This window comes from Pogoniulus pusillus, chromosome 12, assembly GCF_015220805.1.
Source record: "Pogoniulus pusillus isolate bPogPus1 chromosome 12, bPogPus1.pri, whole genome shotgun sequence".
Classification (NCBI taxonomy): Eukaryota; Metazoa; Chordata; class Aves; order Piciformes; family Lybiidae; genus Pogoniulus; species Pogoniulus pusillus.
Window position 1 is genome coordinate 23,728,257 of NC_087275.1, and position 144,179 is coordinate 23,872,435.

The following is a 144,179-nucleotide window of genomic DNA, read 5'->3' on the forward strand; positions in this document are numbered from 1 at the left end:
ATTTGGACCTTCAACTCATTTGCTCTGAGAAAATTCTAACTAGGATCCTATGTCAGTAGTGACCATTTCCAGTTTTTTATAGCTCTTTGATCTCTGACAACCCACGATAAATGCTATATCCTGTTCTAAAAGTACATCTGCATTCCAACAGGACATCATTCATGATCCTGGCCGAGGTGCTCCCCTTGCCAAGATTGCCTTCCGTGACCCATACAGGTTTAAGAAGAGGACTGAGCTGTTCATTGCAGCTGAGGGTATTCACACTGGTCAGTTTGTTTACTGTGGCAAGAAAGGTGAGTGAAGATGGTGACTGTGCTGTCTGGGTAATTTTGGAAGGCTACAGCAGATGCCGTTTGAACACAAGTTCAGGATGTTTTAAGTGCAATTGTGAGCCATCACAAAGCAGTAGTTTCCACTAACTTCAAGCAAACTTAAAATTCCTTCTAGGACATTTCAGTCTCCTCCTACAGCCTCTTGATTAGCAGGCTCAATTGCAATTCTTTGTCAAGTGTTGGGATTGTTCCATCTGGAAACAAACACTAAAAAGTGCTCCTGCTTGTTGCTGTTTACATGGTGCCCTTCTGTGCACAGAGGTTCACATTAAACAGAACTGTTATTCAGGTACAGGAACCTGACTGAAACTCTTGATGCTCTGATTGCTTCTTGCAGCTCAGTTGAACATTGGCAATGTTCTGCCCGTTGGCACCATGCCGGAAGGCACCATCGTGTGCTGCCTTGAGGAGAAACCTGGTGACCGTGGAAAGCTGGCCCGTGCTTCTGGAAACTACGCCACCGTTATCTCTCATAACCCTGAAACAAAGAAAACCAGAGTGAAGTTGCCTTCTGGCTCCAAGAAAGTGATTTCTTCTGCAAACAGAGCTGTTGTGGGTAAGGACTTATGCCTGCTGCTTCCTATTGAGTTCACATACTGCTATGCAAGCTTTCAGACAGAGCCCCAGTTCTTAGCTTGAAAGCAGGCTGGAGCCAGGGCTGTGCACAAGCACAGTCTGCACAGGTGCCTAAGTTTTATGTCTGATGCAGTGAGAGGGCAGAAAATTAGATGCTCATTGTCCTCAAGCTGTGGTGAAACTGCTCGGTCCTTGGGGGAGATCCTCTGCAGTTTCTTGATGGCATTGATGGCTTGCTGCTTCTGACAGAACTATCGAGCCTGTAGAGGTAGTGCTGGAGGTGTTTGCTGTCAGTTGCGTGAAGTATTCTGGAAGGTCTGACAAGGAATGAGAGTACCAAGAAGCAGAGGTTTCGCCATGTTTGTGGTGTGCTTGACTGACACTTGAGATGGCTGCTCTACTCCAGCAGCAAGTGATGCCTGCCTCTAAGTAGAAGATGCTGAAGTGAGTACTCTCTGGTCTGTTTAGGAAAATTGGCTAAAGAAATCATGAAAGAACTAAGTATTAAACCTTGAAAGTCCCCAGAACTCTTATTTAGGTGAAAAGCTGTTGATGTTACCCCAGAAATAAATGCTTTAGAAAGCATTAAACTCCATCCTACGTGAAAACCAGTGGAAAAGGCTGTTGAAGGATGTGTCCTCTTGCAGAACACTTCCTTTAGGGCCAGTAGCTCAAGTCTAATCTCAGTGCTAGCATGAGGAGGAATATGCTTGTCTGAATGCTCAGTTGGTGGGATTGTTTGAGGTTAGTCTTTGGAAACTTATTCTTAGGGCTTGCGTGTTTAAACACTTTGTTTTGCACTTCTGTCTGTTACATTTCCTGCTGTCATTCCTGCAATTTCATTTTTCTCAGGAATTGTTGCTGGTGGAGGCCGTATTGACAAGCCCATCCTGAAGGCTGGCCGTGCCTATCACAAGTACAAGGCAAAGAGAAACTGCTGGCCACGTGTCCGTGGTGTGGCCATGAACGTGAGTCTCTTCAACTGGAGTTTTCACTTTGTTATATATGGGCAGGAATATCTGGAAATTAAGCTTTGCAGACCACCCTGTAACTGCAGATTTAACTAGGGCAGTTAGCAGCACTTGGTACTTACTTTTTTATGTTTTATGTATTGCTATTTAAATACCGTTACTAATTTCTGTTGTTAATTATGCTGATGACTTGCTTTTCTCTTCCACAGCCTGTAGAACATCCCTTCGGTGGTGGTAACCATCAGCACATTGGCAAGCCTTCAACCATCAGGAGAGATGCACCTGCTGGGCGCAAAGTTGGTCTCATTGCTGCCCGTCGTACGGGTAGACTGCGTGGAACAAAGACTGTGCAGGAAAAGGAGAACTAAAGACCCAGTATGGAGTTCACAGAATAAACTTCTAAAATGTAGCTTGTGTGAAGTCATCCCAAGTTTTCTCCTGTTGACCTGTGGCTAAAAAGGGAGTCATACTCGGCTTCCAACAGGGAAAAAAGGTTCTTCTCCCTTCCCACCTCACAGAGCAGGATTTCTTTCAGCCAGCACGTAGAAGTGTGTAAGGTAGTGCTGCAGGCTGGAGTCAGGCTTTGTGACATACTCTTGTGACTAGTCACGTGTTCAGTTAGGCCTGACAAAGCACTGCATACTGATCCATAACCCTTTGGTTACTTGGTTTAACCCTGGTCTAGCTGAAATGGTTAAAGGGTGCTTGGTTTTCCAAGTTCATAAGCTCTAACACAATTGCTTTCCCTTTTTAGCTGCTATGTAGAACTCCTTACAGAGGAAGCATCTTGGCTACTGGTACTTTCAAGTTCTTTTGGAACCATCAAGCTGCAACTGAAAAGTTCTTCTGAGTACACACTCAGAAGTGTGCAGTATTGCACAACCTGTCACATTTTCTTGTGGGTGTTTGGAAAGGGCAAACAGCTTCTAAATTCTTCTCTTTGCAGACCATTCCTCCTAGGGAGAGGGTAGCCAAGTCACAGGGCCTCTCTGGCATGTGTGTCCTTGCTGCAGAACAGTAACTAGGGACAAGTGTGTTCTGTGTCTGTTGCAACTCCAATGTGGTCTCTGGTCTGGGCCTCAGTATCAGAGTGAAGCAAATAGGTCCAGGTTCTCAGTGCTGACTTACAGATCTGAGTGATACCATTCAGCCTGATCTGAGTAACTCCTGTCTAGTTGGAAGCAGTTGCTGGAGTAGACCTGGATTCCTCTAGAGGCTAGATATTCCCAAGTAGTACAGCAGCAATCCTTTAGAGGACAAGGTGTAAGAAATACTAAAGCCTACAAGAAAAGAAAAAAGGGATTTTTTTGAAGGGTGTCTAGTGATAGGATGAGAGGCAATGGACTGAAGCTTGATGAGGGTTAATTCAGATGCTACGAAGAAATTTTTTACAGTGAGGGTGGTCAGACACTGGAAAGGTTGCCCAGGAAGGTTGTAGATTCCTCCTTCCTGGAGGTGTTCAAGGCCAGGTTGAATGAGGCTTTGAGCAACCTGGTTTGTTGGAAGGTCTCCCTGCCCATGGTATGGAGGGGTGGAACTAGATAACCTTTAATGTCCCTTCCAACCTAAGTCATTCTATGAGTCTGAATAGTTACAGTATTTAATGTTCAAAGTACTGCCCTGACAAGAGCCAAATTAAGATTTTACACAATGCATCAAATAGAGTAGAAGCTTCCTCACAAGAGAGCAGTACTTCTGGGCTGCTATGAACAACTTTCAGAACATTTTCCATTAAGTGCACCTAAAGGACTGACAAAAAACATTATTTTTCAACCATGCTTAGATTTGTTGACTCCATATATTTTTTGGGGGGAAGGGGGGAGATCTTGACACAACTTTGTTGCTAATCGAGGGCTCTGATAGTAGCCCACAGGCTGTCAGGGGTTCATAGCCAAGAGCTAGATAGTATCTGCACTAAATCTACAGGTATGGAATAACTGCACAAAGAAGTCAGTGCCACTGTTACAGTGCCGAAAGGAAGCTACAAACAGATCTAGTATACAGGATACAATGCTGAAAGTCTCTAGATTCACAGGGTAGAATGAGGATTTTGGACTTCTTTCACAATTGCTCATGTTGCAATGAACTGCTATTAAATGAAGAGCAATCTGTTAAGGAGTTGTTAAGCTATGCACAGAAGGCTTATCTGGAACGTTTGTATCCCACAGTCTAACGTGTACAGTGCATTCTAACAGCCCCTTCGGAAAGGCTGCTTGGAAAGTGAAAGCCAGGGTTCCAAAAAATCCTAGAGTGCTCGAAACATTGCTCCACAGCTGTGCTGAACAAGGAGTTAATGGCAGTTGGCTAAGGATGTCCATTTGCCCACAGAGGAAAGCTTTAGTGCATGAATAGGTTGTGGTCCCTGAGGCAATGCTCATTTCAGAGCAGGAGGACAGGATTACTTGGACAAACAAGTAGAGGAGCAGCTGAAGTCGGGGGCAGAATTTTATGCACAACAGAGCTTGAAAAATTCTCAGGGAGCTCATGTGTGTGTACACACAGGGCAAGATTTACGATTGCAAGCATCAGGCTCCAGGGACCTCCTGCTCTGCTGGAACTGTGCCGGGAGTATGCTGAAGGTGGCACAAAAGTCACCAACACCCGCTGGAGCCCTCAGCCTCGATGGTACCGAGGCAAGCCTCGCAGAGCACCATGGAGAGGCAGGAAAGGAGCAGCTTCCCAGTGAAATAGTGGGTGGTACCTATAGCCAGGCTGCCAACAATTCAACCAGAAAACACCAAAACACAGTATTTGAGCTTAATTCTTACTCTGGAAACCTTAAGTCCAGTAACATGTAACTTCACTTAAAAAAGCCACAGTGTTATCAGCCAACAAATGGAAGAGGCAAATAAATAGAAGACTGAAAAAAGATCAGAGGCTCTAAAGAAACCAAAGTGAAAAATACCAGTAAATTGAAATTTGTTCTCCAAACTGAAGGTCTCACTTAAGAAGTAGACTCCAGCAGGTTACATAACAAGCAAAACTAAGAACTAACAATGTGATACTGAAAGAGTTAAAAAAGCCAAACCACTCAGTAAAACACACCATTAAGCTTATTCCAGCCTGGGAAGGTCTGCAAAAGCACTGAAGGGAAAACAAAAATGAGACTAAACATCAGTTGCTGGCCTCTGTGAATTGAATGGAGACAGCCACCTGTGGCACTTAGGAAGTTCAGCTGAGCAGGGTGGCAGCTCTTGAGTTTACACTGTAGAAACTGGAAATCAAACAGATGCTCTAGAGACACAGGGCACCTTAGCTGGAAACATCCTCAGTGTAAGCTTGCTCCTTTCAAACAATAAACCCACAGTGCTGGTGCAGTGGCATCAAGTGGGACAGTATTCAGAGAACCAACATCAAAAGCATTTCATTACTGGGACCTGCTGTATTTAACCAAAATCAATGTCTGGCCCTGGGATTCAATGGTGAAAGTCTTACCATGCAGCGAAGTAAATTGATTGGAAATAGCCACACCTTGTTTCCAGCCTTCACTGGTATCGCCTCTGTCCTGCAGCATGCAGATGTTTGCTGAACTCTTGTGTTACACAGGTCGAGTACCACTGAAGCCATAAGATGCCAACAGAAAGAATTAAATTGCAAGCATCCCCACTCTGTTGCCTTCTGCACCTGCAGGAGCCGCCAGTCATGGCTCCCAGCAGCCAGCAGGGTGGTCCCTCCAACCTCAACTCTAAATCCCACTCACTGTGGAGAAGTTGCTGACAGCAGACAGCAGGAGGCAGAACTGTTAACCTGGTGGTGAAGGGGATGGACTTCGGAGCTCCCGGCTTTAATGGCAAAATCCTCTTGAATCTAAGCAACATAAACACAAACCATGTTCAGTAAGAAACACAGGGCACCCTTGCACCATTTTGTGCTTCTCCTACCCCCAATAACTCTTTTATACTCACTCCTAGCAATATTTTAGATGTATATCATATTCAACAACTTTTTTGTCCAAACAATCTGTTGCTATCAGCCTGATAGACTACACAGTTGAGTTACTCGTATAGGTTGTATCCAGGATATTTACTGCATGGATGAGTCTCAGTGCCCAGCTGTAAAACTACACAGGGGACACAAGCTACTACGCATATAGGCAACCTCCAGAATCTACAGCCATGCTTACCATTAAAATGGTAACAATAACAAAACTCTCCCATAAAGATTCACATGGCATTAGGAATCTTGAAATAAAACACACTCTCTTTCACAGAAGTATTTCCTTTAGACTTTCTTAAGGCTGTATGGAGAACCACTAAGCCCTACTTAACCACTGATATACATTTCCCTGCATTAGAGAGTTTCAAAGCCCAGCTTGTTGGGCCACCTCATGTGAACTGTATTCTTACCCTGAAAGGCTGGACTGAATGATCCTCGAGGTTCCTTTGAACCTGGTATTCTATGAACCTATGTATCACAAATCCTTTGATTACAACACCCTCATTAGTGTTATTGTCCCCTTTCAATCTACTGCTCCACCGGTGCCTCAGCTGTTGCACAGACAGCACACAAACTGTGCTGAAGCACACATGGCAGGAGCAAGACGTTATTTGAAGATGGACAAGGATCACCCCTCCAGTGATCTCCCAGTCCTGCTGGGGCACCCACAAACTAACTGCCCACCGCTGATAAATCAGAAGGGGACAAGGGGTGCATCTCTGGAGGATCCACAGCTTGCTAAGACTCCAGAGCAGGGAGTGAAGAAATACAAAATGCAATGGCAAGGAACCTGTCAAAGGTAGGAAAAGGTCACAGAAAATTCACCCAGAGAAATTTTTTTTTTTTTTGGGGGGGGAAGTGGGAAACAATGCTGACTTCATGTTGAATTTACCAGGCAAGCAAGTATCAAAAGCAAGACAAAATGCTTTGGGCCATATTTCAGCTAATGTAAAAACCACAGGAGTCAAGGTCCTAAAACGTTTCAGCTAGTTGGGTGATCGACACAACATTGCATATTTCATAGTCTCCACAGAAGTTGAACTAAAAATTAGCCTGGTTTTATTTTTTTTTTCCCCTAAATGAATTCTCAGAGAGAAAGGTGAGAAGAGGAACATACCCATGGGAGTTGCTTTATGTTTTTGCTGTCCTCATCAAAAGCTTTCTTCTCCCACTTTATAGCAATCCTCCAGCTGGTAACCATAAGTTGAGATACATCCAAAATTTACCTGGAATTCCTGGTTTTGCCAACATGCTGATGTCCAGAGAATTCACATATACATCCACTCAGGTTACATCAACTCAACAGAGCTACGATGAACTCAGGTGTTAGCTGCTTCCACGGATGTCATAGTTGTCTCCTTTTATTTAATGTCAAAACAACAAATTCCCAGCAATTTGTCACTGTTTTTTTTTATTATTATTCCCATGTCTTCAAAGCCAGTGCCAAGAGCAAACACAGTAAACCAGATGTTTCCAGCAGCTCTCTGTTACACTCACTTCAAGCTCCTATACTTTGCTCTGGTAGAGCAAAGCCAACAATCGGCACATTGGGAAACCCAGGTAACAGCAGCTCTCCAGCAGCCTGCACTGGCTTTGGGCAGCCTGAAATGGGAAAGGACACCTGTCCCTGGAATAACCACTCAGTACCAAGAAGCATGTGCGATTCACAGAAGCCTTTGGCCCTCAGCACAAAGGTGGAGTGACCCCCAGGAACACCTGCATGCAGCCAGCTCTTCTCCAGCGACTACAGCGCAATCGAGTCGGTCCTTAGGTGCTACAAGAGATTCAAAGGCAACAGTGACCCTGGCTACTTTCCCAAGTTACTTATTCCCTGTCTTCATCACAGCAAGTTTCTTCCACCAACGCTGTTATATTGTATTTTACAAACTGAAACATAGAAGGTTTCACCTCAACATGAGGAGAAACTTTTTTACAGTGGGGGTGACAGAGCAATGGCACAGGCTGCCCAAAGAGGTTGTGGAGTCTCCTCCTTTAGAGACTTTCAAAACCTGCCTGGGTGCATTCCTGCGCAAAGCTCCCCAGGGGATCCTGCCTTGGCAGGGAGGTTGGACTCCATGACCTCTGGAGATCCCTTCCAACCTCTACAATTCTGTGATTTCAATAAATTCAACACAAGAGTCCTCTACTGGCCCGTTCTTCAGTTAAGTCCACATTTTATTTACGCTTTGCTCTTGGTACTTCAATCAGATTTATATATACATAATCTAAAACCTACATCAAAATCATGTTGACTGCTCTGAAGACCGAGAGAAGTGACACGATTGAAATTTTCTTCCACAGCTCTATAGTTAAGTCTACATTCCCACAGCAGTTCTTTTGGTTCAGGTTGCAGAAGTGTTCAGAAAGCCAATGCCAGGCCTCCAGACTCAGAGTGGAAAGGTTACACAGTTGTGTTCCAGCACGTCAACCTTATACAGAGCCACGGTAGCAATCAAACATTTCCTCCTCTTTGCAGCATACTGGTTTTTCAGTCTGACATCGCTCCCTTTCTAAACCCTGACATCAGGAACATGTGAAGAAGCTGCAATGCCCTCCTGCAGCTGCATCACTTGAACATCAGCTGCAAAAGGATGGCATGCTGCTTCGCATGGGTAAGGAGGCAGCGCAAAAGGCTGAGAAGTGCTTGAGATCATGTGGTGCCACCTGAAAAACGCCAGTTCCTCCATTTCCATGTAAACATCTGTACCTACTCCTGGAGTCATGCTTCTAATTATTTCATGCATCCCTAGGGGGAGGCAGGGACTGCCCTGTGCCTGCACTGCAGACAAGCCTGACCAGGTACTTCTGCACCCATATCGGCCTGACCCAGAAGGAACTGCCATGCTGCTAAAGCTGCTTACTGGCCTATCAGCCTGCAGCAGCTCGGCAAGGAATGTCAAGAGGTAGAAAGTATTAACAGAAAAAGCTTGTGAAGCCTCTTGCTTCGCCCACTCCCTGTCTTTATCTGCTCAGAGGATTCAACTTGGTATGCATCTTAGAGAAGAAAAACAATAGAAAATGCTTTATATGCTACTTAACTTCCTGCAAGACATCAGGCCTCCAGTGCTTGGGGAAGCTTGCAGTTCAGAATTCACAACAGGAAGGTCCCCCCTCAGCTGCTACCAGTGGTCTGTGTGAGCCCAGGCAAAGCATGCTCAACATTTTGTTCCAAAGGGATTTCATGTGGCATGACCTCTCTCCCTTCAGTGACCTTAAACTTCTATTTCCATGATTTCACCTGCTCTTAATCACATGGGACAGGTAGACAGAATTTGTGAGCATCATGAAATCTCACAGGCCTAGTCTTCGTGTCGTTAAGCTTTTGAGTTTGCTTCTAGAAGACTTTCTAAAGGACTCTAAAGCACCTATCAGATATTTTAATACAATCAAGTACATTAAGAAGTGTCCAGGTTTTCAGCCTTCTTTTCCAAGAAGACCAAACAACTCCAAACAAAAGTCAAGAAGCTATAAGCTATTTGAATTCAAGAGTGCCATCAGGAGCATGAAACTTTCACATTACACATAAATTATGAGAAGTTTTAAGAGGTGACAAAGCCAAACTGGTCAAGGCTGTGGCTGCTGCTACTGCACTATAAAAGACTCCAGTTTGGAGAGCCAGGCTGCCTGGTGAACATGGTTCTTTTGTAGCAACTAACAGCAGGACAGCAGCTGTAGGTTAGAAAAGAAGGTAAAAAACATCATGGCAAGTGAAGTGATTCCCAGAAAATATAAAATTATTAAATAGAAAATGATCCTCAGAGAAACTGGTAAGAAAGAATCCTAAGAAATGATGGACAGGAATTTAGAAGTGATGGACAAGAACTGAGCAGCATTTCAACAAATAAAGCTACAAAGCAGGCCAATACCCTTAAAAGCTATATCCACAGAGGTACCATGGCAGAAATGTCACTGCTTGCTTAATGGCTCAGGTGAAACCACACTTGGAAAGCATTCATCCAGAAACAGCACACGAGGAAGATGAAAATAGCATTGTGGGTTAGGGAACTGGCTTATGTGGGAAAAACAAACACTGAAAATTTTGCTCTGGTGAGGACTAATGGGAACGCAACTGCAAGTGTTGCAGGAAGCTGCAAACCATGCAGCTGACACTGCTCAGGGCAACATAATGTTACTGGAATAGTAGTTATCAATTAAAAGCTACAGACATTTGAAACAATCTCTTCCTGCACTGGGTATTTTTCTATGGTCAGATTTTGGATGAACTCATAGAACCTGTTTTTTTGTTTGTTCTGGTTTCTTTTTCCACTTCTGTTTTTATTCACAGTTAGCTCATTGTTAGGAAACAGAAGACATTCTCTCAGACACTGAAGAATGTCACTGTCATTTCAGAATTGTGCTGATGTAATTAAGGCTATACCAAATTCTTCGACAGAAGGAGCCTGTTGGTCAGTTTTGATATCAAAAAGTGGCTTTAAGGAATTCTTGAGCTAGAAAACAGAGTTGGGTATTGAAAATCTGCTTAGAAGTTAGCCCTTATTCAGGAGTATTTTTCTCCTTTAGAAACTGGGTGTCTGTGCTTGCTTTTTACATTTCATTGTCTGCAAATAACTGTAAATACAGGAAATAAGACAGCTGTCATTAGTATCACTTGCTGACTTATCTGGCTTGATCCCTGCCACATGTCACCAACTCTTACGGTGCCAAAGTCAACAGGACTCATACAAATGCTGTTGAAATCCACGGATCCACCACAGCTTGCACTGAAAAACCAAATTACAAGTGGATGAGGACCATGAAAGGCATCAGAGAAACAGTACTAAACACTTGCTCTTGAAGGACAAGAGAAAACAGATGCTTGGTATTTTAAAACAGTTGGCCGAATGGAAACTTTTCTACCTTAGAAAGGAAAGGACTTTCACAGCATGAGCCCTAAGAAGTTACATAGTGTAAAATCTGACAGTGCTCTGATTAGGTTAAAGCCCTTTCAGTGCAGTAGAGCTGTCTAGTCTGTAACAGAGGACAAGTTTCAGCATAAATAAATGTATTAACATGACAATCCCCAAAGAGCAATAGGAGGAAGATAAAATGAACACCCTAGCCCTAGTACCCTGTGGAGGGTATATATAGGGTGTGCTGCTGCTGCTGCACAGAGATCTTTACTACCCTAGTGTAAACTGATTCTACCTGCGAGCCAGAAAGAAAAAGCACTGAGCTTTAAATAGATGTTTGCTGTCATCTTCCTTACGAGACCACCTGGCAAGAGGATGAAAATATCACATAGATAGAAGGATGTAGCTGGATTTTCTTTCACCTTGCTTTCTGTCCACTATAGTACCGCTGTGCAGCATGCAGTATTTACAAGACAGTCTCTGCTTCTCTCACAGAAAGCTTCGTCTTGCTCCAGATGGAAGGCAGGTTCATATCTTACTCCCAGACCTCACAGCCATGAGGAAAGCACTACCACAAACATGACGAAGAGAACAAGAGAAGAAAGGGAATCAAAATGATTATTGTCCTGATGACATTGTGCTGGAGCAGGGTCATAAACGAGAAACTCTCACATCCATTAGCACATGCATTAGCATCTCAGCCTCTCAAAAATTAAGGTGTGTGTCCTTCACCACAGGTGTGAATTTGCTTTCAATGTGGATTTACAAGTATGAACCAACAAGGTTTAACTAAGATATTTAGACACTTAACTGGTTAGTCTGCAAGTTTCTTACCACACCACTTCTCCCTCTTACATATTCTTTAAATTGCAATTGAACTCACTGCATTGAAAGCCTCACTCCTATGCTCAGTAACTGAAACATACAGCAACCAAAACGTTGAGCCACTTTGCCTTTATGTAGTTTATTCCTTTGTTAATTTCTGGCAAAAGACTCAGGAGGTAGATGAAATTACTGAAATCAAAAGATGAAGCAAATTGCTACAGCAGCCAACTTCTGCCTGTTCTAGCTTTGGCAGGGAGGTTAATCTCATTTTTCTCCTGGACCTTTGGGAAGATATATATCAAGTTTTGGAATCTCAAATGCTTTTCGTGATACATATGCTAAAAGACACAAGCTAGGCACAACAAAGTGGCTGAGAAGGCATAACAGCAATTAACCATCACAATTTCCTTATGCTGTCTTAAAGCAAAAGTTTCCCTCTGAAGGAAAAACAAAATAGTGTGGATTTTTTTTTTCCCGATTCCACTTTAGCAAGATACAGTAGCTTTAAAAATAGAGAACTTACATTTTCAGAGCTGGCAGTTAGCAAGGGAAGTAATATGTAAAAATCCAAGTCAATCTGAGTCCTCCTCTGCTTGGTGCCTCACCACAAAATCAAGTTCTGCATGGCAAACAAGCTTTGACCTAGCCCTGTGCAAGCTCATTGTTGTCAACTGGCCTAACACAGCTGTGGGGGACCAACTCAAGTGACCAAAACTTGGTACATTTACACAAATAGTAACTGATTTTCTATGTGGCTGTACAATCCAAATGTACAAAAGGGAGAAATCCTGCATAGCAAGGTTATGGATTTCCCCCTAGGCTGAACTACACATTAACCACCATGCAACATCACCTCTGAATTTTCAGTTTCTATGCATTGGATGCCAGATTGTCAGGAACGTTGAGTAACTGCTTTACTGTTTATTGGCTCATTTTATGGAAGACCAAAGATTTCCTAGTAAATGTTCTAAACAGAAAACAGGACTGAAATTAGTGATGGGAGAATTAACTCTTTAGGCACTTTGAGGACTGCTATTTTAAAGTGTGCCATCATCAATGAGGTACTGTGTATGGCCTGCAAATGACAACTGCCCAAGTGGTGCGACAGCAACACGTGTATGAAAATTTTTGCCTGTAAAAGATTGGTTAAGCACAATTCAAAATTGTTTTGCCCAAAGTGAAGAAAGCATTGCACCTTTTGCTGTATCTACCTGTCTAAAAGCAGCAGCTGCCATAAACAATACAGGCTGCCCTCCTTCAAAGTCACAATCATGCACAATATTCTCCATTTGCCACCTGCCACTGCAGTCACTCTCAATGCAGGGATAGGGGTGTGCATGACTGAAGAAGAGTCACAGCCCTGAAGAAGTGTCACTGGTTTGATGTGTCTCTACAATCACTGCACTACTAGAAGCAAGCCTAGTTGGCAAGGCTGAACTAGCACATTATGTGTTTTACCTTTATAGTAAAAAGTACGTAACAATCCCCTCTGAGACAGCTTGTTTAACAATTACTGGTCCAAATGAACATCAACTGTTTCAACTTGAGGACTCAGGGTAGGATTTTTGAGTTCAAACCTCCAACAAGCATTCCCAAACATAAATGGGAGCACCTTACCCAAATTTACTAAGTCCAGGAATAACAGTGTTTCTAAAAAACTATGAAAAAAAATCTGAATTAAAATGGGAGCACTAGGGAAAACATGGAAGCATAAAAGAGATCATCGCTACAGAGCATATTCAAAAATCTTCTGTGTCTCTTCCCTAGTATACAAAATGCATAAGGAATGCACTTGTGACTGAAATTTCCTGTGTTCAGTTCAAAACTACAGACCTTTAATCTGATAAGCAGCTTTGTTTCTATCATCTCATTTGTAAAAAACACCATCAAGCTTGTGCTCAATTAAATATATATATGTATATATAAAAACATACAAAAAGTACAAGAGAAATCACATTAAGAAACTATTACAGTGTAATTGTCCTGATTGTTTTTATTCTTAAGGGCCAATTTTTTTTCTTTTCTTCCTTTCTTTGTTTTATGTGCACAGAACCTCAATGTGACTTCTTGTTCCAGAATTCAGCATAGTGCCACTGCACAGAATTCACTTCTCTGTGCAGTTCATTAAAAAAAACCAAAAACTAAACCAAATCAAAACCACAAAAGCAAAACCCAAAACACACACACACACACCACAGGACAAAACGTTCTTCTTAAATCAAATTCTATTTTGTGAATTCAGCAAAATAATTTCTATAAAATAAAACAGCAAAATATTTAAATAGTATAGGGTGGGCTGTATCTGTTTTTTGCAGGGGTATTTGGTTTTTTAGACAGGTTCCAAAAAAAAAAAAAATTACACACATTCAAGTTACCAATTTTCATTTAAATACAGTATTTACTGATGCATTTCTTGAAGTCTTTAAACAAATGTTTATTCTGGAATAGAGATACCTCAGAATTGTATTTGACTAACCAGTAGTTTCTTTTATAATTCAACCCTGCTTCTAATGTTAAGGTTTCCTGTATAATGGATAAAGAGCTAAGACAATTCTCGCCTTCAAGTAGAACTGTGAACGAGCAGAAAACCAGCAAGTTAACTTGGTGCAGTGGCACTCACAAGTACTGTGTGATTTTGTTGACTTCCACTTCACTGGGATGCAGTAGAAGGAAAGTGTTAGAAGTTTATCTAATAAGCTCTACCAAAGAAACAAAACAAGCACACCAAATACAGTCTATTATGCTCCAGGCATCCTGGCATAGCAAATTTTTGCATATTTGTTTTAAATCTTTTAAATTCCTATTACTGAAAACTAAGTGTCCTTTATCCCACCCAGAGACAGAACTGCCAAACATCAGATGTGAGGAACATATGTGAAACTGAAAACCACTTGTTTGTCACATTTTCCCCTCCCCATTTTATAGTCTAGGTGTAAGAAGAAAAAGTTCTGAGCAAAGCAGTTGTCGCACTGGGACAACTGCCGTCGCCTTTTTTTTTTTCTCTTTTCTCTTTTTTTTTTCCCCCCTCGTTGGCTACACTAACTTGGTGTGAAGCCATGCTAAATGTTACAGCATAACTATAGCTTCAAAGTGATTAACCTAATACCAGAATGAAAAAGGCAATGAAAAAAAAAAAAAAGAAGAAGAAAAAAAAAGATCTAGAAACAATGTTACATCACCAATTTTCCACATCAACCAAAGAATTAAAAGGTTACCAGCCATTACGTTGCTCATAGTAAAATCGACTCCAGTGGCAAAGAATTAACATGAAACTATTTTTGTGGTTGACATGGATAGGCTTTTTTTTTTTTGTTTGTTTTTGTAAAGGAGTTGATCCGACTGCCATGAGGCAGGCAACACTGGTTGCAGAGCGCAGCAGATATATCAAGAAAAGATTTTTTTGTTGTTTTTTTTTTTCCTTTTTGTAGATCTGAGAGTCTCATCAAGACAAAAAAAAAATGTTTCTTGCTCAAGAATTAACAGTCAAACATTAATATACTATATACACCTTTGCCATTTACACATTAGCATCAGGCCATTTATTACAAAACACTATACACTTTCCACTGCAGGCGGGTTATATATTGACAGCAATTTTCTGCAGATAAGACAGTGAATAGACTCTCCACTCCATGTTGATTAGGAATAGGGTTTTTTTTTTTTTCTAGTTTTAAATATTAGCCAGACACAGAGAAAGGTTGGACTGTAAGGCCTGGGTGCACAGTCTTGATGGAGCAAGTTAATTGATTATGTGCATTTCACTAATCTTTTGTCTGAGGCGGGGATACTTCTTCACTGCCTTCGTAGTTTTCTTGTGCTCGTTGGCCAGTTCGCTGAGGGTTGTTCATATGATGTGCTGCCGGGCCTGTATATGGCTGTCCATGCACGTGGTTATTCTGGAACAAAACAAACAGTTCAAAGGGATGTGAAACTTGGGGGCTGTTTCCCAAGACTAGGGGTTGACTTTTCCCCTCCACATTCACACTATGGAAAAATATCCTCCAGCACACTGAACTTCTCCCAGTGTAGTAGGAGCTACACGAGCACACACCAGTTTCTTTATTCCTCTGAATCACATCTTTCACTTACCTTTTTTAATTGAGACAGAAAGTAAACAAACTTTCAACTTGTGCAAATGAAAGGATTAGGTAAAACAGTAATCTACGCTTCTGAATAACAAAGAGTTACATGCAAAGCAAAAGCAGCAATGAGGAAAAAAGAAAAAAAGAAGAGGCTACCTATGTGCTGCAGACAATGCACTATGCACTTATTTTATCAAGAGATTGAGTCAGCCTCAATGTTCTCCCTAAGACAAGGTATAAAAAGTGTACTTCTACTTTTCAGAGAGGAAACTCTGATGTTACAGAACTGAATGAAATGCAGACCAGCAGTAACTTTCTGCTGATGCTCTGCCCTAATTTCCAAAGTCATACACATATCTAGTAAAGGAAACATCTCATCTCTCTGCAGAGTTTAACCAGCTGTGGAGAAATTAGGAATAGGAGGACTGTGTATGTTAGTGAGAAATGCCATCTCTTGCAAGAAAGTGAGCACATCACACAGGGAACGGTGAGGTTACAGTATGTGTCTGAACTCAGGAGGAGCTCAGAAAGGAGTGGGAAAATCTGCATGACTTACCAACTGCTATGCTGAGAACACCAAGTAAGGAAAGCAAGATCGAGGGAAAATGGATTTGGGCAGGAAAGGAAATTACATTAGCAGATTTGGAATACATAAAATTAATTGGAACAAAAAATGGCAACTAATAAGTGATCTTAGTAAATTCGATTAAAAAGTGGTTATGATTTCTTTTAGATCTGGCTTTACACTGAGAAATACTAGCAAAGCAGCCATTTAACATAAAAACAGATCTATGTTTTATATGTATTTAAGATGTAGAGTTCAGTGTTCATAGCACAAGTTACATGTAACAATGGCATCTGCATTTCTCTGAAAGGCTTTTGAGGTTTGATCTTGTATTTTAAAATAAGAAAGGAAAATAAGCAAACGTGACAGTCCAACTCAGTATGCACTAGGCTGTGTGAACATCTGCCCTCCTGTTCTTTCCATAACCCTCTGATCTAGTAACATTACAATTCTCACCTGAAACTCTGATGGTGAAACTGTTTCTGGGAAACTGAAAGTGTATTTTTCATCTTTATTCCCTCAGATATGACACTTGACAATAAAATGCTTCTGACTAAATGCCTACAATTTGAATTACCCTAAATGCTAAAAAAAACTCAAAACACTCTAATATGGAACTCTGAATAAATGGTTCAATTCTGGGATTTTACCTGTTGATATTGGGAACCAGGTGAATGGGGATACAGTGGGGCATCTTCAGGTGGAGAAGACTCATGTTCGTCTGGGGCATCAGGATCATCTGGTTCCTAAAAGTTGAAAAACATTTAATTTATTTCAGTTAAATATTACAGCTGTTCTATATAGAACTAATCCTCCATGCAAGAGGTTGTTTCAGACATGCTTGGAGAAAAATTGCATCCCATTGTGTCACCTACAGCTTGGACTGCACAACATAAAAATTCTCTTTTCCCAATAGTATATTGATAATAACAAATTCACTTTTAATCTACTCTAAAGGGTCAACTTGAGTTCTACACTGCTAACTCTAAGTGGCAGATGCCTACAAAACCAGTCATAAAAGTGGAAAAATGCACAGGAAGATGTAACTGAAACCAACAAAAAGAGAAATCCATACTCAGAAAGTATTTCTAGAATGTGTTACCTCTGTAATGACCAAAGACTGCTGCTAAGGTTAATTATTTTATAGAAGCACTTCACTATTTTTTTTACTAGAAGACAAATGAGTTCTTTACCTCCTCTGGGCAGAGTTCACAAGCTTTTGCAAGAGTCATTCTAGCACTGTGTGACCTCTCTAGGAAGTAGCCATTTGATGTTTCATTGCTTTGTATTGGTGGAGACCAATTATTATAGGTGTACTGGGGATTGCCAGTGTATGGCCTACGCTCAAGCTCATCTCCAAGCCATTCTACTGCCCAGGTCCATTTTCTTTTCAAATCGCCATTGCTCTGTGGATGAAAAATAAACAACTCAGAGTTATTTCCTTTATTCTTCAAAAGACGACTATTTTTCCCTTCCTACACACACAAGTCATCAGAGAACAGACCACAAACACACATGGAGCTGTTTAACAGATTCCCTGAAAAAAATCCTCTTTTTTTTGCACAAGGAAAACTTTGAATTTGACATCGCATCTGTAGATTTGTAGCTGTATCACTGAATCATGACTGCAAGTTTCATCAAACTGCAATCCCATATATTGACCGTCTGATATAGGAGGGTTAGTATGAGTTGTACTTGGAAGCTGTAATATCATCTAAGTGATGAAAACTTGAGTAATTGGTGGTTTGGCTTGTTTGGTTTTTCATTTTTTTTAACAGAACTGGAAAAAAATGCATCTGAAAATAAAAAAAGCATCAAGAAACAGAACAGAAGGTATCACCTGAAGAATCTGGTAGGCTACAGGACAGTTGCTGAAGAGAGCTACCATGCACTTTATACACTGGTAAGCTCTCTTTTGATAATGATTCTTAGAGCGTTGAATGGTGTCGAACAGTCCATCTCTGTCATCTGGGATTCCCTTAAGTGCATTGTGAATCCTACAAAAAACCAAACAACCCAAGTGTTAAAGAGTTTTAGTGTTTGAATAAAAGCTTCACTTACAACATAATCACAGAAGGGACAGCTTGTATTCTGACTTCTGGTTTTAGCAAAGAGGTTTTCTAAAATCAGAAAACTAAGTTGACATCATATATGTAACCTGTAATTTTAGCAGAGTTAGTAATATTTAAACTCTCCCAATTAGATGTATAAAACCCATGTTAAGTATGACTAATTCTAATTAACTTCAACTGGTTAATTTTTATTAATTAATTTTAATATTGACATCATTGCACCTCACAGTATGCAACAATGAATTCAGCCTAAATGACACATTCTCTTGTAATGTGAAAAATCTTGGGTTTATAGGACTAAGTACTAAATTGTTCAACAGTAAGGCAAGTGAGAAGGTGAAAAATTGTAATTTAACACAAAATAGAGATAAAATGGGAAAAAAGGCTTTATTCCTGTATTTCACTTTAATATATGTTTAAAGTCAAAGTTTCGAAAGGGCTAGCAACAGGACACCATGGGAAACCAAGCTGTACAAAGCGTAATAATCTCAAATTATAAAAAGTCAGGGAAATACTAACCTGTGAGTTTGCCAAGAGTCCTCAATTAACAGGATTTGCAGAAGCAGATCCAAATAAGGTCGAAGCTCATATGTATATGAGTATGCAACCTGAAAAAGTAAAACCAGAGAATCTAAGAAAGCACACCCTGAAGCCTGCAGACTGTACTATATAACACAAGGATACAATCCACATGAATTTTACTGTAATGTAAAGGATATTTCAACATACAATGTATGCTTTTTAAAAAGAAGCTGGTTGTGTCAGAGTTTTTTAGGAGGTTGTGGCTTTTTTGGTTTATCTTTTTTTTTCTTCTTTTCTTTTTTCGTGTGTTTTGTTGAGGGTTTTTGTGTGGGTTTTTTTGGACTAGAGGTCTTTACTAGTTGGTAAGGTGGGTGTTTTGGTGTGGGTTTTTTTTTCTTTTAATATAGTAGGTTTTGTATAGGACAAAATGTTTCCTCACCTGTTTTAAACACAATTGATCTGAAGCACAAAGTATGAGATGCTGAAAAAGCTTTGAAAAGCAACAGAAAATGCTGTTTTTCACTGATACTGCTACCTTTAAACAGTATATTCAAAAGTTGTCCTGAAATGTAAATATTTGGCTAGCAAAGTATCAGTAAAGTGATTACTATGATCCTTTCAAGTGTCAAATAAAAGACCCTAGAAAAACCTTATGTTTACATGGAAACCAGTGAGTGAATATAAAGATGAGCTACCAGAAGTTAAAAAAAACCAATTATTTGAGGTGCAAAAATGTGACTAACCTTACAGAGATTACAAAGCAAAAACAACAGTACCAAAGATTCTTTCCTGAGACTAAAGCCAAAGATGTTCCACAGACTTGTTATAATAAACTTATGAACCTACTCAAAATGAGTGAGATCTTAAGAAACCACTCAAACTTGCTGTACAGTGTAAGATGCTCTTTTATGGATAATGACAGCAAGGCTTCAGGAAATGTTCTTGCAACAAAAAGATTGCCTTCGTCACCTTATTTCCCTTCCTTAACATCCTAACTCATAAAACCTCAACTGCTTTCCTGAAGTCACAAAAAGATGTCTCATAGTGCTCCATATTACACTATGATGTGTAATAGTGTAAATAGTGATGGAAGATGACAACTTAAGTCAAGTTATGAAGCACCCATTCAGTATTCAACATAACATTCCTATATATATAATTACAGAAATCTTTTACCACACACATCTCTTTTCTCATTTTTACCTGCCAAAGAAGTTCACTGAGGACAGTGGAAGAGAACTGAGGATTCTCCCAGCAGCAGAAACGAAGCAACTTAATGGTCTCTTCTGAGCTGCTGCAATCTTCAATAACTTTCTTCACATAACTGGTTCTCACAAACAGAATGTCTGCTACGTTCTGCTGAAGTGCCATTATAGGTTGAGACAAATTGGGATCACCATAAGGGTTGGCAAGTGGGGGATTACCTACAACAAATAGTTATTACAGATGAAGAAGTACTGAAGTATTTTCAGTGTAGACACAACAAAACATAAATTGGTGTAACTCATCAGAAAACAAAATATGAAGGAAAAACCTCAAGCCCTCCTTAACAGTTACTTCGCTTTTAAAATAACTATGGTATGAAACAACTAAGTTTTCTGATTGCAAAGCTTGACATCTGCTGCCTGAGAGCTGCTTCATCCTCCAAGGTGAGATGATGTAGTGACAACAAAAGCAGAGCTACTAGAGACATGTTCCTATGCAAGAAGAGAAATTATTTAGTTTCCCCAGTGAAATCCTGTTATTTTTTGCATTTATCTGCTTGTGTAACAGCCCAGACCTATTGTATTTTAGGACACAAGTTTTATTTACCTCACTAGGCAATAGGAAAGGGTGCAGAGGAGTAAGTGTCAGAACAATCCTATCTGAATTTCTGAAGTGTAGAGAGAAGTAATATATTCTTGAAAGAGTAAAAATTACTGTATCTTATTCAGCAGCCTTCACTTTATCATAAACAAAGACTGTTGATTGGCTCCTAAATTTAGCACAGTTTAGAGTTATTGTTTGAAGATGCCTAGAAGCCCAAGGGAGAGCTTTTCTAGTTTAACATTCTGAAGCAAAAAATAACTTTACTCTGCAAAGAGTAATTCGAATTAGTAGTCAGAGTAATGCTCATACAACATCTTTTTTTGAATTTTTTTTTTCACTACAGTGTTATGAACACAGTGAATATACAATTATTTTTCACAGGCAGAGTTTCTTTTCAGTGTAAGCTTCAAATAATGCACTGGAAATAAAACAAAACCTGCCAAATTGTTCTGAAGCTTATTATAGCACAGTAAAATTTTTAGTTCATTAATCTTACTATAGCACATTCTAGACTATTGACTTTACAGCCCAACACATCAGGCTGTAATGAGTTTGCCATTACACAGCTCCTCAACAAATTCCTAATTAGGTTTTACAAACTATGGTTAACAGAACATGTATATATATAGGCTATAAAGTCCATGCAGCCCGATGCTCTGTCACCATTTCTCAAAAATTACTGCACTCCATTCAGCTACTGGAGATATTAATGATTTATGATGTGGCTGAGCAATTTCTAACTGATTATCTTTTATAAATCAAAGTGTTGGCTTCTGTTTCATGTCTCGACTGTGAACAAGTATCAAGTAATTTTCAAGAGCTATTCACAACAACACAAGATCTCTCCACCGATAAGCCGTATGAGGCATTTCAGAGCCTGCTATAGTGTTTTTCCTGTACAGATTGCTTTTGCACTGGTAATATGAAAGCAATATGTTATTTAATTGCCTGTTCAGAGTCAAAAGATCTTTATAGGACTCTTCAAAATGAGATTAAACTACTCTAAAATCATTGCTATTTCATAATCAACAAACTACTACTTTACTACTCAGCTTTATCTTTAAGAAATAAGCCAGAACAGACAAAATACGGAACAGACTTTTGTCTTGTGCCTTTTAGTGCAGCAAATAATTTTTTACAGGATTTCTGTCTTTAAACAAAAGAAGTTACTCAACATAAAAGGCAAACGTTTTCCAGCTAATCCATTTTATGCATAAAAACTAAATATGCACAAAATACATTTACTGGTATACTCAATTAGTGTAAGGAGTACTTGAAATTTACTGTACCATTAATAGAAGACTGCATCCGCGATGACACATTGCAGCAACGGATCAGTTGTGACACCACAGTGTACAGTTTCCCCAGTTCAGCATACTGGTATTTAATTGGAGGACCTGGACCTTCATCCAGAGCCACAAGCATGAAGGTTGCAGGAACATTTAGTTTCAGAAGTTGTGTCTTCTCTGCTACACCTTTATGGGCGGAAGGGGTAAAGACACATTTTGGGTTCAGCATAACAATACTTTTGGGGTTTTGTTTTTTAAAGAAAAATAACTACTGTTTACATGATTCATAGCTTTTATTACAACCACCATTATGTTTCCTGAGGAAAAAAAAAGTGGTCCAGTCAGGAAAGATGCACGTGACAATAATGTTCAGCTGAAAAAATCACAACGAAGGGCAGTTGTAAATGACTTTGATTTCATAACGGTACTCACTAACACTACAATAACTATAATTGGACTTGATGATCTGTGAGGTCTCTTCCAACCCTGATGATACTGTGATAATTCGTGTTGACAGTAAATTAAATAAGTTTTTCAGACAAGTTTTTTTACTGTGAGGGTCAGGATGGGATGAGTACCTCCAACAGTATGCTCGGTTATTTTTCCATCATATCCCAGATACATAACTTACAGATTTAAGACATTTCAGAATATGTTATACTACATGTTTAAGTGCAAATAAGTGACAAAATCAATTTAAGAAAAGAAACAAAACCGAAACAAACCCAAACAAAATGAGAAAACCTTCAAAACAAACCCAAACCAAAACCCCAACCAACAAACCCCAAATACACAGCTAGTTTCACTGCAAGAATACTATGCACATACTACAAAATACTTACTAGTAAATTTATGTCCTTTCTGACCTTGCATTCTGTTTCTCTATTTGGTTAGAAATCAGAACTTTTAATATGTATCTAAGGTATTTTTAAAATTTATTATGAAATAAAACTGGACCTTTCCTATCATCTTTTCTGACAAGGAGGAATTCAGACAGCACCTTAGTGGAGTTAATTTATAGTGTTTTCTAAAACTGTGTAAGTTCTGTAGTTACATCCCCTGTAGAACTGATCTCTTGCTTGCTTTATGTGAAGAATGTATTATTTGATTTCCCATATGTCAGACAATTTAGTCTTTTTTCATAAAACTTGGGGTGCTGCAGAAATGATGTATTGTGGCTTCTGAACATTAAACAGCCATAGAAAAGCCTTCAGGTAACAGTAGTAAAACCACCACAACTACTTACTATTTTTGTGTTTATCTTTGCAGACTGTGATAATGACCAGATCCATAAACAAAATTCAGTTATGCTTTCCTGCCTGGCTTCTGACCGCTTTCCTAGTCAGAGGCTTTAACTGCACTGACTGAAAAAAATCACAGACTCAACCAGGCTGAAAAGCTAATAAAGAAGAAAAAGTAACTTAAGAGTACAACTGAACTGTCTTTTCTGTAATGACATGAAGTCTGCTCTGGGGGTAACAATGGAAACCTGCCTGACAAGACAATCTTTTGTTAGATACTATATGAAAGTGATGTACATTACAGATGAAATTAAGGTGACACAATTGCCTAAATTAATTGTACAGACAGCAAACTAATTCCAATGAAACTGTTTACCCATATGAAAGAGCTTTGAGAACTCTCTGTGTGTCAGTTCTACGTGGAAACATTAATTCAATTGGGATTGATGTATTTGCCTAGCAATTTAGCCACAGAGTCATCTATCAGATACTAACATTTTAATTTGCCCGCCTGAGCAGATAACCAGCAATGGCTAAGCTGCTCACAACCATGAGTGTTGTGTAAAACTTTCAAGGGAACTTTATCTCTCAGCTTCACTTTACATAAAACAGTGAAAGTATCTCGGAGTGAGAGGAAGAGACCAACAGACTATCATTGTGGTACAGTATTGAACCCTGCTTAGAACCTGCTGCAGAGTAAGATGCCTTGTCACTTAAGACTACCACCAATGAAAGAAAAATGGGCCCTTGCTAGAAGACCCTAATAAATGGGAAAAGCAAGAACAAAGAGCTCCGTGACAATTCATTAGATCTGAACTGTGACTACGCTCCTCAAATTGGGAGTGCAAAACCAATCCTTTATTCATTTGGCTTGTATTTTATTATTGCCCTTGCTTTATTCATTTGATTTTCATTTTATTGTTGCTTTTCCTCAGGGTAAATATATAAAGTAGCAACAGATTAAACCACCTGAGAAACAGTTTATTCACTCAATTGCTAATTGACTTTCCTCATGCTGGCAATGCTGAGCAAAAGCATGATTACAGCTGTTCACCTGAATGTCAGTAGGACTGATCTCAGGTGATCATTTTTCTTGGAGTAGTTACTATTATACTATTTTATTCTATTCTTAGTATACAGTGACTTCTATGCAAAGAGCCTACATAATGAGGAACTTAGTACAATTTTTTGTATACTTCTAAATCTATACCTATTTCTATTTTCATAATGCTAGATAGAATTAAGATCTTGAAGAAAAATGGGTGATGCTAGAAGTGCCACAGTCAATGTTTCACGTCCATCACAACAAAACTGATAACTGTCGCACCAAAGATGCTAAAAATACATTTTCATTTGTGATCAAGCCCTCTCATTTCATTTTTCATCAGAAAATTCAGGACTCTGGTCTTTATTAAAATAATCACTTTCTGAAGCCTGGGAGAACTCCATTGAGGCTTTGCAAAAATACTAGTTTTTCTTTCTCATTTATCTTGAAGGAAAAACACTATCTGATATTTATAGTGGTATTTCCTGATGTGTTCTTCTATCTCTTATGATAACTATGGTGAAAGCATTCTGACTAGCAATGATGTCTAAGAACACAGACAGCTTGAGCTACTTCCTCAGTCTGCCAGTCTTTAAAGGGAAGACAGATACAGAATCAATGTTTTGCATTTGCCTGAACGTCAAAGGTGAACAACTCACACTGAGAGGGCACAATTGGAACATACAAAGCATGATCATCTATATTTATGTTTCCACAAAGGAGAGTCACATCTCTCTTTCAAACTTCTATCGTCCTCAACTCTTCAAGCTCAAAGCAGCTGATAAGACCCATGTGCTCCTTGGGTTTCATGACCTCTCTGTAAATGAGCCCTGAACAAAGCATTATCTCCCTTGCCATTTTTTCACCCTCACATCTTCTCAAGCCAGACACAATGTTATATTTCCATGATTCTTGTGAAATCTTCCAAGGATGGCAGGAAAACTAAAGCCCCAAAATGGAGGAAGACAGCTGCTCTATGGAACATTTGTATGATGTCTAATGACAATCTTCCCAAGGCAGAAAAGATGGGTTCTGCTGCTGCTACCTGCATAACTGGATCATTAATAAAACAGTTCAATTCAGTGTGATGGGGAGAAGTGTATGTAATTTGCTTACCTAGATTGGCATACATCACAAACAGATTGAAATACTGCTGCAAATGGCGCCCATGTTCAGATACTTCCCTTCTTAGAAGATTTAGTACCGCTCTCAGTAAGTGATCACTTAAACTTAAGTTATCATAAGTCTATTAAAAAAAAAGTGAAACCAGTGATTAGTGGTTGAATTAATGAGATTCATATAAGCTCCAAAATATTAGCAGCTGGTTAGTCTTCTGTATCTCACACAAAGACACTAAATACCATGTAAGTTCAAGAAATTATGCTCTTACAGAAGCTTTCAGTTGAACTTTTTTCTGCAGTAGCAGCTAGGCTAAGATACTCAGAAAAGCACCATGAACCTAATAGACTCAGACAGACAACCACATCACCTCTATAGACAGGTGTATCTCAAATGTATAATGAAAAAAAAACCACAGTCAAAGCCTGTGTGGTTTGAACTTAGCACAAATTATTTTGCTGGATACAGTAGTGAAAACATTCTGAACAATATGAATAAAAATTGCTATGCTGTAGACATTAAAATCATGACAAAACAAAGGCTCAAAAAGGTTTATCTTTAAAATTTTAATACAGTCCAAGCAATAATATTGTATGACAAGTATTACATTAAGACTTTGGCTTTTTTTTTTTTGGTTCTGTTTCTTTGTCAGTTCCAGATGTATAAAATTAGGGAATTCCCTGCCAATTCCTATTCAAATCTGAAGTTTTTGACAACTTCAATGTTGCAGAATAGAGGAGAAAAACCCTAGAAAACTGCACCTTTTCCTAGGTTCTGTTTGGATTTTTTTTTGTGGTGTGGTCTTGTTTTTTTTGTTGTTTTTTTTTTTGATTGTTCATGGTTTACAATTCTAAATTAAAAACAAGGATTTATTTCCCAACACATTAAATTACTATAAACCATGATTTTTACTACGTTGATTTCACACTTGCAATGCAACTCAGAGTTCTCATTACTTTGCAGATGTTTACAAATGAGGGAAAAAAGGGATTCCAATGACAGCCACTCTCTCACAAACTGGCCAAACTACCTCATGTTATTTGTTCCCAAATGGACTGAGCAGCTTTCTGGTCAATACTGATGCATCTGCTCCAGAATTTACATTAAATGCTTGTAATGAAGAAGTAAGACTAAGTTTCAGAACCTTTTCATTAGTATTTAACTTATTTAGTATTTACCTGACTGGAAGGTCCAGGAGAAGCAAAAGGTGAAGGACATGGTCCGTCTTGCAATGAAAAATGTGCAATAAATACTATAAGTTTTGCAAATGCACCTCTCACTTCTGCACTAGGGCATTCCAAAAGGTACTCAGAGAAGCGGTTTGAAACATTAAAAAGGACATTGTGTGCAAACCAAAAGCGTACATTCTTGCTGTGACGAAGGAGGATGCATAAAGCATCATACCTGAAACAGAAGATGACACAGCTAAGAGATCGCAACCAAGCAGACATTAATGAACTTTAGCAGAAAGACTCTGAAGAAAGTTTAAGTTAAATGCAATCCCCAAACACTTTGGGTCACAAAATGCTTACAACCAGGTAAATTACAGTCCCTGTAACAACATTCTCTGTTACTAGTAAGCAAATTCAAAAGGTACTTTGATTAAAAATCTGAACACTGAACTGCAGCATTTTCTTCTAGTGCCCATAAGAATTACAAGATGAGTATATCCCCCAAATCTGCTCAAAGCAGGTCCCAGTTGGCAGCCATCACTCCCTCCCTATTGGAATGGGGGGAGAGGGTGAGCAGCAGAGATTATAAGGTAGATTTTGTGAGCTACATGTAAGACATAACTAAATATGCAACATATAAAGAATCTATGTTTTCATTTACATATATATACAAAAAACCCTCAAAGAGTAAAATTATCTGTTGCAGAGAGGGTCTCATGTGACTTTGTCCTCTTTTATTGAAGCAGTATTTGAACCCATCTTGACCTCTTAAGAGGAGTAACTTAGCTGCTCTAGAAGTTGCTACTGGAGGAAAACTTCATGTATGTGTCATGTATTAGACAACTACTTATTAGTAGCTTCATAAACTCCTCATCATCATGAGTACTAGATTTTCTCCCTAGTTCTATCCACACTCCTCTCCCCAACACAACTGTTTAGTTGCCTTAACAACTAAAATGCTGTGGTGCTGTAAGATTACACTGTTACACTACAGACTGGAATTACAGGCTCCATAGCAGTGTACATAAAGCACTCTCTAATAGAGTCTGAAAGACTAGATAGATGTTTCAGAAACAGAATACATGTGCGTTGCAAAAATGGGCTGAAGCAAAGATTTGTTTCAAACTACCCAAACCATGAACAAGCCATTCTGGATTGGTCAGGACACAATCTGTTTGTCATGCACTAGCTACAGATTCTACTCTTTTTTTTTTTTTAAAGACAGAAACAAACCAGATTTAAGCCACATGAAAATTAATTTTGAAGCTGTTCATCTCAGCAGCTTATTTTCTGGCTATTTTCCCCCAGTATTTTCTGTTCAAAACTCCCCCCCCTACTTCTCCTGTGTGCTTCGATGATGCATTTAGGGGAAAGGGGAAAATGGGAGAGTCCACTAACATCTTTTTTTTGTAACACATATGTAAGTGAGATCTTTTAACAAACAGCAAACTTCCAAAACTGTTAAAAGACAAGATACCAATCACTAGCAGGGCCACGGACTATTTTCTTTGTATGAAATCCTGTGGTGAAGAGAAATCTAGCAGCAAGCTGAATACTAATCATAGTTATTTCTTCTGCTTCAGGCAACAGATGATCTTGCCCTAAAACAAAACCAAAATACTCACATGTAGACAAAGTAAAAGCAATTAACTTTTCATAATTTACATTCCAGATTACAATTTTTGTCTTGATACTCTGTTCTGATTTTAACAAGAAACTTGATCAAAACAGCTTTTGCAACATATCATTTGAAAATATAAGCTTTAGGACAGGTAACTGGAGACTAAAATACGTCTGACTTTTTAAAACTCCCTCACCATTCAGAACTGTCTTCAGCAGAACAGCACACGAACTATTTTAGCATGCCTTACAGAAAAGCTGAATAATATTTGATCATTTATAGAAGTTTCTTTTGTTAAATACTCCAGCACTTTATCACTTAGGGACACCTCAGTAACAGGTGTTTAACTGCAGAAGTCCAGAATGAGAGTATTCATTGAATCATAAAATGACTTCAGTTGGAAGGGACCTTAAAGATCACCTAGTTCCAACATCCCTGCCACAAGCAGTGACACCTTCCACTTGACTAGGAACTGTTTTAAGACCAGGCTGGATGGCCTGGGATGAGGCCTTCGCAAATTCTCTAAATCGCCTCTTCCAGTGTCCTCAGCACCCTGACAGTACAGAACTTCTTCCTAGTATCTAATCTAAATCTACCTTGCTCTAGTGCAAAATCATTGCCCTTTGTCCTATCATCACATGCCCTTAAAATCAGTCTCTCCGGATTTTCTGTAGACCTCCTTCAGGCACCAACAAGCTGCTTTAAGGTCTCTGCACAAAGCTTTCTCTTCTGCAGGCTGAACAGAACTATTCCCTCAGCATGTCCTTATAGGTGGAGTGCTCCAACCCTCCGATCATCTCCCCTGGACCCTCTCCAACCAATCCATTCAAAGCAGAACGCACAAAATCTTCACTGCTTATACAAATTCTTGACAGCCCAATAAAAGCTCTTCTTGCAAGAAATTAATCCATAATTATTACATTAATGTACTAACCTGGAGGAGGATTTAAGTAGACACTATTACAAGTAAGCAATTTCTTTATGAACTGGAAATATTCTAGGCTGTACTGCATACGATTATGCATGAACTGCACGTTCTGCTTCCGTACGCTGCGTTCGATGGCTGATGGCATTTTAATCTGATGTGGTTTCGTGGTGATAGCCAGTTCTGAAATATACTTTATTAGTTCATTGTCTTTGTCTATCGTGTCCATACGTTCGTAAAAAAGAATGTAAGCATTCCACCACCTCTTCTGGCGCCGGTAGGACATCCGCTTCATCATGTGATCGAACACTTCTCCCATGTACTCTCCACCAAAACACTGGTTTTTCATTTCTTCATCATCGTCCATTTTGCACTCTGTCACGTCGCCATCATCGAATTTATACCACCGATTCTTCTCACCATCTCCACCATTCCTCTGGATAATGTAAGAGTAATAATGTCCTCCGCTGGCCTGCCCGCTGTGTACGAGTACACCAACCAGCCTGTATTTTGTGCTCCCAGAGTGCTCGTTTTCAGACTGTTCGTTTTGTATTATCTGGTTTTCGGGATTTACATCGTCTCCTTCCAATTTTGCTACACCTGCCACTGTGTAAGGCTCCATGTCCAGCTCTCGTGGAAATTCAAAATAATCATTGAATTTGATTGCACATTCCCTTTCCCAGTCATAATCAAATCGTTTCAACTGGATTGCAAGAACTGGAGGCAACTTCTTAATCAACAAGCGTTTCACTGTGTCAACCTGTAAAAGGGCATGAACAGTTATCAGTTTCCATTCATATACTCTTACCAACAACCAAATGCAGTAATTAAAGGGTCATTCTTCCCCCTCAGCATGAACTAAGACTGAATATAGAATACAAGGTAACATCACTGTTACACACGGACTTAATATACATCTGATCAGTACCTTTTTGTTGCATTTTTCGCAATGATATGCATTTGCACCTTCCAACAGATCTCCTTTGACATACTGTTCCAAAGAATCAAGGAGGTTTTGGTGATTTCTTATATCTACATTCAGAGTTGTGAAGGATTCCTCACATTCGTACCTATCAATGAACAGACAGATGTATGAGAGAGGTAGAAACATGTTCAACTTCCATGTTTTATCCATGTCAAATTCTGGCAAAAGCAGTTAAGCAATCAAAAACAAACAGATTTCTTTTATTGTGGTCTTCCTACAATTACCTTACAGTATCTGCACTACCTGCAGCTATTTTATGAAGATCACAGAAATCAGTTTCTAGTTCACTGAAAGACCATAGAAATAGAATCTTTAAGCACATCTTGATTTTAAAGCAGCTGAAGGAGCATCATAGATGCTAACTTAAGCTAGTAGACAAGCACAGACAACAAAGTAGAGTACTCTTTCCCTTGCTGACCTTTACAGTCAGGAGTTAGACTGATAAATATTGTATCATATCTAAAGACCACAGTTCAAAACAAATTCCTACCAGCTATACCTGAGACACAGCCTGTTAAAATATCTTGGAAACAGATTATTTTTTATTTTCTTTAAATCAGTGATGAATAAATGAAAAAAGTTGCACCTAATCCAACAAAACCCTGCAGGGCTTGTTTCTCTGATATGCAATTAAGCAAGATTTTATAAGACTGAATAAATCAGTATTTAGGAACACTTGAACCAAAACAGCAGAAGCCACTAATTTATTAAATAACTTCCAAACTTGGAAAGGCTGTTATCTGTCATACCCAATCCAGTGTCTTAGTTTATCATCTGTTTTCTCCTCCATAAATTACAACCAGAGTAACATTTTTATTAATCACTAGAATTATGCAAATCCAATCAAGTTCCAAAAAGGCAAGTAATACTTCTGGAGTGAACAGTAAGACACGTGGCCTCACACCTATGTCTTCCATTTAATTATTCATTGTATATAAAACATCAGTGCTTTCATTTTATTTTCTAACTTACATCCATTCACACATTTTAACTCATGAAACAAGAACTTTTAAGTGGAACACCTTAAAATTCACACGTGGCTTAACTAAGCTTGAAAGTTTACCATGATAAAGATCAGTTTACCTAATTTTCCCCCTGTATTTTGATTGCTAACTGAATAAAAGTAAATGGCCAACATTTGTGACAAAGGGAATTTGCAATGGTAAGGTGCAGAGATCTACACTGTGAATTACATGAGATCTAAAAGATGTAGTGACACAAAGTTTAACGTAATAATTAAAAAAGTTGATTGTTGAACAAATCCATCATTTGGTCACCTTAAATCTTGCACACAGTCATCCATCTCACCAGGCATAACAGAGTCTAGAGAAGTATAACTGTAAAATGCCCAATTCTATTCCTTCACTAAGCATTTGTCATTGACAACATCAACAAAATAGGGAGCTACAGACTTGCAGTCTGATGTGGTATAGGTGTGGGTTCCCCCCGCCCCATATGCTGAAATTCAGCATTCTTATTTCACATTAATTAAAAATACATCAGAAATCTTCAAAGAAAAACTCTCTACATCATTATTCTTAATTACAGCTTACACAATGAGTATCAACAAAGTTTCATCACTGGAATTTAAAATTCACACTTGGGTCAGTTCAGCTATAATCTCACACTACAGAAGACAGAACCAGTTGGTGGCCACGGCATAAATCTTGAACATTGCATTTTGTCCCTAAGTTGTTTCCACTCCTAACAAAATAAAGCTTTTGCTCTATCTTTTCCTCCCCTGATCAATACAAAATGCTTCACATACAATTTGCTGCAATTTGCTGCAACTTCAAGACAGCTGAAGACAGGTTAATGCTAAAGCTGTAGAAAAAAATACCACCAAGGTATCAAAATCTATTACCTCTTAAAAAAATGACAAAAAAAAGACAAAAAACACACCAATTTTTGACTCCTCAGTCACTTTCATAAGATACAAACATAAGCTGTTTTTCTGTAAGAGGGAGGAATCTTAGACACGTACCGATGTGGGCATCCTTGACAAATCTTCTGATCAGCAAAGGACCCTCCTAAAACTTTACTTAACATTGCTGGATGGCCCAAAGCTTTTAAAGCTTCATCTAAACTGTCCACCAAGGAATTAAAAAATTCTAAAGCATCATGTTGTTCGCGGAGATTTACAGGTTCACCCCAAAGTCTAAAAACAAAAGCACAGTCTTGTCAAACATTTGTTTTTAAAGAAAATAAACTGCAAAATAAGAAAAAGTGTTCAATCTATTAATCACACTTTCTTACTGGCAAAACTATTCATTCATTGAAGTACTATACCATCTAATAGCAGTTTATATCTTTTTTCCCCTGTATTTTGATTGCTAACTAAAGAACAACAGTAAATGGCCAACATCCACAATACAGAGAATTTGCTACGGTAAGGTGCAGAGAAATCTACATTGTGAATCACACAGGACCTGAAAAATGAAGTGAACAATAAGAAGGCCAACTGTTAGCAGCAGTTGTATTACAAAATGTAGACAATAATAAAACACGTGTCCCTGACATTCACTTACTGGTATGTAAAAGCAAGCTTTTGCATCTAGCTTCCCACTTAATTCAAAGTCACAATATCGAGGTTAAGAACTGCCAGAATTCAAAACAATCATCTTGCAGTAAACTTTAGCAGTCTGCTAACAAACTGCAGAACAGTGAAAAGGTAGGATAACAATGCTAATTTACAATTAACATCTCTTCTACCATGACTAGTTTTGTTGTATTCTAGTGGATCAGTGAACAGACATCAACACTAAATTTCCTATTTACCTAAATTGTTTCCAAAACCCTCTTGGTACATAGTACTGTAGCCTGGAAGCTGCTAAATGACCAAAAATTACTTGGAGATGCCTCAGTACTCCAATATTGTACTCTTTTCTATCTTCTGTTTTACTCAGTGCTGGTTTATCTTCATACTGATGTGGATAACCAAACACATCATCCCGTGGATCAACATTACTCTGAAAGGCAGAAGAAAATGTGTGCAATTAACTTTGATACGTAGTTGTCTCATAGCTTGTTATACCCCTTGTTTAATTCAGTAATTTTCATCTGAAGAAATCATGTCTTTGTATGCACTAAAGTAGCTCAGGTAACAAAACGGTGTGTGGTGCACTTCCAAATAGAAATCCACGAGGAGGAAGTCTGCAAACCCTGATACTTACACCTTTTTAACTGCTTCTCTGCCAAGCAAGCCCATTCCAGCTATAAATATGATGCTATCTTTTCCACTGCTAGCAGTGGAAACAAAAATGGCTAGCAACTTTAATTTGCTATAATCTTTCCATAAAACAGAATTGTTTTAAAGATAAGCAAGTTCTGCATAATCAAATTTACCTCATTGTCCTGCTTTTCATCCCCAGACATGTCATCATCTACATCACTGCCTGTGCCTTCAATTGCAAGAATCCCATTCCTGATGGCTGGAATCATGTACAGCTGCTGAATGACAGAATTCATGTAACAAGTGGCACCAGCATTTTTCAGTCCTACAAATCCCTTTGGTGGTCGAGGCCCAACAGGTGGTAGATATTCCCATTCTGTAAGCGCTTCACAAGCTGGAAGAAAATAGGAGAATATTTTGTTATGGAAGAATTAGAGCATCAATGCAGTACAAATGGGAGTTGTGTACAATTAGTATTCAGTCTGTATCACACTGTGATTTAATTGCCAGCGTTAACAGAACTTCTATGAAGAGTAGATCTGCCATCTTCACATGAAACCGTTTTTTCTAAAGCATAACTAAAAAGGTGATCAGACAAAAAAAAAATCAGTCTATTCATGTACAAAACAGAAACTTTCCCTCAGTACCAGCAAGTTCTGTAGTTGAAGAATTCAGCTGAATGAATCTAGAATATACCATCTGCTTCTAAGTCTTTCACAAATTCACGATTCTTTAAAAACAACATTTCACTCATTCTTCACTTGCTACATGAGCAAGTTTCAGACAATGCTATCTGCATGCCTTGTCATAGATTTTTTTTTTCTCCCGAGCTTTCTACCTCATACCTCTCACATCACTTCAGAGTACACTTACAATCACAGCTTTCCTATGCTAATCTGTTGTTCCATGACTTTAACACAAAAAATTCTTATGTAAAACAAAGTAAGAGCATGCATGTTCTCAAGCAAGCTTTACTTGGTATATGAAACACACAGCATGCGCAGTTCATACATGTTCTCTTTTCTGTCTGACATAGCACGGAGATCTGGTGTTCCATGGTGCTTATCAAATACTTGAGTGGAATGAAATGCCAGAAAAATCTCTCTCATGGTGAGGTGATTAAGAAATACACTACTTTTCAATAGAAAAGGATGAAGAAAAAAGCATGAGATGGGCTGCATCAAGAGGAGTGTGGCCAGCAGATCAAGAGGTGATTCTTTCCCTATACACTGCTCTTGTGAGACCGCACCTCAAATACTGCTTCCAGTTCTAGTGTCCCAATCATAACAAGGACACAGAGCTGTTGGAGTAAGTCCAGAGGAGTGCCACAAAGATTACACAAGGGCTGGAACACCTCTGCTATGAGGATAGACTGAAGGAGCTGGGATTGTTCAGCTTACAGAAGACTCTGAGGGGGACCTTAGAGCTGCCTTCCAATACCTGAAGGAAGTCAGTCTAAGCAATAGGACAAGGGGGAATAGTTTTAAAGCTGAGGGAGAGTAGATTTAGACTGGATCTTAGGAAGATGCTCTTTAGGGTGGTGGGACTCTGAAACAGGCTGCCCAGGGAGGTTGTGGATGCTTCCTCCCTGGGGTTGTTCAAGGTCAGACTGGATGAGGCCTTGAGCAGCCCGGTCTAGCTGTGAGGCATCCATGCCCATGGCACAGAGTTTGGAGCAGATGATCCCTAAGGTCCCTTACAGTCTAAGCCAGTCTAGGATTCAGTTATTATTTGAGGTGGAACTGAAGAGGAGGAGATTTAAAAACTCAAATCACTCACTGGTACCACCAGTTAGGTAGGTAGCACTGCCATTGTCAGAGGTAGTGGACAATTCCAGCTATGGGACACTATTTCTAGATGCTTATATAGTTTTACTAGACTCTGCAATTTTAAACATTCTGTTATATCATGGAACAGTTTGAGCTGGAAAGGACTTTTAAAGATATCTTTCCTAACCCCCTGTCCAAAGGCAGGGACATCCTGGCTTTGAATGCTTCCAATAATGAGACATCCATAACTTCTCCAGGCAACCTGTTCCAGTGCCTCACCACTCTTACCATGAAGAATTTCTTTCTTATGACCAATATAAATCTACTCTATTTCAGTTTAAAATAATTTCCCTTTGTCCTGTCACTACAAGCTCTGGTAAAAAGACCCTCCATCTTTCTTATAAGCCAGCTGTAAAGACTGGAAGTCTTTCCAGAGACCTTTCCTCCAGGTTGGACAAGCCCAACTATCCCTGCCTCAGGGTCCCAGAACTGCTTCAAGACCATTGAGTCCAACCATCAACCTAACACCTCAATGGCCATTAAGCCATGTTCCACAGCACCATGTTCACACATTTCTTGAAAACCTCCAGGAAAGGTGACTACACCACCCTGCTGAGTAACCTATTCCAACATCTGACTAACCTTTCAGTAAAGAATTTTTTCCTAATATCCAATCTAAACCTCCCCTAGCACAAATTGAGGCCACTTCCTCTTGCTCTATCACTTGATACTAAGGAGAAGAGATCAACCACCCTGCTTCACTACAACCTCCTTTCAGGTGGTTGTACAGAGCAATGAGGTCTGCTCTCAGTCTCGTCTTCCTCAGATTAAACAATCCCAGTTCCCTCAGCTGCTCCTCATATTCTCCAGAGTCTTTACCATCTTTGCTGCTCTCCTCAGCATACACTGCAGCACCTGAATGTCCATCTTGCAGTGAGTGGCCCAAAACCAAACACTGTATTTGAGGTGCAGCCTCCCCAGTGCCAAGGACAGGATCAGGATCATTTCCCTATTCCTGCTGACCACACTATTCCTGACAGAGGCCAGGGAGCTGTTTGATTTCTTGGCCACCTGAGCACATTGCTGGCTTGTGTTCAGCAAGCTGTCAACCAGCACCCCCAGGTACTTTTCCTAATACAACTGACATCAGCCCACCAATCCAATCTGTCCGTATCCCTCTGCACCCTTCCTACCTTTGAGCAGATCAATGCTCCCACCCAGTGCGGTGTCACCTGCAAGCTTACTGAGGGTGCACTTAATATCCTCATGCAGAACACCAATAAAGATAGTAAGCAGAACTGGCTCCAAAATTGAGCCCGGGGGAACACGACTTGTAACGAGCTGCCAGATGAATTTATCTGCCTTCGCCACCACTCTTTGGGCCCGGCCATCCTTTTAACTGAGCAAAGTGTTGACCCACCCAAGCCACAAGCAACCAGTTTCTCCAGGAGAATGCTGTGAGAAAGTATCACAAGCTTTACTGAAGTCCAGGTAAATGCCATCCACAGCCTTTCTCTCATCCATTAAGTGAGTCACTTTAGATCATAGAAGATCAAGTTTGTCAAGCAGGACCTGTCCTTCATGAACTCATGCTGACTAGGACTAATTACCTGGTTGCCGTGCACATGCAGTCACACCTCCCCAGTTAGTAAGGACTGCTGATAAACGATGGAAAGTAGCTTGGTGAACACTTCTGAGAGTGCTGGGAGAACTGCCAGATGCGTGTGCCATCTGGCCCTGTAAACTTGTATATGCCTAAGTGGTGAAGCAGATCACTAACCATCTCCTCTTAAATTACAGGGACTTCATTTTGCTCTCTATCCCTATCTTCCAGATCAGGGGTATTCAGTGAATGACTGGTCTAACTACTAAAGACTGAGGCAAAGAAGGTGTTGAGTACCTGAGCCTCTTCCTCATTCTTTACCACTATGCTCCCCTCTACACCTTAGTCATCTCCCTGTTACTAATATATTTGTAGAAGGAATCTTCTTCCCATTTAAGTTTGGGGTTGCTTGGTTTGAGCTCTTTTGTTATTGTGCTTTATTTATCTTTTTTTTATCATTGTTTATTTGGTTTTGTCCCTCGCCTCTTTCCCTACTAATATCACAGACAAAATGGTTTAGCTACCCTATTCAGGGCTGCAGAAAATAAGCTCCTCTTTGTTATTTTAGAGAAAGTCCTATGTGCCTTTTATTGATAACAAAATCTATGTTAAGTATGAGCCTTTTGCCGTCCTTGTTAAGAATCAGCTCCAGTTTCATCTATAAGATCCTGAAACACTAATACAAGTTTCTGTACATACTGCAATTGCTATAAGCTTTCTCCAACACAAAGGAAAAAGTCCTTTAAGTGCCAAGCTGTGCTGAGACAAGGTCCAAACTAAGAGAACAAACATCTGAGGAAGGACTAAGACAAGCAGAGAATGAGTATTGAACTAAAAAGGGAAACAGAACAGTGGACCCGTGTCTGTGTGTAGACAATGATGACAAATTAGGTGAGCAACAGACTGGCACTAAAACTAAGCCAAAGATACCTGATGAGGTTCTGGAATTGGTTAGGCAGAGCCTGAAACAATGAGACAAAAGTAGAAGATACAGACAGAATGAGGTTTCTGGGAGCTGGTATGGGCAAAAAGGAGTAGCCAAAGACAGGGTAGGAAGGGTCAAGACCATGTAAGTGACTAGGACTGGAACCTGGGTGCAACCATGTAATGCAAGTCAGTACATTTACTGTATAAACACAAATAAAGGCTACACTGACAGATTTTGCTACAATTTTGGCAGACTGGTTTCACGACATTAAAAGCAGCCTCAAACAAATCCCAAACTGCAAAAAAACCTCAGCAACTAGTTCAGTTGGTAATATAAACAAACTCCACACATAGTATCTACAGTAGCAAGTAGAAAATAGATAATAAAAATAGTACATACTAGTGATTGCTGTACCTATGTAATACATTTCAGTCAAGGTGTCTACTATCTGTTTGAGATTCCGCACACATCCAACTGCTAGTGCGACCAGCAGCTCAAAGCCAGCATTAATAGTAGCTGGTGAGCTACAGACTGGTATGGCCTGCTCAGCAGGCAATTCTCCATTTCTCATGTATTGTAGATAAACATTGGAAGCTGGGAAGATGAAATCATCTATCAACTCCTGATGAGAAAAAAGGAGAAAAAAAATTAAAAATCAACTTACCATAGAAAGATACATAATTTTATTACAGAAGAGTTATTACTTAATGAATGTCTGATAACTGAGAGTCCTTAAAAATCTCAAGAGTTAAAATTAAGTCCAGTACTATAACAAGCTTTTAAATTTGAAACAGAGTAACTCAATTCTAAAGTGGCTTCCTGCAAATCCACTCTTTCACTGCAAGTTAAAAATAAATCTGTATTATTCTTGATTGGTGAAAATTTTCTCTTGTCAAACCAGTATTATCTACAAAGCTCTTTACTGATGGATGCTGAAACCCCCTGAATATTCCTACTGTATAATATCAGAGGTACAAAGAAAATATGATTGGAGATTCTCAGATATTATGCATTTGCTCAAATCAGTCATAAACGTTAACAGCAGTAATTAAAACATGGAGAAAAGTATCCTGTATCTAGCTCACTATCCTTGCATAATGTTTGCTGAGTCTTGAAATAACAGTTCAAAACGTCATAGCAGCTCCAAAGGATGACAATATTAAGTACTCTTATGAATATGTATTTTTCTTTTAAATTGTTTTAGTAGTTCAAAATACATTAAACTCCAATTGGAAGCCCTTCCCAAGCAGTTAAATTGGGACATTTTATGGTTACAAACCACAAGACGCGAAGCTTTTATTAACCTATTTATAGTTAAGAAAAAAAAATCACAGCAACTAAAAAAACCCAAAAAAACCCAACAAAAAACCAACCCAACCCCCAAAAAAAACTAACAACCACTTCCATTAGTCAAAAAATCTGAACTTACTTTAATGAGATTAGCACCTCCTTTTTCACAACCAATATGGTACTTCTTCTCAGGTGTCTGGAATGCTAACAACTCTTTTGTTACTCCAAGGTGACCCTCTAAGATAGTTTCTTCAACACCTGTTTCCCCTGTTCTTTTTACTTCATCCTGCCATTTAAGAGACAATTAGGATACTCTAAACAACACACATTTACCAAGCTTAAAACTGAACTTTACAAAGCAGCAAAAAGCTGATCATCAGAAACAAATCGATCCTATAACTTACCCTAATTCTCTTAAGCCAGTCGATTTCATTATTGAGAAGAACTTCAGCATTTGGTACGTTAATGTTACTGTTGTAAGCATAGTTAAGAAGATGTCTTAAGAGAGTGAAGTAGTCTCCAGAATGCTTAGCTCTCTCTCTTGCAGTACTCTAAGCAGACCAAAACCAAATGATAAAGAATTCATACATGCTTCTACTTACAGCGCAACACAGGTATTTCCCATAAAACTGGCAGTAAATACTAAAGGAAGTAAGTGTAATTTCAAACTTTTATAAGCTTACAATTGGGTTTAACTTAATAAATCACTTCTGGACTATTTTAGTAGCAAATTCTATACTTGAATGAGAAACAAACAGCAAAGTGATTAAATATGTCATGGGAATGCAGAAGTGAAAAATCCTGGTGTTCTTTTACTGGATCTACATGAACTGTAGGTAGCCACCTAATTTGTTAATGATTTTTACTTGAAGATTAGCACTGTAGCATACAGATATTAATTGTTCATGCTCTTATCAAAAAATGCAAAAAAAGTCCATTTCCTCCTCACCTAACTTAAATAGAAATCAACTGTGCTGCTTGCCTGTATGTCAAAACAATCTGTATTTTAGTGACTGCTAATAACTATTTGCCTTTTCTTGCAACTCTCTTGTCTCATTACTTTTTACAGACATTCACACTGTACTGAAGCCTTTAACTCTAAAGACTTACCCCGAGAACAGTAAACAGCAGGGTAATGAAGAAAAGGAGAGGTCTCTGTCCCATGCAACACCTGGTAGCCATTAAAAAGAATTGCTCCTGTGCCATCTGACGAACAGTTCTGAAAATCATTTAATAAAAACATTAAATTCTATCTCCCTGTCCAAAAAGGACATGAAAACTCCTCCAAACAATTAAATTTGTGCCTATCTGCTTAATGCTGTTTTCTAGAACTTCATGTAACACAAGAAATAGGAATACTTTAATTATTCACTACCCATCATATTGTTTCTCTTTGCAGTGAAATTTTGGACACATGAACTATTATTACCAAGCCTGTTCAACTGTTTATTATTTAATGGTAAAAGGAGACTTACCAGCATCTGACCACTAAACCTTTCTGAAAGCCTGCAACTGTCGCATAGTGCAAGCAATTTTCAACAATTTAGCAAGTTGTTGTTTTTTCCACCTAAACAGTCACCAGTTGTGCCTGAAAGACACCAAGTACCCTTCTAAAATCATTCTTACGGATTCCTACAGCAGTTTGATGAACACCTATGAAGTGATCAAAATTGATCATTGCGGGGGAAGGTCCAAATTATGCCTAGAACACATATCCATCACATGCCCTAAACACCTGCCCAAATACCCATTTTGGCGCCCACTTCCCGCTTCTTCTTCCTGGGTGGAAGACGTGGGAAAGCAGACAAAAGCTTTGGCCCCTCTCAGTCTATCACAGATGCCATACTTGGCCTTGTTTTTCAGCTTGCTTTGTTTTGTGATAAACACAGGTCAGGATCCTAGGCCTGTGCATCTGCCTTTTTTGGACAAATAATTCAGGACTGGTTCCAGGGGTGGTTTTACCTGTTGCTATTGCTCGAAGATGCTCGCCAAAATGCTTAAAACCCTAGCAAAGTTGCTTGTTTGCTGCTGCTGCTTTTGTTTTGTTTGCTGCCTGTTTGCCTTAGGTGCCTCTGTGTGCCACCACACTTTGCATCGCGTGTGAGTAGGGACTTGTCTACGACTGGCAGCCTGACCCTGCCTGATTGAGCCCGTATATAGGTAACAACCCAGCAACAACCTAGTGATGAGTTGCAACTTTGGGACTTGCTGGCCTGCTGCTCCAGCCCAAGAGCCAACTCCTTGCTATACACAGCACTCAACCAGACTACTCCAGCCAGCAAACCTGGACCCTGCTTTGCCCAGGTGGCTGCTGACCACCCGATGACTTCCTGGGAGCCACGGAAGACCTCTCTTGCATCCGTGGGCCTTCTCAGATGACGTGCTCAATTTGGACCGAACAAGCAGCAAAGCCACATCACATCATTACCACCTGAAGTCCACCACATGCCTTTCACTATATATATTTTCCTGTTTATGCTTCTGGAGCACAAATATTGAGACTTTTGAGCAGCGAGTACCCTAACTCTCTTTACTCAACTTTGTAAAAGTTTATGCTTAACCTTTCAGCGGCAGTTTGTGCTGCAAGGCTCTCTAGTCAGAAACGTTTCTAAGGACTTTTCCTAAATCATTTGACTGTGTATATACATATACATTCTGCAAAACAGTTTTACCAACTGCATCATAGAATCTGCATGTGTTAACTATAAGTAAGTTTGGGGAAGTTTTCTTTGTATAATTAATAAACTATTTAATACTTTTTTACATTGGTCTCATTACAACTCACTCCTAACTCAGATTCAAACCCCTCCTTAACAATCGTTAGTAAAAAACGTGAAAAGATGACACCCACAAACACCTGTGTGACTAGAATGAAAAGGAAATTTTCCACCTCAGAACTTAATCTAACCATTGCATCTTATAAAAACCCAACACTGCTTTGGTGGGGAGAGAATACCAATGAATCCTGTGCTTTACAAAGTATCTCAACATAAGAAACTGAATTCTGCTGTGGCTGCCACTGGCATCTGCCTGTAAGATCACTGTGGAAAGCACACAAAGGAATCCTACTTCCATCAAAGCTCTTTATGTGAGGTTAACTGTGCTTTGAAAATGTCCAAGAATGACCATGAGATCAGAGCAAAGATGCACCCATCTAAGCACCCTGTCCCTGGTATACACCTCAGAAAGCACCCAAGAAGAGGGAAGCATGCAGTGACATTTCTCCAAAATGTTCTTTTGGCTTCCAACAATTTGTGGTTTGGGAAGACTACCAAAAGCATGATTTCATAGTCCTCACTGAACAATTCATGAAACCCCTCAAACTATTTCCAGACTGAAGGTTTTTATACTGCTTAAAGGTTATGCTCAAACAGTTATTATACAAAGAAACACTATTCACTATTCGCTATTCTCCCTTAGCTACTTCTGATTTCAAAGGTCTCTCTGGAACTCTCCTCCCACCATTTGTCTCTTCTCCAATACAAAGTGCCCCAAGCTCTTCATCTGTTCCTCAGATGGAAGTAATTTCACAGCTTTGATCTCCCCTGTCACTCTTCTCTGATCTTTCCAAGTTCTACTACATTAGTCTGAGTTGCAGAAGACTGTGGGGTGGAGGGGGTCTGTTTTGTTCCTAACAATAATTGACATTTTATGAGATTTGATTGCTGATCTGATGATGTCATTGAACTTCTTACAGAAATTAGTTTTAAGATGCAACACTAACTGCTTGGGGCACATCACACAGGCAGTACTCAGATTCATCCACTTAAAGGCAGAATGAAACAGATAAGGGTGCTATTTTCCCCAAACAAGAATTGTTATGTCACACTGTTATGTCTCGAAGTAATAGTTGAACACAAGTATTGCATTTTTGTGAGGCTGTAACAATCTAAAAGCTCTTAAAGAACCAGGAGAAAGAAGGGCGCAGCTTCCCAAAAGCACACATCTAGTGTGATGTTAGACACAACAGTGTAGAGCTAAGTTGCATGATAAACTTGCACTCACCCAGTGAAAAAGCTAGAGGCCAAATTACTTCACTGAAGCAGACAACCCAAATCCTCTCCTACTGATAGCTCCAGTATACAGACTTCTGGTTAGTTAACAGAAGTCAGTCTTGGAATTTTCACGTTTACGGGGTACACATGTATGACCACCAAATATTTTGCAGGTGTAAGTAGAACACTTTTGGGTTCCAGGATACTTAGAACTAGTTGTTCAGCTATCTGCTGTAAATTAAGCCAGTCCTGCATGCATGAGTCACTACTATGAAAAAAATTACCTTGGAGAGTAAGAGCTGCTCTAGTATTTAACATTAAACAATTCCCATTCTGTTTCTCAATTTATAGGAAGCATCATTACGTTATGACGAAACAGCACAATTTCCATACAGCTTCAGCCTCTGAAAGGATCAAGTAAAACCCACCACTCCACCTGATGTTTTCCAGAAAGATCCTACTTGTGAGATCTGAATTGATTGGATCATACTCCTTAGCTTTTATGGTGCACCAAAAACATCTACTTACATGCATATTTTTGCTCACATTGTTCTCTTAACTAAGGATAGACGATCAGAGAACAATAGCTGAAAATGGAAGGACATTCAGAATTCTCTCTGCTGTTTTATAAATTTTCTCTGCATTGCAAACTAATTTATTTCCATGCTTCATCATCTCCACTTTCCAAGCAGTCTTCCATTTCTGCTCATGTTTATGCTAGTCTAGCTATCATGTAAAGACAAATGATTTAATTCTAAAGTGAGGTATCATGTACCTCAGAGGTTTTACAAGCATATGAGAGAGAAGACCTCAATGGCTACAGTATCTGGTAGAGAAATAAAGCAGAGATAAGGAGCTGAGCAACACCCCAACTGGATAAGAGAAGCCCTTACAAATGTTATGCCCTCCACAACAAAAAAACCCAACAACTCCCAAACAACCCTCATCCACTAAAGCTACTCTTATTTTCACAGGGCAAAAAGCTTACACACCTGAGGAATTAAGCCACACGCAGAAAGAGAAGCTCCAGCCTGGGGACACCTCTAGTTTCTTACAGTATTATAGGAAAAGTACAACAGTCAACTGTTCACTGGGCATAACAACTCAGTCCATGAAACTCTATCAGCAAGGAGATTAACCATTGGAAGAGACTACCAAAATCATGATAAATACTCCCACCTGTACATCAAGACTGTAGGTTTTCCTAAAACAACAATTCTACCTCCATCACAAACTATGTTAGATGGAACCTGAACAATGAAAATTCAGAAACTAAATTGTTTAAGATGTGTAGATTTAGAAACTCCTGATTTGACCAATACTTCACTTCCTTAAAGGAAGTATGCCCAGAACAGAAAAATCTTCATAAACAGCACCTGCAGTATGCAAAGACTGAAAGAGTGGTGTTAATACTACAGACTATCAGAAATAAACAAATGCTGGTGAACACTTTGAGAAGCATCATTTAAAATCTAAATCCATTGCCAGAAAGTCAGATAACTATACTGAAATATACTGTAAAAATTATCACCCATTACATACACTTGTACAATTAAGATTATGTAAAAGACACACAAATCTGATATCTTTAGACACATCAAAAATCAAAGCATAAGGCAGCACTGACACCTTCCCCTGCTATTAAACTGTACTGGTACTATTAATCTGAGGAGTGGCTGACATACAGTCGCTGTCAAAACAGTAACTTCATATGAAATTCAGTCATCCCTTACTCATCAGTCTTGAAAGCTACCAAAAATAATGAAAGACAGCTTGTTTCTTTTAATGTGTAAAATGGCAACATGTATTTGTCAACATATCTCTTTAAACTTAGTTCTAACTTAAGTCGTAATAACAAGATTCGGTGAAGCTGGAAATCCAACTTCCTATCCTGTATCACATATTGTAAAATAATACAGCCTGTGGGATTCTGATAACACTCTGTAATTTCACCAGTGCTTGCAAACAGTTCATTGCAAAGAGGTAAAGTGATGATACTATTGATACCTTTTTTATGGTGAATACTCCTGAATATAGCTTGTTTTATCTGGAAAAGTAAAAAAAACCCAGACCTTGGTGCTGAAATTCTGACTCCATTCATATGAGGTAATTAAAACTCGATTTTAAAGGCACTGAAAGGCTTAGAAGAGTTCACACATTTCTGATTTGGCATTTCTCAAAGAATAAATAAAATATTCATGGAACAACAGCAGAAATCTCACAAAGCTAGAAGTAAATCTTTAGTAAGAGCTCAAAGCACTGGTAACTAAGTTTAACAACATACAAAAATTTTCCATCTGCATGGCTTCTAAAAAGACACCTCAGTACTTCCATTGCAATTTCCGAAGGGCTAACAGTCACAAGAAGATGCACATCATACAGACACTAGGGAGATCTGTAAAAATAGCCTGGGGATAGCAGGAGACCCTTGAACTCCACGGAAGGACTGCAAGGCAACTGAACCACATTGCTCTTGGTAGGCTCCTGCTGGTTTTCCCTGTCCCTTAACAGTGCTATGGGCTCCTCCAAAATGCTGTTCCTGCAACAGGTGACAGCTGCAGTTTGACAGCTTTACTTAAACATCACTCGTGAAGAATCACAAGTGTACCTTTCTGGTGCAAGAAACCCAGAAGATTAAATTTTAACTTCCCCCTCTCTTCAAACTTCTAGTGTTGAGTTTCTCTTTACTCACCTGAAGAAACATAGGAAATTTCTTTTAAACCTAAGTTACTTGAATATTCTAATGTAACAAGTATTCACTTAACTTCTGACCAACAATATTTTAAAGGAGTTGTTATACAGCCATCAGTAGCACTCTATCAGGCATCCATCTGACTTCACAATATCCTTCCTGTGCATACACAGAAGATGGGACTGATATAGCTACCACTTTAGAACAGGTATCCAAATTACAGATTTAAATTGCTAAATAAGAAATTAAGACACCTGCAGGAAAAAAATAAAATAAAAAGTAATAATAAACCCCCAAGCCACTGCTCTGCATTGCAACTTCACATTAATTTTGGAATTTAAAATGTATGATTAAAAAGACCCCAACATCACCAAAACTTACTTGCTGTGACAGTGCAACAGCAAATCAATGATAAATATCTGCCATGCCTTTTCTTTACTGAGTGCATCCAGTGCCGTTGGAATCAAAGCAAAACACAGGGTCATCACCTCCAATGCTTCACAGCAAACTTGTTCATCTTCCATGTCTGGTTCATTTCCTGCATTTGTCTGTGAAAATAAACAAAAGAGCACAAAGTGGGTATAGAAAACAATCTTGAGAAACCCAACTGGTTCCAAGGTGTATACACTAAATACAAGCATGAACCACACATTTGTATACTGATTATTGGTGCCAAGTATTTAATGTGCTCCACTCAGATGTGATTCGGAGAGCTACACAGGATGACCTCAACTTCCAGCAGTGTGCTTCATAAAGGAGGATTCCAAGCATGACCTTAAATATCCAGAAGTTAAATAGGAAAATCTTTGTAGACAAAAATTACATCAAGTTAGAGCCACTGGTGGTTTTTGTAGGTTTCTATTTGGGTTCTGTTTGGTTTATTTCAGAATGTTTTTCCTTACTACTCAAAACTTGGGAGTTTAAAGCTTTAGAACCAGTTACTAATTAAAACCAGAAAGGCTAGTGTTGTGCAATTCACCAGGAAGTCTAGTTTTACCAAGCTGTGACACTCTCAACTTATTTGGGCAAAAGCTTCTTAATGCTGCTAAAATTTATTCAGAAATTTACTACTTTTTGAGAAACAGGCAAATCCATTTTTAAACATAATTAATGTGGTGAGGAGGAAAGGACAGTATCTCAAATTGGTACATTTTACTCTTGCAATTAAACATTTGAGCCAAATGAGTTATTTTGGTACATTTTTCCAAAATAAATACTTTTGAGAATAAAAGCAAGTCCTCTCCTCAATCTAAAGCAAAATTAATTAGCTCAAAGATGTTCTGAAGAAACTGGAGGTATGCAGGTTTCACTTTTATTTCATTAGTAATCACAGCTGTAGTTTAGCAACATTAACTAGAGGCATAAAGCAGGTATGGAAAAGTATTGAGATTAAATAAGTAGTAAGAGGGCATTACAATATAGAAGAGACAGCTGATGGTAAACAGCAACAAAAGATGACAAAGTATGTCTCAGTCTGGCAACAGACATTATTTTGTCTTTGCACAACAGCTAAAAATCAGAGACAGTGGCTACCATTGCACTGGAAGAATGTGGTAATTCTGGTATCTCAAGACACAGAAGCAGAAAACTTTTGAACAAGTTCATGACTGCATCTGCTCTACACTGAAGCCCTGTTTAGAAAACAAAGTTATTTCTGCACAGGCGCAGGGATCTAATAAAAGGTTAAAATGCATTTTATACTTGGTGAAGTGTTTCCCCATATTACGGCACCAAGACCTGACGTGCCTGTACAAGCAGCACACTTGCACTATTTCATGTATGTGCCCTTTCTAATGTTCCTGCTCTCTGTAATGGAGGTTGGACTAGATGACCTTTAGAGGTCCCTTTCAACATAAACCATTCTATGATAATATGGCAATGGAGATCTGGCACCATGGAAAGTCACACACAGTCTTCTTCAACTACTGAGAGTTGAAAAAGTTGAAGTATACTCCATAGAAGGTATATTCTCAAAATAATTTCTCTGTTAAGTTCAACTGAGCTTAACTTCACCAGTTAAAAGCTCAGAATCTTCCTAAAGTGCTCACAACTTTCTTAAGCCTTGGTGTGAGTACTCTGAAACGCTTCTTTGAAACACATTTACCACAGCTGCCTTTGACGTTTTTAGGAACCCTGACATATTATTTCTGATTCTACAAAAATCCCAGATTCACAGATTGTACTGAGTTGGAAGAGATCTTCAAAGGTCATCTTGTCCAAGGCCCTGCAGTAAGCAAGGACACCACCAACTAGATCAAGTTGCCTGGGGCCACATGAAGTCTGATCTCGAATGTCTCCACTAACAGGGCCTCAAATGCATCTCTGGGCAACCCGTTCCAGTATCACACTGCTCTCATTCTTAAACTAACTTTTAATAATAAATATCTACCCCACAGATCTTGCAAAATATTTCTGCAACCTATAAATTAAAAGCTCAAGGTCCACTGGTCAACTTAGAAAACAGAAAGCTCCTTCCCTTATTTTCTCCTCTAAGCCTATGTTTACCAATCACCACTATGAAACTGCCATGCAAATTACTTTCACATTAGGAAATGTAATTTCTTGTATTATATCCCTCTATTTGTGCAATATTTTGTTTAAAAAGACATTACAAGAGAGCAAACTGTATTTGATTTCCCCTCCTTACTACTTCTGCATGTTCTTCCTCCTTTTAGTTTCCAATTTTCCACTTCAGATATTACTTCCTATTCACCTAGCATATACCAAAAGCATCTATTTAGTACAAATGTCCACAAGTAACATTTTTTAAAATCACAAAAACCCCTTACCATGCTCTACATATAAGTTTGTGACCTAAAAAAAACCCAACACAAAACTCAACCAAAAAACCCTATTTCACAAAGAAGTTATTCTCACAGTAACAGAAGCAGATGACATAGTACTACACAAACCAATCAGAAAGGTGTCATATTTTGAAGTAAATATTCTTCCTCTAACTTAGTGTTTATGTGCAACAGCTAATACAGCAAGAATAAAACCTTTCAATATATTCCTTTCCCTTTTACTCTCAGGCAAAAAATTAATGACTACTAGATTGTATGAGATGAACAAGGGAAGATCTTAGAGAACAAAAATAATTTAAACCACTATCAAAATAAAGATTGCTATTCCTTATGACTGTTAAGAACTATTTGTTAAACACAAGTTGTGCAATAATATACTAATACATAACTCCAAGTTATTTGCATAAGCCACATGTGAAACAGTGAAAATGTTCTACATATCAATGTAAAAGGGGGATTAGCAATTATTTTAACAGTGCTTCAGTGCTAATGTTGGATCAATTAGCTCTTGTTTATCATTCTAGACTGAATACATGGTTTAAATCAACTGCTTTGGAATAGACCTTTTAAGCCTGAAGACCAGAAAAACTAGCATAGCAAAAAATGCTTATTCCTTACTCAGAAAAGGAATCTAACTGGGATGAAAGCACGTTACAGGAGCTTAAACAACTGATGCACTTTTGAACTGGTAACAGAGTCAGGTATGATTAAATAGTTACAGAGAAGAGGAATGTAGAACAGAAAATGAAACTGTGGTATGACCACTGACATATACTAGAGTCCAAAATAAATCACCATCAAGATACCCATCTAAAAGGTCATCATTCTCTGACCCGGTTGACACTGTTCCTTTTGTAAATAAAGGAACAGGTATACAGAAAAGAAGTCACTTAGGAATTCTTACCTTCTCATAGATTTTACTAATTTCTTCATTCGAGCTGAAAACCAGCTGAACTGACCCACAACCTGACGCCCAAACAATTTTTTGTACTGCCCTAATAACACAGATATCAGGGATGTATTTTGATGCCTGAAAAAAAGAGAAATAAAGCAAAGTAGCATTAAAAACCAGTTGAAAATAACATTACAATGGATACTAAATTTTCAGAAATGCATTTTATACAAAATTAAAAAACCTTGTTTGATTCCGATTTAGCAGAAACTGCCAGCTCCAATGCTGAAACATTCTTATTTCAGAAAACGACTCAAGAAACCACCAAGCCTGGATCTGAAAGTCAGATAGCCTCTTTCCAAGAAACTGTTTTAGATTTTGTCCTCACCGTGGTGGTTATTGTGCTAGCTGATAGCAAGCTAGAGAAATTAATGCTTATGAAGTGATCAATACATAAAGGGATTGCTCTATGTTCAAGGTAAATAGCATTTTAAAAACGCAAAGCATGTATCTTACGAATGCAGAATCACTCCTCAGCATTTTGAGCATGGCCTAAGTTAATATCCAATAGTTTCAACTGATATAAATACATCACAAAACATACCACAAATGCCATTATTTGTATTTGGCACCGACTTTCAAAATAACCCTGAAACTATATGGAGTCTACATGCAAAGCAGAACTGTCTGAAAATTAGGTAGTCTTTCAAACAGATGGTAGACAGTTCTCAGAGATTTCAAATGTACATTTTCTAATGCTCAGACTTAATAGAAAAAGAAGACTCTCAGAAGGTAAGTTAGCTAAGTATCTGCTAAGTTAGCAATACCAGGAAACCTGAAAGATGTGCATTCTTGACACTGATAGGGACATGAATGTACTACAAGAATAGGTATTTCACACTGTTCACAAGCAGACCAACTTTACAGTAACAGCATCACAAGAAAAACTGGTTGCACAGAAAAAGAATATTAAAAAAAATATCTTACTGCAGTTTTAAATTCGGGAACTATCAGTATTTGTTTAAAAAAGTGTAAGTTTTTAATTGAGTCTCTGTCTGTTCCATGGAAACTATGCCAGCCTAATTTTTCAGAAAATTGTGAGGTCAATTGAAAATAATCTTTGAGCATCAAGATGTTAAAAAAGCCCCAACAATGACAAACAAACAAACAAAAACCCACACAAAAACACCCCAAATCCAAAGTCAATCCTTAAAGGTAAGCTACAATACATAAAGAATGCGGATCAGCAGTTATCACAATTTCAGAAAATTACAAACACCACTTTAACAGGAATACTGTTAAAGAAATTCAGATATTGTTTTCTTTGCTGTGAAAGCCTGGTGAAAGAAGAGATACTTATTTATGTCCTCTGGAAAGGACAAAGGCATAATTAAAAAGCTTTCCTTGTACACCACCTCAACAGAGATTTCAAAATTTAGTGAAATCATAGTTCAGCTGGCTGATTTTACACATACTATCACCTACTGAATGCAATATTACTGCTAATGGAAGGCAGAGGGTTCAGTCCTGCAGTCTTTGTGCTTTTTTTAGACACTGCTCTTAGTTCAGAAGCAACAACTTACTTTTCAACTATGTATTTGCAAGATGACAATGTAAGACTATTTTTATTCAGACAGCTCAGAAATGTGTTGGAGATAGTTCTGCAGATACTTTACATAGTCTAGAACAATAATATTCACTGCTTCCACACTGAGGGATCCCAGTTCACCATGGAAGAGGAAGTTGCAGCAGTTCCAATTTTAGCTTCTGCTGTGTTCAGCAGAATTCACTAACAGGACTCCATTACACATACAAAAGGACTTTGGTCCTATCATACAGTGGCATACAGATAAAATTATTATATTGCAAAGCATGTTGAAGTCCACAATCCCATTTCTTCATTTGTATCATTAATGCATTTTTAATACAAGAAGATGCACTGGTAATGGTTTGAGACTCTTTCAGCATTTAAAAATCATGCTTAAAATTCAAAGACTCCCTCCTCTTTTCTGTGTTTCTTGTCTAGGAAGAGAATGTTACTCAAAAACCAAAACATAAAACACCAACAAAGAAAGAAAATACCATAAAAATGTTTCAAAATAGCCATTAACTTCTTTTAATGTATTACATCAATTTTATAGACTTCTGATGCAAGTGTAATACTCACAATCCATTAAAGGGCTGTACAGAACCTGTCTAGCTCTCTTAAGCCTCTTTATGCTACCAGTCACTGAATGTCCTAATTACATATGGAAACAATTCATTAAATATGTTTAATCAGTTAACAGCTTATGAACCATATGAAAATTGCCTAAAATGTTTCCTGAAAAAAAGACAGGAATAGGCTCCCCAGGAAGGTGGTTGAATCGCCATCCTTGGAGGTATTTAAATGTGGTGCTAAAGAAGGTGATTTAGCACCAGATTTGGTAGAAACAGATAATGGTTGGATTTGATCTCAAAGTTTTTTTCCAACCAATTCTATGATTCTAGTCTATGCTACTGGAAAAAACAGTGATACAGAAAGGAATTCACTAACCTCATCAGATATTTGCTGTGCAAGACGTATTGCTACATTTCTTAGCATGCATTCTGAAGTTGGATTAGGAATGTTTTGTAGGGCATTTTGTAGCACCACTGCCTGGTCATGTGTAGCCTGGTTTATCTGGAAGAAAGTATTATACTTACTTTTAGGTAGAATAAAGGAAAGCAAGAAGATACAAAAATCTAAAGCTACTTGGAAAGGTTTGGTACAAGTAGGTAAGATCTTGGAAGAAAAACTACTTACAGAAACTACAACCACCAAGAAAAATAAGACTCCAGATTTTCAAACAGATATCATCACACCTGACAACAGTGTATGCAACTGACCACCCATACGAGAGGCACAAAACTAATAAAGCTTTGGGTGCTTCTTCATCAAAAAATTGTTTCAAGATAAGAAAACATTTAGAATTACAGTTCCTCCTTCCCCTTCTGTTGATGTAGGAAGGATCTGCTACAGAAATGGGTCTCTCTCTGTATTAGCTAACAGTGTCCAGATAGAACATGACTGCACTGTTCATTACAACTATATACATTTTAATCTCAAGTGAAACCACTTCCAAAGAATTCTGTTCTGAATTATCCCTCCTGTTGAAAAAGAATGAATCTGCTATCTTCCAACAGATGCAGCTAACCAGAACAGATACAATTTTTTCAAACTTAAGGTTAAGGGAATCGTACTTTTCAGCTTCAGAGATGGATCTTGGTAAACATTCTGGAAGAAAGTGCTTAGAAGTGGGGCAGTCTATGTATTCTTGACTACAGGTTATAGTTCAAGCAACTATTTGGGATGGAACCACACACACAAAAAAAAACAACAAGAAAAAAAAAATGGAATCCCTAGGACATGCCTAAGAAGGACAGCAGCAAATTTTAGTTTTTGGAATCTGTGCTGTACACCTACTATAAGAGGCTAGAAATAAAGTCCTGACCCACACCTTATTTGTCTAAATGCATAAAACCTAACTGGCAATATTACACGTACTATAGATAGGTGAGATTACAGTTTGGAACACCTGTGCTACACATCCCAACTCAGTGAAATTTTGGGGTAGGACACCTTCTAACTATCATTACCTAACTTTGCAATATATCAGATAGCTGTTCTCCACAAGAGTATTTCTATGACAAATGGACAGAATAGGAATCTGGTAAACCAAGGACATTTCAATTGTAGGAAAAGAGCTGACATGACTCAGCATGGGTTCTGTTGCATAATGATCTAACCATAAACAGGAGATAGAAGAGGAAGATCAGAGGAATACCCTTCAGTAGACTCAACAGCTCAAAAGAATCTGAATTTGCATTTACAGAATAGGTATAGTTGAAGTTACTTCTACTGACGACCATGCAAAGCATTAAAAAAAATGATACATAGAGCAAGTGGATCTGACACCTAACTATTCCATAGTCAGAAAAAAGCTGGATCTTGTATTTAGTACGTGACCACTTGTTTAGAATTGTCAGACAATATTATCTGAAGTTACCTTGATATGTAATTCACTGAAAGACACTATGAAAGGAGCGAAGATAGACAATATAAAAAACATGGCACATTGCTATTTGCAGCAAGGAAGATTTGTATTACCGGTGAAATGGTACTTGTGCCTTCCACAACTGGCTGACAAGCTTCTGCTACAGCTCGAACATGGCCATATCCAATTGCTGTTAGCAATAATTTGGCTATTTTTAGAGCATTAAGGTAGGCACCCCTTCGAGTTTCCATATCTGCATTTGGCAGGAAGTTATTTCTAGTCAGCATGCTCAACACAAGAGGCAAGCCACCACTTTTTAAGAAGTTGTACTGAAAGTCACTGGCATCTTCTCCCAGAGGTGCGCTGGCAGGCATTAACAAGGCATAAACTACCTGTAAAACAAAATAAAGAGTTAACTAACAGAAATGCACTAGCCTGAATACAAATGATTGAACTCCAGACTACGCTGGAATGCTACTTATGCAATGCTTTGACAGCACTGGCCATGTACCAGTTTATTCCAGTAAACTGTTAAGTATTTTCAATTGTTAATTTCAAACCAGAATTTGACCTCAGGCTTTCATAACATTACAGAAAGGATTGCCAAAGGAAGAGTTGAAATTTTTTAAAGAACAGGCAAAGCATCACAAACCTCTGTTAGATACAGCACTTGTGAGGCAGAAGGACCAAAGAACAGAGAATCAAGGGATTGACTAAGGCTGCTTTCCCCGAGCTTCGCATGATCTAAACAAATAGCTCTTAATTTCTCAACCGTAGTGTTATCTGAAATAAAAACACAGCTTATAAACATTTTGTAACAGAACTATTCCAGAACAAGCCAGTAGCAGCTATAATTATAAATCTGAAAAATAAAAGCCAACCAAAAAAATTAAGATACATTGCAAAAAGTGTAACTGGCAGACAAGAACAGACTATGAAGTATTCTGCAATGACTATTTCTGTCAGCACAAAAATGCTGCTATTACAGCACTATAAACCCACTTCAAAATACAACGCTTCTCCCCATTTTCACTGCATGGAACTTCACTGTGGCACTTAACCCCAGCACCAACTGCAAACTATGCAATTTTATATGACAGGCAAGAGAGAGCTACATGGAATACATTTACAATTCTTATTAGGACAACAGTCGTGAACTACCATATCAATACATCACTAGAAAGTGAAAATACTTTCCTGTTTTCATTTTCATGTAACAGATGAGAAATTATTATACAGGATATTACAAGACAAATCAGGATAAAATAACGTTTTACCTGGTGGCATGAGCTTCATAAGAACACGTGCTCCATCTCTAAGAGGTGGCATATTTAGGCTACTGCCCAAGTCTGCAACTTGCCAAAGAAAGGAGATGTATCGAGGATGCAGTGACATGATCTTAAAATAAGCAAATAACCCCCCCCCCAAAATAATTAGTTCAATATGAAGTACAGGGGGAAAATGCTTTTAAATTGTTCAATTCAGAATATGCTTACCACTCCAGGCAAACAGCTTTCAACTTCTGGATTTGGCCCATCACTGTAGTGATTGCCATGGTTGCCCGGAGAACCGGTTGAAGAGTCAGAAGAACTATCTGGACTTGAGGGCATATTAGAATTTATCTGTGTAAGCTTAGCCGTAATTAGCTGAAAAACACAATCATAACATTAATACTACGTAAAAAAAGCAAAGATTCTTTATTAAGTAAGGATCTGCTAAAACATTAATGGCATAAGACAAGGAGGAGGAATGGAACTGTTTCATAAGAACAAGAGATCCCATACATGGTATATTTTAAGCATTTAGATGAGGGAAGCGACATCTGAACTGACATAACCGACTTGCAATGCAGCACTTACCGTTTTATCTTTGAGATTCAACTGCCCAATTAACTTTCTGTCATCCGCAGGATCCACCAGCTCACCGCCAATGAAAAGTTCTACTTTTGTATGTGCGCTATTGGCTTTAATACGATTGAGAATACAACGTCGTACTTGGCCAATCGTGTCGTTTGTGTGTGACCAGATATCCAGATCTTCCACCTGGCGGCCTTGGTTTGGAAAACGAACTACCAGCGTGATATGTTTACCACGGAAAGCCCTGAAAATAAATCAGACAATGCTATTTTGGCCTCATGAAGAGAGTTCTCCTCCCTGCTGCATTTTGTGTTGCAGATATTTCAACATCAAATCTTTACACAAGGTGATATGTTCCAGCATGAGAGCTTGTGAAAGCCTCCAGCAATTGTGCAAATGCAACACAGGAACTTCAGGAAGCCACCCTCTGCACAAGTTCATTAACCATGTGGTCGGCTTCACAGTCAGACTAGCAATGTGATTACAGAAGTTTAAGAAGTTTCATATGAAGTTTTAGATCTTTTCTTTGGCTTCTAATTTTTTGATCAAAATGTGAAAGCAAAGCTCAATTAGATTGGTAACTGTGCTTTCAGCAAGCCAACTCAGCTTTAAATATACCAAGATCAGAAAAAGCCATCAGATGAGCAAGTCACAGTATCTTGTCAAAACCTCAGTATCTTATGAAACCCATTTTAAAAAAATCAGAATTCTTTAAAAACACCTAACATGACATAAGTCAAAAAAGGGAGAAATATTTTCACATTAGCAGTGATCACATTTTGCACAATGGCAGGGAACTCTTTAGGGAAGATGTGCCTAGGTAAGCCCAAACTGATCCCATGCAACAAAAGCCAAAAATTACTCATGTGGGCTCCTGGCTAATCAAGATGCCATAAAAATTAGTCTAATCAAATAAGCAGCCCACGTAAAAAAATATGCACCTGCAATCAACAGGAATGCTTAGTTAGGACTAATAAGTCAATGTATACAACACGAACGCTGAGGAGCACTGCAAATTACTCACACATCATGAAGAAACAGAAATCTCTTAGCTTTCCTTGACAAAAACAGGCATTTAAAATGAGAGGACAATAAACCCCCAACACATCTACAAATATATATTAGAGGCATCAAATCCATAGCAATCTCAGTGTATTTCACAGGCTTGCTTCCCACAGAAAGCAGATACCAACACTGGAATATTTAAACAGTTTTATAATTTGCCTTCCTCTCTCTCAGGAAATAAAGTATTCTGTTTGTTTAAACATCTACACAACATTAGATGTGTTTCCTTTTTCTTTGTACCAAAGGCCAGAGTGGCTCTGTAAACAACTCGGGAAGGAAAACATATACACTAACATTATTTTTTATATGACAACCATGAAAAAGCTTTACCCATGATAACTTAAAGAATGGTGCTTCTTTTAAATAATGATCTGAAAGCAAAACACACATCCAAAACAACTGAACCACAAGGTACATAGCACTACTTATAGAAGAAAACACCAGAAGCAGGTTTATTCTCAGGCCTGCTCTCCCCTTCACATATATCTATATTTGTCTGATTTTTCAATTTTTTTCCTTACAGATCAAACTCTCGTGTATTAGCAAATTGGAATAGGAATATTTGATGTAAAAATCAAAGATATTAGTTTATGAAAATCAAAGTCACAATAGTCCATTTTCACACGTACCTTGACATAGGTAGAATAGTTCTCTCTTCATGGTAATCACTGTCACATTCATTTATATACTCTCTTAAAACAGTCAATACTCTGACCATTCGTATTGCTTCTTGTCTTGCACAATTGATACTGTCTTTATCTCCATCCAACACACATAATGTATCATAGGAGGCTTTTAGACGATCAAAACAGGACTGAATGAAGTCTTCATGAATCACTACCTAATTACATTAAAAAATGTATTTTTGAGTAGGATAATCCAATAGTAAAAGTGAAAAACCAAATCCCAAACAAAACCTGGGAAGTTACTGTATAAAGCTGGTTTGTTTCATTTTAAAATAAAATCTCTACATGGCTTTTAATGGACACTTCAAAAATGTTGCATGTCATCAGTAGCTGTAACTGTACTGTGTGAATGTTTGCAGAGAGACCATAAAATTGAACTTTTTCTCACTTCCTCAGACTATGTTAAAGAATCTCTATCTGACAACACTATAAACTTACTTGACAATAAAGACTGACCCCATTTAGAGACCACCAAATAACTATCCCTCCCCACTCCACAATCACGGAACTCAGTTCCAGATACTCTCTTTTCCTGCATAAACTCAGAAAGGGATTTTGAGTGAAATTCATTATAGTGGCAGCCAATTTCTTCCTTCTGCCCAATATCTAACATATGCTTGCCCCTGGCCTACAATGACATATAACCCATAATATCACTGTGAGGAGTTTTCAGTGTTTCCAAGTAGCTACTTCTCTTAGCGGCAGCTCAGGAGCAGAGAAGTTAGAAGCACCAAAACAAAATATTTGTGTGCAGTGTAAGTAATTCCAACACTTCCTGTAAGTGTCAAACGTAACCATGTGCAGATGAGCAGATCTATGCATGCTCAGTAAAACTAGATCTATAACAGAAAAGAGGCATACAGCCCATCTGCCACTAGAGTAAGACACAGCTGAACGGCTGGAAATGCACCACCTAGAGCAGCTGTGCTGTGTCTAGCAGACTGGCAGCTCTGAAGACTGTAGCAGTGTTTTTGAGGACAAGTATGAAAATTGGAGAAATACTACCAGCAAGCTACCAACTGGAGATTGCCTGGAATACATTTCCTCCTGCCCCAAATTTGTGTAATCTCAAATTCACTTCCCTTGACCTTCCAGAAACTCATTATCTCTTCTCTGTCCACTGAAATGCACCTCCTAGCAATTATTAATGCAGGGAGGTAGTATCTGCTTTGCTAGTGCCTAGCTTGACCATTCTATGAAAACTCTGCATCCCTTTGTAAGGGACATGACAGAAAAAAGATTGTATTAGCTTGTGAAAACACAGAATCACAGAATTAACCAGGTTGGAAAAGATCTCTAGGATCATCCACTGCAACCTAACACCTTCTGATTAAACAAATCATGGCACTAAGTGCTCATCCAGTCTCCTTTTAAAGACCTCCACAGACAGCGACTCCATCACCTCCCCAGGCAGCCCATTCAAATGCCAATCACTCTTTCTATGAAGAATTTCTTCCTAATGTCCAGCATAAACCTGCCCTGGAGCAGTTTGAGACTGTCCCCCCTTTCTGTCACTGGGTGCCTGGGAGAAGAGACCAACTCCCACCTGGCTACAATTTCCTTTCAGGTAGTGGTAGACAGCAATGAGGTCACCCCTAAGCCTCCTCTTCTCCAGGCTGAACAACTCCAGCCCCCTCGCCAGCCTTGTTGTCCTTCTCCGGACACATGCAAGCATCTCAATATCTTTCTTAAATTGAGGTGCCCAGAACTGGATACAGTACTCAAGGTGTGGCCTAACCAGTGCTGCGTACAGAGACAGAAGACTTTCCTGGTCCTGCTGGTCACGCTGTTTTTGATACAGGCCACTGGCCTTCTTGGCCACCAGGGCACACTGATGGCTCATGTTCAGGCTCATTCAACAAGCCCGCTCACTGAGCACACTAGTGAACAATGTGAATGAGTGGAATTTCAACACAAGGCTTACATGAGAACATAGTGAAGTCTTTTCTCAGTATAAAGAGTAAACTAAACAGTTCAAATTAATTACATAAAATATCAAACCACTCAGTCCACAAATAGCAAAAATAATTCTTACATATGCATCTGACAACCTTAACCTGATGGCTGGACTCAGAGGTATACTCTCCAAAACATGAAAACCATTCTCTATTTTCAAAGATCTCAAGTATCAAAATATCAGCAAACTGGATTCCATCACTGTTCTTCTATCATATTGTAGTCCAGTTTTCTTGTTGCCCTTTTATATATATACATTTTTTTACCTGATTAACTTGTAACCTTGGGCCAAGATTCGTGTAGATCTCCTTAAGAAGATCTATTGCTCTGTTTGCAATGTCATCATTTCCCTGAATTACAACCTAGGCATAACAAAAGTAATAAACAAATTAAAGACATTAGAACTTCTTAAAACTTTCTAGTATAAAATCAAAACCAAAACATCTATATAAGTATCCCAACACAATAGCAGGACTATTTCATGAGGTAACAGTGGCAATTAGTTACCAAATACAAGCAATACAACTTATTTATGCTAGAGTCAAAATTAACTACTCTAAAGGAGTTCAGAGGTAGCAAAAGAAGTTGATGCTTTATAAACAGAAGCTGTGTTTATATACTCATCTTCACACTACATTTCCATTTTCACTAGCTGCAGGGAATATGCCACCTGTTTTTTTCAGATACTGGAACGACTTACACTCACCAAAGACTTTAAAATTCTCTTTTTAAATATTTAAGTGGCTATGAGTGGGTGGAAGAGGGATGGACAAATGACTGCAGCCTCCAAACAGATAATCTAAATTTTAATTGCCAGCTACTAGGTCTGAATGCAGCCCCTAGACAACCCCTGCAGGATACCGACAGGAAGTTTCAGAAGTTGTGTCAGGCTGCCAAATGGCAGGGCAGATCCAAGTATGTCAGTTCTCACAAATAAGACGTGCTAGTGTTCTGTGGGCACTCTGTACACAAACACCATGTGAAATTTAATTTGTATAAAAATTGTGATATATTCTTGTTTTTACTTATTATGATTAACATATTTAAACTTTCAATCAAGTCTAGTTACGAGGGCATCTCTGCCCATGGCAGGGAGGCTGAAAGAGATGATTTCTAAGGTCCATTCCAAACTAAGTCACTCTATGATTTAATAAACTAAAACCAAAATTACTGAATACCGCTGCTTTATATACAGCATGTTTTGAATCACAGAATCAACCAGGCTGGAAGAGACCTCCAAGATCATCCAGTCCAACCTAGCACCCAGCCCTATCCAGTCAACTAGACCATGGCACTAAGTGCCTCGTGCAGGCTTTTCCTGAACACTTCCAGGGACAGTGACTCCATCACCTCCCTGAGCAGCCCATTCCAACGGCAGATCACTCCCTTTGTGAAGAACTTTTTCCTAATAATCATGCCACAGGGCACTACTGTGGGTTCCAATGCAGCTCCTGAAAGCTAGAAATCTTGTGGAAAAATGAAGCACTGAATTAGATACTGATGGCTTTTCACCAACAGATTTAGCAAACTTCAGAAAGCTACGATCTTCCTGTAACCATATTTCCACAACCTTTTGCCTACACAAGACTAAAAATAAACCAGTGCTGACTTGGTTTATCGTAACAGACTGAATGACATGAACTAGCTCATGAAGCACACAAAAGGGAATTAAATTTGTGTAAGAGAAACCTACAGGTAATTTACCTGGAACAATCCTTTTTTCTTCAATGGCATAGGCAAATTTTTAGTAACGTGCATGCACAAATATGCTTGACATTTCAACTAACTTTACATTAAACATCACCCTGCAAAGTTACCACACTTGCTGGGAAAACAGTACAGTCAATATCCATGCATTTAATTTGAAAAAATAGCTTTTTTGTAATTTCAATCTACAACTAATTCATTACACATTCCTAAATATATAAAAAGAGACTGAGACTGAACAGTTAACCGTTCTGATGTTTCCTCCAATTAACTCACCCTCCAAAGGTAGTCTAAGCCTATTAATTCCAGATCATCCATCATATAGGCTCGTCTCTTTGCTATTAGTTTTCCTTCTCGACAGTTCACAGCTTTGAAGAAACGTTCAAAACATTTCATTCCATTTTCTGTTAATAGGGAAGGATCCAGCTGAAGCACATTATTTTCAAAGAAGTCCTTATTAATGTCAGGGTCTAAGTCTGGTTCATCCCCCATTAGTTTGGAATACCATTTAAAACAGGCTTCACGATCACAAAGATAAACCGCATTTTCAGCTAAAGACTTCCATATTTGCTTCGCCTGAGGGGCACAGAGCCACAGTTGACCATCCTTCAATAAAAATCTTGAGTAAAACAAAGAGACAATTAACAGCACTGTCTAACAGACATCTGGAGTTACAATTCAGTAAAAAGTACAGGAAAAATGTGTATATTCATATTATATATATAGTATGTATGATAAGCATAAAAGTAAGATTCACAAAACTTTATCTACATCATCAATTCACTAATTAGATCCATGATTCCTTAGTAGATTAGAATGGATCAAGACATTACAGTCCACACATAAAAAGGAATAAAATTTGGCAAAAAAAAACCATTTTACACAGTAGTACTAAGCATTGCTTACACATGTACAAAGAAATGCACATCATCTAATGCAAACAACTTAGTTTAGAGGTCAGGTCACAACATAAGAGATCAAATTACTTCTGCAATCAGTCATTATGTTTAAGCACCCATTTCTAGCAAAATCACAAAATAAAGTATCATTTTCATGGAATAGAGCCAGAAGCAGAAGTCAATGAAGTGGAAATGTTTCCTTCTAAGTAAGTTTCGCATTTATTTTAAATTATTATTAAAGAATTGTTAAGAATTCCAATTCTGAAAGGTAGCACTAAAAATGTTTCAGGAGAAACAAATGATAAAGACTTTCAGAATACTTCTTCCAACTCAAAATCTTTTCTACATAAATCAGGGACTGATTCATAGCATTGGTTGTCAGAAATAACTACTTAAATACTCCACATTTGATTCAAACACCTCTGCATTAACAACTAGTGATCTTAAGTTTCAGTACATTGAAACTTTAACATGCATGAGTGGTAAATGAAGTCTGTTATCCATCCACATGCTATTGTGTAATTTCACTAAACAATTAACACCAGTTTAGGTCACAAAATTTTTGGTAAAATCAAAAAAGGTTTTTAAAGTTCCCTTCAAAACCAAGTAAAAATACCTCAAAATCTAAATTAGTGTTTGACAGTTCATGTATTTTTGTCTGAAAAAAGGGTTAAATCGAAGTACCAAAAAGCCAAGAGAGACAGAGCCTGAAAGGTATCAACATACTGCAGCCCTGTGAGGCGTAAAGATACTTTATCTTCATATTTCACTCAAACAGTAGCTAGTCAAAAGCAATCCAAACAATTCTTTTAATCCAATTTATTTCTAAGGCTCAGTTGCTGACAACCTCACATCAGTGTCTGACAGAAGTACATGTCAGCTTATGATTATAGATTTAGATCTGGTGTTGTACAACAAATAAGGTCTCATGGACAGATCCCCACATGGACTGTTTTAAATTTTCAGCTACATTACCCTAGCATGTATGCAACTGTATCCACATGCACACTGTGTACAGCTCAGTAAAGTTCTGCACACAGACAGAAAAAAATCAACACAAAAACATTCAGCCTATTTGTGCATTTGACTTTCAAAAGAAGTTAGCATAGCAACTTGAAGCTAGATTAAGAGATACCAAGAGCGCTGTCAGTTTGGGGTTTTGTTAAGTATTCTGACAGATGTAAAACAAATGATCAAGTTAAAACTAACCGCAAGAAGTTAAGTCGCTCTTGTACTTCCTGCACGTGACTATATCTGCTTCCCGGTCTTACAGTTTGAGGATCATATTCACCATGCTCTGCAAACATAAAATGTTTCATTAGACAACACATTCAGAAAAGACACACTGACTCTAAAACCCATGATCTGTTTGAAGACAACCCAAATAAAATTAAAATAAATGGAAGACCGATACATTTTCAGCAAGGTATTTGAAATTAGTTTCAGCAGCCTGCTACAAGCTAATGGTTCCTCCTAAATCAAAATGGGTATGGGCAAGCACTACTGGGGTATCACCAAAATAATAACAACTGTAAGAATCAACAAAAAATTACATGCAGGTACCACTCAGTATAATGGAGGTATTACAGAACAATTAAGAACCTGCATGCTACTTATTCATATGAATCTTCTCTTATTTCAGGTAGTCACTTTGAAGTCAGAAATTATTTAAAATAACAGTATACCAAAATTTCTGTTTTGTTTTTAGGGGTTTTCCTCTCCAGAGGAAAGCAAGACTCCAGTTCATTTACATCTTCATGAATAGCTGTGTACATGACATCACTTCGAGAAGAAAAGCAAAGTTCTTGTACATTTACTGCAAGTTTCCAAGTATAAACTCCAAATGTTTGTAATGCTTGAACCAGAAGTTATGCAACTTAAAAAGGCAGGAAGTCAAGCTTCTGACTACATTTTACCAAATCTCAGCATAGTATTTTGCTTAAACAGCTGTTTTCTTCACGGGAACTTGGGCTTGTTGTGGTTTTGCTTGTTGGTTTGTGGGGGGAGTTTTCTGGTTGTGTTTCTGGTGTGTTTTGTTTGTTGGTGGTTTTGGTTTCTTTTAATTAAAGAGATAAAATCTAGATCTGTACTTGCACTGCCTTCATCTGTAATAATAATATTTCATCATAACACATGCCCATTATGACAACTCTATCATAGACTAATTAATGTTGTATTTCTTAATTGCACTTAACTAGGATGACCTAGCTGTAAGATGCCTGACAAACTCCAGCCTTAGAATGAAATTTACCTTCAGAAGTGAAAATCAGTGTCTCCTATTACATCAAGGGGAAAACAAAACAAACAAAAACCCAACCTGACAGAAAAACACAAGTCTAACAGCTGAAGTGTATCATCAGGGTTTTAAAATCAGGAGACAAATAAATACTGTTCTCTATGTAGAGGTGCAAAAGGCATATTAGTTTTAAAAAAATCCAAAATAAGGGCAAATAGAAGACCAGTAGTCAACTGATGTCTACAAAACTGGAAACATTAGGGTCAGCAGGAACCCCTCAAAAACTTAAACTATAATCCCAATAAGTGAGCAAAACCAGGAAATTACCAAAAGTGAGTTAAACTCTGAAGAATACAGGACTAACAAAAATGAGTTAAGTATTAGATAACCTGTAAAATATTCTGTGAGTCTCACAATTACAATGGATAATCATACTGCAGAGAGATTATAACTACTTACTCCAAGCACTGGATAAGTTTTTTGTTTGATTTGTTTTGTTTGGGAGGAGGTGGTGAGATTGTTTGTTTAAATTATGGGAACTATCTGTTATGGGTTTTTTTCTTCTCCTGAATTAAGTCACAAGTGTCAAGAGTGGCAATGACAGAATTCAATTATTAAAGGCTAGTCTGTTGTCCAAAGGCAGTGTGTATGTGCTTAAGAGTTCTGAAAAATCTCTGAAAAAACCCCAAACCAAACAAAAAACAGTCTGCCTAAACATTCTCCATCCCAGCTTCTTTCTTTCTTTGCCCAAGTTTTTTCTCCACTGTGTATCCCACAGCAAGCCCAAGAGTGAACTCCTTAACTTTCCACATACTGGAGCAGAAGAATAAACAGAGAAACTATAGACTAAAAAAGACTAAATCAAAATTGCATTATAATTCATGAAAAGAAAAGCATAAATGATCATATGGTTCAATTTATACATATAACTACATTACATTAACACTTGGGATTTTTTAATTTACTTCAGAAAAACAGATGACAAAGGAGAACTGAAGTTTTCTAAAAGTCTTGGATAAACATAAACTGTGACTTCCTTCAAGACTACACAACACAACAGCAGTTCTCTCATCTCATGGAGAACTTTGCAGAGCTTGATAAAGAGTAATTTCAGTAGAAGAGAAAATCATAGGTCACAAAAAATATTCTGAAATAGATTTGCTTTTTTGTTAGCCTTAAAAAGATAAACTAGTGAATATGATAGAAAATAATATCCACTAGTGCATAACAGAATAATAGGAACACTGTTCACCATTATAGAACACAAATATCGAAGCCTTCAATGAAAATAAAAGTATGTTAAATTCAAAATCACTAATAATCATAAATCATTAATCACATTAACTGGCATTAACTGGCAGAAAGACCTATAGCTAACTAGATTAGTGCTTTTTTTCCTATGATGTGTATACTCTCCTCTATTTAGTATTGTGTATTACAGTTTTTACAGTATCTGGAACATTAGAATTTTTTTTTCTGGTATCTAGTAAAAAAAATCCACACTATTGTTCACCTAGTTTAGTACTCTGATGCAAACAAGTAGAGGTTTTGCAGCAATTCTGACTCAAGAAAGTGCAATTTCATTGCTTTGTAATTAGACTGAATTTAAACTCCTTGCACACCTTAACTCCTATCCTACTAAAGATGTTTTTATTACTGCTTTAAAGAGTCATTATAACTGGGGAGAGGCAGGGCAAGGGGAGTGTCTTTCTGGCACATGAAAAGAATCATGCAGGGTATCAACCTAACTTTCTGCCAAAATAATCAACAATTTGGTAAGCAAACAATATTGCCAAACATGATCTTTCGGCTTCAGAGTTCAAGAATAATTGAACTTAGTGAATATCAATCCATACATTAATAGTGTGTGTAGGTTATTTTTGGACAAAGACAATACTGCATTAGAGTATAATTGCTGATTATGTTTCCTTTTCAACTCTGAGGCCAAACCCTAGATTTCATAACTGGTCAAAGTCCAAGAAAAAGAGCATCGTAGAATCATGGATTCTAAGTTATCCACATAGCTAAGAAGTTTGTCATAAATTAAACTGCACGTTTGTGTCTCTTTAACACAGTTACAGAGCTGTTTCGTTTCACGTGACATGTCATTCTCACTGACCTACACCTCACTGAAGCTCTTATCTTCATATAGCACCACTGTTCTAACACATCTTCAAGAATGTACTTCAGATATATTATGTTCCCCAGATTAAATTAATTCCAAAACTAAAAGGAGTCCAGGTAACCTACCCCAAAAAAGAAAGTGACACATATGCCTTACAATATGCAAATATCCTGTCCTCTCTTGACAATCTACAGTTAATTTCAACATTACATACTGTGTAACTTTTGAGACATAACTTTAAAGGCCTCTAGGATGTTACAATGCCAGGGAAGAATGGTCTGTAGTTTCAGCCAATGAAATAGATGGAGGGAGGCATAAATCTCCCTCTCTCACTTCTGCTGGCTTAAATCAATATATTAAAATACTGTGGTTCGGCACAAGGACTTTCCTAGTTCATCACTCTTCTTCACTTCCCCTTTTCTACTTCTGTAGCTAGAAAGCTAGATCAGAGTAAGAGTATAAACTCATTAGCGAAGGCAAAGCATTGAGTTTAGTTTGAAGTATGTGAATACTAACATGATGTGCTGCCAAATTGTTGCTGATAAATGCAGTGAAGAAAGCAACTACAGAAATGGGAATTGTGTGGTAAAAAGAAACAGTGGTTTAAAGTACTTCTTCCTGACAAATTCCAGACACTGTCTTCCATTAGAGCTGATTAAAAAGCCTACAAGATTTCAAAACTATATAAGATTATCATTGGGATTGTCACAGAAATAACCACTCTAATGGCAAGTTGATGTTTGTCAATCCACAGATCAACGACAGCTGCCACTTCCTCATATTCTGCTGAAAAACACATTTTCAATTATGAAATAAAAAGTCAAGATTTTATGCTTTTCTTGCCCAACCAGACACCACAAGGCTATCAAACCCACAAGCACTCACAAATTCAAATTAAGTAGTCATTTAATTATAAGGATTTACTTTTAACTTAATTTTCACCTCAAGTTTTCATACAGTCTATTTATGAGGCAATAATTATTTTAAAACTTACCTTTAGCATACTGCCTCATGCTTTCCATATAGGCAGAGAGATTTTCTGCAACCAATGTAACTAGGGCATGATTGTGCTGAAGCTGATTGATTAAGTCATGTCGGTAAAACACATGGGGACTTCGCTGAGTTTGACTGAAATTAAAATACAAATGTTACAAAAGAAGCAGGGAAGTCTTGCACCTAACCGTTCAGAAATCAATTTTAAAACCTCGTCTTCGATGCAAGTTGCAAGTCTTCCTAGAAGATCTCTAATAGAAAGAATTTTAACTCCGGTATTTTTTCCTTCAGACATCCTAACGGTTCTTACCAGTTATTAAACCCAGTCAATTTATGAGGATTATACAGTTACAGTATGCATTAAAAAAATATCAAAGGAAAAATATCAAAGTAATCTGAGCACCACAGTATGCTGGAGGGAGAATATCTGCAGGAAGACAAGAATGGAAATACTTGCCCACAAACTGCATAGTAAAGGTAACAGACCCTCAACTGTAGTATCACTACAATTTGTGTAACCAGAGTTTCTTCTTCATCCAATTTTATTTTCTAATTTTAATACTAAAACAATAAGTAAAATCAGTCAACTTCCAAAATGAAAGCTCAAAGTCATAAAATTGATGTGAAAGAACACCAGTTAATAATCACATCAATTATTTCAATAACTCAAACCAATCTGCACAACTCTGCATGGTTTTGGTATGTTTTTTTGTTTGGTTGGTTTTGTTTCTGTTTGGGTTGGTGTCTGTTTGTGTTTTTTTTCCTAACAATATCTGTCAGGAAAAAATGTTGGCATGAACATAAAGCAGCATAGTAATGCAGGGCATGTAGTCTACGAGTACTGAAGAAATACTCCAGATAATTAGATGATGATTTAAGTTTATTGTCATGATCTGACCAAAAATGGTTCTCTTGAACAACAGCAGACATATTAGGATTATACAAGTTAACCACAAGAAAAAATATGGAGCCATGAACACTATCAAATTATAGAACTCAAGAGACTAATCCCCTCTGCAGAACAGCCTCAAAAGACCAGAACTTAGGTAGATCAGAACACCAATCTTGGCTGCATAACAATGCAAACCTGTGCTGCTCTTCCATGGTAAAGGGAGGGGGAAAAAAAACAAACCAACAAACAGTAAAACATAAAACTCCCCAAACCAACAGACAACCATAAAACACACAAAAAACAGGGCAGGGGGTGGGAAGAGATGCATTCCTCATTTGCCACCCTGACAATTCAATAGCCTGCCCCAGAGAAATACAGATGTGATTTCAAAACAGTTATTCTTTTCTTCAACACTTAAGAAATTAGACTCCAGAATTAGCTGGATGTATTACATATAGAAATACTTTCCTAGGAAACAAGTTCTCCACACTACATGAACTACAGCATTCTCTACAGTATTGCCACACATTTTAAGAACAGTAAGGAAGGCAAGAAATTCCAGTTCCATTATCAGCTGACAGTGATCTTGCAGCTGATAACCATATTTCACAGTAGATGTAAGAACAACAGATAAATTGATTCACTAGGCCAAAGACCACTGACATTCTGGGATTAAAAGACAAAAGTCATGAATGCCTTTCCAATAATTTTGTTATCTGCAACCAACAGAATTTGGTCTTCTAAGCACAGAGTTCTTCAGAAGATTAACTTTCATATTATGCAGAGCTTTCTAAAACAGCCTGAAAGAGGCACTTAGCACAAATTGTGTTTTTATTAAAAAGGCTATTTGATTGAAAGAAAACAAAAACAGAAGCATGAAGCAAGAAAACATACAAGACAGCATATACTCAGAAAGAACATCCTGTTTTCACTTTGAGAAATTTTCCAATTACATTTCATTCCATCTCCACCAGCCCTCCTTGCTCAGCACAAAACAGCTGCAAAACCAGGAAAAGACTGGATGCCTCTATTTCAGCAGCTATCCTCTAGATAGAGGCATGCATTTACAAAGGATATCAGTAAATAAGAAGACTGATTGTATGCAAAACATGTATGATGAAACAACTAAAGAGCAAGCAGAAGCAAGATGGAGTACTCTGCAGAATCAAGCTTTTAGAAGTATCTATTTATATGCTCTTAATATGATGCATTTCTACCAGTCTTACAAAGGGTAGCAAAAACGAAGGTTTATCAGCAAAAGACTAAATAGATCTGCACTAGACATTGTTTATTTTTTCCCCTTTCTCATGCACATGCACAAACAGTGTATTTGAATACACAGATTCATCTTGCTTAGCAACTACTTCTAGAAGTTTAATAATTGTAATAACTGAAGTTACATGAGGTTTGAGTTGTTAAATAGTATTTGTCCTATCCGTACTGCACGTGTAACTCAGCTTCTGAAGCTGAGAGTTACAGATGAACAAACGCTATATATCACTAAAAGCAAAAACTGTGGGTCCAAAGAACAGCGAGCAAACCCACCAAATCCTACTATGTAGGCTAAAAAGTGACTTGACATTAACATCGTTTCTGCCTTAAAGCACTAACAAACCCCCTAAAGTCTTAAGAGAAAGCTCACTAAATGCTTGGTCAATTCTTCTGGGCAAGTAATTTAGGAGACCAGTCTCAGACTGCTTGAATAGATACATGTCAAACTTAAGTGCTTGAAATTTGTCAAGTGGAGGCTTTACCTCTGTCAGCCAAAACAGAGAAAATTAAGATTATTAACTATTTGTACACTAAAGGTCAGTATGCTGAGTAATAAAGTTGACTATTCCTTACTAAGTATTCTTGCACCTAAATAGTTTTCTTAAGCTATTGCAATTCTGGTTAAATTAAGCTTCACAATTATAGAATCAGCCAGGTTGGAAGAGATGTCCAAGATCATCCACTCCAACCTATCACCCAGTCCTGTCCAATCAACTAGACCATGGCACTAAGTGCCTCATCCAGTCTTTTTCTGAGCACCTCCAGGGACAGTGACTTCTTTGTGGCAAGAGAATTAAGTTTGGCATAAGCAACTGTATGAACAATTTGTCACTCTGCTCAATTGCAACAATTAAATCCTCTTCCTCAAAGGAACCTCTGCAATGCCTATGGCATAGGATAATTTATACTTTTTTTGCCAAGAATCAGCAGCCTTAGTTGTTCTGGGAAGAACTTTTAATTGCCAGTCAACTGAACCACCCCAAAAGAGTAGCACAGATTATGGGATTGTTGTACACAAAGCTCTGTGAAGTGGTTTTGAGATAGTTGTCACGAACACCTTTTTTGACCTATTTTTTCAAATTCTAGGGGGATATTAGAGATTAAAGTTTTAAGTCAGACATGGTAAACTGAAAGGAACAGGTACTGGAAGCATGCATTACAATTTCCAAACTCTATCAATGTTAAGAGTTACTGGAAAACTCAGAGGACTGAAAAGTCACTCATTACTTCAAATTGATGTTTTCACTCACTAGGTTTCCCAGTCATCTAGGCAGCAATATTACCTGAAGAAAAAACAACTTACTTTCCTCAACAGTACCCTGCTATCAAAAGCAGCTTCACTGAAGAGGTCTTTATTAAGTCTTTACTTTTAAGTTTATTTTCCTGCCATATGTGTTTTCATAAAAAATGAGATGTTCAAGCCATCTAATTGTACATATGCCAGACACAGGGAACCTTCATTTCCACAATCAAAAGAAGTCAAGTTCCTCCCAAGGTCAATTCAGAGCAGAAACTTCATCAGTGCTTTGAATGGGCTCTGCTTCAATCATTTGTTAAAGCAAAGCCTCTTTGTTAAGGCACTGTGTTGAAAAGCATTCAACTTGAACAAGTACCACAAATAAGTGGGTAGTTTACATACACTTAGATCTTACAGTGTGTAGGTTAAGGACTCTAAGACACATAAAACAGATTTACTTGCTGAAAAGCAGGTAATACTGTGACCTCGTTGGAAAAACCTTAAGCAAACATTAATATGAAAATGTAAAGGATTAAAATGTCATGAAAACTGAGAATGATGTTGCAAAATAAACTAATAAAGAAGTTTCCAAAAACCAGGAATGCAGTAACTATCCCAGCTCCCTATACTGGTAATAAGACGATGCAGTGTCAACTGAAGGTTTATTTTCTTTACCTTTCCCTGCCTCGTAAGCAGACTGTAATAGTAATGTTGATTTCAATAGTTTGCCTGCTTACAAGAATTAAAGCAATTATGCAACACTGATAAGCAAACATTCTTCTAGAGTTGGTAAAAATACTGATGTGGACAAAACTGACAATAACTGTCAGGAGAACAGAATCTCAGATATTTCTTTAGTGAAAAGACACACAAAATAATGAAAACAAGCACAAGTCCAAATAGACAATGGCTTTTTTTTCTTCCTTTCAAAACCAAAGGCAAACCTCACAAACCCAAAATTCCCTAAACAAACCGATCAAGCCAGTAACGCAAAACCAACACATTTCTAACCTCTGTCCCTCAAGGAGAGAGAATTAGCTGAGTATTTTTCCAGACAAAGGAGGAGTTATCTTTGATGTCAAGTATATAAACTAGCTGACATGCATATATTTATGATCACAGAATTAGGATGGGTGGATATGTGTATGAATACATACATATATGCACCTAAAATACTTTTATGTTTCATAAGCTAATTCCATTTTCAGTCAGGAAAGTCCATGAATAATAGAAAAATAAACCCATCTATTCCATAAATTAAGGCTACTATTCTAAGAATAAAAGCATGTTCAAGGAAATAGTTAATGCTCTGCATTTGATTTTTTAGAGGCTATTTACACGCACTAAAACAAACCAAAAACATCTTTGAACACAAGTTATGATTTCACCTAAGCTTTACAATTTGCCTCATTCCACCCCACTTAACAGACAAAACTTTATTTGCAATCTGTTCTTACCTTAAGTTTTGTGGTGCTTCACCAAACAAGCTGCAAATTTCTCTAATCTGTTTCAGAGCAGGAATGACCCATTTGTCATTTGTGCGAAGCTCTTCTATAAAACGATCTATCCACTGGATCTTTTGTGTATCTCGATCCTTAAAGAACAAGCATTTATAAACAGAATAAAGTGTATTGCAGAAACTATCATCACTCTCTTACTGTCCTTGTTTCTGAGACGAAGAGAACATACAAAGCCCCACAAATACTATAAAAAGGAGTTCTGAAGCATATATGCAAATGAAAAGTATCTGAGCAACTATATGTTGGCAGAAGTTAGAGATGTGTTTAAAAAAACCCTCTGCCTTGAGGCATTCAATAGCTACTCAAAAAGCCTGTAGCGAGATAGAATTACCAGTTTAAATAATTTGCTCTTTCATTTACTTCTACTCACTGGTACTCATAGTAAACTGAATGAGAAACTGTTTCTTAACAACTAAGAAACAAAACCTCGCCAGTGGCTGCCAAGACAGATAACGATTAAGTTTTGAACCACAGTAAATTACTGTTTTTGCAGACTTCCCCAGATGTTTGGGTGGGGAAGGAGAATGTCCTTTCTAATGACACAAGAAATGTAAAGACTTACTGAAGAAAAGGCAAAAAAAATAGCATAATTGAGTTAAGGAAAAAAAAAAAAACCAAACAACAAACATGGGAGAGTGTCTAGGGTAGAGTTCTTTTCCAGTTCCCAAACATGGTCATTACAGTATGCTGTCAATTTTAACAAGACACACAATCTGATCAATTTCACTCTCTCCAACTAAAGCACAAACTTTGTTATTTAAAACATGTCCTGTAACATTTTTTAAGTACCTGGGTGTTGGTACAGTAATACAAATCAATGACAAAGAATACAACTGTTAAATTACCAAATAGGTCAAATTTTTCATGGGAGATGGAAGGAAACTGTCAGTAACTGACTTCACAATAGAACATACCAGATGACTCACCTGTGAACAGCTGTAATCTAAGATTTTAATATGAGCACTAAGAGCCTGGTCCATGATATCAACTGGTACATCATCACTGTGAGCCAAATTCCACAGAAGGTTCAGCACTTTGTGTGCCATTACACCATCCTTGTCATCCTCTGCAAGACGACGAATTAACTCCAGGAGTTTCTCACGCTGTTTTTTGCTTGCATTTGTCCAACTTGCCTAAGAAAATATATTGGGATGCAACAATAAAGTGATGCAACTATATAAAGAACTTCCACATTTATTTCATTAAAAATAAACAGCAATAATGAGTCATACACAATTTAACAGCTCTTCCAGTGTTTGGAACTAAAGCATATTCAACTTGAGACAAAAAAGATAAGCATCTTTAAAAGAAGATCATAGGCATGCTTGGAAAAGGAAACATTATCACTGACAAGCTCATCAACAGTCAAAGTGGACTCTGCTGTTTCTTGAAAATACTCTCTCGAAGCTCCTATACTTAAAAGACTTCCTCAGTAACTTATAAGCACTAAATAAATACAATTTTCATATCACTTATTCCTCTGTATCTGACCAAATCAAACATGCTCAGCATTACATTAACCTTTTCTTGAATAAGCTTCCAAGAAAATATTAATTCATATTCAGGTCACACACAGTTTGTGATACTTCACACACAGAATTTCTGAGCATTTAGTTCAGTAACTGGGTGGCAGAACATTAGACCCATATTCACCAAACTAGAGGACTCCCATTAATCAGAGCACAAACTGCATGTAAGCCAAAACGATGACTATAATATGTTTATCTAAAAACAGAAAACAGGGTCCACAATGCTGTACTGCATGGGGAAGAGAATTCTTTGATGTCTTCTACTTAAATATCAAAAATAGTCTTTACTAAATCACCAACTCTTAATAATTTGGAACAAACACAAAAAGGTATTTAAGGTAAAGAATTTAATTTTATTTTTAAAATTCAGTATTGCCAAAACTGATAAGTATCATTTTAATAACACAGGCCTCAAGAAACTTGTATTACCCAAAAGCATTTAAATCAGGAAACAAAACTGTCAATTAAACTACCATAACTAGTCTTTGGTTTAGATAGGAAGAAAATCTTCACAACGAATGCACATTAAAAAATCCAGCACAATCCAGCATTTCTAATAATAATTATTACAGGCTGCTGCTACCAATTAAGTAGCACAAGGACTTTGTCCTTATTTAAAATAATTACAAAATAGATGTTGAAAGGAGGCACAGATCTATATCCGACTTCACAACCCATTTCCTGAATACAGTCAAAACACACAATTACCTTAAAGCAATCAAACAGGTGATCAAGCTGTTCAGGTGAGAAATCCCAAGCTAATTTTGCAAGGAGATCATGTACATTTTTTACAATGGCTTCGTGTTTTCCTGCCTGTCAAAGAGACATAAAAGAATCAACATTTGTGGTAATTTATGTATTTAAATCAAGCAGCAACTCACTCTGTAACATATTTACAGAAAGACCGAGGTGGTCAGCAGGAAAAGTTGATGCTGTGGGAGCAGAATGGCAAGCTGGATACTCACTTCACTGGCTATTTTACCTTGCAAACAAGCATTTAAATTTCAGACTTTTGTTTTTTCTCTAAAGAAGAAAAGACTCAAAACCCACTACCTCAATGAAATTCATTGGTGTTCTAAGCTATAAAATTAATATTTACTATTTCCATGGTTTCTCAGTGTGTAGCAATTCCTTTGTGCCAGTGGGATTCATTGGCAACTGAAGCCTTCTATTACAAGCAACTTTTTAATCAGACAACACTTTGAAGTCCAGCAGCTGATAAGCTTACAAAAGTCTAACAGTCAAACCACTAACAGCAAGATGTTGAGTCATATACTAGACAGTCTTAAATTAATTTGCTGTATGCCACAATTTTGACATTTAATGAGGATAATGAAAAAACAGCTAGCAGAATTTTAACTCTCGGTGAGAAGTACATTTCCTTCCTACATGCCTAGACTGGACAATGCACCTTGTCCTTTAAATCTGCACTTGAAACCAACAATTTTGGACTATGTGAATCAATAGCTGTTTTACTGTACAAACATTTCCTGTAAGTGTAGAGTAAATGTACAAAAGATACCTAGAAAACAAACTCTTGTACAGTATTAAAAATGCATGTGTGAGTTTTGAAGTTAATTTCCTTCTAAAAGCCTGCATCAGTACTTCACTCAAAAACAACAAAAAATGACTAACAGCTCTGCAACATGTTGCATCATAAATTCTTTACAATGAGACCATTTTTTTTCTTTACAAAAAGTAATTATAAGTAGTAACATTGGTTTTCAGCTCATGATAGAGGGAATTACCGAACCGCTTACTCCACTCGATTTTGCAAAACATAATTTTCTGGGTAAAAAGGAAATAGAAAGGATACAGGGCACAAAGACTATCTACAATATAACAAACAAAAGAAATATGCACAGCTGCTGAGGACAGGGGGCAAGAAGAGTAGGAACAATTATGCCTCAGAAGGTTTTTAAACAAGCTTGGGAATGCTTTTAAAAACAGAAAAGGCTGGGAAAGCAGCACAAGATAGTAAGAGAAGGTAAGGAACCTCGTGTGTGAACTGTCAGCTTGCTGTGCAGAAACAGGGAAGTGCCTGTAAAATTCTAGTCAGTGGTCCAAAATGCAAGTGATAGGATGCCAAAACTAATCTCTGCAGTTTTATTTCTTGTCTAGCTGGACCTTTCCCTACAACTCAACAGGATGCACATTAATAGTTCCCTTCAGAGACTTACAAGATCATGAATTAAATACACTTCTACTTTGTAAGCAGTCACTTTGTAAGACATCGAAACACTCCAATAAATCTTATGTTGCCTTCTAAAGGCACAAACAGCATAACCTTTATTACATTTCATAAACTACTTTTTTTTTCTTATATACCAAGATTCTCAGAGTACTCTTGTAACATCAACTGTAAATTTGTGCATGCTCACCCTCTAAACCCAAGCAGTAACATAATGGCACTCATTTGAAAGCAAGACCACTTTGTTGTTGCATTGAGCCAGAGCTAAAATAGTCTGCCTGTTATATAAAGCTTCACAGTAAGTCAACTCCTCGCTAGTGAATTTCATGCTCCAGCTGTTCTTAGAAGCAGCCATTTAATAAGAACTTCTAAAAACTATTAAACACAGGAAGCATTGAAGTTCGTAGGAATAATTCTCTATTAGTAAATTTTAGTATTCCTACCTTTTAGTCTATTTTTAATCCAGGCAAAAGGATAGTGAAAACATCTACTTGAATAAAACTTACTGAGTTCAACTTTCACACAAAAAAATACAGGACAAAACTGCACTGTGGCAACTACCTAATGGAAGGCAAAAGCAGAGAGTATTGTAAGACAGTATTTTGAGAGCATGGAGTATTTATTCTTTCCTTCTTCAACTGCTGGGGTGATCTATCCCTACCTTTTAAAAGGTTGCACCATTTGTTCAGAGTTTTTTGGATACCTTGTTCAGGTTTTTTTTTTTTTTGTTTGTTGAACTAGTTTATCCTCATGCCCCATTTCCAGGCAAAATGAATAATGCAATCATTTGGAAAACTTGCTTACAAATTTCAGAGCTTTCCTTACAAAAGGTGAGGCTCCAATACAGCTAAAACAACACTACTAGCAGCAAAATCATGTAAGCCATCTAGTCCCTAAGGACTTCTTGCAAAGATGGTTTGGAAAGGTCTACAGACCGCAAGCTGAAAACTAACAGTATGATGCCAGAATTTAATTCAAGTGATCTGTGTACTGCTCCATTATATGATCTATTTTTTTAAACAGGATTTAGGGATAATAAGAAAATAATAACGATTTTCTGAAAATTCAGCCAGTGCAATTACTACTATCATGATGGACTTTAAGGCAAAAGCTTCTGTAGTTAGTTGAGAGACCAAAGGTGTCAAAGTCAATCCTACAGCACTGTAGTTACTTCCAAGTGCTTTAAATATAACCTGAAATTAGCATGCCTCAAAACAGGGACATTTGCACATGTCCAAGTAGGCCAAACTGTTAGTTTCAGGACAGCATGAAGATACGTGAACTAAGGATACAATACTGCCCAATTGCTCTATTGGCCCTTGGTGTGGTATGATCCCAGCTGATAACTAAGGACCACAGAGCCACTCACTCTCCATTCCAGTTGGATGAAGATTGAATCAGAAGACTATGAGAAAACATAAGGGTTGAGATGGAGAGTTTAAAAGGAAAATCTTTTGCTTTACCTACACAGTCCCTTATCAGCTACTATAAAGAAATTTAACTCAACCTCTGCCAAAACCAGTACAGCCCTCTATCTTGGAAACCTCATATAGCTTTCTCACATTTGAAAGACTGGCCCAAGGGCTTACTTGTACCACTGTAATATTAGAGTTTCACTACCAATTACCTATGAACAGGAACATCCATAGTCATGCTTGTTTCTCATCTAAAATGACCTTTCATTTTATGTCCACTCAGTAAGTAATGAGTTTGTCTCTTCAGCTGCCATTTGTATGGTGTTAAACTCACAGAGGCCAAACTTCACTGAATCTTCCAAGTGAACCAACAATGTGAAATTCGTAATTTTTCAAAAATAATTATTACAACACAAAGGAAATAATTTGCTGTTAAATAATTTCTACAACAGTCATTTTTATAGGTCTTGTTAATAGTGCTCTGTCCAGAAGAACATTTAGAACTGTGGTGAAAAAAAGAGATGAGCAACATGTCCTTATATGCATTTTAAACTATCAAGTCATACTGTATCATGTTCTTTCTGACTTTGCTTAACACTGAGGCCCCTTAACACTTTGTACCACGCTCTAAATTGTTCCTCCAGACCTCACATAAATGTGTAGCTGACCTCTTCCACATTTGAGAAGACAATTTTGAGATTCAGGTCCTCAGAAAAAGAACATAATTTGGTTTCAATTTTTTCTTTTGTCTAACCAAGCCTGTGAAGCACAAGTCGTTGTCTTTTAAATGCATGACATACAAGATCCTCTCTGTACATTAGCAAATAGTTGAACTCTTTACCTGTGCAGCCCAAATGTTGTCAAGATCCTGCAGGGTGAGTGCTTTCTCTTTGATGACAAAACGAAGGATTTTCTCTAGCTTCTCTACATACTGAGGTTGATGAAGACTATCTCTCAATACAATTGATAAAATATTATTCTGCTGGATCCATTCCTGATTATAAAAAGAAAGCAGTGCATCTCATATTACTGAAGTGCTGTCACTGATATAAAAAAACCTAACCTGTTCTTTTAATTGAGGAAAGTGAGAAAGATGAAGCACAGAAGGAAGGTATTTATCTGTAATTGTAATTTCCTCTTTAAAAAACCCAAACCAAGTCCAAGAACAAATCACATTGTAAATAATCCAATATGCCAGTCACTGTGATATATTAAGAGGAATTATTTTCAAGGCTTATTAAAACTATGACCTCAAAGCATAGAACATATTTGAACAACTTCAAACATAAAAAAAGCCAATGAGAACAGTCAACCCTTCTACTCAAGGAACAATTTTTTTCTCAACCAATTCAAAATCATTAAAAAACAAACCTGAATTGTTTAAAAACATTTCTAACTCCACTGGTATCACATAAATACAGTGAAAGCAAAGACTGAAATATAAAACAGCCACATTATTTAAGTACTGGCACTTAAAGATCTTTTCTTTAAATGTTTCTAATTGAATTAGATGAAAATATTCCATTTAAGCAAATGGAATTCCATTATTCCATTTAAGCAAATGCATTTTTTTTCCAGTGGTGCCACTGACAGTCAGAGATAAGGGTCGTGAATTTTTTGTTCTGACTTAAGTAATGCATCGTGTTTTTAGCACTGAAAAGGTAAACAAATGTACAAAGCATCGCACCTTCCAGTAGCATCTCCTTGATTACAGACATACAATAATCAAACTAGCCTTGTGGAATACTTAAATCTGTGTTGTCTGAGATGCCAAACTATAGGTGAGTATGTAAAAAAAGAGGCCTATTTTCTCCAATTCCATTTCAAAGTCAAACTACAGTAACTCTTTTTTGTCAGGGGTCTTTTAACATACAAGCCTCACAACAGGTAGCCAGTCACAAAGATGGGACAGAACAGTGCAAAAATCACTTAGTACAATTTAACTTAACCAAAATGAAGATAAAATTGTCCTTACTTGAATTTTATAAATGCTAATTTTAATAGCTCCCTCTAAATGCACTCAAGTATGAAACAAGAGTCCAAGTATACAAGTATTAAATAAAAATGGGATATATATAAACGTATATAAAACCTTTTTGTAGCAAAGAATCCAGCTTCAGAAATATGAAAAGCAGACTAATCACTTAGAACTCTAATGAGGAAAACTAACATGAAGTACAAACCCCAGACTAGATTCTTATTTAAATGAACATCCATTTTTTCTTTTAAAGTGACACTAAACTTTCAAATTAATCACACCTCTTTACTGGAGTCTGGGATTTAAAATAAAACCTAAAACACTACATAAGTAACATACTATTCGAGATCTCTTTTTAAAGTATGTTTTTAGCAGCACTGAAAATAATTCTCAAGAGCAGTTTTGAAAAAAAAATACAGCAATTTTTGACAGAAAGACTACTACTGAAATGACTTATCATTACATATCTACTGTTTATAACACTAGATATGAAAATCAGGAGCATGTACAAGATCTCTAATACAGAGCTACTTCGACAACTGAAGTTTACAGAGCAGGAAAATACATTGAATGAATTCTGATGAGGAGAACTTACTGCCATTCTTTCAGCTGTAAGCCATTCCTCCTCTTCAGGATTACCATGACGATGAGTATAATATGACACACTGGATATTACTTTGTTAACTTCATTTAGTGCATTCATTTTACCATTGAAAGAAGAAATTTGTAACAACCTGTAACAGAAATTAATGTAAGTGTGGGAAAACAACACCTCAGGAGTGGTATATCATATGAGGAGTAGCATCTTACCTAAGTATCATTTTTAACCTAAATATTTCTAAGTTTTTTACAGTTTCTTCTTGTCCTGGAACTCTTGAAGCTAAATTCTTTAAAGATTTGATTATCATCGACAAAGCATCATTTTTAGCTTCATTCTTTGCTTCTTTTTTCAGTTCATCATCAGTTAAATTTTCTAAAAATTGTGGAACCATTTCTATAATTGGAAGGAAATATTTCTTCACTGTATGTAATGTTAGAAATTCGTAACATTGTCCAAATGGCCTGAAAAGAAAAAAAAGAAGAACAAACATAAAAAGACAACAATGGAATAGAAGTGCCATAATTGGTAGTTGTGTAGTATTAGTACAGTAAGGAGTAATTCACTCAAGGAACTCAAGTCAATTTACATGGATGTGAAAAGTTGAAACACATTAAGAGATGGAGAGAGGGAAGGTGTCTCAAGAAGGACTAAGCTATGTACAAACAGAATACTTTAATTAGTCCAACTTTTAAAGATTTTAAAAACTTACTTAATAAGAGCTGCAATTATCTGAACATTCAATGCCGATCCACTCATGAAGCGATCATGCAAGATCTGAAATCCATTTAATGTGCCAAATTTGTTGATGAGATCTACTAGCCAACCCTGCAATAAAGTAAACAGTTACTTTCTGATATTTACAAACTAGCATCTAGAAATTCTTCCAAACACCTCTTAGTAACAGAACTTGCTTGAAAAAGACCTTACACGATCAACTATTAGAAAGTAATGAAATGTATAGTGAACTTGCCTTTAGACCCAAGAACAAACAGATTACTTACCCACAACTGCTACTTCAAAAGAAATCCCAACAAAAATCCCCTCTAAAAGACACCAAAACCCATCAACCTAAAAAGCTCCACTAAACCCTAAAAAATCCAAACCAAACTCCCAAAACCACATTGACACTAGCATGCCATGTCCAACTAAAAAATTTCTCCTATTACTGGTAACTGTAAGAAAAGGGAGAGAAAAGTCTTATTTTATCACAGAATCTCCTCCTTAAAATGTTACCTACAAAATCACTTTGACTAAGGTAAATCCATCAACTGCCAAATGCAAGCAGGCTAGTTAACACAGCAGGAATGTCATTCCAATAGAGTTGTGCCAGCTTACCATGGAAACATGACACACTGTGATAGGCATTTAAAATACGCAAAGACATGGTGCTTCGGGACATGGTTTAGTGCTGGACTTAGCAGTGCTGGGTTAACAACTGGACTAGGTAATCTTAAAGGTGCTTCCCAACCTAAACAATTCTACAGTTCTATGATTGTGAATCAAAGATGGACAGATTTAGAAGAGGAAATTTAACTCATCATGATTTAATGTACAAGTCAAAGGCACTAAATCATCCTAGTGATATAAAGAATGAAGTGGTTGGGGTTTAACCCACCACTAAACCCACTTTTTAATGGCCTGCAACTTCACAGGCCATTAAACTGCACAAAATTTAAAGTACAGGTCTGAAAGTGCTCTCATACCTTTGGTGATCGTGGGTCAGGGGGACGGGCATAAAGTTCATCCTCAGCAAGCTGGACTCCTGCAGGAACTGTTTCTGAGGGACGAGTACCATTGTATAGATGGAATTTGCAGTGGGGATTTAAGGCCATGGCAAGAAGTTCAAGAAGGGGAAACCAATCTTGGGAGAGCTTGGCCACACAGAGTTCCACTAGTCGATGGGTGTTGTTTATAATACATCTCTATTAAGAAACAAACAACCACCAAGAGTATGTCTGGTGACTGCATGATGGATATGAACTATAAAACTCCAAAACATTTGTAATTAAGCATGCATACCTAAGACGTAAACAAACTTTAAGCTACATTTTCAGCTAAAAATTGAAGCTAGAAAAATGCAAATATTTTGTTATTGGAGACATTCACAAATCATGAACTATTAACTTTCCCTTCTTTAAACTCATTCCTCTCACAGATTTTAATTTGCTTCTGAAGATAAGAAGTCTCTCAAATGGCACATCACTAACTGTCCAATCAGTAGGTTCTCTATTCAAACAGCTGCTACAAACATTCAGTAATTAGGTTGCTGCTGAAGGCTTTTACTAAAAAAAAAAATAATCAAGTTTTCATGTCCTAGCATGCACATAAAACTAAGTAAGTCTCTAGATATCTGCCCAAAGACAGCTTAATAAGACCTGCACTACTGAACATACGAAGTTCAGTTTGTTCTCATATAATCTCATTTTATTTCCTTCCCAAAAAGCACCAGAGGTAATAAGATACAACAACGATAGGATAAGTTTCTCCCTCCCAAGAGCCACATATACAAGAGTTCTCCAAGTTCTCTGCTGACATAAGTTTCAAAAATGAGATTCAGTCTCTGCGGTCTCCTAACAGTCACAAAGCAGTCTCCTTCATTTTAGTCATCATGCCTTTCAGAAATGCAACTTTAAAAACTCACATGAATCTCAAACTTCCAGCCACTCACTGCTTCATCTGTAAGGATTTTTGTGAAAGATATTGTTAACCCATCTCGAAAAAATCGCTGGCATGCTTCGCTTTTGACATCAAGGCCTATTTTAAAATAAAAAAAAAAAAACAAAACAAACCATCAGCTGAGCAAATTTATTAGTTTACACTAACTTCTAAATATTCAGAGTTGTGATTTGGACTTCAAAGGTTTGGTGTTTAAAGTTTTAAAAGTACCTTTTATAAAGAAGCCTATTAAAAAAACACCCAAAACCAACCATTTAAATTTATAGTATCCAATTCACTATGACTTCGATTTCTGGAGCAAATCTCATTAATCAAAACACTTCCTAAGTATTCCAGAATGATTGTGAAGATTGCTGTTAAACACTGTTTTTCAAATAAGTTTTCTTCCATTAGCAAGTAATTCCAGATTATCACTTGATAGTCTCACATCTTGCTTAACACAGCAGTAATAAATTCATGCCTACACATAAAAAGATGATACTCCATAAATAAATGCATCTGCTGGTAATAATGCAATGTCTCAGTCTAGACAGGATTCACACTGCTCCTGTCAAATTTGCTCATTGCACTTGAAGGTGGTAATAAGGACATCTAATTCTTACAAGTGCTTTCAATACAGTTCAGTTACATCCCTTTCAATTTCAGTTCCTGGAAAGATTTAGAGATGATAGAAATATTACTCTTATTTTATAGACAAAGTCACAAACACAAGAGTCACTACAGAATGCCAGTGCCCACTGGCAAGGTCACAGAAAGGTCTGGGTTGGTTGGAAATGACTTCAAATAGCATCTAGTTCAATTCCCCTTGCCATGGGCAGGGACACCTTCCACTAGATCAGACTGCTCAAAGTGCCATCCAACTTGGCCTCACTTTCAGGAATGGAACAGTCCACTGTTGTGGCAACCTGTTCCAGCCTATCAGCATCCTCACAGTAAAAAATTTCTTCCTTACAATCTAACCTAAATCTACCCTCTCAGTTTTAAAACGTTAACCCACACCATATCACCATATACCTTGATGAGAAAGGGGGTCTATGGGAAGAAGGGGAGGGAATTAAGTATTTGAAAGCTGAAACAAGGTCTTCCCGGAATTAAGTATTTGAAAGCTGAAACAAGGTCTTCCCAGGGGCTTTTCTTCTCCAGGCTGAAAAATCCAAACAATCTTAAGCTTGTACTCACAGGGGTGGTGGCTCTAGACCCCTGAAATGATGCTTGATATAAATTAAGTGGGCTCTTTTCAGAGTTAGACTACAAAATAAAATTTATGCAGTTCATCTGCTGGTTAATTTCTCATTTAATTTCTTCCCTTTTGAAATATAATTGCTCAGATTAAGAATAATTAAATAATAGACACATATCTGATATATTAAGAAACGTACAGAACAGAATCAATTACTTCTCTATATATACAGTGTTCTGTAACAGTGTTTGCCAAGTTTTGAGCTACCAAAACAGTGTCAGTTACACCAAGTGTGCACCCTATCATATTCCTTGAGCACTATAAGTTATTTTAAAAAGAACTACCTTAGCCATCATGAAGCAGCAAGGGAAAAAAAAAACTAGGATCTAGCTGTAAAGATAACAGCATTAACAAAACCCACTTCTGACAGCTTTCCTTGTTTTCTCCTCAGCCAGTAATTCGTGCACACATATGCACACAGGAATTCATGTAGAGGTCAAGAGGAAGAACAAATAGATGACAACGCAGAAACCCTTTTCAGAATTGGACATCAACAACTTAATAAAAATCAAAGCACATAAAGTATGAGAAAAGAATTCCACCATTCTTCACAAGAGGAGGAAAAAGTGAAACCTTTTTGGGAACTTTCAACTAGTTCTCATGCTTTGGAGATGCCCACTGATGTTAGGAGTAGCCAAAAATCTCCTCCTGTTCTTATTACTTCATTACATTGACAGTTTTTTGGTTGTGTGTTTTTTGGTGGAGGTTTTTTTTTTGTTGTTTAAAAGAAAACACAGAATAAAAAAAACTCCAAAAAAAACCCAACAATTGAAAACATGACTTAACAGCTGGCAATACATGCATTTCACACATCACAAGGGTAAAGAGGTCTTTCTACTACGCTGTTCCAACAGCCCAGACACACAGATGGCTGCATTTTCTTGCATAAGCTGGCATTTCTGTTGTTCCCTGAAGAGGGGAATGATCACTTGAAAATTCTACACTCACCTTAGGGTTCTCACCAGACCTAGATACATTTAAAGAAGACAATTCCAAGTGCAACTACAGCAGATAAATCAGTGTGTGCAGCAACAATATGTCATCCTGTGTTGGATGACAAGAGCACACCATAACTTCTGTTTCTCCAGAGAGTGCTCCAAAGCAAAGAAGATTTACAGAAAACAATCAAGAGAACCCAGAATATAACGGCCACACTTCTTATTCTTGAAACTGTCTAAGAATAACCTTGATTAACATGGAAAGTAAGTCACCCTGGTCCAGCTCTGCAAAATTAATGTCACTTTGTATGTCATTATATTTAAAACAGAGCTAGGTGATAAGTGTAGATATCCTAGAAAAAACATTTTTATCTGACTTCTGGTTATTACTCAAATACTGTGGCAACAAATATTGACTAGAACAGGAGACTGACTTTTCCAAGAGAACAAAACTTTCCATAACACATGACAAACTTTTCAGTCTGACTAGCACAATTCAGCAAACACATACACATACTGATACAGAATCCTGATTTCAAGCAAGTCAGACACACAAAGCAGTAAGCTAGAATTATTATTCATGCTATTTAATACTCTAACTTCTCTCTAGTATTCTCAAAAGTAAGTATGTGTAGAATTTGAACAACAACAAAAAAAAATCACAAGCTACTTGGAAAGCTACATTAAAGAACTAGGATTACTTGAGTTTTATTATCTGTTATAAAGGCCAAACCCACTAGATGTGTATTAAAGTGAATTCAGAAAACAGGTAGGGCAGGAATGACAAGATTTTTATTGTTGTGAGTTTATTCCAGTTCCCTACTTATGCTAACGTACCTAATTTCTAACTATATTGATTGCTTTCTAAAACTTCTGATGTATGGAAGTCCTACATACCACTCTGATGACCCCCTGGATCAGGGCTGTAACAAGTAATTCAGAGTTCTTAAGACTTCACCAAAGATTTAAGAAAAGTTTTTACACATTGGCCCAATAATCACTGACTGTCTTTCCAGCTTACCTTTTTTACTCAGGTCAATAGCAGCTTCTAGAAGAACTTCTAATTCCCCCTTCGGCAATACAGGAACAACCCATCGAGGCCTATATTAAAAAACAGAATAAAACCAAAACAAACTACCAAGCCCACTGTATTTCAGTTGTGCTTTTTGAAAATTAAGAATCCTTGCCCCTTTGTAATGCTTTTATTACAGAGCAAGAACAGACAGTTTCACTGGTCCAGATGAGCACAGCATTTAAAAACAACCAAGCTATGATTTGAGCTTCTTTCTCTTTACAGCCCAATAGAAAGAAGTATTTCAAGAAATCCAGTGAAACAAAGGTGTAAGAATTCTGAATCCACTATCAAAGTATCTGCTAAAATAATCTACACCATCTGCAAAAAAGAGTTAAAGTACCTGTTGATCATGTCATCCAACTTTGCCAGGTCTGTGTGTGGAAATGCAGGCTCCTCATCTTCGAGCAGGGGTGGAGCATCTCCTTGGCCCTGCTCATCAGGCGGGGTAGCTGGGGAGTTCTCATTGGAAGAATCAGGTGAAGAAGTCTGAAATAGGCATGGAAAATACTTTGAATACTGTCTGCACTTCCATGCCATTTATATGTCACTTAATTTTGCATTTTTCCTTCATACTGTTTCAAAGAATCATGTAGAGAGTGTGTGTATACATAAGTACCTCATACAATAATTTGATTTCAGATTTATTAATGAATCACAATAGAGCATTACAAGTACTACATGAACTCTATCACAACAGTTTAAAAATTAAGCTGTTTTCCCCATAGGAAAGTGGGGTTTTTGTAATAGGAATTCTACTTTCAGCAGGCCATCTATCTGGAGGGTGAAAATTAAGGCTAAACAGATGTTCAAGCTTTTGCAATTCTGCAAAAATTATTATTATTTTACGTAGAAAAACAAACTTCAAGAGCACAGAATAAAACAATCCTGAAACATATTTTCTAAGAGAGTCTGTTACAAGTAACACACAACTACAGCTAGCTACTAAGCAACCTCCAAGAATATGAACAGGTAAGTCAATTCTGATGGGCCATGCAAAATACAGCACATTCTGTAGATGTACTTTTATTTATATATAGAAATAGTATAAACTGACAATAATAAAAAATCAATTTCCAGAGTAGATGTTATTTGGGCCTACCTTGTCATCCATCAGTTAGTAACATCTGCATCAATTGTTTTTCCCCCCCTACCTCTTCACTAATTAAACCACCTTTATCTCAACCCATAGAACTTCTCATTTCCATCCCATTGAGCTGGACAGAGTGACAGGTAGCTTACCTAGCAAGCCAGTATCAGCCCACTACATGTGTTCCAAAGAACAATTAATTCAAGAAGTAACAACCAACACAACTTGTTCTACCAAATAAGTATCCTCATACTGAATTAAATGCCAGAGCACAGCTTCCCTCTTAAATGGGTTTGGCTGCACTGTTTAAAAGCATCTTTTCTGATACTTTTTCCCCCTCACATAAAAGAATCATCACATCATGATGTAGTACTTGAAAGCAGGATAGCCGGTTGAACAGAAACATGCTAAGTTGCTCAGGAAGCCTAATACAATGAACAAAGACTTAAAGAGCTGATGCCCGCTTGTAAACTGTTCTATCCAGAAGAACTTTTGCAGAACTGAGTACAAACTGAACTCACAGACAGCACTTCTACAAATTTGTGGCAGGTAAGTCTACAATATGGTCCTGAGGAAGCTTCCAATATTATTCCAAGAAGACTTTTCATCCAAAATACACATGCTTGAAAGAATTATGCCACTGTCAGAAAAGGAAGCATCTTTTGCAGTGGTCCTGAGCTGTATCTACTTAGCACTGACTTCATCCCTTCAAATAATTTCGTACTTCCAGGCACACCAAAATGTATTTTGCTTAACTAGACATCTCTAGCAATATATTAACTCCAATAACTGAGAAAAATTATTTCTAAAGAAATCCTTTATTGTTAGACAACTTGACTTAATATCATACCTGATTCTGCTGGAGGGGAGGCTGGGACTGTCCATCAGGAGCCTGGCCCTGGCTATCATTCCCTCCTACTGGAGAGCCACGAGTCGTGGCTGTCATACTCGACACAGGGCAGATCTTTGCAATTTTGTCTGCTTATGTAGTTGTTGTGAGAGAAGAAATTATAGTTCGCTTAGTAAAGCTGAGGTACCAGCATATGCTTGTCTTAAAAAGCTCCAACTCAAGAACATGCCATCTTGCAGAGACCATTGCATAACCTGAAAAAAAAACAGACAATATTGCTGTATTGACACATGCACAGAAAAATAACCCATAGCAGGAGAGGAACACTAGAAAAAAAATACCCCACACTGCTATAAAGTATCTTTTCTTTTAAAGTCAGTATTTTTTTAAGTATAACTGATATCAGAAGATGATAACATTTTGTTACCTCTACACCACTGAGAAATTGTTGTGCTTCAATACTACAGCAGATAGAAATTCAAGGTACTGACAAAGGTTGAGCATAAACAGCCAAACTTGTCTGCTTTTCCAATACATTTCTCCTGACACTCTCTAACTGAAGATGACTGAGAGGGAGTTAGAGATTGAGTCTACCTCAGCTAAGACTAACAGTGACCCTGCAGCCAAACTTCTATTAGCAGACTCAGGGCATTCAACATATATTCCCTTCTTCCATAAAGAGAAATGAAAGGGCCTATGAAAGCCTGGGTCTGCTAGCCTTTCAAGCCTACTACAAAAGCCCACCACATCCTCAGCAAGTATTTTAATGGACTATATGAAGAAAATTCTGACACTAGATTTGTTGCTCTTGTAATAATGATACACCAACAGTTCAATAGCCACTATGTATTTCAACTTCACTGTGATAAGTACAGAAATAAAAAGTTGCATGAAGTTTTAACAGCAACTCCACTCTAACCACAGGGTACAACCACAGAAGACAAGATGTAATTTGTCGCAGCAGCTCAGACTTCCAAGCACCACATAAACCAACACCATCACTTGGGAATTTCAAAAGCCAAGCAGGGTAGTGCAAAGAGCTATATGAGCTTTCAGCAAGATTCATTTGGCAATGCCAAGTTCCTGATTCAAAGTCTTCAAGTTAGAGTGAAATTTACACTGCAAAACTCCACATATTTGTGTTTCATTATGTCATCTCAAATCAACTTTCAATGCTGTTACCTTCCTCCAAGACACTTCAAAATTCCTTTTTGTATGCAAATTTCCAAGCCCTTGCATACCAAATAAACTTTTTGAGTGAATGCACTATTCCTCCCCTGCCCAGTCTTCAATATTAACAGCACCAACAAATTTAGAGATAGGTGTCACCAAAATAACGTTAACTTTTGAGCAGAACTGTATTCTTGTAGTATAGTGAACCGCAATCAGAATTCATATTCATAGAGCGTAGGAAGCCTGCTAAGTCCAGAATGAAAGACATTATCAACTCAAAATTTCTCCAGGAAGAAAGTGATATTTTACATGTAGTTTAAAAAATTAGCTTATTTTTTTAACTAATGATCTTTTTTAAACGCCATCTTGATAAGTTAATTGTTTTCTGCTGATGATTAGAACAATCACTATGTAGAAAGTACTATATGTATACAGATACATTCTCTGCAGCCTACTGCAGTTCAATGCAACTAGTTCCCCTGCACTATCTGATTGAGGATTCTAGGTTGTGGCATAAACTAATGAAATCAAAATTTGCCAAATGACACTGTAGTTTTCATCAGCCTTAAGTCAACTAACACCACAAAACACTTTCCCTAACCACTACCATTTTTCCTTAATAGGTCTGGTTCATAAAATGGAAATAGCAAAAACTTGTTTAGGCACAGTGAGTGAGGTAACAAAGAGCGAGGAAAAGGGTGAAACAGCTCCCTTCAGCAGTCATCCTAGTCTATATCGGCTTGAACTGCGGGAACAAACAATAACACCACCACCACCATCACCACCACCACCGGCAGTCCAGTTTCACCATCACTTCCGTCAAGTGCAAGCTGCTTCAACCTCATCATTATTCTAAAGCTTCTGGGTGAGCTTCTGTGAATGGAGCCAGCTCAGATGACTAAAGAAAATAAATAAACAAACAAAAACTTACAAAGCTTATTCTTGTTTCTTTAATTACCCAAACTGGTGTACTGCAAGGCCAGAGATTACTCATCTTAATAACAGCCAGGGAGCCAGGAAAAAAACTGCATCTCTCCTGCTAAACTGTGTTGCATCAATGTGGATTTACCCTCTGTGGGTAATTGTGTTTTGCCTCTGTGCTTAGCTGAAGGCTCTGAGCAAAGCATTCTTGCAAATTCCTTTCTCCTCAGGGCAAGTGACACAAGTTAACTACGAGATACAAGAAAACTACTACTTAAATTTAAATAACCATTTTTCTGCTCTGTGGTGAGTTAGGAACTTCCCCCCCCCTCTACTGGAATTCACCAGAGCAGCTCAGAAGGCTTGGAAGTAAGAGGAAACTACATCTATAGCAAAGCAAAATTTACAAGCATATATACACAAGATAATTACAAGTATTTACAACTTTATACAAGTTAGAAGTAATATAGAAATTCAAACTCCCTCCCAGACAAAGAAACTGCCCAGAAGGGGCTCGAAGCTATCCTCTATCACCCTTCCTAGACAGAAATCAAATGAACCATTCAACAAAGCTTACTTGTTACTTGGTTAGTGGAGAGATTAGAGTGAACAGAAGCAGCGTTGAAGAACCAAGTGGGAGCAATCATTTATATTTTGGCTTTTTATCCCTTTCAGCAAACCAATGAATGATATGGACCTCATCATTATTTTCTTTTTTACAGCCAATGATCTAATTTCTCTCATTAAAATATTGCAATTAGCCTCAAATCAACACATGCTGGTGTAACAAAAAGATACATACTTTTGTAGACACTACCAAACACAGAACATTTACATAAATGGACTAACCTGTCTCTTTCTTCCTCTTCCGTAGTGACCGTGTAACGCTCACAACATCCTCCACATATTACTTAAATTATACTCAAAAAAAGTATTTCAGGGCCTCCAGTGAAGACCACTTGGCTTAGCTGTACACGTAAGGCTAACTTCTTAAATGAGTTCACCACTTCTTTTCCCTATCTGTATAATCATCTCAAGAGATGAAAAAGTAACTTCAAGTTATGCTGCAGTTACCTAAAACACTCCAATAAATGGTCCCATAGCTTCTGTAGTATCTGCTCACTGTTCTGGTGATTTCCTTCTAATTACAGAGTATACAAACAGGGTTTTGTAAGCACGAAACAGCATCCAAATCATGCATTAAAAGAGAATAAGTCACCAGTCCTGTTCTCAGCCACTGACTTAACAATTTCTGTTTTAGAGAAAACATCATCTTGCATGCCCAGAGAAATGCTTCTGCTTTAATCTGTCTAGAACTAATTAACTGAAATTTCAAATTCCTGACACTTCCTTAATTCTGACTATTCAATATAAATTGTTTGGGTTTTTTTTTTAGTTAAAATTAATCTTTTGGCCCTCATCTTTCATAGACAGCAACCTCATCTCTGTGTGGAGGAATAGGTTAATTATAATTGAGGAAGAAAAGAAACCAAGCACCTTTTCAAAAAGACCAGACAGCTTCCTGGGTAAGTGCTAAATTAGAAGCAAATATGTACATATTACTCTGTTACAGGGTAACATGTAAGAGGAAATACAATGGATGGCATTTTAGCATATAATGATCAAGGAACATACAACTTTTTCTAATACAGTTGACTTCCGGAACAGCTTTCATCTGAGTTTCTCAAAGACATCTCAAAAGTAACTGAAATACTCTAATACATACACATTTCTCTTACATTAGGTACCTATAATGAGTCTCAGAAAAAAGCAAATGCAAGGCGACAGATGACAGCAGTAGACCTCAAAGGACAATTTATTATTCATGTGCATTACCTAAGCTGCATCTAGGGACACAGACCTATTTTTCCTTTATTTCAAAAATTCTGGTTATAAACAAGTGAAGATGTATGCCACAAAATCTATTTTGCATTGTAGTAACAACGTATGTCAGGATACAAGTCTGCTGCACATGTAACCACAGAGCTTTCTATAAACCACACAACTACATTAAGAAAAAACCCACTTTTTTCACTCCAGTATTATTTACAGATTGATACACCTATCTTAACAGGATCTCACAGACCATGCGCTGTACTGCTGTGTTCACCTGCAGTAACACAAATTTTAGGTTGAAGAGTATCAGACTTATTTCATATAGGGTTCTAGGAACTGCTTTCTTAAACATCTAATAAATACTTATTCATCACAAAGATTATGACGTGATCCTAGCGTAAAAATTCTACATTTCGGAATCTAATCCTCTTCTACTCTATTCTTTTATCTCAGTCAGAACACCTTCTTCTGTAGAAACACTTCCCTCAAAACTGTAACACTGACCTAATTCAGTAGTTACAATCTACACACACCTACACACATTCATCATTTTCCTTCTTCTCTGTGCCTTGTCTCTTTTGAGAAGGATGAAATTATAATCAGAATATGAAACTGGTGGTCACAGCGCTTTGCTTGTTAACACTCAAATGCACCAAAGCTGATATGCATTCCATTATTAATGAAAAACCTGTCATTAAGTTACTACTCAGTACAGCAAGAACTGTCTAATTCTCAATGTCTAAAAAATACCTGATCAACAGATAAAATACTATTTCGTGTAATTTATATCACAAAGACAAATAATTTAGATTCCTTCTCTAGTAAAGAAGTCTGTGTACATGGAACATCTGGCTCCAACAGGTCATTGCAAAGCAATACATTTCTAAGTGATACAGTAAAAGATGGATTTTGAGCAGCCACTATTGTTATGAACTAAAAATACTTTAACTGAAAACCATGTTACTTCAAGTAACTTTTTTCATTGATCTTTCCATAGCATACATCTGATTTAAGATGTTTGACAGTGCAAGTTTCTGGAACAGGGATAACATCCATGCAAAAGTATAATTCTGTCATAAATATCATGACAAAATAGAGAGAGATGTCTCAAAATATATTTCAGTTCTTTCAGGGTTGTTTGGTTGGGTTTTTTTAACCTAAAAGCTTAGTGTTGACACAAAGTTTGGCTAAGCTACACCTACTTAATTGTATGCAACTTTCTTTTGTACAAGATGCTCCTACACCTAATATACACACGAATTTAAGCAAGCAATAAAAACACAGAAAATGAACTTCCAAAACAAATGGCTACAAATTACTTTCAGGTGAAGGGCAAAACAGATGGGCCACAACTTTCAACTTCATAAATACAGTCTCAAAGGAGTAATCTAAATGTATTAGGATCATTGAGCACCACCTAAGCAGCATTCTGTGCTGAAAAGACTGTAAAGGAACGCTGCAGAAAATGCTTGTTTTAAGCAATGATGTTTCCTCTTCTTTGAAGAACAAACATGGTATTATCTGTATTATAGGCTTACAGGTGTGACAGTCTGGATCTATGGTCTTCTGCCTATACTTTACAGCACTAGGGAACTGACATAGATGTATGGTTAAAAATCTGAAGTTCTGAGGGTATTCAGAGATTGAAAACTCCATGTGAGTGAGATTTGCAGAAACACAATTCAGAAACTTTCAAGAAATTAAAAAAATATTATTTACACTCTGTATTAACTAAAACATGCATATATGTGGCATAATTCAAGAATAAGGATAACATGTTCAGTATTTCTCCCATCACTAAAGTAAAACAAACCCAAGGCAACAAACAAAACAAAACATCTACACAGAGCAGACTTAATAATAGGTAGGGATTTTTTTTAATTTGAACTTTGTTAAAGAAAATCACATGGATTACTTAAATCTGTAAATAATTATTCCAATCAGAAAATTGGACAAGTTTTTCATGTACTTGGACTTGAGTCATACTGCTGCAGAGCAGAATCTGACCACATTACTTGTTTCAGGTGTAACTGGTAGCCTAAGCTTACAGTTCTTCAGATTCCCTTTTCAAGTCATTAGAAGTGAAGTCTTTCCTCAGGCTCCTCTGGATAAAGTTATTCAGTCTTGATATAAAATTCTCACTGAAATGCCAAGCTCTGAGTCCAAGAAACTCTAACCAAATAGCCAACTGCATTCAAGATAAGGCTGAGAACATACTATTTGGTCCTGAATGTTAAGGCAACAAAACTGACAAATCCAAAACATATTAATAACTTCTTGCTTCTACAAGTAATTATTTCCCTAAAAAGTTTCAAAAACCCAAAAACAAAACAACAAAAAAACACCAAGGAAATGCTTCACATCACTCAAAGGACCGTCATACTTCAAAGAGATAACTGATGAGGGTCAGGTCTCGAAATGGAACTGAACAGCAGCAATAAATCTCTTTTAGAGAAAGATGTTTACTTGCCAATAATGTGGCTGAAGATATTTGATGCTTTTTCCCAGATAACGTAACAAGAGGTCAGGCTTCCAAATCATATATGTAGTCCTGGCTACCAAACAGAAAATTCAATTTCAGATCCTCTTTCGAAGGACAAGTGTTTTTTGCTCATGTGACAGTAAGTAAAAAAGAACATCAGACACATAGGACCAACAAAGAAGGTCAGTCAATGACTACAGACAAGATCAGCAAATCACAGAATAGCTTGGGTTGGTAAGAATCTTCAAAGTCATCCAGTTTCAACTCCCCTGCCATGGACTGGGTCACATTCCAATAGACCAGGTTGCTCAAAGCTCCATCTAGTCTCATTTTGGCTCAACATTTTTGAACTTCATGAGGTACGTATGGGCCTGTCAAGCCTGTAAAGGTCCCTCTAGATGGCATCTCTTTCCTCAGGTGTATCAACCACACCAACCAGCTTGTTGTTATCAGCAAGTTTGCTGAAGGTGCACTCAATCGCACTGTGCACATCATAAAAAAGTTAAACAGCACCAGCCCCTGAGGCATGCCATTTGTCAGTGGTGCCCACTTGGACATCAAGCTGTTGACCACAGCTCTTTGAGTGCAACCATCTATCCAATGCCTTATCCACTGAATAGTTTATTCATTAAATCCTTATTTTGTCTGATCTAGAGGCAAGGATGTTGTGTGGGACAGTGTCAGACACACTGCACATATTTAGGGGGGCAACATCAGTTGCTCTACCCTTATCCACCAACGCTGTAAGCTCCATCGTAGAAAGCAACCAGATCTATCAGGCACAATTCATCCTTAGTGTTAGGAAACCGTATTTCATTCACTGAGCTGTGGTCTTGCTGCCATGCTTTTCTTTTGGCCTACAGCCTGCTGCCATGCATACAGCAGTGGGCAAGATGCTCTCACCTGTACAGTTTTTCCACTCTCAGGAATTTTCAGTAAGAGCTGCACTGGTTCAACCAGTACAAAACACTATTGTCAATGATATTCCATACATCTCAGTGACACAGAAGAGAGAAAGGATATAAACTTTAGAGCCTCTGCAATTCTATTAACTAAATTTTTGTTTTAAACATTTTATTTCTAAGTGATTAAGAAACTACACTCAAGGCGCTGGTAAGCAGCTAGATATATGTGGGGGTTTATGTTGGGAGACAAGAATTTTGAACATATCAGTGAAACAAGCCAGAATTTCCAAGAACAGACTGAAAAAAAAAAAGTACTAGTAAATGCACAAACCATAGCCTAAGAAAAGCAGCTAAGAAGACACTTGCTTGGGAAATGCTAACATCTACTTTTAAAACTGCGTACATGTTCTGAATGATGACTTTCACTTGAAACTTTTCTTGAACTCACAACAAACATACTAATAAAAGAGCAAAACTTCCTTCACTGTTTTCTTTAAAAGTGCTACAACAAACCCCCAAAACTAAAATTTAAAAAAGGCAAACAGCAGATCTAAGAGCTTTATTAATAAAATTTGCTTCAGACACTCAGATTCAGTCTCATACTGCTAAGCAACACAATGCTATTCTTTTTTCTATTTATGTTACAAGTGTTAAGAAGTGCAAAATGTTACACCATTAGACTTTTTTTTCTAAAGATCTAATCTCACTTGAAGACTTTTCTCAGGCATTATTTCTACAGCAAAGCAAAAGGGAATAGAGGAAACAAGAAAAAAATGTTCTGAGCACTGAGGTACCAATGACCTCCTGCCAGTTGCTGAAGCACACTACAAAAAGAGAATGAAAAGCCTTATGAATGTACAGAATGGAATAATAAAATCCAAAACAGACAACAGACCAGACACTTAAGTTTACACAGTAGCACTCATCCCTGTGTTTCCTCTGCATCAGGATACACACAACAACCTACAACTCCTGCCAATTAATGTTCTTCATAAAAGCAGACAGACACAAACTATATTTCTGTACTGGCACTGAAACTTTTCCTTTTTAGTAGTTGTAATAATATCTACCAGTGGCATAGAGAGCAACAAGTTCAGTTTCCTAGCAAAATGAGTCTTTAAAGCTGTTACAGGAGAACATATAGGTTTGTATAATAATACAGGTAGAAAACATCTCCTTTTTCTTGCACTTAGTTTTGAATAAACATACTGCTATGCACTAACAAAACAGAATGATGCTTCCCAACATAATTTTTTCATCCAATTCACTGAGTGCATGGTCTCCAAACTTATTCTTGATTATTTTTTAGCTAATAATTAGTTCCTGGTAGACACTTATAATTAACAGATTTAAAATTCCCTAGCAACCACCATGACTTGTTAAATGCTAAACATCTCAGCCTCTTCTGCTGTGATACTAAGTAATATTTCTGCTCTTAATCTAAACATAAAAGATGTATCTATGTCATAAAAAAAAAACCAAAACAATTTCCATTATTTATAATGTAATACCTTAAAACAGCTTATACCAAATATTTCAAAATCAGGAAAACCCTGATAAGATGGACTAAAAATTTACAATATGATCAAGAATCCAGAGAAATATACAGACATACCTTCTAGTACATCTTGAAAAAAATTATATAGTCCAAAATAACAAAGAAATGAAGGGAGGGAGAGGTGGAGGAATGGAGAGAAGCAATCAAACTGCCATCTCTGCACATAACCCTATTTAGTGAAACTCAAGAGCCACTAATGCAACTTTCTACGATCTAATAAATATTTATTTAACACTTTATCATAAATGTGAGAGATCTTGAGAGACCATCTGAATTTCTGTACAGCATTTCAACATGTTTTACTTGCTTCTAGTCAGAAAAACAGGATAAAAAACACTCCACTAACTGAACCCACAACTATTAAATGCAATTTAATGAACACGAACAACATTCCTGGCAAACTCTATATGAATCAATTCTCAATCCCATGCTATTCAACTATTATCAGTAAGATGGAAAAACAAAACAAAATGCAAAACATAAATATTTTTGCACATGACTCAGAAACTAATGTTCTCCTTGTTTATCACCCTGTATCAGAGCAATCTGGATCATCTACAAGCTTGGTACAATCAAATGTACCCTAACATTGCAAAATATCAGGTGGCTCATTCAGAAAAAGTATACAGAAACTGTGTATGCTTTAGGAAACACTACTAGAATCATGGTTATTCTAGACAAGCAATTGAATGTGAATACCACAACTGCATGTTTGTAGTAAGAATAAATCTCAGGACTACTGTCCTTTTAGTAGAACCACATAATTTTGGTCACAGAACTGATAAGAAACTTATGAATTGAAGTCTCTAAAATCTAGGGAAAAAAGTAGCAACAATGATACTCTCCACATCGATTAGCTGCTCCAACAAGATGACAGGGAAGTGCACTGAATCAAACATCTGAACCCATTACTAGATTGGTCACAGGGCAGAACACGAGAGATCGTCCACCTCCAAGGCTGTTGTTCTAACTGTTATCTCTCTTATTCCCTTGCAGTAAGGGGCTGTGAGGACCTGCCTTTTCCCTATATGTTTTGAAACAAGTACACTACTCTCTATCCATGGCATAGTACTTCCTTTTCAGTTCTGAAGCCCAACAAAAGTTATAAGCATAGTAAGATATTATTTCATGCTAAAGGCTTTTAAGCTGTCTGTACAGTTCAAGAACAGAACCAATATCTCTAAAATGTGTTCTGCACATCCATGGTTAGTCATATAAGAAAACTAGCGCACAGAATTAGTTAATACCAGCTAATACCACTACTAACTAAATATAGCTACATTTTCAATTAATAACCATACACAGAAAGCATCTTTAAACTTTTAAAGCATAAATGATAAAGAATTATATATTCAGTAGCAAGAAGGGAGGATGCTGAATGCATTCCCAGAACACTGGTTAACAATGAAGAAGTATTTCTATCCACTGCATCTCTCCCACCAAAAGGATTTAGGAATTGTATCCTCTAATATATGAGGAACTAAGTACTATACACAACATTACCATGGGTTTTTGTCAGAAACTTAACCAGATATTAGATATAAGCCAGACAAAATACAGAACTGAATGAGAAAGTTTAGGTTAGTAGGTTTGAAACAAAAATCAGTAACAGTAGGGTATACAAAAAAATTTACTACCAGATATGCACAGGAAAGAATACCATTAAGTCTTCAGCATTAAAAAACAAAGCCCAGAAAACACTTCATCAAAAGGCTCTTAAAGGGAGTTCAATCATGCAAGACAGCAGTAAAACCCACTTCTAATCAAGTCCAGTTTTCTTAAAAGCAAGAACTTGTCAAGAAAGTCAATTCATATAACTCAAAAAGCATACTAGCTTCTACATGCGATGCTAAAGCATTACACAAATCAAATTTACTCTTGTTAACATGTAACCTCTTACACAACTCCATTAACATAAGAAAATGGGCTATTACATTTATGGGTCTGCACTGAGCAGTGCCCGTTTTTATTTACTTAGCACTTTGAAAGCAAGGCCAAAAATTTTGTTTGTAAAAACCTGCTAATCTCACTTCTGTTTTTATGAGAGAAATGTCATCAATATTACACTCTGCAGCTTAAACCTATTTGATTCTGATTGTGTTTGGACACTGATTCATTTCACAGCAAGAATGGAGTCTATTTTGCTCAATTTGTCAAAAGAATTCTAAAATTTGTACATTTGGGTTGACAAAAATAAACTGATGTTCATGTATTCATGCCTATTTTTCCTCCAAACTGCAAACTCCAGTTTCTTATCCACCACAGAACTTACTGGATGGATATTCCTTTCTTCTTTTATAATCAAATCCTTGAGCTTCTAACTTTGTAAAAGTTTTGGGCTTTTCATCTGCTATTAAGAGTGTAGCAGTGAAACAGAGGATATGTATCCGGAACCTCGGTCCTGCAAATTATGCGGGAAGTAACTTTTTATTGTTATTTTATGTTGTATTAGATTCACAGAGAAATTATTCACTCTAAATTTTGATCCCTAGTTAACTTTAGGACACGAATATGAGTTACGTAAATTCCAAAAACCATACACAAAATCCCTCACTTCTGTTTGGGAGTTGCGTTCAAATGCCCAACAACTGTTAAGAAACTTTATGCTCTAGCTCTACTGATCTTTGAAACACTCTTGGAAGTTGTGTACCTCATTTTCTGAAGGGCTCACAAAGAAATCTCAGATTTTTTTGCAACATTTTGCAGGCAGGATTTGGTGAAGCTGGAACTATGAAGTATCCACCTCCTCCTCCAATGAAGAGAACAGAATATTTGAGAAAATAATTCTTTTTCAGCTGTAAGGGACCTACAGCAATCACCTAGTTAGACTACTTAAAGACTACAGATTAACTAACTGTCGACAAAAACTGAATGAAAAAAAGGTTTTTTTAAATGTTTCCTTTAATCTGTAAGGCCAGAACAATGTCACACTATTTACAACCTAAATTCTTCCTCGGGAACAGAGCGAAAAAAGAAAGTAACACTTCAGTGTTCCATTCTTAGAGGAGCCCATCAAACTGTGCAAATGTCCAAACCATCATTTCTCATGTTCAGGCACATGACCATCCCTAGCCTTCCAGGTTCATTTTACCTGTGGCTTTAAAACATTGATTTATTTTCAGTATAACACATTTATGGCTGTGCAAAACATAGGCCTATAAATATTTTAAATGCTGTCTAAAGCCACTCAAATAATGAATTACAGGTATTTCAGCAATATCGTATCTGTACTTTACTCATGTGCTATTCTTTGTTAAATCATGGTGACACACACCACCTGACATACCACCATATAGTGTGCAGTGCCCCATCCCACAACCTCAATTACATCATAAAACTTCTTTTAGAAAAGTGAAATGTGAAGTTAACTTACAAAAAAACAGGCTACCACCTTCTGGTATCCTTCATGTTTTCTACAGGGCATTAAAGAGTGCATCAAAGCTTATCATCATCATCATCACCTAAAATCCTATTATATTAGCACACTATAAATCTTCCCTCAAAGTACACACAAATTAATACAACTTACTGCTCGGTTAACTGCAAATAATTAAAGCATAGTATAGTACCCAAGCCAGATATTAAGCTGCAAGTGTTTTACATTATTGAATCATGACAAAATTACCTTTGTGAAACATCTACCTTGAAATGCTTTAAATTCAAATAGTATAAATATTCCCACTACTACAGTAGCATCAATTTCACTTTTTTCAAAACTCTGCATTTCATGTAATGTTCAATCAGAAAGTACAAAACTAAGAAGAGGAATTCAAGCACCACCATCCCCAACAACCACAATCTGAAATGTTTCAAGGACAGAAGAAATTCTTACCAGCATTAAAATACATGTTTCAATAAGCATCTTCACAGCTGTTCAAACTCAGCCAAACTTCCAACTATTTTTTAATGTAGCAACTGCCTAACTTGGCCTGCAGATTCATGTACATTTCCATGCTAGCTAACTGCAAGTAAACATTTTGCCATTTCCTGATGCCTTACAACCATTTCAGTCAGTCAGAAGATACTTCCTCTGGGGGAAAAAAAAAAAAATCATGCTTGCACAAGCTCACTAGAGGTGTTAGAAGCTGAAAGCTTTTTGTTTTTTTAAGATTCTTCATCCTAAATGTGCTACATTGCAACTAAACTCATACAAGCCATGTTTCTAAGGAGATTGAACTTTCAAGAAATCACTGAACACAACCTATCCGCTCTAGGGAATTTGCATAACTCCCCTCAAAAATCCTGGCCTCTCTGCAGGGAAGTCAGAAGTGGTAACTGAAACAACAGTTTTGTCTTCTGTCTCAATGCTCCTTCTGTCAACACAATGAAGGATGCTGTTTGATATAAATACCAAAAGGTAAATAATAGCAGAGGAAAGTGAATATGAACAAGCAGCACCTAGAAAGTGTATTAAGGACAAAGCACAGCTGTAAACCAGAGAATTATTTCCACTACACTCACTCCTCCATTGATCCAGTATGTGACTCCACTGTCCCAGAAACTTAATATACTTGTATCTATAAAAATCAAGAAACATGTCATAACCTTATTTATCAAGAAACAGAGGAGATAACAATCAACTACTAAGACATCCTAAGGACTGTAGGTTTAAAAACTGTCGCAGCTGTCTGAAAACCAGAAACTCATTAAGAAATAAGAAACACAAATCACTATACCAAGCCCAAAACATAAATTATTACTAATCCCCCTGCACTGAAAATTGCTAAATCACAGAAACATTCCTGCTAATGAGCTCCTCCAGTACACAAAATAGACTATAAAGACACCAGTTTTCAACTGAATCCAACAACAGGCCAAGAGAGATAAGAAGGAAGTTTTTAGGGAGCATAAAGTGACAGAAACATAACTTGCATTAGATAGTTTTGCCATCACAGTGTGTACGTCAGTCTTTCACACTTCCATTGCTGTCATCTCACTGAACAACAGCAATCTTACTCCCTAGTAAGAGTGTTTCAGTTTGATAAATTTTAGAATGCAAGTTCCATTTTCTTTACACACCTGGACAAGCTACAGGTGAAGGTAGAACTTTACAGTCTGTAGCAGTCAAGTCTCCACTGTTACAGGAAGAGAAGGAAGGAGACCTAGCTCACTTTCATCCTAACCACTTTCTTATCACTTGCATCATCACATACTAAGCCAAATCAAGAAGTCAATCTGGCTGAAATGGAACTAGGGGAAAAAAGAGTTATTTCAGTTTTCATCTGCATCACATGTTTTTTGAACACTAACAATAGCACAAGAAACAGGAAGAGTATGTAATCATTGCTAGAATCAACTCTTAGCATCAGTGCCAATCTATCATGAAATACACCCTGAAAGAGGAGGAAAAAAATCAAGGAAACAGAATATGGATAATTATAGTTAGCACATATTTTGCTATGATAGCAATGAAGGCTCACATACATTAAAAGCAGAGACGATTCTTGACAACACAGAAATATTATAAACTGCAAAATTTTTCATAGGCATAAATGGATATCACAGGAAGAGCCACATAAACTGCTTAGTATATGATAAATGCTACAAATGAACAGCAGAAGTTCCATCACAAAAGAAATATTAAAAAGCCAGAGCAAATAAGGCTAAGTGTGAGTGATCTAAGCAGGTAAAGGTAAAAAACTGTCTTTGCACTGGAAATTATATTATAACCAAAGGAATCTTCAACAGACTATGGCGAGTCAAAAAAATCAATTTAGCACTAACACTCTGAATAATCTGACCACAAGTACCTAAATTTGTAATGACAAAGCTACAGCAGGCAACACAGATGATGTAAAACACAGAAGCTGGCAAAAAAATTATTTCTGCTGACAAAAAGAAGCCAGAGTTACGAAACTGCAAACAAAACTGCACAATTCAAATATTATCTGGAAATTCAGGTCAAAAATACCCCTGTAATTAGAGATGACAGAGTATGAGTAACTGAGTACAATAGCTGTATTCACTGTGACAGTCAGTATCTTCCTACTTCTTAGCAAAAGAAATTTTGTGTCTATGTGAGAGACACAGACAGACAGAACATGCTCTCTAAATTTATCAGAGGCTTGATTTGTCATTTTTCTCCTACATAATATGGGATTCTCAGAGTAATCTGTTTGCCACCATAATTTCATTTCCATCAAATTAAAGTTTGTTTCCATCAAGCTAAGTGTCTCCCCCCTCACCCCAGGTAAACAGTAATCGACTGATACATCAGAAAGAAAAATTGTCCATACCTCATTTGTTGCAGAAGTTAAATGACGCTTCACAAGAAAAGAAACAGAACTGCAGGAGTCAAAGGCAAATCTCTGGGTTATAAAGCAGCTAAACAGAACCCCTAAGAGTTAATTCTGTCTGTGTCTTGTTCATATACACTGATGAAGAAGTCACAAATATTTCAGATTTACCTTTTCATCCTTCTATCATTTTTCTGGGCATTGAGATAAAGGCAAATCTAAAGAAGAGGCAGCCCAACAAGCAACTTCAGCCAACATAAGATGTGTTTGTAACATCTGAGTGTGTTATGGCAGGAGATACTTTTGAAGTTTACAGCCTCTGTGCCTCAATTCTTCATCAATAACTTAAAAGTTTACCTTGTGTTTTGGTTTACTGCGTGATGTGAGAAATGATACATTAATGTCTGGAAAATGTACAGGCTGAGAGTGAAATCGCCTACTGAGTTTATTAACAGAGTAATAAATCTACTCGGTATAGGACTTACACTCATGTAACACATAGCACTTACAAAGTGAATTTCAAAGACAAAATAGTGAATTACAATTTGTCTCCCAGACTGAATGAGTCAAGGACCCAATGGGAAGCAGAGTTCATCATTAAGTGGGGAAAAAAATTTCCATTGGTTTAATGACATATTATTCTCATATTTCCCCATTTTCCACTTCTACATAAATTTGGATCAATCTTTTTAAATTACTTATGGCTCATGTAAAAACATCCCCATTAAAAAGGTGAAGTGTTTAAACAGAGCACAACTTGGACAATTTTTCTAAGGCTCACTGCGTGATTTTCTCTTCACACACTTTTTAAAGTAACATCACTGAACCATGCGATAGTTCACTTATCATGAAAATTAACTAACGGAAGCAATTTTTTTGTAATTAGAACTTCTAATTCATCTGAGGAATTAATTCTGAAATACTACAAGTTCCAAGTCCTGATGAAGTAATAGGTACCACAGATGGGGGGGGAAGTGATACTCTTACGCAAATTCCATAATAAATTCCATTTGTTTTAACTTGAGGCAGGTGGCAGAAATCAAGCTTTTTACTTGCACTTATGAAGCACCTAAGCAAAAACGTAATTTAAACACCAATCTCCCATTTATAAATTCAGCAAAGGAAGAAAACCCAAACAACATTATATGCACCCTGTGACAACCTGCTGTCTGTAAAGAAAACTCTTTCTTCCCAGCAAGAAAGTCTCTCCAAATTCTACATCCAATTTCACCAGTTTTGGTGAAACAAAATACTAGTCACTCAGTAACATGGAGGAGAACAATTCAAAAGAAGACATCCACAAAAACAATTGGGTATTCTGAACTTGTAACTAATATTTTCAAGGAAAATAGAACAGGAAAACAAACAAACAAACAAAACCTAAACATAATTAAACAAACAGGATATATTCAGCATGGAAAAAAATAAAGGTTAGTGCACAGACACTTAAATTTATCAGATGAACAAAATTTCATCCCAGCATTTATTTAAAGCAGACTTAAGAAGGCTAAGCAGGCAAGTGAACTACACAAATGTTAACAAAACATCCTCATTTCTGAAGAGAAAAACATCACAAAAACATTTTCAGTGCTTGTGAAAGAAACAAAGAAAAACTTTTTATACACATTGTATCAGTCTAGAGAAATGTACCTCAAAATAATGATAATGTCTCTAGATGAAAAAAAGAAACAACATTGCAGCTGAACTGTTGAAACATCAACATGGTTAAGGCTTCTCCCAAGCCCTGCCCTCCCATTCCTGCTGTGGAAAATTTGGAGGAAAATAAACCCACAAACCCCCCAAAAAAACAACTTAGTCATCAAGTATGCTAGAGAATCTGACTGTTAAAAAGATAGGGAATGAAGAATTCTAGTGGACAACTACCATGCAAAAGCTAAATTGCATACAATAATAAACTCATATTTAAAGTAAAATTTTCTAATAATCAAAAGTAGAACTTAAGGAATAGTCTTCACTGTGTGAACTACTACCATTCATCTTATTTTCAGACCCATGAACCACAGTGGCTCATCCACACTGAAAATCTCTCAAACTGTATTTTAGGCATAGAATAGCATAAACACAAACAAATTTGAAGCGTGAAGTAGCTCTTAAGAGAGAGATTCTGATCCTCCACTCTCAACTCTTGGTTGCTTCTGCTGGTCAGCATAATACATATAACCTCTACAATATTTCAATCTTCCTGGGTGACACGTATAAACAAAAAACACACCAAGAACTGAGTACAATTTCAGCTTTAGAAAAAGATGGACTTCTGATGTACCAGCTAAAGATCAGTCAACACAATGCATTTGAACCATAAATCAAATTCTCATTTTGGCTACTACCTGCCAAGAAGATAACTGAACCAACATGTTGGTCATTTGCTATGCTTATCCAGCTGCCTCCAGGCACCACAACCAGAGCTGCTGATTCTGAAAAGCTATTCCATTATCAGAAAAGTCATATGAAGAAAAAAGGAAAATTCATGACAGGATGCACTACCAAACCTTCCTTCATCTGGTCAAAAATCTTAGGATGATACAGATAATGAAAATGTTCAGTCATACACCTGCTAACCAGAGGATGTCACTGATCACATGGAGCTTTTTCCCATGCCTGAAGACATATTAGTTGACAGCAAGGCTTCATTGCCTCTATGCCAACTGCATCTATTGCCACTGATGACAATGAAGCTTTTCATTTTAATTTTAAAGCTTTTCATTTTACAAAAAGAAAAAACAAAACAAAACAAGCTGCCTTCCCAATCCTAAAACATGGAAGGAAAAGGAGAGGAACTAAAGGCTTCTCAAACACCCTAAGGAGAACTCATGTTTCAAGTTACATCTTCACTAGACACACAACTACAGCAATCTGATCAAACTGCTACAAGAATAAAAACAGTAGCAATTTCCACGCAATGTGGAGGTTACCTGTTTGTTAAATTACCAGAACTATCATGGAGAAACTCCAACATAACAAGAGGACTATAAAGCACTTCAGAAATCTGACATTACCTAGGGAAAACAGTGATTACATAATCTTTAAAACCTCTCATTGTATGTGTGTGTACACACAGTTATAAGCAGTCACAAGAAGCACCCAGGATTTCAAGGTCCCACAGCGCCTGCTAAAGCATGGTGAAAGGCACACGAAGCAACGTGCAAAACTGGAACCTGAACCTGCAGAACAAGGCACTGGAGTCCTGGAGTTTCCACCTTCAAGCACCACAGGATTTATGTAACAACTTTAAGGGGAAAAAAAAATTCTAACTGATAAAGGATTGAGAAAAACGCACTGGGAGGAAACAGGAAACATCAGAAATCAACAACAAAATGTAATACTTTATTCCTAAACTAGAAATATACAAGGTCTAATATATATTAATAAAGCTTTTAGTATATCAAAATTTTGGTCTTTCACCAACTTAATTCACCTACAAATTAAGCTACCTTTCTTATTTAACTTTCCAATTCATGGACTTGTTCTGTTGAAACTTATTCAAAATCACACTGATGTACTTCATTGCCAAGACATCAGAAAAACTAAACATCAAAAGATGCAAGGCTCATATATGGACATGCCAGTGTACTCAGAAAACATTATCATCTTATATTAGAAAAGAGATTTTTCTTCCCACGATCATCAGTTTTCACTTCTGGACAAGAAGACTGAAGTTCCACCCACAGCCAATAAATACAGGCCTGCCCACATCACAATGTTAGCAAGGACACTCCCCTCCTACCATAAAAGCCTGTCTGATAACAGAAGCATCCTGCCTGGCACACACAACTGCTGTATTTTTCTTTACTGAACACATTTCTAAACTATCTCTTTTTTCTTCATTCATTATTTCAGAACATTACAGCAAAGACCAACGTGAGGCAAAACACACCTTTTCACCTTCCCACATTCCAGTCCTACTGAAGCCAGAGAAAAGGTTAAGCAGCTATTAAGTGACTTAAGGTTTGAAGTCTATGGAATTTATAATGTAGACTTTTTGTGTCAGTCCATGTTGCCATTTAGCTGTTATGAGAAGTGTTATTTGCCTTAAACAAAAGCTCTTCTAAAGACAATTTTCTATTACTTAAGTTTTGAAGAACTCATTTCAACACTTCAAACAGAAAAACTAGACAAGTCTTTCAAAGTACACAGCAGAGAGAAGGACATGAGCAAACATTAAGAAGGCACATATTTGTGTCTTGCCTTCAACACACTTTCAGCTTAGCAAAAACATTTGGGGGAAAAAAGTTTCTTCTATGAGTTATCCACTTGGATGTACATCTGTAAGGAATGATGCAACATGGAATTCCCCTTTTATGAGTGAATTCACGGCTAAACACTAACTACCAAAGAGTATGATTTGCTAAGATGTCCATGCAAACATCTGTATGCAAGAAAATTATATTCTTCTATTGGCAGTTAGGTGAACAAAGAAAACTAAATCCCAAAGCAGGGTTACATGCTTTTCTTGTAAGCAGATTGAGGATACTACAAATACAAGCTTCCCACAGTAACATTCCTGACAGCTATCCATTACTTTTAAAGAAGTCTTCATTTTAACTTAACCAACCAAACAAAAAAACAACCAACCAAACAAAAAAGTTTAAAATACCAGCACTTGAAAGGTGACTGCTTTTTAAAATAGCATCCCATGGACCTCTTTTGAAAGTGTACTAATGCAAAGTTAACCAAAAGCAGGTCAACTTTCTTACAGTTAATACTAATTAATCCTTGAAGAAAACCATACATCAATAATGTAAGCAAGCAGATAGCAAGCCTGTGAACATAAACATACCCAAACAGTTTTATCACCTGCATTTTAATTTTTAATTGAAAGCACATCAACAGCAGGCAACCAAAAAAAAAAAAAAGATTCAAACAGACTGAATTCAACTCCCAAATAAAATGAGTAATAGCTTCTTATAAAGTGAAACAAGCACCAGAAATTTCTCAACAGAAAATACAGAAAGCTGTGCTTTAAAACTCCCTTAAGGGGAAGAAAAAAAAAATAAAAAGAAAGTAAAATGATTTTATACTAAGTTACAACTGGCTACCTTAAGAGCTTATTTACTTCCCTGCTCTCCACTGCTGTAGGGAAAGTTATTACCAGCTCTCGTGTAATCTTGCCAATTTTACATTATTTTACTAAATCAGATCTACAGAAAGTGCTCAAAGCACCAATGGGTTCAAGTGTAATGTCTCAGAAGAGCAGTGCTGACACTTGAGCGTGCAGACTCATGACAAAATATCCTTCTGTTGCTGTCTGTTCAAGACCCTAAACACGATCCAAGTCAAAACGTGGTTCTATCATGAATTGCAGAGGAAACCTCTCTTAACTATGGTCTCAAATCCCGCTAGAGCCTAAAGCACAACATAAACAGCAAATACAATGTAACTGTTTTAGAAAGACATCTCATTACAAAACTGTAATTTGTTATAGCACTGTGAGAACTTTAAGATGTTCTTACACTAATAAGAGAAAATCCAAGTTTTACATATGAAAAATGCCACTCACTTTTAGAACATGAATGCACAGTAGCTCAAACTTCCCATGTAGAAAAATTCACACCTCACTGTATGTGAGAATATATTTGTAAGACTTTCTTTCCATCCAGACTCTGCTTTGGAAAAAAAATTAACTACAATTCTGCAATACTAAGTTTTACCAAACTGCTCTTCCTAAACACAACCAACTGATTGGCAAGACAGCTAAGTATCTGACGCTAATCATTACTGGATATTGTAGAATAACAACCTCTTATGAAAAATTGAACAAAATAAAGACTGTGGTGATGTCCTACACCAATGGTAAACGTCAGGTACAGCAGTAGAGCTTAATTTTTACTTGGTTTTGTCATCAGGTTTGTCTTAAGGAGACAGTATGTATAACAAAGTCACTGTGTAAAAAAGTGACATGTATTTTATAACACAAACATTGTGTTTGATGGCTACATCAACAGTACAAAGCATTGCTAACTTTGCAAAACTCTACAACAAAAGATAGACATTATCAAGCTGTGTTCCCAAAACATACTCTCAAGCACAGCTTTATGTTTTGAACTGTGATTTGAAACAAGGGTGATATGGATAATAAAGCTGGATGCTGCTACCCTGAGTTTCAAGAGCAGACACACTGATGTTCTAAGAAAAAACTTAAGATCTCTGGAAAAAAAGAAATCATGCCCACATGTTCAGATTAACAGTACTAACATTCACATCCAGGAAATAATTTTCTGAAGGACACATGTACACCTTTTCAAGTGAACAGAAAACTCAGCAAAGTTTCTTCTATCTTCAGACAACTCCACATCAGTCTCTGCAAGTACTGGACAGCAAGACTTCTGGTTTGATTATATGTTTGTGATTATATAAAAAAATTAAAAGCTTTTGTGATTTGGCAGGGTTTGGCTTGTTCTCTTTGTTCTTTAATAACTAAATCATGCTTCAAGTGAAAAACAGTAAGGAACATTTATGATTCATTTACTTCATAAATGAAGCTATTCTATTCAGGATACTTTCAGCATATACCTACAGTTTTTAGATCTCTTAGAATATAGAAATAAAGGAATACACTCAGAGTACTGTGCAACACAAAAGCACTTGCCATTCAAATACCAGAACTGTGTTCTCAACTTCATTCTAAATCAGAGCAGGCAGGTCAAAAATATTTCCCATTGAACTTAACATGTTTCCAATACGCATTTGACAGAAACACAACTTCAAAGACATTAAGAAGTTATTTGTTCAAATAATAAAAAACTGAATTCCTATCTATTTTTATCCAAAGTTGTATTCACATTGAAAAGTCCTCAACTATTTTCAATTTCAAACGTATGATACTTCGGAACAAAGGCATTAGAGGCACTTCTGCTTTCTAAAGTCTATTTAATTTTGCTGAATAGACACTAATCCACTACTTTTGTTTATCCTGAGTCTTGCTTGCAAAAAAATCCAGAATATTAATAAAATTCATAAACCCAAAAGCATCCATTTAGAGCAAAGAGTAGTTGCATGGTCCATTTAGAAGTATAAATGCTCCACAACGTGGGAAATAAAATGTTTATGTAAGGGTGGCAGTGTTCCACAGATACAGAAAGAGTAAACAGCTTTGCTACCACTAGCTTTATTGATTGCCATCTCTAGATGTAGTCCTTCTGTCAATTCAATGGGCAGAAGTGTCACCACAAGGGCAAATTCTGCAAGACATGAAGCAGCAGATATAAGCTACTCAAAAAAAAAAAAATTAGGAAAGCCAATATGAAAGAAAAGTACAAAAGAGAGCAGGCAGAGAGGAAAAAGTTACTATGATACAATCTTACATGTTAGATTCATCCCTGTCCCATCCCCCTCCCCACATAAAATGCTTCCACTGCAACTTTATGTTTCTGGTTTTCATTCAAAGTTATCTTGGAATTAGTTACTGTACCGTGCTGGTTACCATGAAGTAATATTTATTACTTCAACTCAAAGAATCAAAGGCATTATTTGGAAAAACTATAAACCAAACTCCTACCCAACACTCTTATGTACGACTTAGGCTTTGCTGAAATAAAGACGTTACTTGGTCAGCAGCATTTGTGGTAGGGAGTTTCAACAATTTCTACCATTTTTCTTAAAATATCAAGAATAAAGTTATCTGCCTATAGCTTTCAGTCACCCTTGACTCTTTCTTACTGAATATACCATTTCAATTTCATAATCAATGAAGTTCAATCCTCCAGACACCCATCAATAGTCCCTTCCTAAAAATAATATCCATTTGCCTAGCATTTGAGAAGTCTGCTAAAAAACACAGGTTACCTAGTCCATCTGCCACAACAAGCATTGCCACTTATATGCTTAACACTGCATATTAATACATACATTCAACAACTTTTTAAAAATACAGGCCCTAGTTCCTCAACTAGGTCAGCAAAAATGGGCCTTGTGCTACCTTTCAGCCTGTTGACTTCTGAGGGCCTTCAAGCAAATACAAACGTCCCAGAGATGTGAATACAACTGCACAACTGCAAATACAAATCAAGCTGTACAGAGAACATGAAGACAGCTGAGACAGACACAATATGTCTACAGTAAGCTTGAGAGCACTTTTAACCCTCAAATACAACAATTCTTTTCTGAAAGGATTTTTTTTCCTGTATGGTCCTACATCATTGTACATCTTCAAAATACTTCACTGGACTTCTGAGGGAGTAGCCTGTAAATTAAGTATGTAATCTTAAAAACACCTCAACACTTTTGCATGTTTCTCTAAGAAAAACAAATCACTCGAGAACAAAATTAATGATTCTCAAACACTATTCCCTCTGCATACAATGCCAAACGAAGTGGGCTGACACATGTTAACAGAGTGATTACCAACAGAGAAGAAAACCTCAGCAACCCATTCAACTCGTGAAATCCTCCGTTTTCTTGAGGACAATAACATCGACTAACTGTGGACAAACTGCAAGAAAGTACTCCTACAGCAGATCTCAGATAAGGGGGAGAGGTTTATATCGTCTAAAATAAGTCGCAAGAGACATAACTTCGAGAAGGAGCGGCAGGGCGAACTAGAGTGTGAAGATGCAAAAAGCCACAAACGTTTTTTGTGCACTGGAACAGGGCTGCTGGAAACCGAGACTAGAGGAGTGGCCTACGTCTTAATAATGTTTACAGCGGGCGTGAACAAGCTGGTGCTGGTGGTTTTCATTGAGACAGTAGGAAAAGCGTCTCGGCAGGGCCTTATTTCCAGGCGTCGCCCAGGCCTACACGGCTCCAATCACTCCACCTCAGTAATGGCGCTCGGTGCGAAGGGAAGCGAGAACCAGGGGAGGCAAAGAAGGGTGCAGCGCTGCGGGGAGCCACCGAGCCCTCCTCGCCCGGCGGCACCGGGGCGGGGGGCAACGGGAGAGGCTGCCCGGCAGCTGGCAGAGCCCGCCGAGGGTCGCGGAGCACCTCCACCCGCCGGCAGCCGGGAAAAGGATGAGGAGCCGTCAGCCATTTTCCCTTGCCCTCCAAAACACCAGCGATGCAGGGCCACACGCCGGGGGCTGCGAGGGAGGCGCTGCCGCCACCCGCCGTTCGTTATCCCCACCCCCCCACCTCCGCTCCACGCCCCGCGGAGCCCAGTTCGCCCCCTTCTCTCCGCCGCACCCCGCCGTCCTGCACCCCGACCTAGGGAGCCCCATCCCTGGGGAGCGTCTCGCTCCGTGGCGGCCGGCTGCAGCACAAACAGCTATTCCTGCACAGGCACTTCGCCTCGACGCGTTCCGGCCCCGGCCTCGGCTCCGGCCCCGCCCGGGCACAGTGCTCGGCCACTCACCCCCGCACGGCTTCCCCTTGTCCCGCGGCTGCTGCTGCGACGGCCCCGTGCCTTCCTAGATGCTGCTGAAGGAACGCGGCCGAGGACTGCCTCATCCCAGCCAGCCAGCAGGGCAGAGTCTCATACCAGGCCCCACGATACCGAGTGTGCAGCCGGTTGACTGAGGGGGCGGCTCCGCTTCAGTTCCCGGTTCCCTTCCCGGTTAGGCGCCGTACACTGCAACGGGGAAAGGGAGGGCGAAATTGCCGCCGCTACCCGCGCTTTAAGATCCTGGCCCTGGCCGCTCCGCTTTCTCCGGCGCCGACGGCACCGCCGGGGCGTTTTTCCTGCGTCACCAGCTTCTGCCCGGCGGCCCTGGGCTTCGTCTCCAACTGGGGCTTGGTTGGGGCCTGCGCGCTCCGCTCCGCCCCGTCCGGGGACCGGGCACACGCGGGGGAGGGGGCGCACACGCACCCTGCGCCTCTCTCCGGGGGTAGGGCTCGGCTGGGCGGCAGCGGCCGCGGCGCGCGGGGGCAGGCAGGAAGGAAAGAAGGTGGCAGCGGAGGGGCCGGCCCGGGTGACTGGAGCGCTGTGCGCTGACGGCTCCGTGCGTGCGGCGGGGGGAGGGGAGAGCGGAGGAGGGGGTAGGGAGGGAGCGAGCGAGGCGAGACGCGGCGACGGCTCCTCGCACTCCCGGCGGCGCACCTCCGTCCGGCGGGGCTCTGGGCAAGATGGCGGCCCAGTCAGAGCCTTCCGCGCCACAGGCCCCAACCTAACGCGGCTGCGGCGGCGGTTCCGCCACCCGAACGGCGTGACGCGCTCCCCGCCCCCGTCCCCCGGGCTGTCACTCAACCTGCGGCGGCTAGGCCCAGGCCGCGGCCCGCTTGCCCCCACCCCTGTGTGTGCAGCGAGGGAGTGCGCGAGGGGGGGGGGGGGGGGAGGGCGGCGCGTGCGCGCGCGCGGCCGGTTCACGTCGGTTGGGCTGGAGCGGGCTCCATTGTGACCCGCCGGGCGGGCCGAAGGGAGCCCGGAACATGACGTCAGCGCGGCCGCTGCCCTCCGGGGCTGGGCTTGCTCTCCGCTGCCGCTGCTGCTGCTGCGCTGGGCTTCGTGGCGTGGAGGTCGTTGTGGCTGCTCTGCCAGTGCGGCTCCCTGGGCCTGGCGGCGGCGGCCACAGCGCACGATGCTGGTCCGCCCTCGGTTGCCGCACAAAGGGGCAGATGGACAAAAGCGGGGAAACGGGGGCGGAGGCGTCCTCCCGGCCTTCGAGCGGCCCGAGGGGAGCGGGCGGGTGGTGCTGCTGGTTACAGCGTGCGTGCTCACTGCCTGGGGCCAGGAACGCCTAGAGCAAGTTAGGGGAAAGGTGGAGGTTGCGGAGCTGCGTTTGCGGAGGTTGCCAGTTTCGCACGAGTCAGCTTGGCCACGGCCGGGCACTGACCTCCTCTAGGCCTTGGGCCCACTCTTAACAACGGGCTGTGCTTAGAAACCTGATACAGGTACATGTGGGGCTGACTTCATGCTTCACAAAATGCCTCCCTTTGGTTAGAGGACGCCAGCATTTTAAAAGACCGAGTGGCTTTTTTGTTGTCTTGTTTGCATTTATGTAGGTGACGAAAGTATTAAGTCGGTAGAACCCAAATGTATATGTTTTATCAAACAATCGAGGAGAGTTTAAACATGAGTTTAAAATCTTGGGGGTAAAATGCCTTGTGAAAGATCATAAAGTTTGGCAGACATGGAGAACTTGCTCTTGGATAGAGTACCTGGAATGGCGCATAATGTTTTGTTAGTCTGTATTGAAAGGTCAAAGTCTCATTTTTACAACATCATTAAAGCATTTCTGAGCAGGAAGTGAAAAATACAGCATCCAGATCAAAACGTAGGAGGAATGTAGGTTATATGGGTTGAAATTTGCTCAAGAGGCTAGGGTTAACAGCCTTAACTCTTGAGCAAAATGTTTATCTTTGGGCTGAACAGTGACAAAGACTTAAAATGTCAGCTTGGTGCAAGAGCTGCAGGCAAGTGTATTTCTGTAAAAAGCTAGAGCTCGAAACTAAGTGGCACTTTTACATTTTATGTTAACAGAGTTAAGCCTTTTTTTCTTCTTTGCTAATCACTAGGTTGTATTTGGGAAGGAAATCTGAAGTGTGTCTATTCCTTAATGACTCAATAAACAAAGGATGCGGTTGCTGTTCAAATGCAAGTTTGTTTACTAAAATAATAGTTTCTTGTGCATTTTCTTCACCAGCAATAAAAAAATGGCCTTAGCGATGGTGAGGATTTGTTGAGGATTTGACTGCTTGTGTTTGTATTAAAAGTAGGTATAATCATAGAGCGCTCCATTTATTTACAGTGATTTTCATGAGACTCACTGTGGTCTCATTTTTGTCTCTTGTCAATTATACTGAGATTTCCCTGATATTTCAAATGTATCCACTTTGTTCTGGGATAGCATTTAAAATCACTGCACCCATTCATTTAACTTTTCTTACCTGCTGCAGTGTTCTCCCTCAAGCTCTTCACTGTCTATGATGCTTTGCACAGACACAATGGCACTTCAGTTGTCATTTATTTTTTGATGCTTCTTATCCTTAAAAACAAACTGCTGTGTTTATTGATGGCCATTTCTTTTTATTGTTAAGTAGATTCCATTTTTATGACAGACCAAATACCGTGTTCCTTCTAACTACTAGGGCTTTTTTTTGGCAGAGCCAAGCCAGTGACACATCAGTGGAGTTTTTTTGCCAAGAAATTGGCAGCCAGCTTGCATAAAAGCCAACCAAAAAAAAATTAGCCTGGGAACAATACTTGTGGAAACAGTACTGGTACAGCTTACTTCTTGTGAAGTCAAGAAAAAAAATTAGCTCTGATTGATTGAAACTTTAGGTTTGAAACAAACTAAGAACCACTTTCTCTGAAGCTTTCCAGAACCTTTGGTGGTATTTTAATCATTTGAGATTCTGTTGCATATACAGTTTGCAGAAGCATAATGAGATGTAAGAGGTCTTTTGCACTTGCATGGGAAAGAGACAAAACTATGACTTCATGTGTATTCCCTTGTTTTTAATTTGACCTCCTTCTGATTTGAAAGTAGGTTTTGAAGTTCTTTGACATACAAGCAGTTGATTGTAGCCTGTTAATCAAAGGTCACTCTAGGCTGAACTAGGCAGCTGTTTATGGCACCAAATAAGATACTGGGATGACAATGGCACTTTGCAGTTGGCTGCACAAGCAAGCTGCACACCACACCTCTGACTGGGGAGTCAAACAAAAATCTATACTTGTACCTGTTTGCTTGGGCTTCAGGAGTTCTCTGGGGCCATTGCTGTGGTTCACCTTGTACAGTGCTGCTTTGCCTTTGGAAAAGATTGACATTTCTCTCTCCTCCCCCAGTACTGCAAATAAATGTTACTGGTTTATATTGTGCAGCAACTGTAGAAATAAAAGAATACAAGTGAGATAAATCGCTGGTTAAAGAGTATCTGTGACATGAAGACAGAAGTCAGTAGGCATTCACAAAACTCACTACTTGTTCTAAAATAAGTATCCACACAACTATGACAAATGTAGGGGGACTGGACCAGATTATCTTTCGAGGTCACTTCCAGCTCCTGACATTCTATGATTGTATGAAATGTATTCCTCAGTAGTCCTTTTGGTTCATTACCCTCTGTATACAACCGTTAGTATGATTAGAAATGCTTTTGCAACATTTTTGAGTGCAAAGCTAGGAGGAAATGGAAGTGTTTCTCTATGGGCTTCCAGCTCACACACTGCAGTCAGCCTATCAAACTAAAAGTGAAACTGTTTGCAAATCAGCTGGTTATGTTATTCTTTGACTGACCCATAACAGGTGAAAAAAGAAATGTGGTGGAGTAGTTCAGAATATAGAAAATCTCTATGTTAAAAAATGCTATTTATCACCAGGTCTTAAACTCTTGATTAACAGACAAAAATGATACTTCTAACATTGCTGATACAGAGCAATGCTATTGAGCTTTGCGATTGGGTAGCGTAAAAGAGTGCTTAGAGAAAAGAGAGTTTAACCACAGACCCACAAAAGATAATGTTTTCCTTCTGGCTCAGCCTCTTTGGTGCTGCATTGCATAGCACCTACCAACTCTGAATAAATAAAATACACAGCATAGCAGATAAGGAAAAATTCAACTGGAAAATAAAACACTGCTTCAAAACCAGACAAGCTACTGGCTGTACGTTGTTTGTTTTAAGGGATCACATCAGGGATCAGTCTTACCACATTTTCAGTATTTTTGGGCCTGATCCATTAAATCACTTAAGTACCTAAGTAGTGCTCTTGGTTTACATAATTTTTCATTGAGTTATTTAAGCCTGTGTATAAGAGCCAGTAAGTAGAAAAGCACTTTTCACTTTCCCAAGCCTTCAATTTATGCAGTGTGTAATTTGGATAGTATTTTGGCAATAGTGATGTCATTTTGTGCTACATTGAGTCATAAGATTGTAATTATTTCCATAAAAAAAACTTATTTCCCATATAATAATTCCTAATATAAAATGTAACTCTGTTGTAGTGATCACCGAACATTACACGGATGATAAAATGACATTGATTCTTCAAATACTATCTGCTCCCAAATACAACATGTGAGTGGTGAGCAGTGTCTGGTATCTTCCCTCTCATGCTCAGCACATGTGTTGCTGCCTACCATTGGTTGAATAAGGCATGACAAAAGCAAAAAATGAATCCAGAGATGTGCAGAGATGTTCTCTGTGGCAAATGGGTTTCATCAGGGTACTCCAGGGATGCGCTCTTACTCAGGAACTAGGAGCTTCAGGGCCTCTTCAGGGCCTGGCAAACTAGACCCATCTCTCAACCCCAGCCAGGAATAGTCAGGGCCACTGGGGCAGCTCCAGGCATAAGGCAACTCCTTAACTTGGCTGGGCTGAAATAAATCCTGGGCAAGAGTGCAGGGAGGACCCAGAGGAGGAGGCTGCTGAGAGATAACTGTTAGTGCCCTTAGGACCCTAATATATCTACATTTTCTAGCCATCACAGCCAGTGATTGCTGTATCCAATCAGAATGTGCCAAGCAGCTCTGTGTGATCTTTGCCCTCATCCCTTAAATTGATAAGCAAAACCTAGTAAATTTAATCCAAAACCAAATAATTAAGATGTGTTTAAAGAGTTTAGCATATATTTATCTAGACACCGTATACTTAGGCTTTTCTATGTGGAATGAAGTCAGAATCCAGATGCAAAGAATAAAAAAATAGAGCTCTTGTGTATGTATTCCAAAACTCTTATCTTCTATACTATCCTGAGTTTAATAAATTTAGGGCTTGGCGGGGGGAGGTATCAGTACTTGCTATACATATACATTTACCTATACATATAAATTTACCTTCAAAAATAGGGAAGAAAATTCCCATAATCAAGAAGTTGCAAAAACTGTTCTGGAGTGGGTGTATCTCTTTTCTCTATTACACATAAAGGCCAACTAGAGGCACTTCACTGTAGTGTCTCCTGAGATGACAACTTTACCTATCCTCACATCAATATAAGGCTCCTCTTCACAGTCATAAATGTCCATCTTTCCACTTTTGATTTCTGGCTGTATGAGATGTTTACAGTGATGCTGGAGTGGGCATAATGTCACAGGATCACAGAATGTTGGGGGTTGGAAAGGACCTCCAGAGATCATCAAGTCCAGCCCCCCTGCCAAAGCAAGACCATAGAATCTATTGCAGGTCACACAGGAATGCATCCAGATGGGTCTAGAAAGTCTCCAGAGGAGACTCCACAACCTCTCTGGAGAGCCTGTTACAGTAAAGAAGTTCTTCCTTGTGTTGAGGTGGAACTTCCCATGCTATAGTTTACATCCATTGCCCCTTGTCCTAATATAGGGCAGAAGTGAGCAGAGGCTGTCCCTTCCTTCTTGACCCCCAGCCCTCAGATATTTGTTAGATCCCCTCTAAGCCTTCTCCTCACCAGACCAAAAATCCCCATGTTCCTCAGCCTCTCCTCATAGGCCAGTGCTCCAGTCCCTTAATCATCTTTGTAGCCCTACCTTGGACTCAAGTACATCCCTGTTCCTCCTGAACTGAGGAGCCCAGAACTGGATGCAGTATTCCAAGTGAGGTCTCACCAGGGCAGAGAAGAGAGGCGCAGAAGAACCTCCCTCGATCTGCTAGCTACACTCCTCTTAATGCACCCCAGGATCCCATTGGCCTTCTGGGCCACAAAGGCACATTGCTGTCACTCTTGAAAGACTCAGAAGCAGTTAAACCAAACTTATGCTCCATACTTAACAGGTACAAAAGAATGCTTACTTAGGTAGAAATCACAGAAATCTGGTAAGAAAAAGATTTTGAAGGGACCTGTGGTCTCTTACGTTGAAGAAAGAATAGTGTCTGCTGAAGAACAATTCTTACAATAAGACAACTGTGGTGTGTCATTTTCCTGTTACTCATTTGGTTGATCAAATAAGAGTTAAAATGAACAACATAAACAGAAACACTTAGAGGAAATCACAGAGACCAGTTGTGAAAATTTCTGCTTACGTGCCCCAAAGTGTATGTCATCCATCTTTTGGAGAGGGAGCAGCTCAAAATACTTTAATTTTCTTGTCTAGTTGGTTCCTAGCCGAACTGTCCTTGGATAAACCATGTGGTGTCCATGTGAAAAGCATCCATCGCATAGGATTTGGACAAAGTTCAACAGCTTGATTTGACAACCATATGGTCCTCTTCATCTGTGTGAACTTTGAAGAAGTCTGACTTCCTTCCAGGCCTAGGAGTAGATGAAGAAGGGAATTTTTCCATAAGACTTCTTGGTGTTGTGCCTGAGTATGTCAAAAATAAAGCAAGAAATTCTGTAGATACATGAACTATTGCCGTCTCCTTAGCTTTTCTGAACACATCACTGCACACAGTGTCTGTCACTGCACCAGTGTAAATTTGAAGGAGATCACTGCTCACAACATTGTATCCCTTGCATATTATATGATTGCCATTTTCTCTTATGTAGGGCTTCTAAACACAAGATTTTCTATGTGCGCAGGAGAACCAAACCAGGTTGTTTTCAAGCATCTCACACCCTTCCAACCCTGTTCTCCTTCCAACTTCACACACTAAAATGCCTGCTTTATGTTAAATGCACTGAACTAGTCAGTGGATTCATTAGCTAATAGCAAGCAGGAGGTGTAATAACTGAATTGTACTTGCCTTTCCAACAGTGGGTACTTCTTTAGCATTTCTTTCTCTTCTTGCTAACAGTCCTCCTAAAATTTATTAGAATTAACATCTCTTTGACAGCTCTTACCCCTCGTTCAAAGCTTAGTGAAGTGGCTGAAGGGCTGAAGGACAGCTGGTAGGCAGCGGGACAGCTAGACTACAGGACCATGTGAAACGATGAAGAGCTTCAAAGCAAGGTAGTCAGATAGGAGAAAGGTTACTACTACAGTTTTGGAATAGAATAAACAAAGACAGAAGTGTGACCAGAAAAAAAATTAACAATCAGCCTTATTTAAGAACTTATTTAAAAACTTAAGAATAAATCACAACATTCAAAACAAACATGCTAAGGTGATTTGAACCTAAGTGTAGACCCATTTCAGCTCTTGTTTCAATAGCTTCATCTGAGCTTTGTAAAACAGCTTGTCAAAGAATCACATAACCTTAGAGGTTGGAAGGCAGCTTCAGAGATCATTGAGTTCAACCTCCCTGCCAAAGCAGGATCACCATGGGTAGTTTGCACAGGAATGCATCCAGGCAGGTTTTGAAAGTCTCCAGAGAAGGAGACTCCACAACCTCTCTTAAGAAGCTTAAATCTAAAAATATATACAGAAAGGAAGTCTGTTATTTTGTAAAGCAGATTTCCTGGATTTTGGAACCTTTAGCTACGTGTTTCTCGCTCCACTGTTCTTTGCCAGAAGTTCTTCTTGTCTGTGTTTTATTGCCAGTTACCTGCAGAAACTTCTCTTAAAAAAATACATATTTCTCTTTTCCTAAAGCAGCATAGTAAGCAAATGTCAGTTTACATTGCTTATTTATAAAGACTGAGTTTTGATAACTGCCCTTGTATTGCTGTTCTGTTATCTCACTGTGATGAGTCACCTCAGAACATAATGCAGATTAACTTTATGCCATGTTGATTTTATGTAGCCCTATAATCTTTCTGAGAGACTACAAACATTGAAAATATGCTTGATAAATATGAATGAACTCATATTAAGACTGTTGTAGCAGCAGTGTTATTTTAGCTGGGAGGTTAGTAGTAATAATAATGATGTTTGAGGCATAGCACTGTCTCTCTAGCCAGAATGGTATAAGGCAATAAGCAAGCCAGAACTTGTAAAGAGAGATCCTATCTTTTATTAGATCTGAAGACAGGCTTGTATGCATCAAAGCTTGTCTGTTTTTACTAGACATATCAGTTGGTCTATTGAAACAATATATATGTAGATCCTTTATCATCCAGAGGCAGTCTGCTTTTTCTCAGCATACTAACTCTTTTCTATTCCTTTTTTTTTTTAATCCCATTATTTGGGTTCAGTAAATACCATTCAGGATCTAAATTTATGGAAATAGCATCAAGGTATAAAAGCAAAACTTTATGCTGGAAGCAGCAATTTATTTCTGTGTTCTGTCAATTTCAATATTAAGCAAAACACACTTTAAAAGCCCAATTGACTTGTCACTGCTGTCTTTTGCACAGCTCTCTGTTACAAATTGAGACCAAATGGACCAATAAATTACTGTTTTAAATCTTAACTACTAGAATCCTATAGTTGTCCTGCTTTTAACCTTATTACCAGTTATTTCCTAAGTTGAAATTAGACTCAGATTTCAGATTGCAATGTCTTTTTGTTTGCCTTTCCTTCTGTTTGCACTTGTGCATGCACATGTAATAGTATGTTTAGACCTACTTCTGTATTTTTAAATCTTTGACAGAAAATATTAACAGTTACACTACATCATTAACTGTACAAACCAAGATATAAATGAACAAATCAATGTATTTTAACTTCCCAGAGAGTCCTTTACTTTCTGAAATGACAATACTATATCTGACTTCATATATATAAGACTTCAGACTTGTTTGTATTTTTTTTTCTCTGAATAGAATTTCTAGTAAATTAATCAAAATGCCAACAGTTCTTAAGGAATTTAATTTGTGACCATACATCATTACAAAAGACTAATTCCTTACTCTTAGGTGGAGAGTCCAACTGAAGTCATGAATTAATGCCATTAGCAGTATTCATTTCACTGAGCAATAGTAGACTTTGAAGTTTTCCTTGAACCCTACTTCAAGGAATGTCACCAGTATTAAAAACATATGGCTGAGAGACTGTGGCTGGTTGCAGTTCAGCACAGATCTAGCCTCTACTTAGTGAGATAAATCCCTCATAAGTCTGTCTCTATTTCAAAGGACAGTGAAGCTCCTAACATGTTTAGCAACAGTCATTTCAGCTGGATATGTTTTAACTACCTACAAATAGGTCACCTTGTTAGATGTGGCTGCCTGGTGTCCCTAGGCAGTCACAGGGAATAGCAGGTACTCCTTAAGCACAACTTACCCCAATCCACTTTCCTCCCACAGCTGTAGAGAGAGCCTGAATAGCTAAATAACTTTCAGCCTGCCAGTGTTAAGTACTATGAGATTTGGGTTCTCAACAAGAGGGGGTCTCCACCCGGAAGGCAGTTTTACAGGTGTAAGCAAGCTGACCAAGGAGCCACTGCAGGAGAAACCCTGCAACCCACATTTCTCTTAGCACACAGACTGCAAGGGTATTACAAACTTACTAGGCCAGAGGAAGAGAAATATGCTCTTCAGAGCATCTGAAGTAGTCAGAGAGCAGATATAATGAGTAATTCATAGAGCGGGGTAGATGACAACCACTTATCCATTTTACCAGACATAGATAAGGTGCCAAGGCAGCTAATGGGAGAGAAAGATAGGGTGAGAAAAGAGATATGATAAAGAGAGTCTGAGCAGAAACATTCCTTTCCAGAGAACAGTTTCTTTAATTTATCCTAAACAATGAGATACACTCTCCAAATATTACCTCCTTAGTACTTGAGAATACTCATTCTAATAACAAACAGCTGTTTCATTCAACTGCATTTATGCATTTTGGGTAGTCTTCATGGACATTTGTGTGATTTGAGTTTTAGACACTCATGAAATGGCTGATCTTATAAGTGAGTGTCTCAACTGCACAGTAAATATTCACTGTTTGACTTCAGTCAAGCATTATTCTTAAATTTCTTCTTTCAGAAGCTTAGTTCATTGTATCATGGAGTGGAGATTACCAAATGACTTTTGTTTCATGTGTAGATTGAAAACTAGGGGTCCAAATTGTATTCAGGAGCCACCCTCCCTGGGCAGCCTATTCCAGTGTTCTGTTACCCTCACAGGGAAAAAAAAAGTCTCCTCATATTTCCATGGAACTGCCTTAACTTCCACCCATTGCCCCTTGTCCTGTCACTGGGCATCACTGAGATTTATACAAGACATGATGTATGTGGAATGGAATACCTTGTTGGCCAGTGTAGGGTCACTTGCCCTGTCCACTTCTCTCTGCAGGTGTGGCCTTTTGTTTTCTGCACTCTCCAGTGTGGTGCGCAGGATTTAGCAGTGACCTTGGTCTGCATACCAGTCCTTGGTACTAACTAGAAACATTGAGCATTATCACTTCTAGAAGCAGACACTGTCTGCAAAAACATGCAGTTAACTTCAGAAAGTGCAGTTACTTAGAAGAGACCGAGCTCAAAACCAAAATCACTGCACAATAAAATCACTGAATAGAATTTGTTCTGTTCTAACTCCAATCAGGGCAGTTACTTACTATTGAGTGCATTGCTCAGCTTCTGTGAATGTGACTTTTTTTTGTCCACCTGACTTGTAAACTAAGGAAAAGCAGTGTTATTTCTGTCTAAGCAAGCATTAGCCATTCACTTAGGAAAGTACTGTGCATTAACAAGGAAACACTATTTGAAAGCAACAGAAAGCAAGAGCATATGATGAGCCTTGCAGCTTGTCACAAAACACTTACTGCTCCATCAGCTCACCCAAGATGTGAAAGACTTCAAGGACAGTAAGCACGTTCTCCTCCCAGATTCTCACCACTCTATTTAGCTCTGGCTTGACATTCCTTCTGTGTAAACAGAGAAATTTATTTGACTTCATGAAATAATCTATATATTCTCTTAATTAGTCCAGTAAAAAGCAGGTGATGTATTTAACCTGGCCAAATGATAGTTCAGAGTTTTGTCCCCTGGTAATCAAAAGAGGAGTTATCAGTGTCAGTTTTATTAGAAGCCTTAAATAAATGTTTTGAAGTGTGTAATGCAATGGCACAAGCACACAGCTGTTCACACAGGAGGAAATGTGACAAGAAAAAATGCAGCCTTAAGTCATTCCCTGTCGTACAGGTGTGTGTAGCATATTGTTAGATGATTACATACCCTGTGTGCTTAACTGTAAACTAAGAAATAATGACAAAGTCTGGGTTTCAGAGCACCTTAACAATACAGATATATAGATTATGGAACATCAGGTGAAGATGATAGACTATTTTGCTGCAGTTATGTGGCCTGTAGTGGAAGTATTTTTTTAACATGCCAACTGTCAGAATTGGAGAATTCAGACAAGCTTTCAGACAGACAAAGCCATTTTTCAGGACTGAAACAAAATCAGCAGATGTCAAAGGTCTGGAAGCTGGACTGGGTTGTTTTTAAAGGTCTCTTCCAGCCCGAAATAATCCATGATCCCGAGTCTATAAGATAAATATGACCTGAGAACGATTGTTCAGAGTTTAGCCTGAATAATGATTGGTGATGGCTTGCATCCAAGTTCGCTGCAGGCTTCCTCTTGCTCAGCTAGCAATTAGGGAGGGTGGCAGGTTTTTTAGAGTGAAGCAGTGGGATGTTGGTGGTGGGCAGAGGTGAGCATAGCGAGGATGGTGATGATGAAGAGCAAGAGCTGCAGTCATGTAGCTCTACAGATGTTCCTGGGCTCTGCTATCCAGGACATATCTTAGTCCACCCTGGAGCTATTCTTTCTGGAGAGGAGTAGGTTCCCCCAAGGCAAAAACTCTGTAGGGCTCAGGGTTAGATTGTTCTAGGAGTTACTCACTCTGGCAGTGGGAGTGAGACCTGACTGAACCCCTGCAGCTCCATATAACGCTCCACTTGTATCCAAGGAGACCTTAACCCAGGGTGCACAGCAGGTACTTTTGGTGTCATTTTAAGAAAGCATTACTTTGAGTGTTCTCTTATTATCTGAGAGTCATGTGGTGGGGAGGTGGCCATGCTGGAGGGTGCTGTCCTTCAGGGCAGGCACAGGGTACCACCAGGCTCACTGCCCAGCAAGCAGTCCTTGGGGGGGGATCCCTTTAAGAAAGGATGTATAGACCTGTATAGACCACAGGACTGCCTGTCTGAAGTTATGCCAGCAAGAGTGAGGATCTAAGGATGAAGGGGACACACAGCAAATCCAATTACATTAATTTCCCCATTATTGTATAAACTGCACACCTAAACATGCAAACAACAGCTTATTGCTTCTACATGCTGAGGTAGGGCCTATTCATCTCCCATTATCCTGATTTGAAAGTGGATGGACATTACAAAGATCCAAGAAGTTTGTCTTAACAGATGGGATATGGCTGGGAAAGGGAAATTTTGCTGTTATGAAAATATAAGCATGTTTAATATTTTATGCTATGTTAGGAGTGCCTTCCAACTCAAAAAAAAATAACTTAAATGCTCCTCAATAAATATACAACAAACAGCTCATTAAAGCCAAAACCAAACAATAGTTAAAATAATCACACATTACATTCCTTAATTGCCTCTAGGATGGCTGTTGTACAGATGCAGCTGTTTCTTATCCTTAACTTAAATGCCAGTTGAAAATGTAACATAGGGGAAAGGCAACAAAATAAAGAAAAAGTTATTTTAAAATAAAGGGTTCACTTCTTTCTGCTGTGTTAACAAGGAGGGTACTGTATCAAGAGACTGACTAAGACTTAAAACATAAAGTTTCTGAGAGTCTCTGCTAAGGTAATTCATCCCCCAAAGTCCATGGGAAGATTATTTGGCCATGGGTGTCACTGGTAGGATATTTGCATATCCTATCTGTGAGCAGCTGGTTTGACTAAGGAGCTTTTGCAGAAACTGAAATGTGGTTTGGAGATGCCAGAGTGACTCTTAGGTCTGCAGCAGTATTTTCACTGGGTTTTCCTGCCTGTGGTGTCTCTTAGGCTCAGGTTGTCCTAGATAACGAAGAGCTGATGACATAAGGAATACATCATGTGGGTAATGTTGGTGGTATTTTTCCTCTTTTAAATATAAAATAAAAAAACATATTATTAGATGACAAGTGGTGAATGGTTCCTGATGGCTGTTGTCAATCTCATGGAATTTAAAGCAATGATAAAAACAGCATGATGGTGTTGCTTTATGGGTGCTCATTTATATGTCATTTATGGTGCCTGATGACTGTTGTCAATCTCATGGAATTTAAAGCAATGATAAAAACAGTGTGGTGGTGGTGCTTTATGGGTGCTCATTTATGGCATTCAGCTTTGTTTTAGAATCCCAGAATTGTTTTGCTTGCAAGAGATCTGTAAGATCGTCAAGTCCAATCAACACTGGTAGGTCACAGCTAAACCATGTCCCTCAGCACCACATAAATCATAAAATCATAGAATGGTTTAGGTTGGAAGGGACCTCCAACCCCCTCCAACCCTCCCCACCATAGGCAGGGACACTGCCCACTAGAACAGGTTGCTCAAGGCCTCATCCAATCTGGCCTTGAACACCTCCAGGGAGGAAGCACAACCTCCCTGGGCAACCTGCTCCAGTGTTTCACCACCCTCACTGTAAAGAACTTCTTCCTAACATCTAGTTTAAATCTCCCATCTGCCACTTTAAACCCATTACTCCTTGTCCTGTCATTACAAGACCTTGTAAATTAAGATGGACAATTCCAGGCTTATATTCTGACATCCTATAGTAGGTTTGAGCTGAGACAAAGTTAATTCTCCTCAAAACATCTTTCTAATGCAGTGTTTCGCAGTGCTGTAGCTGAGCATTGATAACACACCTGTGTTTTAGCCACTGCTGAGCTGAGCACCCAGGCTGTGTTTTTTCCAACATCTCTCTGCACCAAGATGCTGAGAGGACACCACCATTAGCATCACACTGCCCATCATGCTTACCAGCCAAGTTCAGAGTACATCTGGGAACACAAAAATAGTAAAGGGGTGTTATAAAATTAGTTCTAGAGGTGTCAATTTTTATTCACTGACACATAAAATGAGTGAATATTTTAAATCATAGAATCAGCCAGATTGGAAGAGAACTCCAAGATCATCCAGTCCAACCCAGCACCCAGCCCTATCCAATCAACCAGACCATGGCACTAAGTGCCTCATCCAGGCTTTTTTTGAATACCTCCAGGGACGGTGCCTCCACCACCTCCCTGGGCAGCCCATTCCAATGCCAACCACTCTCTCTGTGAAGAACTTCCTCCTAACATCCAGCCTATACTTCCCCTGGCACAACTTGAGACTGTGTCCCCTTGTTCTGTTGCTGGTTGCCTGGCAGAAGAGACCAACCCCACCTGGCTACAGCCTCCCTTCAGGTAGCTGTAGACAGCAATGAAGTCCCCCCGAGCCTCCTCTTCTCCAGGCTGCACACCCCCAGCTCCCTCAGCCTCTCCTCATAGGGCTTCTGTTCCAGGCCTTTCATAGACAAGCACTTAAACACATTGTTTGGCTTTGTTGAATAATTTTACTCATGATGTTTTATATTCTCCTTTTTTGTGTGTGTGTGTGTGTACATTAAAAAGTGTTTTCGTTTGGATTTGGGTTGTTGGGTTTTTTTGTGGGTTTTGTTGTTGTTGCATTTTTTTGTTTGTTTGTTTGTTTGTTTGTTTTGGGGGGGTCTTTTGCTCTTTTGCTTTGGTTTGCTTTGGGTATTTTTGGGTTTTGGGTGTTTTTCAATAATAGCAGTCCTTAGTATGTGACAGAAATGGAGTGACAAGTTAGAAGATGAACCAGCAATTCTCAACTGCTGCATGTCATGAAACAACTTCCAACAAGTGTCTCCTTTTAGCCTAGTTTTGTCTGCTTACAAAGAACTTTACTTGTCAAGAATTCTAGATACCTAGTTTTCAAGTGGAAAGAATAGCTGGACTGCAGCCTCCCACAGGGAGGGCTGAAAGTGACAAAGATCTTTTAGAGAACCTAAGAGTGGCTTTAGTTCCTGCAGCAGCTGAACATGGAGTTATAATAAAAGCACAAATGAACAAGCCACAACCCTCAGTGAAAAGCTGTCATGATACCACAGTACCTGCAATCTAAAAATCAGCTTTTTCAGGCAGCCTTCCACACTTTACAAATGCTTTTGATGTACAGATGGTTTCTGGCACAGCTCTTGATAATTCTTGACAAATATTTTTACATGCTAATCTCCTGTTGTGAATGTGAATTAAATGTGTGTCCTAGAATGCTTCTTTTCTGCACGTAGTGCATAGCAGTACTGGTGGAGGCTATCTCAAATGAGCTACAAGACTGTTAGCAGTTGTATACCACAGGGAGGTTTGCACCTGTCTGCCTCAAGTGTGTCAACTTCCTTGTGTGCTCAGGTACTGTTGATGATGGGGACTTTTCTAAATGCACACAATAATGAGTAGTGCCAGTGCCAAAGTCCTCAGGATGAAGAGTAACAACTTCTGAGCTTCTTTATTGCTTATTCTGCATTATAAGAAATAATGGCTACTTGGCAGACACTGGTTGGTACTTCTAAGGCCATTTCAGCCACAGGATGGAAGTGCAAATCATAGAACTGTAAAGCAAACTTTCCTACCCAGAGTGCTGTGAAAAGCCAATACCTCAGAACAACCCATCCTTGCAAGGAGATCTCATTATCCAATTCTTTCTACATGTTCTCCCCCTCCTTCAGTCCCACTGGCTTCTTTTAGCACTTGCCCTTTTCTTCTCTGACCTTTAATGACACAATTGCATCTCTCATGCCATTCATCATAACTTTATTTCCCTTCCTCCCCTCTGCCCCATCTCTTGCACCCTTCTGCTTTCACTATGTGTGGTTCACTGTGAGGATCCTTTTTTTCCCTTTTGTTTTACCTTTCTGCACTCCAGTTGCCCTGGACCTTTAAGTGTCTCATGTCCTTCTGACCCTCTTTCCAAGTGAGGGCCTTTGCTGAAAAACTCTGCTTGAAAGGATAAGGGATAATAGCTGTTCTCACTCCTGCCTTATAGCATTCTCTAAAAATATTCTTAAGACTGAGGCATTTAAAACATACTTCTTGTATATAGTTGGGAGTATGTCTAACCCTATAACATGTTCATACTAGCAGCTGAGGGAGCTGGGGGTGTTCAGTCTGGAGAAGGGAAGGCTCAGGGGAGACCTCATTGCTGTCTACAACTACCTGAATGAGGTTGCAGCCAGGCAGGGGTTGGTCTCTTCTCCCAGGCACCCAGTGACAGAGCAAGAGGACACAGCCTCAAACTGCACCAGGCCAGGTTTAAACTGGATGTTAGGAAGAAGTTCTTCATTGAAAGAGTGATTGCCCGTTGGAATGGGCTGCCTGGGGAGGTCCCTAGAGGTGTTTAAAAGGAGGCTGGATGAGGCACTTAGTGCCATGGTTTAGTTAATCAGAAGGTGATAATGATAGGTTGGACTCCATGACCCTGGAGGTCTCTTCCAACCTGGTTAACTCTGTAATTCTGTGATTCTGTTCTTTAGTTTGACAGGGGCAAAGTTTCTGTTTATCCACATTATATCATCCCATATGTTCTCTGCCTGGTCTAGCTGCAGTCTCTCCCTAGAAGTTGTGGGAACATAGCCCAGATTCCTGCTATTGACCTCAGGGTTGAGAGAAGCGAAGCTGTGACCAGAACGACAGCATGCAGGATTCAGTGACTTCCCAGCCTCATGCCCTTCCATTCCTCCCATATTCCAAGGACTCTCCAAATGTCTATGTTTACTTCTTCCTTCCCTGTGGCATCTTCCAACAGCCTCTGTTTCTCTTTTGCATGTCAGTGAGGATGTTGTCTGCAGCCCTCTCATTTTCTTTCCTGTTGCACCGAGCATGCCTAGGTCCCTTCACAGCTCCTGTCTATAAAAGATGGTGCATTTGTTGCTTCTCCTCATTTACACCACCCCTAACAACAACAACAACAACAACAAAATCCTTTCTTTCCTGGTCTTGTTCCTCTGCTCAATTTTCATCTTATTTTTAGTAGAAGTGTGCTTGTCATTTGTGAGATTGGCTGTGCACAAACTGTGAGTGTAAATTGAGTAAAAAGACATCTGCAAATTTTACTGAACCCACCATGATTTTGAGTTTTTTCATGTGAAGTTGACTGCCCTCAGCACAGGTTTTGGGTGGTACCTAGGAAGGCTTGAATTTTAAAGTTAGATTCCTCGACCTTTTTTCAGGTAAGACACTAAGAACAGATACTCCACTAAGTTTCTGGAAGGTAAAGAGGAGGTGTCTCAGACTGATGCACAGTCCTACTGCAATACTCAAAAAGGATTTTTCAGAGCCAGATGAAAGCGTGATAAATTGGTGAGGGGAAGGGTCAGTCAGTTGCAGGGGAAATAAAAACAAACCACAGAATTTGCTCTCCTGGCTACTTTCATGGACTGACTGACATTCCTGCTGCTTGACAAATGTGTGGGCATCACCTTCAGAAGCCAGGAGGTGAAACAGCAAGAATGTAGGAGAAATTAGATTAAAGCAAGAGTGTGATGGAGTGCTTCTTCTTTATGGAAGTATCTAGGTTAGTAATAGATATCCCTAAGGCAAGTATAATGAGGGAACCAAAGGTACTATAATAGACAGGAAACATGTCAGGCATGCTGAGAGGAGACAGGACAGCAAGACATGGCATGAGTGCTCCATAAAAAGTACTTGTGTAAGACATTGCTGTTCTATAAAGGCTTATATGACCTCTTACAATCCTTCAACATAGCTGTTAACTGAATCCTCATTGAACAAGTCTCCATGGTTTTGGTTTTGTCCTCTTTCTACCCTTTCTGGACTGCCTGTGATGCTTTGGTGTTAGAGAAGGAGAGCAGCCCAGGCTATGACTTCTGCTATGCAGTATTGCTGCCCAACATGTTTAATCTGCTACCAGTGTGGACTGTTAGTGCCAGACATGGCACTAAAATGGTGAACAACTCTGGCAGTGTGGCAAAAAATGGGACTCTTGGAGCCTTTCTTCCATGCAGCCTTGAAAGTCTCCTCATGGTCTCCTGACCTACATGAGCTTGACAGAGTGTAGGTGAGTCACCAGGGTTAAAGACCACACATGGTAAAATGAAATATCTCAGCTCCCCAGAACTAGAAGCTAAGGAGAGGTGTATGACAGATAGAGTTGTGCTCGAGAAGGCATTTGAGTCTGCTCTACTTTCACAGCACATAATGGCCAAGTGGGAAGGCAGGTTGCATCCATATACAGTCATCATTAAAGCAAAGCTTGCAAATTCAGCTCATGTTCATCTTTATACAAGGCAAGACAGCAGCTTTTTTTGATAACTCAAGTCATTGTCTTACATATCATTGTCTCACCCCTTCTCTGACTCCTCAATACTGAGAAAGACAGAGCTGTGCACATCCAGAGAAGCCTAGGAAAGGACAGAGGTTGATCATTAGTCTTTCTAGAGCCCTTAATGCTAGGCCCTCAGGAATCTGTCAGGATAGTCCCTCCTGAGTTGCCTTTCTCCAAGATGTTGTAGGAAATGTATGAATGGCAAAGAGTTAGGGACATGTGTGCAAGCACACCAAGCTATGCTTACACTGCAAGTTGAACTAACAGATCCTTCAGGTTACAAATTCAGATGCTCAAGGGTTTGGAAATGTCAGAATCGTGGTTGCTCTTGGCAAGGCAAGACTTGAAAAGTGGCATCAGTTTTGTGTAGATCCTTCCTGAGAGTCTCAGCTCTTTGTGGCAGCTCCAGTGTGTGATGTTCTGAGTGGCTCTGAGTAACTTCAGTCATGTACAGGCAAAAGGCTCGTAAAAGATCTGTGAGCCTGTCAAGTCTGTGGATGGGTTTTCTTACAGAAAGCAAAAAAGATACTTCTGCCATGTTCTCAGCTGCTGGTTGCCAATTATCTTTAGAAATGTTTAGACATCATGAATTTAGAGAGGGAAATGGCTAATATCAGAGTCAGTATTTTGAAAGTGGCTGACATGCTTGAAGGGTTTTTGTTTGGTTTTGTCAGGGCTGCTTTTGCTTTGAAAGTGGACTGCTTTTCATCTGGAATAAAACTGACAAATGTTTACCTAAGTCAGAGGCAACTGAAAATTAAGTTATAACAGACCACTTTAGACAATTGTAATAAAAATATTTATGCTTCTTGGCATAGATCTTCAAATATATGTATTTACACTGTAAGCTAAATGAATCAAAGAGGCTACTGGGAAAAAAAGCTTGTCAAAATGCAAGTTAGCCTGTGAGATCTGCAGCAAGCTAGATCAGCAGCACAGCTGCAGGTTTTGTTAACTTATTGGCAATTGGCCCTGAAAGAAGAAACTACAATCAATAGATTTTAGCAGTTTGCACACCACGACAGAAAAAGAAACAAAACCTTGCATGGCTGTGTGTTCAATTTCCTTGTTTACTGCAAGGCTGTATCTTGAACAGTCACATTTCAGCTCTATTTTTAGGCAACATTTACGGAGAGGAACTGTGATACCCAGAGCTCCTACGAGCTGTGCCTTGCCCAGAGAGACCTCAAAAAGCAGCTGAGTCCTTGTTTGCTGTTCCAAAGAGGGTAGCTCTGAGCCTTTTCTTTCTGAGAAAGGCAAAGGAGGATGTTTCTTCCTCACACCACTTGGGATGTGGCTAGTGGGCAGCACTGCCAGCACTAACTCCATGCCACACAACCTAGAAACAGCCTGCTGAGAGCTGCTGGATGAAGCAGAAATTTCATTTAGCAAAATAAGCCCAAAGTTTAGTCATTAATGTACATAAGAAGGAAATCAAACTCCTCTCTATAAGAGTGATGTATTTGCTTGTTGTATGAGAAGCTAAATAGTGTGAAAAGGAAAATGGGGTCTATAAAGTGTTGCATCAGTTTGTTGCACAGCTCAGAAGATAAACCTGACTTTAACTAAATATAGGTGCAGTGATAGAAACCATCTCTACATGCAAGACTTAAAACTGAATTTAAAGAGTTTATGTGATTATACCACAAAACCCAGTCATACTGAAAATTAAAGCAAACCCCATGAATCCTTCAAGTGACATTAACCTCAGGAAAAATCTGCTTTGCTATCATGTGCAAGCATTTCATAAGCAGGAGGACTTAGTGCTCAGGAAGCACACAGTTTACTTAAACTTTCCCTCCAGCAGCTGGAGATAGATTTGAAACCTGTCCACATTCCCTTAGGGACTCTTGGATGGGGTGATGATTTTGATTCAGGACCTCAGGGGATGTGCACTCTTCACCCTGTTAAGAGAAGCAATCTGACTGCTGGGACTTTTATATGGCACAGCTAACACAAATAAATCAATTTAACAAATGCTGCTTTTCTCATTTCCCCAAAATATGCTCACTGATGTCTGTGGCAGCCCTTAGAGAGGTCAGACAAAGCAGTTGTCACCATCATAATTTCCTATTTTCTGTTACACTTGACAAAAAGGTGGAGCTTCCTCCTCTTGGAAAGACCAATGTCTGACCTTTAGTCAAATTTACTGAGAAAAGAAAACATTGAATGGTGTCCATTTGGACATTTTGGTATGTATAAACTGGCAAAGTTGGTTAATTTCAGCTGCTACAGACTGAGAGTAATCTCTTCCATGCCACCCTGTCCCTGAGCTGCCTAAAGGCAGCTAAAAGGTCTCTCTCTGAAGGCAAGACATATTTTACCATCTACATTTGGGCAGATGGCTCTCACTCTTTATCCCTTATGCCTTTTTTTAATCCTGATAACGAAGATAAATTACAGTTAGAGACATTTATAGATCATAGAATCACAGAATCAACCAGGATGGAAGAGACCTCCAAGATCGAGTCCAATCTAGCACCCAGCCCTAGCCAGTCAACTAGACCATGGCACTAAGTGCCTCATCCAGGCTTTTCTTGAACACCTCCAGGGATGGTGGCTCCACCACCTCCCTGGGCAGCCCATTCCAATGCCAATCACTCTCTCTGACAAGAACTTCCTCCTAACATCCAGCCTAGACCTCCCCCGGCACAACTTGAGACTGTGTCCCCTTCTTCTGTTGCTGGTTGCTTGGGAGAATTGACCAACCCCCACCTGGCTACAGCCTCCCTTCAGGTAGTTGTAGACAGCAATGAGGTCACCCCTGAGCCTCCTCTTCTCCAGGCTAAACACCCCCAGGTCCCTCAGCCCCTCCTCACAGGGCTATGTTCCAGGCCCCTCACCAGCTTTGTTGCCCTTCTCTGGATACATTCCAGTATCTCAACATCTCTCTTGAATTGAGGAGCCCAGAACTGGACACAGTACTCAAGGTGTGGCCTGACCAGTGTTGAGTACAGGAGAAGAATAACCTCCCTTGTCTTACTGGCCACAGATGCTTCAGCTTGGACAAGATTCTTTGAGTTGTTGGTGTTTGAAATAGTAACACATTTCTGTTTGCACCTCTTACCTCTACTCTGAGTAAATGTAAGGTGGATGTCCATGAAATTTTGGGAACCACCCGAAAAAGTCAATGACTCAGAGCTGCACTTGTTAAATTCTTTTTGCATTGTGGTTAATAATTTAATGTGAATTCCTGGTCATTCGAAAATCACTGACAACTTATTAGCAGCTTTAGTTGGGCTAAGACATCAGTGCTGGTATATCCCACATACAGGAAGGAAAAGACCCCCACTGTTACACAAGACAATTACTTTACTACTAGAAAAAGGCTATCAACTGCAACTAAACTTGGTATGCTATATGCACAGGCAATATCCATAAAAAGCTATGAGCAGCTTCTAGCTATATCTATACCTATTTGGTTACAACAACATCTTAATGACTGATACAGAGCCAGAGCCACCATTTCCCTTTCTTAAAAGAGTTGTAGCTAAAAAGGTCCCTGGTTTTGTACCTGACTAGCCAAAGACATATGCATTCTAATCCTGTCCAAAAAGAAGATTGTACCAATTTATCTCTATCTTTCCTAAATTGAAGCAGTTAAGTGGATAAGTGCATGTCTGTGTGCAGCTGATGGTGCTCATCTACACTTCTCTTTCAATTAATCTCTCTGGCAGTTAGTTGCAGCACGTTCTGCCTACCAGCCTGTCCTTGTGTGGGCTTCAGAGAAGTCCAAAGACTGTAACTAGAAAAGGATTGGGCTGCTAACAAAGGAAAGCAGAAGTGAAACTGAAGTCCCAATATGTTTTGCTTGTTGTTCAGACTTCCTTTGGAGCACAACATCTCACTGTGCCCCAAATCAGAAGTCTTGACGACAGGAACTATCTGAAGCCTGTTTGATTGGCTGCTTTTTCTAATGCTGTTTAAATACATTGCCCTTTCCAGAGCTGCACTGCAGAAATCATTAACATGTACCAAATTCTAGCATCAAGTGGTCTTTATAGGAGCTTATCAACACCTTTAAACTTCTGCTGATAGTCACTCCCATCTTTCTCCTTAGGACCCAACCACCATTTAAGAAAACAGATGTTGGCATCCCCATCACACTAAATGTTTCTGCTCACCCTCAGCATCTTGTCCCTGTATCCGGGGGCCCTGTTACTTCATGTTGTTGTAAATATTAGTGCAGTTGTTCAAGAACTGGTACAGCTGGGAGAGGGGAGGAAGAAAGAAAAAAAGGTTGCTTTCAAACATATCAGTCTCCTGATGCTACTTTGCTGTGTGATTATAGGATCAATTTTGCTGGTGGAGAGGATGAAGTAGTATGACTGAGTGTGATGGGTGGAGGCAAGGATTAGAAGCACAGTGTCTGTGCTGACCTGGAGTGTTTGTCAAACAGTGCAACCTTATATTTCACGTGATGCCTCCTCCTAAGGAAAATCCCTGATATTTGTCATGTTGACCAAGTACATCTGTTGGTATCTCACCCTGGGAGCTGAGCATGTTTCACCCTGGGGCTGACTGTAACTGCTCTGGATGCCATGTAGGAGTCCTGGTCACTAGGATTTAAACTCACAGATAGCACCACATATGCAGTGATAACAAATGGGCAGAAAGACTTTGTTGTGGCCTATCTGAAGGACACGAGGAAAACAAAAGCTTATTTGTGCTTACATGTGTCTGTAATTAAACCACTAGCACACTGAACTCTTAATCCAATTGAAAGTCCTTTGATTACAGCATTTTAAAATGTGCCTTCATTACTAACTCAGTAGGCCCACTTAATTTGCAATTATAAACATTAATAAGTGATATAAGAAAATCAGGGCAGCCTGGAGGATTTGTGGATGGCAACTGCTAGTAAAAAGGATACAGATGTGCTGCTTGGGAATGGAGTTTATTAGAAGCTGCTACCAGGCAACCTGAGGGAAACCTCATGGGACAGGGGGCAGGATGTATCTCATCTCATCTTATTCCAGAGGGAGGAGAGCTTAGCAAGGGCCTTTCCAGCACTGTCTGCTCTGAGCACAGTCAGAGCAGCCCCACAGGAAGAAGAGTGGGGCTATGGGCCTCTTTTCCTCAGGGTTGCCAGAGAACCAAGTGTTTGCAAATGACTTCCACAGCAAATTTGGTTACAAGTTTTTCAGACTGTTTTTATCACACAGATAAATACACAAAAAATTAGGCTGTCTCATTTAACAACAACAAAGCCCTGGCCCCTGGATTTGTGTTGATGCTCTTCGGGTCAGGGCAGAGAAGTCATGATGGTCATGAAAATGAACGTGACAACAGAAGCATCTCTGGCTTTCTATGGTCTTTGTTTCCATACCTGCCCTTTCTGCTGGACCCTTATTTGAGGTCCCTGGGATACGACTTAGGCTTGACTGAACTAAGCTCTGGCCCTTGCCAGAGAGGAAAAGGTAAGCACACCCAAATAAATAATCTCACTCTGATTTGGAAGTTAAAAAAAGAAGAAAAAGGTTAACAATAAATTTAAAAGGTATCTGAGATAGGTAAGTTACAAAGGTATAGGGAAGGGAAAACAAATACAAAATGTGTAGATACAACCAAATTTTGATGGTGATGGCTTTGTCCACCTCGTGGGTGATGGCCACATGGTAAGAACCAGGAACAGGATGGTGATGCTGGTAAGCAGGGAGGCAGGGAGTGCAGAGAGAGAAAGAGAGAACCAGAAGTCCCCCTGCTTTTATGGATCTTTAGACAGGAAGGGGGAGTGGGTTAATCAGCACCTGGTGGTGCTCAGACCCACCACTGGGGAGAGGTCAAGAACACCTAGAGTCATGTTCAAGGTCACTCCCTCTGGAGGTTTAACCCTGTACAGACTCCATCACCACCCTGGGCAGTCCATTCCAATGTTTGATAACCCTGTCAGTACAGAAGTATTTCCTAATATCTAGCCTACACTCTACCTGTTATTTCTGTCTTGGAGACGAAGGTTTCCCATGCTTGGTAGGAGCTCATCTAGCACATTAAAGTCCAGTACTGACCTTCTTCAGAGGAAATGTTCTAATGTTTTAGGAATCTGTGAAGCAGAAATCTCAGATAAGCAATAAAGTTAACTGTAGTTGAACAAGTTAGTTCCCATCATCTGAGGTAAGTTAACTTGTTCTGAGCATGCTTCAACTGAAAGGTATTGTGCCACGATAGAAAAACTCTCCCTGAAGCTTTGGTCAAGGCAGTCCCTGCCTTTTCCCCATGCTTCTGTCCTCCACTGTGTCTTCCTGCCCCCCCCATCAGTGCTCCTTTGACACTGGTGTGCGCAAAGGGGGGGAGCCAAAATGACAGAAAGAAAAATCCTTCTTCTGAAGGGTGAGTTTTAACTGACTTCCAGCAGCACTGGAGGAGCCCTAGCATCACTGAGAAGGAGGAGGAGGAAGAAGGGTGGGAACAGAAGCTGGGCACAGTAGAAGGGGAGCAGGACTGCCTTTTCAGCTGCACCGAGTTGCTAGGCAAGGCTAGTTGTAATGTCAAACCACACCTTGAGTTAGAGCATGCCACTCTTGAGTCTGGCTATGTGAGTGTGTGGGAAGTGTTCCCAGCAGCTACCTGACAGGTGGCAACATGGCCTTATGCCATTACTCCACTTTATTGTCATACTATTAGTGCAATTGCCTTTGCATTCCAAGCTAGAAGCATTACCTACAGCCTTAAATGAAGCGTTCCCATTACCAAACGAGTTCCATTAGCTGCAGGGCTATACTTGAAGAGCTTAGACCTCTGTGTGCAGGCTATCCTGCAGGTGGGCTCTTGACAACTGCTAAACCAGAATTATAAGAACACAAAGCACAGGCTAAGCATGCATGCCTGTGCAGTGGCATTACAGATGAAGCTGAGATAGAAGGACAATTTGAGTCAAGCCTGGTCTCTTTTTACTTTAGATCTCCGCATAGACAGCTACACTGATGTAACTGGCAAAGCTCCCTTTGGCGTCAACTTGAGAGTAGCAAGCATTTTTGGGATGCAGTTCATTCCATCCTGAGGTAGACATAGACATCTAAAGATGAAATGTTGAAGGGGCTAAAGGGCCTAAATGCTGGATGATCCTTGAGGTCCCTTCCAACCTAAATCATTCTATAATTCTATGATTCTAAATTCTCTATACGCATCTATGTGTAAATGAGAGAGTCATGCCCTGTGAGGGCCTGTTGCCTTCCAACTGACACAAGTTTCCAGCTAGTTTAATGGTTATGGCTCAGCAGCAGTAGTGGGAGAGCAGCTGGACTTGGCGATATCAAAAGCCTCTTCCAAACCTCGAGAGTTCTATGATTCTGTGATTCTATGATTCTAAAACACTGCAGAGAGCCTTCAGTGGCTTGCTGGAGTACACATGTGGCCAGAGGAATCCCACTATTTCTCTCCCAGGACCTGAAGGATGAGGTAAGGCAAGCAACATACTTCTCCACGTTTGCAGAACCACAAACACATTCTCATGGCAAAGCAATAACTAAATATTGCATCAGACTTGGAGGAAAAGGTAGTGATGAAAGAAGGAACTGCATTCCATTCTCCAAAAGACAAAGAATATAAAGCCTTTGAAAGGAAAAGAAAATTCAGTTTTGGTTCAGACTGACACAGATATTTCCGTGCAGTGCAGTGCTGACCACACAGCTGCTTCTTTGCAGCTAAGTCTTGGCACCTGCAATGAAGTTTATTTTGCTGTGTTTTGCCACTATCATCTGAAGATGCTTTAAAAAAAAAAAAAGAAATAGAAAGGACTCCCTTTAAAGCCAAAGGCAGAAGTTACACAATTTTTGTTCTGAGCATTAATCCATGTTTAGGGCTGTGTAAACCTTCAAGGTGATAACAATTCAGAACTAGCACTGCTCTGTACAGTGTGGAAGTCTGGGCCTCTGTTACAGTGCTATAAGAAACTGCCAACACATCTGCATCTCCTGGGAGTATGAAGAGGCAAAGTAACTTTTGCTGCCAGAAGAAACCCCTTGTGCAGACACTGTCAGGCCAGGAACATCAGTACCCTTCTGTTGAGAGGACTCTCTGGTGGGTTAGGAACTTTCCTTCCCCTACTATTGAAATTTACCAGACCAGCTTAGACACTTTGGAAGAAAGATGAAGCTCTACTTACAGCAAAGCAAAATTTACCAACATATATACACAATAGATTTACAAGCATTTACAATTATATACAAATTAGAAATAATACAGAAATCCAAACTTCCTCCTGGACAAAAGGAACTGCCCAGAAGGGGCTCAAAGCTACCCTCTCTTTTTCCCTCTACTTTCCTGGACAGATGAACAAAACAACCAGCAAAGCTATGTTGTTTGCTGGTAGCCAAGAGTAGTGTAGAGGTAGTAGAGCGGTGTAAAGGAGAATTAAAAGGAAACAGCATCCCAGACCAGAGTAGGACAAATTGTTTACATTTTGGCTTTCTATCCCTCTCAGCAAACTGATGAATGGTAGAGACTTCATCATTATTTTCTTTTCACAACCAATGATCTGATTTCTCTCATTCAAATATTCCAGTTAGCCTCAAACCAGCACAGACTCATTTCCTTCATGGGATGGTGAGAAATGAAGGTTTGTCAGTTTAGTAGCATGCACAGTAGGGATGCTTTGTCACCAGAGAGCCCAGATTAGACTTCTGTACAGCTGCAGTACCAGAAGTGGTACCCATTGTGCTTAACCTTGATGTCTGTACACTTTATTTCTTTTGGCAAAGGTTTGGACTGCTGATTTTGACGCAGTCGCTCTGGGGCTGTTGGTGATGGGCTGCTTAGCATATTAATGGCAATAAACACTCTTCAGAGAGGTTTTGAAATAGTCACACTTCATCACAGACTGCTAATCCTCCCTTGCATTATTTTATGAAACAGTATGCAGTCTATTCAAATCACATTTATTCTTCATATGCCAGAGATGCTTATGCAAATGTAAAATGCACGTTTAAGATCAAATTCTCCTCCCTCCTGAAATCCGGGCTTCATCCACTGCTTCATTCCAATGAAAGGGCAGAATCAGTCATGACATGATAATATTTCTCTGGCTTTGTAAAACAACATGCACCCCTGTAGCATTTTTGTAAGGAGGTAAGCATACCCTCTGACAGCTTCTGTTGCCTTAAGAAGAGTGCATATCCCCCTGCTGCAGCTTCTACTTGGGACAAGAGAACAGGCAAAACAATACTGTCATTTAAGCCAGGTTGCTGAGATTGGGTCCTCTAAGGGTTAAATAGTGTCATTGCACAGTTTCACTTCCTCAGCGTTGGAGACAGAACTACACTGTATGAAATAATTTGTTTATACTCCTTTCCTATTCTAGACCACATTAATACTTACAGAGCACATTAATATGAGTACTGCATTCTTTTAGCACAAAGTAATTGAAATTTAAATTTTTGAGAGCATTTGTGGACGTTTTGACCTCTTCTCTACATGGAGGTGAGCCTCAGAAAATTTTGCATTAGATAAGTAATTGGCCTGGATATAAGTCTTTGCCCTGTAGATGTGTTTTCAAGTGTTTAGAGTGATAAATTGTCTCTGGAGACCAGCAATCCAGCCAGATTGCTATGACTCTGCCTCTGGCAGATGTGATAGATGCCTAAGTTTGGGTATGCATTCCAAGAGAGTAAATTTAGTCTACTATTAAACAATCACTTTGGATAATGTAAAAGAAAGTGCTTTTAAATAAGAAGTTTGATGAAGTCTATATGCCTGTCAGATCACAGATAGATGACTGCTTGAAGAAAAGCTCACTGACAGCTCTCAGCAGCACCATGTGAGACCATGCTACAGATACACTCAGTTTGAAGCTTCTGAATGGGAACAAGGTGGGAACAATAGGGGAAATCAGTAATGTATAAATCTCATTCCAGACTGTGCTGTAAAATGCTCAGCATTCATACTCAGGCTGTGTCTCTACTTGGTTATGTAGGAAATAGTGACAGAATCAGTGACAAACTCAAAGAACTTTTTCCTCTCCTCTCCTCTCCTCTCCTCTCCTCTCCTCTCCTCTCCTCTCCTCTCCTCTCCTCTCCTCTCCTCTCCTCTCCTCTCCTCTCCTCTCCTCTCCTCTCCTCTCCTCTCCTCTCCTCTCCTCTCCTCTCCTCTCCTCTCCTCTCCTCTCCTCTCCTCTCCTCTCCTCTCCTCTCCTCTCCTCTCCTCTCCTCTCCTCTCCTCTCCTCTCCTCTCCTCTCCTCTCCTCTCCTCTCCTCTCCTCTCCTCTCCTCTCCTCTCCTCTCCTCTCCTCTCCTCTCCTCTCCTCTCCTCTCCTCTCCTCTCCTCTCCTCTCCTCTCCTCTCCTCTCCTCTCCTCTCCTCTCCTCTCCTCTCCTCTCCTCTCCTCTCCTCTCCTCTCCTCTCCTCTCCTCTCCTCTCCTCTCCTCTCCTCTCCTCTCCTCTCCTCTCCTCTCCTCTCCTCTCCTCTCCTCTCCTCCCCTCCCCTCCCCTCCCCTCCCCTCCCCTCCCCTCCCCTCCCCTCCCCTCCCCTCCCCTCCCCTCCCCTCCCCTCCCCTCCCCTCCCCTCCCCTCCCCTCCCCTCCCCTCCCCTCCCCTCCCCTCCCCTCCCCTCCCCTCCCCTCCCCTCCCCTCTCCTCTCCTGCCTTTGGGCAACCTAGTTATTTCCTCTAGTCTACCTTTTTTTCTCTAGCCAAAACAAGCAGGAAACCTGCCAGGCCTATATATGTATTTATGTGCAGATGAGGATTCTGTGTAGAGCATGGCCTTACTTATTGACTGCACTGCTCCACTCCTCTGCCACAGCAGGTCATTTCCATGTGCTGTTTCACTGCTGCTCTTCTCCTACGGTGTAACTCATCTTCCCTCTTCCTGCCTTGAAATGAAGACAGGCAAGCTCCCCAGCCCAGGATGGCAAGCTGCCACTCAGGTTTTGCCAGCGGCAGTTCTGAAGGAAAATGGGCAATTCGTTGTGTGGCAGGACTGGGAAAGGCTCTTCAGCTAGAACAGAGGTGTTGCAATGAACATTTCTTGCAGTGGAGAAATACTTGCATGTTCTTTGTTTCAAAGAAACTGCTGGCAGCTTTTGTAGGTTGCTTGCCAAAGATTTATTATGCATGTGTATTCAAATAAAGCCCCTGACATTTGCTTAGCAGCAGGAGAGTGTTAGTGTGTAACAATGCCTTCTTGCATCCATTCCCCAGGACCTGGCCAAAGCAAGCTTTCCATGCACAGTATGAAAAAAGTCCCCAGCCACCACCTCTTAAAGATGACAATTCAAAACTTCCTTCTGTAGTTTCCTTCAATGCTGTTATCTATCTTCATACTCAATTCCCTAAGTTATTTGCTACAGCCTGCTTTTCACCCACATGATCTTAGCCTCTGAGTGGTGCAGAGTTTACAGGCAGGTAGAAAGGGAAATACCATCACATGGCATTAGCTCAGTTCTCCCCACCTAGGAACATGCCTCCAATTCAGACCATAGAATCATAGAATCAACCAGGTTGGAAGAGACCTCCAAGATCATCCAGTCCAACCTAGCACCCAGCCCTATCCAGTCAACTAGACCATGGCACTAAGTGCCTCATCCAGGCTTTTCTTGAATACCTCCAGGGACAGTGCCTCCACCACCTCCCTGGGCAGCCCATTCCAATGCCAATCACTCTCTCTGACAAGAACTTCCTCCTAACATCCAGCCTAGACCTCCCCCGGCACAACTTGAGACTGTGTCCCCTTGTTCTGTTGCTGGTTGCCTGGGAGAAGCGACCAACCCCACCTGGCTACAGCCTCCCTTCAGGTAGTTGTAGACAGCAATGAGGTCACCCCTGAGCCTCCTCTTCTCCAGGCTAAACAACCCCAGCTCCCTCAGCCTCTCCTGATAGGCCTCATGTTCAATAGGCACAGATTGAAACTACTGAAGGAAGGAAAAGGTTGCTTCATGCTGAATGGTGACTAAATAGTAAAGTACATACCACATGATGATTCAGTGGATGAGAAAAACCCTCATAGCTTACAGAGACCCTATGGAGGGAAAAGGAAACATGAAAGACTGATGATTGACACTTAGTATTCGAAAGACATATAAACAAATCCTAGTTAAGTCTCTCTGCTGTCTGATCACTGCCACTCATATTAAAATGTCAAAAGACACTAATGTTCAAAATGACTGCTGAGGTGGCAGTTCTTTTCTAAATCCTCTGTTTTCAGTTGCTCCACATCTTAGCTCTGGAAGTGAAATTTCTCCATTAGCCTTGACTGGGAAATGAAAAACTGGATACTTTAGAAACTCAATTTTAAACAATCCTGCCCAGCATGAAATAGACTCTGTTGTTCTTCTGAAAAATGTGTAGCTGCCTGGCATTTTCTAGCAAAGCTGCAAGCTTTATAATTTTTCACTCTTATGATTTTGACACGTTGGGGAAAATGTGCAAGGAGGGTAATACTATACAGGTATTAGGGCTCAGGAAAAATTGCTCTGTATTTGGCAAATGTTTAATTTCATTTTTTATATTCAGGGGGAAAAAATGAATTATTGGTGACCTTCTCAAAGAGTTTAAAAACTATTATTTCTCTACAAATAGAAGTGTTATTTGTGGGCATCAAATATCTCCTGCGTAGGCATGGTAATACAAGACTTATATTCTGAGTTTGTGCTGCTCAGTTGTGCCTACTGCAAAGCCCAAAGCTCACCTAAGTCATCAGCTGGTTAGCTGTGGTTGGGTTTGTAATATTAGAGATAGGGAGAAAGCAAGAGACTGGATTGCAGCCTGAACAAATTAACTACAGGCCTTGTAGTGATTAGGGCTTCAGAGGATGTGCTCACCGTGACCTGGATAAAATAGCCCCAAATGGAATTTTAAAAGCTAAGGAAGTTTAAGCTTCATGAAGGTTTGGATGGTGGAGGGGAAGCAGTGGAAATGGCTGCCTTTGAATGATGACTCCGTGGACTGCAGAGTTTGCCTAGAGATATAGTTACAGGCCAGCAGTTGAACTGCTATTACCAGAAGAGCAGAACTCTCACTTCTGGAGCAGGGGTTTTCTATCCACGACCTGAGGCTTGCTGAGCCTGGAAAGGTGAGGGTGAGCAATTACTCCCTGCTCTGTTGATTAAAGTGTCTCCAGTTAACAGCTCCATAGTAACAGGGACTGTAAAGGCTGACAGCACTCCACTATTTAAAAGTCTTCAGGAGTCACTGCTCTCATAGCAGAGGTGTATCTTCCAGTTATGCTTTAACTTAATCCATTTCATGAACAGTTAAGGACATGCTATTAAGCAGCTGACCAGCTCTCCACCTAAGCGGTAACCTCTCACCGACACAGACACATTTCGTTCCAGCAACATACTTAAGTATGTGCCCAACTTTAACCACCTGAACTGTCCCACTGGAGCCACAGAGATGACTCATGAACTAAAGTTAGGCTCCTGCTTGCGTATCTTGCTGACTGTGGGCTTCTGCAGCATCTACTGCCAGATGTTTGGGAGAGGAAATGAAAGAAGCTCTGTAGTGGACAGTTAAGGGAGTAATTTACTAACAGAGGAAACTTTGTATTGCTTCCAAATATCTGAAATGTGATCTGACATAACTGCAGATATTTTGGTAGTCCAGACATAGGTTTAAATAATTTTTAGTCCAACTCAAGTTTTGATCTTTTATGATTATTCCCTTGGTTTCTTCTTTGATGCTGCAGACTGTCTACACTGGGCTTTATCAGTTTTGGAGGTTTGTCCTAATTTTGGTATGCATAATATAATGCATACAAATATATATATATGCAATATTAATACACACTTAAATACAAAAATTGTTGACTAAGAACATACAATCAAAGAAAGAAAAGTGGATGTAACCCTGCATTGTAGAAAGACTAGAGAAAAAGATGCCCTGGGTCTCTGGTATGCTTTTACTTTTGCAGTCTGTATACTGGTTTTCTTCTTTCCTTTCCAGTGTGACAATCTTTCACTTGGATTGACTTCCAGTAGCCCCTTAAGGGAACACAGCACAGTCTCTGCACAAATAGCATAGTGTTGGGATAGTGTTAACAGGAGACTTCAGACTGAAAACCCCAGAGCCATTTTCTATGCCATAAGTGGCACCCATTACAACAAGGTCTTTCATCCAGATTACACAACCCCACACAATACCCCTCACTGGTCAGC

The 144,179-nt window shown here is 38.9% G+C and overlaps 2 protein-coding genes across 3 annotated transcripts in view; one reads left to right on the forward strand and one right to left on the reverse strand.

Annotated features, from left to right (window-relative positions):
* Nucleotides 1–2,288, forward strand: part of RPL8 (ribosomal protein L8) — a 4,010-nt gene extending 1,722 nt beyond the window's left edge. The window contains exons 3-6 of the mRNA XM_064151906.1: nucleotides 152–293; nucleotides 670–888; nucleotides 1,761–1,876; nucleotides 2,089–2,288. Of these exons, the coding sequence (XP_064007976.1) occupies nucleotides 152–293; nucleotides 670–888; nucleotides 1,761–1,876; nucleotides 2,089–2,247 (636 nt within the window). The 3' untranslated portion in view covers nucleotides 2,248–2,288. The remainder of the gene's footprint in view (nucleotides 1–151; nucleotides 294–669; nucleotides 889–1,760; nucleotides 1,877–2,088) is intronic.
* An 11,409-nt stretch (nucleotides 2,289–13,697) lies between these two features.
* USP9X (ubiquitin specific peptidase 9 X-linked) lies at nucleotides 13,698–111,630 on the reverse strand. 2 transcript variants are annotated; one of them, XM_064151907.1, is made up of 45 exons: nucleotides 111,541–111,630; nucleotides 87,123–87,376; nucleotides 85,526–85,671; nucleotides 85,132–85,211; nucleotides 81,898–82,010; nucleotides 80,960–81,178; nucleotides 79,966–80,081; nucleotides 79,466–79,717; nucleotides 79,251–79,389; nucleotides 77,519–77,671; nucleotides 73,780–73,884; nucleotides 72,469–72,675; nucleotides 71,480–71,616; nucleotides 66,623–66,756; nucleotides 62,477–62,564; nucleotides 60,645–60,987; nucleotides 58,928–59,023; nucleotides 56,649–56,860; nucleotides 54,958–55,198; nucleotides 54,595–54,744; nucleotides 54,376–54,496; nucleotides 53,751–53,881; nucleotides 53,212–53,490; nucleotides 51,619–51,744; nucleotides 49,095–49,220; nucleotides 45,768–45,934; nucleotides 39,810–39,918; nucleotides 39,104–39,250; nucleotides 38,839–38,985; nucleotides 37,809–38,031; nucleotides 33,283–33,503; nucleotides 32,716–32,906; nucleotides 31,922–32,095; nucleotides 29,881–30,022; nucleotides 28,962–29,712; nucleotides 27,884–28,007; nucleotides 26,413–26,638; nucleotides 25,232–25,361; nucleotides 21,830–22,015; nucleotides 19,935–20,155; nucleotides 18,729–18,817; nucleotides 17,978–18,134; nucleotides 17,331–17,543; nucleotides 16,788–16,883; nucleotides 13,698–15,386 (listed from the first exon to the last, which is right to left on the reverse strand). In XM_064151907.1, the coding sequence occupies exons 2-45, from the start codon at nucleotides 87,216–87,218 to the stop codon at nucleotides 15,252–15,254; spliced, it is 7,659 nt and encodes a 2,552-aa protein (XP_064007977.1). In that variant the 5' UTR covers nucleotides 87,219–87,376; nucleotides 111,541–111,630; the 3' UTR covers nucleotides 13,698–15,251. The 2 variants fall into 2 exon arrangements, with proteins under 2 accessions (XP_064007977.1, XP_064007978.1); XM_064151908.1 differs by lacking the exon at nucleotides 51,619–51,744.
* Nucleotides 111,631–144,179: the final 32,549 nt, after the last annotated feature.

Excerpts from the sequence above, each read along its gene's own strand:
- USP9X (XM_064151907.1), bottom strand. The coding sequence starts at position 87,218 with ATGACAGCCACGACTCGTGGCTCTCCAGTAGGAGGGAATGATAGCCAG. Across the intron at positions 49,221-51,618 it reads CACAGCAAATATCTGATGAG|GCATCAAAATACATCCCTGA; the intron begins GTTAGTGAATTC and ends TCTTTTTTTCAG. Across the intron at positions 29,713-29,880 it reads GCGAAAAATGCAACAAAAAG|GTTGACACAGTGAAACGCTT; the intron begins GTACTGATCAGA and ends GCCCTTTTACAG.